Source organism: Mixophyes fleayi, chromosome 11, assembly GCF_038048845.1.
Source record: "Mixophyes fleayi isolate aMixFle1 chromosome 11, aMixFle1.hap1, whole genome shotgun sequence".
NCBI lineage: Eukaryota > Metazoa > Chordata > Amphibia > Anura > Limnodynastidae > Mixophyes > Mixophyes fleayi.
In genome coordinates this window covers 90,471,236-90,593,131 of record NC_134412.1, presented here as the reverse complement: position 1 = coordinate 90,593,131, position 121,896 = coordinate 90,471,236, and the positions used below count along the sequence as shown (strand labels likewise).

The 121,896-nt window shown below is 41.0% G+C and overlaps 1 protein-coding gene across 1 annotated transcript; it reads right to left on the bottom strand.

Moving 5' to 3' along the window:
• Nucleotides 1-260: 260 nt before the first annotated feature.
• On the bottom strand, nucleotides 261-96,618 carry DISP3 (dispatched RND transporter family member 3). The gene is made up of 21 exons (XM_075190205.1): nucleotides 96,174-96,618; nucleotides 66,333-67,259; nucleotides 62,074-62,293; nucleotides 53,177-53,313; nucleotides 52,367-52,501; nucleotides 45,430-45,590; nucleotides 44,642-44,781; nucleotides 42,423-42,568; nucleotides 41,837-41,998; nucleotides 40,037-40,198; nucleotides 29,697-29,819; nucleotides 28,866-29,002; nucleotides 22,493-22,674; nucleotides 17,876-18,003; nucleotides 16,060-16,232; nucleotides 15,071-15,197; nucleotides 14,104-14,249; nucleotides 12,773-12,932; nucleotides 11,656-11,769; nucleotides 7,870-8,036; nucleotides 261-2,031 (listed from the first exon to the last, which is right to left on the bottom strand). Exons 2-21 carry the CDS (start codon nucleotides 67,252-67,254, stop codon nucleotides 1,669-1,671), a joined length of 4,005 nt encoding a protein of 1,334 aa, XP_075046306.1. The 5' UTR covers nucleotides 67,255-67,259; nucleotides 96,174-96,618; the 3' UTR covers nucleotides 261-1,668.
• Between the last annotated feature and the right edge of the window lie 25,278 nt (nucleotides 96,619-121,896).

The following is a 121,896-nucleotide window of genomic DNA, read 5'->3' as shown; positions in this document are numbered from 1 at the left end:
GATATCTGCTGGCAAACCTTTTTATAAGATCAGATAACTCATGAGGCAGATTGCAATGCAGAGGCACTAGTCAGCAGGCGTGTATGTAACATACATATATATATACACACACACAAACACATACACATATATATGTATATATATATATATATATATGTGTATATATGTATATATATATATATACACACACATATACATATATATACACACACACAAACACATATACATATATATATATATATATATATATATATACATACACACATATATATATATATATATATATATATATATATATATATATATATATATATATATATATCCATTTCTCCCCAGCTCTGACATATAGTGATCCTGATTGTAACAACTAGAGGAATTAATACTCTTTCTATTTTCTTATGTCATGGTTCTTGATACATTGATACATTTACACATTTAGCCGCACTATAAAATGATGTTGCATATAGAATGGAATTGGATTTTAGCTAAAGTTTCCTTTTACATGCATATACTGAATGTTAAAACGTGAACCTCCATTTACTATACTCTGCCAACTGGCACCGTACCCTTATAATTAGTCATTCAACACTCAGCTCCTTCCAAGTTTGTTTTAATTGAACAAATTACAAACTCAGAAATCTACAGTCTGCTCATTACTAAAGGAATATTGGTTTTTCCAAATAGAGATTTAGAACTTAGCAGCAATTGTGCTTTTATAACAAGGGATCCCAGTTATTTTATCGCTGTGGCAAAGATTTTCCCATGTTTATATTTCTAAACTTTTCTGAAAAGTACTCTGAGGTTATACGAAGTTGCCGGCTAACTTGGGAGTTGGTTTTCAAAGAGTCATGGCAGCAATCTTTCCCACAAGGCTGTGTTTGAAATCAGTCTACTCTGCAAGACACTTCTTACATGACCAGAATAATCTTCTGTTTCCAGTCCTGCCTTTTAACAGTGGCAGGAATACTGCTTTCTCATTTGTGCCAGTAAAGAAAAGAAATAAAAAAATCTGACCATCTGCTTAGAAAATAGCTACAGTTCATTAGAAAATAGTTTTGGCGAAACGCGTTGCACACCAGGATTTTTTAACGCGACCTTCAACCAGCTCACAAAAAAATGACATTTGCAAATTTTCAAAGGTTTGTGCCACCACGATTAAAAAAAAAGCACAGTTATTTTAAAACAAGTCAGTAGCGCCCACTAGGAAATGTGATAAACTATGTTTAAGGTAAATACACATTAGTCTACTACTGTATGTTATGAGTGGCATTCTAAACTGAAATTCCTTCCGGAGGGTACAAAGAAAATTCATACAGTAGCAATAGAGCATTGGAAATAGGACTCAAACTCTACTTATGTCCCGCAAACCATCACCCACTATTACAACAATTTCTTTCTAGACCTTTGATGCTGAATAAGGCCACAAATGCTGCATCTATATCATACAGTAATTCTCTGCTCCGGTGCTAGCCGGTAGTCTCGCTGCTATGAACCTACGCAGCTCGTGGCACCCTGTCTGCTGTTGAACGCATCATCTGGAGAGAAAAAAATAAAGTGCATTTGTAGTATAAAGAAAACACAGTGTGTTGCTCTTGTTCACCTTTTACAATATCCGCCACTGAGGAAAAAAATTGGTGTATACAAAAATCACCTAGAAAAAAAGTTGCACTATGGTGGGGTCCCGTTGAGAAACGGGATGGTTAACCCTGTTTTGAGTAGGACTATGTAAACACAAACGCACCCAGCTGCGCAGAGGGCAACCACCAGGGTGGCTTTGAGGAAAGAAGTTCTGCTTCTGACGAAGGTGCTGGGCGCCATGATGCTGAGCAGAGCTGTACTCACGGCTAAAGTGTACAGTATAGAGATCCCGGTGTTTAACGCCACAATCTTTCCAAACTTTGCAAAAGGAGCGATGATGCAAAAGAAGAGAGGGATGGTGGCGATGACCGTTGTTATCGCGCTGGACACGATGGCGACGCCAACGTGGCGGACGGCTTCTGCGACCCTCCACTGGCGACATGCCACTGGATCCTGCAAAAGGAAATGCACAAAATGTTAGAAGATTGTCCAATGTGGCCAGTGTCAATTCTCCTTCATTAAATTGTTTTTATTTAAAAATATCAGAAGATAAACCTTCTCCAACCGTGTGGCTTAAAGACATGCCCACCTTTGTGAAGTTTTATTTTATTAGCTATAAAAGACTCCTTGGAGATTATTTATGAAGTGTGCCCAATGTCCTTCCCCACTTCGGGCTCTTCTAAACTAATCTGTTTTACTCCTAAAGTTATCCTCTGTTTAGCCTTACTTGTGGCATAAATAAATAATGAGAGCGATGGGACAACAAGATGTTTTTATAACATGTTTCACTGGTGTGCTTTTGGATGAGAGTAGAAACGCGTTTCTCCGCTGAAGGTTGGCAGTTCCGTTCTCGTCCTATACTTGTAATGGAATCAATTTAGGGGAGATTATTTTATGTACTTAGAGTAATGTAATAATACTTGATGCACAAAATTGTCACCTGCAATAAAGACAGTCACTGCTTCCGATAATAATAAAAAATACGAGCGTGTGAGTTCATCTGCCATGGTGAGAACTTGCCCCAAGCTGGTCCACACAGAACTTATGCTTTATCTGAGTTGGGAGGCCGGGAGAAAACAGATAGTCCCTCCGTGCGGAGTGTGCAAGCTAGCCCTGGAAAGACCTGGGATTCTTCTCAACCAACTGAAATCTCTTATTCAAATAAAAGAAACTTTTAAGTGAGCAAAACATTTCTCAGAACCCTAGTTAACTGCTAAATATAAAATGGATTTCTTTAATTCTTGATCTGAGAAAGTCTAAATGGAAAAATACTTTAAAAAAAAAAACAACAACTGCTACGCCATCACCATCCGCTGAGAGTCCCCCGGGAAAAGCCTTAACTGGCCATCCAATCTCAAACGTTTTCCCGCGCTGGCCACTTGTGAAAAAAGTACCCATGTAGACAATCAAAAGAAGCCAATGTGGGAAAACACTTGTGATTGGCTAGATGGCAAGTAGGACTCCAAAGGGAATATTTACTATGAGGCGGTTCCATAGAACCACCGGCGGTTTTGTGGTACGAAATTTGTGGGCTTAAGTTCACCGCTCCAGGTTTCATTGTTCGACATTAAATTAAGTATTTTCAAATATTTTTAAATACTATTTAAATAATGTTTTAAAATAATAATTGATTATACTTTTTTTTTTAATTCAAAGAGTGAAAATACTGTGTTTGAATTTCAAAACAGCTAAATGTACCAACTTAAGCTTGAATGTATTTTAGCCTTTTGACACATGACTCAATCCTTTGTGAACCGGTTCCGATATGGAACCAGTTTTAGCTTGATTTTCAATTAATCTAAATATTGAGAAATTCCAGGGTAGGTTCAAACTGATTTGACAAACCGGTTTGTGGCTGGTTGGAGTACCAATAGTACAGTCCCCTTGGCAGGACGAATATTGGCTCAGGTTAACGTGTTCTCTGTTTGGGCTGTCATAAGTTCCCAATGCGTTACATTTTCTGCAAAACTGTAATTGCATAAGTTTGTGTTTTTAATTATAATGAATTGGTTTCCTTCTGGATGCACTGCCAGCTTCCTATTTCTTCCAGCAATTAATATCCAGCAGAGGTAACCAAGACGACTAAACAGCGAGGTAACTGCCTAAGTATCCAAAGTGTTTTCATACAGCAACAACTATAAGTGCATATAATAACAATATCAGCTCCTAATATGATGAATGCACCTGATCTACTGCTGGTCCACTTAATGCTTTTCTAGCACCCAACATTTTCTTTTAACATAGAAAGTGTATCTAAGCAACAATTCAGATTAATTGATGGATGCTTTCCTTTAAGACTAGAGTTAAATTAGAGTGAGGCTTTGAAATATGTCAAGAGCTTTAGCAATTGCCTATAGCAGTCTCTGTACTTCAAAATATGACGTCCGACTCAATCTAATGAAACACAGAGGTGGAGAAAGGGAACACAATGGAAAAATAGAAAAAAATAATAGAAAATAGAAGAATAAAATGCATCAAAGTGCATCTAAACTACTAGAATATTTAAAATAAAACATATAAAGGAAATAACCTTAAAAAAATGCACAATAATTAAAACAATTATAGATAATTAGACTATAGGGCCAAAATGTTGTCCTCAAATACTCTCTTTTGTGATGCGAATGTTTAATACATGGCATGTAATACACATTCATTTTAAGCACCCCCTCCAACTATGCAAATCCTATGGCTGTTGTTCAAAGAGATTATTATGCTCTACCACAAAATCTGTTTTGTCGCACTACAAAATTGATTTTGTCCTACAAAATACATATTGCAGAACACAAAATGAATTTTGAGTCACAAAATAATGTTTTACAGTCATTTTGCTGAAAACAGTTGTGTGGCAGTTTCTTTTCCAATCCCACTGGGACTGAAAGACCAAACGACGCTCAGCGGCGTATGCGCCAAAAGAGGAGAATGGGGGACCTCAGGAACGGATGTACAGTTCCTGGCATGCCCCCTCGCCACCACTCGGCCCCCTAGCAGTCACAGCCATAAAACATTTACACGCGTCCCGACAGCCACTGGATATATTTTAATCACCGTGGTTAATGTAATGCCTTGTTGCGAATTTCTGGACACTAATGACTTGTAGTGCTGCGATGGACATCTGGATCCATTAGAGGCGAATGACAAGGAATGTAAATTTCCTGCACATTAAGAATAATGCAGCGAGATCAGCTCACACTGAGGCTTTGATGCAGTGAAACTCAGAAGCTGCGGGGTGGCTCCGTAATATCAGTATAAATAGGATTTAGAGACTTGTTGGACGTCTCCTCCATAAAACAGCTTGAAATTAGCATAAAACTAATCTGAGTATGAAAGGAAAAATTGTGTTACATGCGCTACGAGGCCATTTTTAATTCCAATGCCTAAAGAACAATCAATGCATCCAGACTCTGATTAGTGGATAAATTAGAGGAACCACCCCCCATGCCACTAAAGAAATGAAAAGTTAACTGTAAAATACCTGGGAAAATGTTTTCCTCTGGTTCCACCTTCTCCTAGCGGGGGCCCCGGTGGGCTACTAAATGCAGCTGTATTTCCTGGGACTCTGCCCCCCTTGCCTTTTGGCCATGGTGCTAGAGAGGGAGGCACCTTAGGAAAATTTTCCTATTTGGTAGTGCAGATTTAAAGGACCTCCGAAGTTGACATTCCACTGTTAAAATGTAGAGTTACCGTTCCAATGCATTACAGACAACTGAAGCATCTCCCACATACTTAGGACAGTATCCTGATGTGATCACATATAGGTCAGAAAGATAATAGTGCAGCAATTCAAGTCAATGCAACATCAGCGGTCCTGCTGCTGCTGTGGGAAATCACCTATTGCAGGCAGTATTCCTGCACAACAAGTCTGCAAATCTGTCACTCAAACTCTGCCTGCTTAGCTAGAGTAGAAGCTCCATGTTACCATGGCAATCTGCTGCAGAGGTGTGAAGCAGAGAGCAGCGGACTTATTTAGGAGAGTATAAACACTCTAATTATTTCATGTATATTACTTAGCTAAGTAGTACACATTCTTTGCTATATATGCATTTTAAATACTGCTCATTGTATGGGATTCATGATGAAAATGCAGTGTATGAATTCACTAGGAGCCAGTAACATCACTAAGGCAAAAAGCAATACAAAACTAGAAAAAAAGCTATTTTCAGGAGCTGGAAGCAGTGGCGGATCCAGGGGGGGGGGGGGGGGCTAAATCGCCCCGGGTACAGTAGTTTTCTAGATCCGCCCCTGGCTGGAGGACGATACTGCTTTAGGAGACCAAACTCGAGAATTAGTTACCATTTCAATAAGAGCAGTAATGGTGTGAATGGAGGAATAGTTTTTGATAAGTTATCGATAGTAATTTGCAAACCCCAGAAAACATTGGCCAGTGATTTGTGGCCAGTTCAATACAGCGGACGGGGATTGTTTGAAAACCTGATTCACAAACAGTCTATCCCAGGAATGCAACACATTTATCATGGGAGCGATGGGAAAAATCAGAATGCTGTCTAAGTAATCGTTTACAAACTGATAAAGATAGTCCTGGAAAATGTAATTAACAAAGTGTTGAAAGACTGCTGGGGCATTGCACAGCCCAAAAGGCACGAGGAGGTATTCCCCAAAGGCGATCTTCCACTCGTATCCTGATTTAACATAGATGAGATTTTATGCGCCTTACAGATCGCATTCAGAAATGATTGAGGTCCATGAATGTGATGAGATCAGAGGAAGAGGGTATAGATCTCTTTTACGGTCTTTTGTTTAATCCTCTGCGAGGTCTCAGAGAACAGTTATTTCCTGAATGACAGAATTCAGATCCGGCAATGAAAACTGATTTGCAGATGAATTACATTTCCCAGGCCTCCTTATTGTATTCTTACATGCCAGCCACGACTTCCAAGAGAGGTAATACCAGGGATTAAATCAATGGCACACCAAAAGGACTGCATAACAGCAACGTTGTATTTACAGAAGACGTCTGCTAACTGCAAATAGTCTGCAGGAAGAGAAAACTGAAATTCCAGACTGACATAATGATAGTCAGAGCAAGTTTAATCTTAAGCAGGTAAGTATCATTAGGACATTAAGAAAGCCCGTCATCACCATTCCAACCTAAGACTGGAGGGAATGTGAAATAACATATAATGAAATTAGCTCCGTATGCAGGACACCAGCTCGAGGGGGAAATAGCAATAAGAATTCCCAGGCTGCAGCTTAAAGTGGTTGAGCAACCTGCACTATCAACTGCAAAGTCAGTAGCAATATGTGCCTTAAGGCAATGCAAGCAGGTAGATAGACGGTAAAGAAACTGGGCATTGTGGTCTTGCTTGACTCTCTCGGAGTAGATCTCGTATATGCAAAGTAGGCAACAGAACATGAGTGGGCTCCATGGCCTGAGTGTACTGTCACAGACTGTGGGAGTGGATCCGCTATGCCATTTGCTGTTTGTTGTGACTGTACGGTCTTCACCAGGGGAGACCTTTAAGGAGTTGATGGACTTTCCAACTGAACACCCACATATCACACATAGCCCGCCACTTTAAGAGGAGTCGCGTTTTGACGTGATGTCATTTTACACAGTTGGCAACTCCATCGGGTCGTCACATCAAGTCTTCTGGGTCAAGGTAAGTTGTTTGTTTTTTTCAGGTCTGGCTAGTAGTTTGGAATCCTCATGTCGTAGTAGTCGGTGTCATGGTAGTCAGTATCGTTAAACTGACTACCACCGAAAGACACATAAGCCATAAGGGAACCTTGGCTCCCGTCAAGGGAGGCGGGTGGGTTGGTGGGATCTTGCCTAAAGCCCCTCAGGCTTATATAGATGTACTTTATGCACAGCTATAGGCCCACAAGACATCCATGCACACCTGGGATTGTGGAAAGGGCATCTAGGCCACAGCCTAGGGTCTCAGAATTGCAGGGATAGGGATACTGATAGAACACTCTTATCAGTATCTCTATCTTACCTGTTTTTCTTTTACACAGATGATACGTGGGGAAGGTTGGGGCAATAGAGATCTTTGATGAGGAGGAAGAGAAGAGGGCAAGGCTAAGTAAATTGTGGAGGCAAGAGGACTAGCGCCATGCTGCCGCTCTTCCTTTATTACAGTCAACCACTCTATGACAATTGAAGTGTATTATACTGTCTGATTTCTATCTCTGCCTTCCATTGTATATCAATCACCAGCATAGGTGGAAATTGAAAACAAAATGGTGTTTAAATGTAATAAAGCCACATAGATTTGTAATTATTACACAATGCCTCCTTATAAACGAGGGCTGGTCAGGTTGGTTACTCACCTCCAAGAGATGCAGAGGAAGGTTCTCTCCCGCTAGAAGGTATCCCTCCACCAAATGGACACAATAATCAACCGATGATCCGACAAGTATTGAAAGAGAGATTGCCTCTACAGCTCCCATCTCCCATCCCAGCCAGTACATGATGGTTACCACCAAGCATACCACACCTGCAACGTATAATAGGAGAAAAACATGTGTTACTATTGTTATACATTGTGTCCAAGAAGTTTATTTTCCACACCTCTCAATAAGCCAAATTCCAAAGAGTCTGCAGGTGTAGACTGCAGACAGGGTTACATTTTAACACAGTCTTTCATACAGCACACAAAGGTGCATGGTATGGGTGTCATTAGTTTGTTATTTTCTTGATTGGTCAAGGAGTGTTTGGAAGGAGAATTCAGTTGTTGTGGGTGGGGCAACCAATGCCAGCTAGTTTGCCGGTGACTAGGCAGGAGATCTGCGTCAGAGCTAGGGTCGCCTTGTGTCATCCTGACAAAGTGTGCTGTCTAATTTTTTGATGTGAACAGTAAAAACACAGTTATTCAAGAAAGAAGTTGTTGTATAGGGTAGCAGTATCACAGTCTGTATACAAAAACGTCTGGTAAAGTGGGCTATAATCAACATTAGCCAGATTCACCTCACTATTACATACCTCTCAATAGACCTAATATTGTTGGAACTGCCCCCATTCTCCAAACACCAAATAATTTGAGGTCACATGACTAATCTTTATGGTACTTTTTTTTTTTTACTAAAGATGTACATTCTAGGGTTGACGTTTACTTTAAAAAATATTGGGGAACATTGGTGCACAGATAGCTGTAAAAAAAAAAAAAAAAGTCCAATAATTGCTACAAAACAATCAGGTTCTATTGGGTTTTTTTTTGCTACAGTTTAGAAAATTAAATCAAACATTTAGTTGCTATGGGTTACAGCACCCTTACTACATAGTGAAAGACAATTGTTTGGTGCACGAGCCATACAGTCGTATTCTATTACCACTCTGTGCTGCTCGAGGACCCTGCTCCTTCCACTATATAACTGTCAGTCTGTGACTTTCTGCTGCCTCCATTCTCCTCCTTACATCATGTCACTGCCCCTGTCACATGATCAGCTCATCTCTTGCTGCTGTGACCAATGAACTGATTGGCTACAGGCTGTTCTATCCCTGTTCACTTCAATATTGGGAGGATACAGGCGATGCCGATTCAAATGCACTTTAAATGTAAGGATGACTATATCAATTAAAAAACATAAATATGGTTCCCTATGTGATCTAAAGAACAATAGATATCTCTATAACTGTTATTGAACCACGGCACCTATTAGTCCAAGTTAGTGACAGGCTGTTAGAATTAGCGCAGCGATTCTCCATCTGGCTGTACAGATGTACACTGCATGACTATGTTAGCTAAGCATTTGTAGAGATAATAGAGCATCTGTCACTACATAGATATTCAGTTTAATATAGTTTGCACAATCATCACTAACGAGCATTAATTAGAGAAAAATCAAATGTTGTGTGCAAACTGAACGGAAAGTTATAAGAAGAAAACAGGAGCTAAATACAAATATGGGTCTCATTTGGCACAATTACTAGTATGTATGACATAATTAGTCTCAATAATGAGGATGACTAATAGCAGCACTATCTCGCTGCTTCTGATTGGCTGATTGCATACTAACCAGCTGATAGCACTTAAAACTAGGGATGTTCACTAAACACCGTGTTTTGGTTTTGGATCTGGATTAACTTCGTGTTTTGGTTTTAATTTTGGCAAAATCGCCCTCGTGTATTTTGGTTTTGGATTCTGATTTTTTGTCTAAAATCCCTATTTTTTTTTGCTAAAATCACATAATTTGGCTCTTTTTTTATCCCTACATTATAATTAACCTCAATAACATTAATTTCCAATCATTTCCAGTCAATTTTTATCAAGCGACAAGAACACTGCTACCCCTCCTGTTTATGTGTGAGCAATGTCACTGGAGAGTGACAAGAACACTGCTACCCCTCCTGTTTCTGTGTGAGCAATGGTACTGAGCAATGTCTCTGGAGCCTGGAGAGTGACAAAAACACTGCTACCCCTGTTTCTGTGTGAGCAATGGTGCTGGAGACTGGAGAGTACAAGAACACTGCTACTCCTTTTTCTATGTGAGCAGTGGCGCTGGATCTCCTGGGGAGGGAGGTACTTATGGAATCCAAAACACGCAAGATCCGACAATGCAGCAATGACGTTTTGCCTCGATTCAGATCCGTGGACGTGCGGAGATACCGAGCCGGCTCGTGAGTCTACTCGGATCCCCTAAGTTTAGGTGGGTTCGGTTTTCAGAAAACCGAGCCTGAGCATCTCTACTTAAAACACTAGCATCACAGCTATATTATATCAATTTATACCGACTACTCTCTTTACTTAATTGACATTTCCATTTGGACTACTGCAGGAAAGAAGATTCTCATTATGTTTCTAAAAGGGAAACAACAGATGTGGAAGTGATTGTATTTAAATAGTTATATGGAAAATGTGACTTTCGCATTTATTAATAACTATCCATAGAATATTCTCTCTTCTGTATTTGACACTTTGTTACAATATTATATTCTGCACAAATAGGGTAATGCAACGTTCGCATATACTACTAGCACTGTCACGCTGCATAACTATCCAATTGTGGGGTGTGAGTGTACAGGCTTACGTAGATCTGGCACAGATGTTTGTTTTTGAGCTGGACTTACACATCAGTATGCTTTAATTGTGAATCTTTTCCTATGTACAGTGGCTCAGTGGTTAGCACTTTTTCACCGCACTTGGGTCCTGAGTTCGATTCCTGACAATGGCCTTATCTGTGAGGAGTTTGTATGTACTCCCCGTGTTTGTGTGGGTTTCCTCCCGGTGCTTCGGTTTCCTCCCACATTCCAAAAACATAATGGTAGGTTAATTGGCTGCTATTAAATTTACCTTAGTATCTCTCGGTCTGTGTGTGTGTATGTTAAGGAAATTAGACTGTAAGCTTCAATGGGGCAGTGACTGGTGTTAGTGAGTTCTCTGTACATCGCTGCAGAATTAGTGGCGCTATATAAATAGCGTCCTTATGTGTAATCTCAGGTTTTTATATTGTCAGCTGCTGATCTAATCACAGAAAGAAATAGTAGTCCAGTTGGTTGTTCTGAGTGTTAGATTTGGGCAGTGCTCAGTCCTGCTGACAGGAAGAAAATGTAAATATTTGGAATGGCTATGGGACACAGAACAGACGCAGAAACTCCTAGGGTTAAATGTATCAAGCTGAGAGTTTTTCGGCGGGTTTGAAAAAGCGATCAGATTCTAGCTATCATTTATTTAGAACATTCTACAAAATGATAGCTAGAATCTGATTGGTTGCTATAGGCAACATCTCCACTTTTCAAACTCATCGAAAAACACTCAGCTTGATACATTTACCCACTAGAAGCCTTGCGCCCAGCCAAAAGTAAATTTTGTGGACATAAATCATACTTGTCTACTCTCCCGGAATTCCTGGGAGGCTCCCGAATTTCGGGGAGTCCACACGGTCTCCCGGAAGAGTAGGCAAAGCTCCCGAATTGAATGGAGGGGGTGGGGCTTAATCGTGTTATTAGGCTCCGCCCCTCCACGCGGCTTCCCACATGACATCTCCCCTGGATCTCCCAGGGAAGAAATCTTAAAAGTTGTGACATACATTAAGTTGAGGTAGAACAAAGACGCTGATTTGGTGAGTTGGTGGGTATTACATTGCAAAGAACACACAGTACAGAGGTGCTATTTGTACCTAATATGGTGAGCAGCACAGGGATCAGCAGCAGTATATGTGTGGTAAAGATGGCCACCGCTGCCACACAGATAACCAGCGACAGAATCAGGCCGTACAAGGCACTCTGCACACCTAGGAGACAGAACAGCGTCAAATACTTCTTATTTACACAACCAGCAGGCATAAAATGCGTCTGTAGTGCCCACACAGAGGAGGCAGCCATTTTGTGTGCTGGATCACTATTAACATCACTTCAGCCAATCATTGATGTCACTGGCTGTTAGTATATTGATTGGCTGCAGTTAAATGAATATTAGTTCAACTGACAAAATGGCTCCCAACACTCGACGAGCCTGAATATGAAAAACAGCAGTTGAAAAGACTGGCAAACAATCTGAAAGTTCCTGCCTAAAACGAAATTACCAAATGTATTTAGAATATTCTACTGGCTTTATCATAATTTTAATAGTTGTATTAGGAAAATTGTGATCTTTGTGAAATGTACTTTTAAAAATACAGCAAATGGCAATTTGGTGACTCAAGAAATATCCTATATTGGTGAACTGGATAGTTTTAAATTGCAAGCTCTTGAGACAAGTGAGGTGTGATACAGTATAGATTCGTAAATGCCACAGACTCATACCCAGGCATAAAGTGCAGATTTGGTTATAAAATATGCAAATGTTATTAGAATAATTAGAATATATCAGTACAATGTCCATTTACTGCAGGTCATAGGAACAAGGTGCCCTTCCTGAATATGTGGGAATAAAGTGCTCCACTTCATGAACATTTGATGTCACAGTATGCAAGCCTGGGTAGAAGAGAGGTTTCCGGGCTGGAGGACCAGAGCCTTCCTGTCCTATTCATACACTGAGGCACCTGATTGGATAGGAGTTACTGAGGCACCTAATTGGACAGGAGTTACAGCCGTCCAATCAGGAACTCAACTGAATAAGCACTGAAGTACATGGCAGATGGGAATGGCCAGCCCTATTGAGTGGTCTAGTGACAAAGCTCTCCTCACCAGGCTTACAAATCCTCTGTATAACACAATAATCTGCGCTCAGGCAGGAGAACGCAGCTATCATCCTATAGGTGATCGCACACACCCATGCCAGGACCGCTCACTTGCCTATGATCTCCATGAAGATCTGCTTCCAATGCTCGCAGGTCTGGAAGCCGTGTTTCAGCGCTGAGTCCGCAGGGAGACGCAGCAGCTGCTGTTGCAGGAACGACTCCCATGTCAAATAGTCTTTGTAGGTCTGGAAGGAGGATTTCCCCTTGTAGGTCGTCTGTGTGGAAACATATATAACTCATGAGAACGACCCACGTGCTCTGGAAAAGCTCTCCTTGGTCAGATAGTAGTTTATCGAAAGTAATAACGTAACGGCAGAGAGACAAGCAGCACTAAATTGTCAGCTCCTACACTAACTTTAGTTTTCAAGTTAAAGAGAACAACCCCCTTTTAAGTCGTCAATCTGTACAGCAAATAGAGGCCGTCCCTATTACCTGAAGCTGGGAGCGGACCCTGCGCTGAGAGTTGTGGTTGTATTACGCAACATCTATGACGTGGTTCAGATCCTGGTTCATGGTAAAGGGAGGAATGATTGCATCTAGCACCTTTTTATTAACTTTCAATCCCCACGGATAGTATTAAAGTGAAAAACCGAGACACCCGTGTGACCTGGGGTTTGCCCCGGGCCCATAGGCAAACCGAGGGGGGTTCCTAGTGCCTGGAAACCCCCCTCCAAGCCTGGGGCACTGTATAATTGAGGTGGCTGGACCCTGGCCCTGCTTCACACGGCTCTGCTTGAAAACGGAGAGCTGCGTGTACCTAACAGTAGTGCACGCAGCATTGCCCATGTATATTATGGGGATAGGAAGAGTTGGAGAGCAGCCAAGCACTGTCTAAAATTATAACCACGCCCCCATGCATGCTGGCCACACCCACTGGTGGCGTGGTGTGGAAACCCACCCTCTACAAATGCTGCGTTTGCCCCTGCGGCCGTACACTCTCTACTTCCCATTATGTCCCAAAATAAAGTAAAACAGTTACAGGAATCTATTCTAACTTCTCCTGTTAATTTAGGTTCTTCAGGAGTTTACATTGTGAGACTATAGATACTGATATGGAACATAAAGGGGCTGTTCTGATACAACCGGAACACATAGGAGAACTAAGTATAGTGGAAATTATACAGTGTTCCATGGGGTGAGATGTACAATACGATCATGTAGATGCACCTTATAGGGTGAGTATCTCTGCTCATGTCAGACAAAAATATTAAACTGATATTCTAGTTACGGCAGCTGGGGTTAAACAATATTAAGCACCTTGCAGTGGAAATGTTACACAAATGACCTACTGTACCAAGCGTTCCCTTATGTGTGTATCCTTATAAAAAAATGCCTGTTTTATTTATCAGCTGCCCCAAAACACATGATAGTTGTTATTGCGCTTACAGATTCGAACGCCATAGAGATCCACTGGACCTTCCCGTCCTTTACGCCGACGGCTCCGTGGGAGAGCTGGCCCGGGAGGAGATTTGGCTCCGGAATGTTTTTGCACTCAGGGTGTAACATCTGAAGAAAGGAGGATATACTGTAACCTGGGGAGACAAAGTATTAGGGGATATAGACAATGAAACCAGTCTGTTACAGGAGTAATGCAAGGACGAAAGAACATGGGATAGGTTTACTGTTACTGCTAAAAAGGAAAAGTGGAGGCGTTGCCCATATCAACCAATCAGATTCTAGCTATCATGTATCAACCAATCAGATTCAAGGTATCATTTATCAACCACTTTCTAGCTATCATTTAACAACCAATCGGATTCTAGCTATCATTTATGAACCAATCGGATTCTAGATATCCTTTATCAACCAATCAGATTCTAGGTATCATTTACCAACCAATCAGATTCAAGGTATCATTTTTCAACTAGTTTCTAGCTATCATTTATCAGGCAATCCGATTCTAGCCATCATTTATGAACCAATCGGATTCTAGCTATCAGTTATTAACCAATAAGATTCTAGCTACCCTTGATCAACCAATCAGATTCTAGCTATCATTTATCTAGTACATTTCTCAAACTCATTTTTGGTGGTCTGTATTTCAGTAACATGCCCTACATTCTGCCATACTTTAATATAAACCCTACCCTAAAATAGGGAAGCTGGCATAATAAAGTTTATTTATATGCTTATAGCAAAAACTACTGTACTATATGTGTTTTGTTAAGTTCTTAATAAATAAAGGATAGAGGACGGGTATTTGGAAGCAGAGCTGTGTGTAGCTGCAGTGTAAGTATAGACATCTTTATCTCCATCACAGCTAGGCAATGTTCTGAGTTATCTGCTGCTAACAGGAGGCAAAGCAATCCCTCTAAAAATACCCAAATATAACAAGTGAAAATGGTATATCTACCTGAAGGGAGGCACTGCGCTCCACCGGGCTTCACCAAATCCAAATTACTGGCAATCATCTTGCACAGCCGACACAGATTACCAATTTCTTTAAAGAGGTCGAACTTCTCATCGTAGATCACCCTGCCCTTTCAGGAAAAGACGAAAGACGGTAATAAAAACGCCTCAGTTAGCTGAATCTGCAACCATGAGTAATATGTACAGTACAGCACGACAGAAAATCCCTTAGCGTGCACTCAGCGCCAACACAGTGGAGACAGATATGTTTTGGGCTAGACCAACGTTCAGTCTATCTACTTGACTTTCTAGCTCATTTAAAGATGCATGCCCATTTAACGGACTTTCTAAACACGCCCGTAAAAAGCAATCTGTACCCAGTTTTGCGAGTTGTCAGGCGCTCCGGAATATGCAGAAGGTGGAGACAACGACAAGGTCACATTAAAGTCCAACAGGCTACTCATTATAAGCACAGGGATGAGCCACAATCATCAGTACCTCAAAGGTGTTGAAGAATAAGACCTTTTGGTGGGAGGTGTGTGTGGGTGTGTTGGTAGGGTGAGCACAGCGGGGTAAGAGGCCATGCTCCCTCCTGCCCTCTCCACCCCTTATCTAATTTAAATAATCCCATCCAGCAAATGAAATTTTGTTTCTGCACTTTAGTGCAAACATAGGAGCACTTGTGCTCCTAATCTGCACTTGGAAATAACCACCCTTTTTCTGCTCAAATCTTCTCATAAGCTGGTACCAGCTTTTGCTTTCCTGCAGATGCCAACATATTGGCTTGAAAATCTATGGGCTTTTCTGAAAATCAGGGGCACTTGTGGCTGTGCACTTTCACTCTCCATAAATGACCCTGAGAGTGACCTTGCTGACATCACTAAGTGCTGTGTTAGTGATGTCACTGGTCTAGAGTGAAGTGATAGGCTGAGCCCACACACCGTCTGCCTCCACTGTGCGTAGGTCAGGAGTAGAGAACATAATGTTTCATACCAGTTCCCCAAGCACATGATTATCTGGGATCCTTGTCCGATTTATTCCTCGAATTCCAAAAACAACAAACACCATGGCTCCGGTGTCCACAAGGGGACGGACTGCTGGATTCCCACAGGCTGTGTTCAAACACGGATTAAAATCCAGCGTCGGAGATAATTTTTTTGGAGTCCCTGGAAAAACGATATAATAAACCTAAAATTATATATTTCATATGCGACAGTAGAGGTCGAAATGTACGGTGCTGCGCTATCAGAACAGCTTTATTTACTTAGAAAAAAAGATATGTTGAGCACTAGAAGCTGCCATATTACCGCAAAAGTCTGTTCCACATACAAAATCACAAGTTGCTATGTACTTACTCACACAGTGCAGCAGCCAATGAGGCAGTTGCTTTTGTTAAATTAGACCAATCAAAGCTGTTGTTGCATTTCCTACTCTTAACCTTGTAAAGAATGAATTCCTTTTTAGAATGAAGAAAATAAATACTGTCTAACTAACAGATGTCATTGTTGCATCTGCAATTGTCGGAATAGGGAGTGTGTTACGTTCGACCTGTTTAAAAACATATAACAGTTTCAGAAGAGCATTTGGTTGTATCAAAAATATTTGGCACTACGACTAGGCAGACGTCTCGTGGCCCTCCGTCCAAAATCTCGTGAGCCTCCCCCCTTCATAACGGTGTGTGCACATTGTCCCGATTCCCCAACTTGAAAAGTTGTGAGGTATGGCTTATCTGTCCTATTGTCAACACCCCAACGTAAAACTGGAGACGCCTAGACAGATCCTGCCAATCAACATCCAATCTGACCACACACCTAGAGGGACGAATAGCTGGATCATGTCAGGCATGACTGAGGTCAATTAGGATGGGTGGAAGATAATCACACACACGGGGCAGAAAGCAGTCGCCTTGTGGCTGAATTTACCGACATACCAGAACATGTGCCTATCTGTTTTAATCGGATCATTATTGGCTTCAATATTGCTGGCTATTGCCTGCAATATTGCAGCGTTTGTGGCCAGCGTAAAGGGGGAAGAGTTGGAGAAGACATTACATAATTAACACTCACATTAGATTCTGCTATAGGGCATACAAGGCGTATGTTTAGCAAAACGATTTCCTTTTGTTGGTGTTGCTCATTGTTAAATAATATTGCCCCCACTCAGATAACACAGGCCACAGAAACAAGATGTACTTGAACCCTTCTAGCTTAGTGCCAGTTTGTGACAACATTTCTATTGCTGGGCTGGGCCTCGTTCCATTTTTGGAGATTACCGGGTATTGCCATTTTTAGCAGACATAACAAAAGCTCCTCGCTGAGATTTTATATCAGACGAGTTAATTTCGTGTCATCATTTTCATATTAAGATTATTTTCTTTGGCAGTGGCAGAAGTCGAACAACAAACCGCGACCGTTGAATTTCATTGTTAATACGGTGAGACTGTAGTTTTTGGTTCTTCATTTTCTGGTCTGTGAATCTGCTTTAGTTTGGTAATAAAAACACATCTGTATATACAAGCCCCTTATGTTCCTGTATTTAATATTCTGGTGGTGGCAGCGTACGTGTTCGTTATGCTGAGTACACAAACGAGCTGCAGAAGACTGGATGTAGTAAGACATTTTCTATCCTCTAATGAACCGTGCCATCTATATACAGAAACCATGTTATCGGACATACACCGCTGCCCATTATCCTTCAGGCACTCCTGTAAAATTGTAATTGTGTGTTATACAAGCTAGTTGCAAACTCAATGATTGTAAAGTAGATACACAATCGTTTTAAAGGGTTCACCCAGCCACAGGACTCTCACCTTTCTCCGTGGGCACATAGAAAAAGCCTCTGTTTGATATATCCGATCCCGATCCGAGACACCCGGGGGCCGAGGCACAGATTCTGCCGTGTGTAGGGTTTTTGTGCACCAACGTAAAATACAGTTTTCTGTGGTGGCGGAAAAATAGGCACATAATACACAAAATTACATTGTCAAGCAAGGGATGCAATAAAACCAATATAAACGATTCAAACAGCAACTTAGCACAATAAACAATTTTCGATAGATAGTAAAGCATACGGGCATAGGTGATCCTTGACAGAAACTTTCATATATGACATGTTTAATTGTTTACTAGAGTGAAAGAGAAATATATTGTCCTTTATACAAATCAAGAGAACAGCGCCACCTTATGCTCGAAATATTACGATATACGGCTGAGAGCTTACTAACAAGGAATCTTTCATGGAAATTCTGGCCATGCACTCTGCAATACTGCATGTTATATCGGGTAATTGGACCAATATCAGACAGAGTATGTAATAATAGGATAAGATTAAGGTAATAACCTGATGGAAATAGACTGGACCAATGCGGTAATTAATTACAGTAAGAAGGTAAACATTGTTACACTGTGTCATCAAAATACCGTGGCATAAAACAACTACACATTTTAATGCTGATTAAGTAAGCAATTCAATCCCCTTTCATTTTAAAGCGCAACTTTTACTGAAAACTATTTATTTTAACATGGCATTTTAAGCGTGACATCTATCAGATGATATATTTATTTGTTTTTACAGGAAATCCCAGTTTTCTTTTTAATGTTAATGAAGTCACAGATGTTAAAGTGTTTACAGCAGCGCTATCAAAACTTAAATGGAAGCAGACATGGGCTTTCTACTTGGTAATTTGAAAGGCTGTAAAGTGCCTATAAATGTTTTATCAATCCTGCATTAAATATTCCACTCAGAAGACACAACGCAGAATTTAATTTCTGATTTAGAAACACATTGCAAACAGATTTAGTCGGCACGCATGTTAGTCTATGTATTACAGCTCGCGGTGCTGCCCCCCCAAACTATTGCTTAGTTACAAACTCTACGCCCTTCCTAGCCTGTATTGATTTCTATAGTAACCTGTGAGACTGGTGTTTCTGGTGTAACAAGGCTGTGACTCCAGGCCTTCCCAAGAAGTTAGGCCCAACACACCTGGCCTTTAAAAACCTCAGACTGCACTAGGCACAAATAAACCCACTCATTTTACGTGTGGGCATGGGAGCCTCAACATTGTCAGCAGGACCTCTTCCTGGAGAGATTTATTCAGACTGTCAAGTTATTGTTAATGGTTAGGGAGAATTTTGGGGAGAAAGAGATTAGTTAACCTAAGATTCCAGGTGGAATATATAAAAGAACAACCAACAACCTCCACAAATATATATGTAAAAGTTTCAGGACCTCAACAGAATTGAAGATATTTGAGATAAAGTTGTGATTGTGGGAGACATTTTTCTATACACAGCAGATATCACGTCAGGACTCCCACAGACAGTGAACAGGCTACTTATACCTTGCACTCAGCTGCACAGCAACTCTAAATACAATGCAAAATCAATGTCTGTCAAGGTATGGAAACCTTTACAAGTATAGTCATATGTGAAAATTATTAATAACAGTCTTTAAGGGCCCAAAAAAATATTGCCGATTCTGACCCATTTCTAATTTCAATTTCGGCCGGCTCAGGTGATAAATGCTTTGGATGATAAGACGGATTATGGAGATATATCTTTGAATTTGGCCCAATCACTACTAATTACAGTGGTTTGACATGAGAGTGGGATCGTTATTATAAGGATAAATAGCAAAGGAACTTCATGGATATCTTTGTGAGACTAGAGCACAGGCCACACGCAGCTCTTTTGTGTCGAAAATCCAATTTGTTCCACATTTTCCATTGTACTGTATGTGTTTGAAATAAAACACATTTGTACAAAGTATTGGTAAAATATCTGGGACAGCATTGCTCCACTCTACGAAGTAAGCCTTAACCCAACCTAATCTTCACATGTTACAGAAATATAAGCCTATAATAAAATTGTTGTGATCCACCTACTTGTTTTGAAGATTGCAGGCAACATGCATCATTTCAGTTTGAAAAGATAGAAGTCTGGGCTTTTACATCTCCCTCCCTTCCTCATAGTAGAGCTTTGCAGGCAGCCAGAACTATATATATATATTTTACTTAGTTGATACAATGTTGCTGCAATCAGGGCCGGTGCTAGGGTCCTTGGCGCCCTAGGCACACTTTCAAAATCCGCCCCCCCGTCTTTCCTTACCTTATCTTGCCTCCATAAAGCTGCTCCTCTCTGCTCCGCCTCCTCCCCTCCACTCACTGACACTGTCGGGCCGTGATGATGATGTCACGCCCGACAGTCAGTGAGTGGAGGGGAGGCGACGGAGCGTCCCATCAGCTGTTGGAGGGGAGGGCGGCGGTGGTGATCCATAGCCCCTTTCCCCTCCACGTGGATGTATGTGAAGCTGTACGGCGGCCGTGAAAGGTATGGTCAGCGGTCGCTGCACAGTTTTAAAGTAATTTTAATTCTGTGGCGCCCTCCAGAGCCCGGCGCCCTAGGCAACTGCCTAACCTTGCCTAATGGGAGCTCCGGGCCTGGCTGCAATCTATATAATAATTAACCCTTAGTGATGCAGGAAAGCTGAAAAATGCTGTTTGACTGTCTGCTATGATTCCTTGTTTTCTTTACCAACTTCCTGCTTTTTTTAATCTAAGCTCATCTGGACCTCTGCCTTGATGAACCCGTTTTATCTGCCGCTGTCAAGTTTCTCTCTGTTTTATTCCTGGCTTCTCTGCATCTCCAATCACTGTTTGTCACCTCTCTCTCCGTCCGTGAACAATCTCAACCTTCACCTGACAAAGTCATGGTGTGTCTGACGCGCTGTTAACCGTTTCACTGCACTTAGCACACCGGGGTATTTTTATTGAGTGAGCAATGTGTGAAGATTCAGGAGAGCCGCAGATAATCAACGTAAACATGACCTTCAGTGAGGTTTGGCCATTTAGGATATACAGATTATCATGAGCGGAAAGTGTCTGGATTTCAGACCCTGTAAATTGGGAGCACTGTAGCTGCAGGATCTGTTGTGATCTCGGCTGGGAGAGTGACAGTCGTTAGTACAACCTGACAATGCATTTCTACTAACGGGTTATTATGCAACTTCAAAACAGTGACACATTGATCACCATGTGGGTCACTTTGTCATAAGCTACAAGAATGTGAAGCGACAATTTCATAGCTATAGACATTGTGCATTCTCTATAACAGTTCCACACACCATGCAATAAAGAAGCAGCATCCTACAAATCAAAGGTGTATCTAAGGTGGATATCAGGTTAAGGTATAATTAGGCAGATTTTGGCAAGGTCAAGGTAGATACATCCTGATATATCTCCCATAGCCAGGCAGCCGCTTTGCGTGATTGTCATTTTCGGATAGATTTCGGTCATGCTAATCCCAATAGTGATTCCTATACATGGATATTGCCAGCCTGGGATCCTTATTCTCAGGGTTTTTACGGGCATCTCATGGTCACTCAAGACAGAGCCGCTTGCCACGGGTAAATACGGTGCTGGCTGGGTGGAACAAAGGGCGTGGATTGTGCGTGGCTCGGGAAATCGAGAGAATGGACCATTTGTGTTCCAAGAGACGCTACTGATATGTTTTGCTAGGTAGGTAATTTTCATATTTATAAATCAAAAGAGAAAATACCAGTTTATACATTAAAATCATGCATCTTGTAAAGTCTGATTTGGTTTGGTCATTTAGCATATATAGTAAAATGCGGGTGGAAAGTTTGTGAATTTTATTACTGGTGGGAGCAGGGTTGAGAACCGATCTTCTTAAGACAGATACGATGGGCCTGATTCCTCTTCAAACGATATGTGAACGAAACTTGTGTTTAAAAGAAGTGCACATAACTGGTATGAACGTACGCCCGTGCAAGTGGATCTCAAGTAACTTTTCAATTTGAATCTGGGGGCTAGGTTTACTAAGCTGCGGGTTTGAAAAAGTGAGGATGTTGCCTATAGCAACCAATCAGATTCTAGCTTTCATTTCTATAGTACTTTCTACAAAATGACAGCTATAATCTGATTGGTTGCTATAGGCAACATCCCCACTTTTTCAAACCCGCAGCTCAGTAAATCTAGCCCTGGGTGTCTAATCATTGTCTAAACGTTACTTTCCGCATGCATACATGTAGTCATCACCATTAGTCAGCACTTGCACCTGCTCTGTAGCTGGTGTAAATAATACGGCTACAAAAACACGTACCTAAGAGATGCCCTGAACTTGAATTGGGCGTATGTGCGTATCCTCGGCACACCCTTACTGTAAATTGGCTACGATAGTCCGCCCCTTCCCTCCCCCGTTTCCTTCAGTCGGAAATGTCATTTGCGTGGGGACATGAATTGCGTTCACTGGCGTAAGTCCCGGTCTGGCGCATGCACACAGCTATTTCACACACTATACGGCAAGCGGGACTTACGTCCGAAGACGAACCAATGTCTGGGCTGCGGGGATCATGCGGGGTCACTCCCAGGCTAGGGCTGACCTCAGGGCAGACAGTAACAGGTCATTACCTTGCAGAAAACTGCTCCTTATCTGCAGCATAGAAACTGAAGTCAAATTTCCATCCTCTGCGAGTGTCGCACGCTGACGAGGTGATCATCCACTTCCTCGGACACATGTCACCCTGCAGCCCTATGGTGGACACACAAGCTGTCAGCTTCCAGGTGTAGTTACCGTAAGGAATCTTATACACCTAGACAATGGATTAACGAAAACAAATATTTACAATGAGACACCCTTAGTCCTGAGTGTGCTGTGTACTGCGAGCCCTTTAAACAGCGTAACACTGGGCAGTATGGGTGACTCGCACTCACTCCTGGTAGCGGGCACTCACTTGGCAACAACCTAAATTGATAACAATTATTTTATCATTTATTTTTTATTATTTTAAAATACTAGACAATTAAGAATGTTTTTTTTATTTTTTAATAAAATTAATAAATTAACTTTTAATAAATTTAAGCAAGTTTAATTCTGAGACCCAGCGCAGTGTTGGCGGAGTGCTGTGTCCAACTTAGATCAACTCACTCCCCTACAAACTATATGTCAGGTCGGGCCAACCCGTGGCTCTCCAGGTCTGCTGCCATACACAAATATGATTCCCTAATATCCCCTCCTACAATCACTGTGAAGAACATTGGTAATGAAAAGTGGCTTTAGCAAATGCTTGGTGGAATTACGGGTGTCCAAAATCCAACCTCTAGACCTGACTACTGATTAAAATGTGAATTAACACTGTTGCCCGGCAACTGTACATAGCCCTATCGCTGTCTCATTTTTCAGGACAATGTGATCTATAGAATTTTCATCGCAAGAAGTATATATGAGTTTTGCTATATATGCTGTATAATCAAATAATAAAAATAAAAGATACTAGCTTTGTAGGGTATGCATGCACATAGAATATGAATATTTTGATGAAAATCAGAGCTGGAAACCTCCCTGTAAAACCCCTGCGCTTACCCCAGACGCATTGTTGGGAAAGACGGGGCATTTTTAAATATGTCTTAATGTATTTTACACACCTTGTTACAGATGATTAAAAAATCTTATACGGAAAACCCAATCAATCAGTGGCGCCCTTATTGGGGTTTCCAGTTGCCTAGAAACCCCCCAACACTGGAATTCCGACAGTTCTATGTTTTAGAAGGAGGAAACTTCTTCTAGGCACCTCCTCCTGCTGCCTGCATAAAAATACTGTAACACAGTCTGCAGCCTAAGATTTTTGTGGAGATCTGCAATTGTTTTAATGAACTTTGGCTTCAACAAAATGGCTGCCATGATTATTCTTACTTTTGTCCCTATTTTTTGTAATATTCTGTAATATGAAAATTATAATATGGGAAATTGGATGTGAAGGAGATTAGTCTTCATTTTGTATAGTTGTATTACCTTACAAGGTATTGCATTATATTAATTTGGTAAGAGGTTAATATTAATGTGTTTTTTTTCTTACAAAAAGCGTTCTGTAGTAATAACATTCATTAACAAGGTGTATTTGCAACCTGATACATGTTACGTCTCATAACAACCCATTTCCAGCAAAAAGATTCACAGTATTAAATTCAATATTGAAATTAAACTTGTAAATTGCTTAATAATGACTATAGGTACAGAGACATATGATGGCTCAGAGTAGGTTTTAGTCTAACGAATTACAATTTAAATTAGTTTTTCTTTCTATTTCCCCTCGCTCCCTATTGAGTCCCTAACTTGCCAATTTACTTAGAGACGGAACTTAACACATTTAAACATATGTGTAATAAATTCCTGCAGACTCCTTTTTTATGATATCATACACCTATTTTTGTGCAATTAATCACGTTTTTACAGATAAACTCATACTTTGATGGAAAAAACTGTGGGCTTTATTTATTAGCAGCTGTTTTTATAGAGCGTACATATTATGCAGCGCTGTACAGAGAATATCTAAGTTCCTGCCCCAGAGGAGCTTACATTCTGTATTCCCCACCCAGGGACGGCGCTGAGATCACCAGCGTCTCCCCTCTGTGCTTGCACATATACTGCTCCCCCGTATCCCGTGCTTATTCCCAGACCTGCTCTGTTCAGAGTGGGTGTTCGTAATATTAGGACCCTATCGGCAGCACCGGAACAAAATTTGGACGCAGGCGAGGTGGCAGGGCTGCCTGGTAAGCCCGCTGCTCTCCTGGCGCGATTACCGTGTTCCCGCTGTCAGCAGCCAATTAACTTACTAGTATATTTTTGGAGTGTGGGTTGGAAAGCGGAGCACCCGGAGGAAACCCACGCAAACAAGCAGAGGACATGCAAATTCCACGCAAATAATGCTTTGATTGGAATCAAAACCCATGACCCCAGGCCTGTGAAGCAACAATACTAACTACTGTGCCACTTTACTGCAAAATGTTGCCCCTTTTGATGGAAGTAGCTGGGTGGCATTGGGAGTGCCTTCCTTACTGCAGTCTAGGCTGATACAGCATCCCCCCCCAATCTTCCTTGCACCCTAGGACCCTGCCTCTGCTGCCTACCCATAATCCAACTCATGCCGACATATTTCCAGAATGACTAAAATGCTATGTTTATCCCAACACGGCAATCCAGGGACATCCAGTACTTGTGCAAGCTGCCTTACTGTGTTATCGGCACTGATGTAAATCAGCTGTGAGGCGGTATCACACAGAATATTTGGCAAGACATGAGCTGCTTATAACCGCTCTGCACTTTGAGGACTCTGCCAAGAAAATCCTTATCCTTTGCCCAGTGTCACATTTTCCTCATCCTAAAATATTCAAGCTAATCCTCAGGTACTCATCCGTAGATGTTTCTTTCAAGCGCTGCTTGAAATGCTTATAAAAATAGTTCCGTACAACAGAAAATTATTTCAAACGAGGGAGCTCATGTCTCTCTTTTAATGTAATACTTCTCCGTCCACAGCAGAACAAGTGAAATGAAACAGCCGACGGGCGCCTTTTTATCTGCGCTAAAAAGATGTCAATCTCTGGTAATGAGAAAAAGCTGTGTATCAACATGTTACCCCAAGCCCGATCTGCAATACACAGCTTTCCCTTGCTTTACATATCAGCTATTTAGCAGCCAAATAAACGTGGATGCAATCTCAACAAACTGGATAATTCTCTGTGCTGGGTACAGTATGTGCCAGTTTTAGAAACACTGTAGCCACAAATTCATTAACAGGGTATTGGGGATTATAATTATAGGACATAGCTGATACAATAAGCATAAAAGCACAGATGGACGTGAGTAAAACTGTGAGGACTCAAACAGAATGTAACAAAAGACATGACAGGGACATGAAAAGGAGACGGACAGTAGACAGTCATAAGATAGGTAGAGAGGACCCTGCCAGTGAGAGCTTGCTATCTAGAGGGAGGGCAAAATAGCATTATATACACACATAATGCCTCACCTTCCACTATATAGCTTCATATACAATCATAATACCTCATAGTACACCATATAGCCTCATATCCACCCATAATACCTCATAGTCCACCATATAGCCTTATATACAACCATAATACCGCATAGTCCACCATATAGCCTCATATGCAACCATATTACCTTATAGTCCACCATATAGCCTCATATGCAACCATATTACCTTCTAGCCTCATATACAACCATAATGCCTCATAGTCCACCATATATGCTCATATACAACCATAATACCTTATAGTCCACCATATAGCCTCAAATACAACCATAATACCTCATAGTCCACGATATAGCTTCATATACAATAATAATATATCATAGTCCACCATATAGCCTCATATACAACCATAATACATCATAGTCCACCATATATGCTCATATACAACCATAATACCTCATAATCCACCATATAGCCTCATATACAACCACAATACCTCATATTCCACCAAACAGCCTCATATACACCCATAATACCTCAAAATCAACCATATAGTCTCATATACCTCCATAATACCTCATATTCCACCATATAGCCTCATATACACCCATAATACCTCATAGTATAACATACAGAATCATATACACTCATAATATCTCACAGTCCACCATATAGCCTCATATACACCCACAATACCTCATATTCCACCATATAGCCTGATATACATCCATAATACCTCATAGTATAACATATAGCCTCATATACACCCACAATACCTCATATTCCAATATATAGCCTCATATACACCCATAATACCTCATATATTACCGCCTCATATTTTTCATAGGGCCGTTAAATGTAACATGCAAATTGTTTTATATAAAAGAGCTTCTAATAGCATTTGCAAATATACATGTACATGTCCCCACACCTTCACACATCTTAAGATATTTGGCCTTGTATTGAATTACAGACAGGAAATTTGCTCTGCGGAGAGGATTTCTTCTACGATGACCAAGGCGTAGATTTACTAAAGCTCCTAACATGGAAAAGTGGAGGTGTTGCCCATAGCAACCAACCAGACTCTAGCTATCATGTTTTAGAATGTTCTAGATAAATTATACCTGAAGGTTGCTATTGGTAATACCTCCACTTTCCTGTTCAGAAGGTTTAATAACAGCAACATTTTTTTGCCATAGAAGTATCAAAAGGTGCAAAATACGCAAGCAGAAATAGTTACGCCACAGAGTTATAGCCATGGACATCTAACCTACTATATGTCTTCTGTAAGACTATGGGGTCTATTTAGTATTGGTGGTGAGTGATCATTTGGTATCGCTGCATACCGCTGTACCCTGACACTCTAATTTATAACGCCAGGGCTCATTGGTCAGCCCTGACGAACCTTCCCCCTCCTAAACTAACTAAAACCTCCTTCACCAGCAGCCTAACGCTGACGGCGGAATGCGGATCTGGCCCCAGCGGCTAATGCGCATACACAGCTAAGGTCGCGCATAAACATTGCGATGGAGGTAAGCTAAAGGGAAGTTTCTTTAAGGCTGGTGGTGAAAAGCAAAACTTTACACAGCTCGTTAAATTGGATCACAACGCAGTTCGTGGGGACTGCAGTGTCCAGCGTTAAACTGGTTAAGGCAGGAGAAATCTCTGATTTAACCCCTTTAACAAGTGGACGGGTAATGTATTGGATGTGTGGTTTGCATAAGTCGGTGGGTCTAGTTAACCCTTTATTTGCCTGGATAACTATTGGGAGTTATGGTATATTGGGAGATATACTATTAACTGGGGCATGTAGCTGTACTATATCCCAGGGGGAGAGAACTATATTTTATGCTGGGAAGATTGGGCTGTATTGTATGGGTTTGTGGATTTATACTATGCCCGGGGCAAGAAGCTGCATTGTGTAGCTGGTGTCTGGACCTTTGGCTATACTGCGTACATGGGACAAGGTGCTGTATTATGTACTGAGCTAATGAGGCTGGATTGTATAACAAATATTTTGTATTGTGTATCTGGGACACATGTATTGATGCCTATGTAGGTGGCCATTTTCATGGAGACCAAGATTTAATCAAAGACTGACAGGTAAGACAACATTGACTTCAGTAATGGAGACAGAAATGTAAAAGACACTTCAGTCTCTAGAGATTCATTAGCTTCTTTTCTTTCACGCATAGTTGCTTACTCTCCCAGAATGTCTGGAGACTCCCGCATTTCTGGGAGACCTCCCGGTTCTCGCCCCTGCAATAGATAAGTGGCGAGGCTTTATGACGCAAATATTGCGTCATCTTAGCCCCGACCCCTGCTGTAATTGGCCAAATTGTGACAATTGTTTAGGGGCAGGGCCAAATGATGATATTCGTCAAGCCCTGCCCCCACATACCCACCCCACTCGGTATGGTCCTGTATTGTGCACTGGACACAAGTTTATATAATTGGTGCAAGGGGCTTTATTGTGTGATGTCCATTCCAGACTATATTGGATGCTGAGCATTTGGGGCTGTATGCAATGCTTATGTTCACAACAATTAAAGAGACTGAGTGACAGGTGAAGCAGTCATGTGACTGGCTGGGTATGGGAGGAGATTGGATTCCCTGCATGCACTTCCGCAAGGTCAGTGGAAAGAAGCAGGTCTAGTATGGAGGGTAAATGAGACAGGTAGGTGAGGCAGAGTGAGTTAAACAGAGAGCTGCAGACAGACAGGGAGAATGAAATAAAGAAGGAGATAACACAGAAAGTAAAATTGCAATGGAAGATTGCGATTCATAGATACTACATTGACTTTCAAATATTTTTTTTTCTCAAAATGTGATGAGGTTAATATAAGTGCCCACCCTCTCTAAACAAAAGCCTCTGCAACTGGTCTCCATCCCATGTAAAAATGAGTGGAGACCTCTCTCAATATGACGTTTGTAAAGTTCTATAGTTCTATAGCCCACAGTGATATCACTGAACACCTTAATGGTCAAGGACCAAGTAGCCGTTTTCTTACCTGAAAAGAGGTCACGTCATTGTCCCCGGGCAGGGCTGCTTGCCAGGGCGTTGGAGCACTTGCATTAAACGACAGTCGGTAAATTGTAGTCCGTTTCTCCCATTTACATCTGGTGACATACACTGTTCTCTGCAAATCTGAGCAGGAACCAATCAATAGGTCAGCTGGCTGTTGAAAAGCTATTTAACCCTAAACATTGCAGCTAAAAAGGTATACCGTATAAAAGTATTCTGAAAACTGGTGCACAATTAATTGTGTAATTCATAGCAAAAAAAATCAGACTTTTCATTTACTAGACTGTATTGCCAGAAAAATGACAGAATCTCATTGGTTGCTATACGTTTAATTTCTTTTTCAGCTACACAAGTGGCAGTTTTCCTAAATGTCAACCAATGTGTCATTATATCTTACACATCTTACCCTTAATCTCAATAATAAGATAAAACAACACATTTAATCAAAGAAAGAGACACCTATCTGTAATAACATATTAGCAGGCATGTTAAACAAGTATTACATGATCTGACAATAAAGCATGAAGGAGCTGGGGGCCGCAGGTGCAGGTTCAGAGGGCTGCAAGAGGCCCCAGGGCCGCTCATTGGCCATCTCTAAATATGACGTTTTATCTACAACTGTCACTGATGGCTACAACATTCACAAACCAAAGCATAAGTTCTGATTTCTGAATTTTATTTCAGTTTTGGGTTAAATGTGTAAATAATGCCCTAAGGTCTAATTGTTTGCTAGATACACTCTCTAGCAGAGTGTATCTAGCAAATTACCGTACATGAGCAGGACAAGTATTAGGCTCCAGTGCCTTCTCCCACTCACCTTCGTGTCCGGGGTCACCCATGGCAGTCCTTGCGTTCCACGCAGACAGTGGCCCTCTCTTCTTCTTGTCTGATGAGGTCCGAATGTTGTTTTGAAGGCTTCTTGGTTTCTCCTGGAACAAACCTGTTAACACAAACAAAATCTAAGACATCATTCCGCATATGAATCCTGCACGATGACATCATACACCAACATTTAAATAGAGACAGTTTGGCCGACCCATTCTTCCAACACACAATGCAGGCCGCCATGAGAATGCAAGATGTCCGTTCACTAAGAGCCAGCGACGTTGTGCCTCAGTGATGTCCAGGATTCCAAAATATGGATCCCTCTACGTTAGGTGTTGGATACAGCTTGAATATCTGTTTGTTGAACTACGTCTTCATATTCGCATAAAATCATTGGCTAAATGCTGTACTACATTTAAACAGTGGTTACTGTCATATAATAATTAGAGGTGCTCGGGCTCGGTTTTCTGAAAACTGAACCCACCCGAACTTAGGGGATCAGAGTAGGCCCTTGAGCCGGCTCTTTAATGTCGCGCATCCTTGGATCTGAATAGAGGCAAAACGTCATCGCTGCGTTGTCGAATCTCGCAGGCTTTGGATTCCATAAGTACCTCCCTCCCCAGGAGATCCAGCGCCATTGCTCACACAGAAACAGGGGTAGCAGTGTTCTTGTCACTTGACAAAAAATGACTAGAAATGAATGTTATTGAGGTTAATAATAATGTAGGAACAAAAAAAGAGCCAAATTATGTGATTTTAGCAAAACACTTTCACTAGTCTCATTTCCATTTCTGGAAATCCCGCCCTGCCAGGGGTGTGGCCTACAATAAAACCGCTAAATGCTGATACGCGATTGGTTGTTACGGGTTACAGCACATTTCTGTCTTTTGCACCAAGTAATTAAGTAAACATGATCACCTGTAAAGACATCGCTAAGTGACGTTATTAGTATCTAGTATAGTTATTACATTATCTATGAGTAACCCATTTGTAGTATAAGGGATTGTATAAACTCTACTGTAGATTATAAGCATACTGGTGTTCATGTATAAAAGCACCTCTCAGATTGGGAATGCTCAGCCAAAAACCGGGACAGTTGGAGGTATGCCTCTGTATATACTCAAGGGGTACAATTTCCTTATACAAGAGAATATTGAAATAATTTATTCAAATTAAGATAAAATATCCTGAGTCTAAGTTCCACTCTGATGTTAATTGCTTGTGTTATTTAGCCAATTTCAGGAACTAAAGTTAGTAACACATTGTTACTCTGCATACAGACATGAGGACAAGTCCGTCCGTCATGACAATGTAACTGGTACAGCATACATTTGGTTTAGAAGACTGGGGTTGAGGGACGTCTAGCCATCTCCCCGGTGCCTGTCAACAACAATTTTGTTTCATCCAGTCTCATTTGGTTCTTGTGGTCGCTTTCATCCCGCTCCTCTCGTTTCAAGTTTTCCGGAAGAAGAGAGAGTGGAAATCAAGCTGTATGCCAGGAAAAGGGTTTAATAAATGATGCACTGAGAATAAACATATGCCAGGCAGTCACTGGGCAAGATCTCAGATAAGCCCATCAGCTTCCTCATCACAGCTTCCCGATGGGATGAAAGATACAGAAGTCTCTTTACAGCATCAATCTTCATGCCGCCCACGCCTACTCAAGATTAATAAAGAAGAAACAAGTTGGCACCTCGGAGCCAGTGCGTGAGATTTAAAAGGGAATCCAACACCCACAAGACGACCCCTGTGTCCATCACAGACCCTTACATCTGCATTTTTCTTAATATAATGTGGCTGGGACACAAATAATGAATCACAAGAGACTTGTAACAAACCACCGATGGACAATTCATTTCCAAGTTCATCGCTGAAGACTCAAAACAACATCAGCCTGCCGCATTATTCATAGCTTGATACTTGATACACAATCTTAAGAGGGATGTACGATATAAATAAATATGTAAATGTATTTTTTATGCAGAAATGTACCTATTTGTCTGTTCAGCACATACATAGGCGAACGGCCACTTTCTGTTATGGGGAACTGCCCCAGAATATGTGGGTATGATTGAAAGAGGGAAACTCCATCCTGCTAACACTATAGGTCCACCCTCGTCCTTCATTTAGACTTTTGTTTTATCTTCTGCTTCCAGCTTCACTTATGTCTGTATTATGAGAGTCAGATAGGACATTGGCACCGTCTATATTACATGTGTCACTTTTGTGTGTATGTTTATTATTATTACACGGGTATCGGTGAGTGTATAAATGCGCCTACTTGAATCAAATGAGACTAGTCGCCATATAAGCCGTCCCATTGTGAGCTCTGGACGACTACTAATAACATATTGGTCCTGCAGAGATGCCCCATTAAAAGCACCTTCTCCCTCCTACCTTAAGTCTCATTTAAATATCTTGAAAGCAAAATAGAACTTAATTTTTTGCATTGAGGCTCAATACGAGTTGTTCAGCTGGCACTTTGCTAGGAACATCCAAAACTTTCCACCAGTGTACAGGAACCACCATCTATTCACACAAAACCATCATACCGGAATTAACGGCTTTGCAGAGAACAACAACAATGTTGAAACAAAGTAAAAAAAAACCACATTAATATCTGGGCTCCATGCCAAATTCTATTGTAGGCAATGGAGGGAGGGGTGATATGAGAACTCAGACTATTATCTTTTCTAACTGAATTGATACATGTCTGCTGAAAATTCCACCACACAAGTTGGACATAACTTTACAAGGAACAGAAATGTTAACAACAATAAACCGCTAGCATCTTATTATTGATTGGGTATATATTTTTGTATTTTAAAGTTTGCGCAGCATTCCTTTTACAATATTACTTAATCCGGGAAACCTTTTAAGTTCACCACTTTAAAATTGTTCTCAAAGTGGACTGATTAGAAGGTCCAATCAGAATCTGCAGCCTCTGCGACTGTGGCTTCTGAATGGCTCTCCAGCTCATAACTCTCCTTTGCAGCATCACAAAGCCTGGTTATTGGCCAGGACTGCAAGATGAACTAAGGATGCTCTTGGCTATTTTAAAAGTCCACTATGGTCATAGACAAAGCATCTGTACAAGTAGCTTTAAACACAAGGTCATTTAGCAATTATATTGGCATTTCTTTTTTGTTTTGCAAATGCATCTATTTGCTCACCGCATATTAATTTGCAGCCACATTACAATTTAGGGAACTGCCCCTGGACACCAATATCCACCCCCATATGTGTTATTGCTGGTCTGGCTGGAAATGCACATGAAGGAAGTCTTGTCTAGTACCAGTAATGATGAGAGTGAGGGACTGTATCCAGGGCGGCGCAACCACTAGGCCAACGGTAACCAAGGCCGCCAAACCTTGGGGGTCGCCTAAAACACTTAGGGTCTGATTCATCTTTAAACGCATTGTGAACGTAACTAAAAAAAAAAAAAAAAAAAAAGACAGGCGTAACTTGTGCCCCTGTATTCAAATACAAGCGGAATTCAAGGAACGTTTCCATTCTTGCGATCTGCTCTGGCTGTATGGTACTTGCCGTATGCAGATAGAACTCAGAGCAGGATACACACAATGCAAATGTGCAATATAAAGTCCCATTAGGACGCATGGAAAAAACATATTTTATAAAATTAATATACAACACTTAATACTATAAACATTCATAACAATATGTTGTTGTTTTTAAAAAAATAAAAAAAAAATTGTGACATAAATCAGGATATTCTTAATGCATACTGTAAATAAAATGCATTTTATAGTTTCTCTTACATGCACACACATGTTGCGGCATGCATACGTGTAGTCATCACTATAACTCGGCACTGTCACCTGTCCTGTAGCTGGTGCAAATGATACATCTAAAAAACACGTACCTGGGGGATGCCCTGAACTTTGATAGGCTCCATCTGTATTAGCGCACCCTTGGCACTCCCTTACTTTACGTTGCCTACGTTAGTCCGCTCTTTCCTTCCCCCGTTCTGCCCTCCAAGTTGTAGCCAATCAGTTGTAAATATCATTTGCCTGCAGACATGAATTGCATACAATTGCGTTCACAGGCGTAAGTCTGATTCTGGCGAATGCGCAGAGCTATTTCATGCAAGATACAGCACGCTAATGGACTTGCGTGCGAAGGTGAATCAAGCCCTGAATGAGTAAAATACTGTCACGTTGGTAATGGGCTGGGTGTGTGCCGCTTAGCTGTGAAGTCACAGCTCAGGGCCACACTCCGCAATAGAAAATATGCCTCTCCACACAAGGTAAGAAGCGTTGGGAGGACAGAGCCCATGGGGCCCCCGAATTGTGCGTAAGGCGCATGCGCTGACTCTATTACATTATTTGTCACTTTTGCGTGTTTGAATGTTTTATCATGTTGTTAGAAATGCCCCATCTCCATTCCTTGATTCCTTGTCCTGCAAAACTAAATATCATTTTTGGATGTAGCCCGCACTCAAGCCAGTAATGCTGTATGTGCATTGCTTAAAGTCAGGTGCATCAGTGCACAAGGAGGTGTAAATGTCATACGCACTGAGGTGCCTTTTTTGTTTTAACTTTTTTAAATAACCTTTATTATCCCGAACCGAAATAACTACAGCCAATACTACGCCACCGAGACTATTGAGTGAACCCCCAGAGCGACCAATTATACCAAAAGAAATGAACAGCACTTTGCCCGATCAATGCCCAGTTTATTGAAAGTCTCTTTGTAACAAAAGAAGATATCAATAGCGTTATTGGAGAAGATTATTCTAACCAGACAGCAGCTTGGATATGATGCATTGCCTGGCATCCGGCCCCAGCAGTTCTATGAAGATGTGATAAATGTACAGGCTTATTCTAGCTGATAATATTTACTATTAACTGAGAAATAATACAATGCTGAGTGTACACTGGATTGCAGGAGACCTTCATTTACAGGGATACCCATGCAAATTATTACTTTTATAGCATATACCACACTTTTGTATAATGTATTTTGTATGCATTGTATTTAAAATACATCAAGTTAGTACGACAAATAGAGAAACTCGGCAGCAACCGCCTTAAATTAAACTGAAATGTAATGACTAAATACTTTATTAACTTTTTTATATACTACATTATGTAGAAATGTTATAGTATAATGAATAAATAACTATATTATCAATCACTATATTAAAGGACCTAAATCATTTCTTTATTCACTACAATATATGTGTAACATCTTCCATCGAAGTTTTTGGGCATAGTCCCCGCAAGACACGCTGAAATATGTGGCTGCAAAAAACTGTGACAGTTTCCAGACCACCCAGCAGGTCACATGTTCCAGGTCACACAGCAGGGCTGCAAATGACTGTCACAGTTTCTAGACCACCCATTAGGTCATATGTTCCAGATCACCCATCAGGGCTGTAAATGACTGTCACAGTTTCCAGACCACTCAGCAGGTCACATGTTTCAGGTCACCCAGCAGGGCTGCAAATAACTGTCACAGTTTCCAGACCACCCAGAAGGTCACATTACAGGTCACCCAGCATGTGCACAGGGAGAGTTCACTAACTGTCACTGTTTCCAGAGCAACCAGCAGGTACACATGTCTACTGTCAACAGTCACATTTTACAATGGTAATACGTTGTTGTAAATAGCGGGCGGACATTTTGCCAAATAACTGCGAAACGATGCAACTAATTGCAATGGGAATATTTTTCTGCAAATCTACAGACCGAGACCTTTAATTTGGTAATACAACGGCGTCATAGAAATGTCACTCAAAAAAGTCATACTTATGCTATTAATATATATATTTCCTTCCCACTTAATCTTACCTAACTAGTTCCTCAGTAATGTCATTAATTCCTAATCAATTTATAGGTCTCCTCAGGCTGAAATCTCTGGTACCGTAAGTATAGGTTTAGTAAAAAGAGATCATCATTAGGTTAAAGCAGATCAGAGGACTATCATTTAAATGTGTTGTCAGGGGTTGGTGGGGGTCCCTTAGTTCTCCTTGCATAACTTGTAAGGAAAACCTGAAGCAAGGTAGATGAGGGGCATGCTTGGGATAAGAACAAGCAGGAAGAGATCTAAATACGTAAAATAAATAATTAGGGTTTAAGAAGCAGTGATTGGTTAAGGAAGTTAGCGTAGGGTTGGGTGGGGGCTTGAAATAGTAGTAGATTTACTGTATGTATAGCATAAGCAGAGAGTGTTTAGCGGTAATTGTACAGTGACAGCTTGTCTCCCCATTTGGCATTTAGACTAGCTGTCATGGGGTAGAGTTAGTCCATGAGGAATTATTGGTTCTTGTTTTATGTGGCTGATAAGGGAGTTTGGTATTATTTGAAAGGTACCCCAAAAGGTAGGGTCCTGAGGGAATGAACGTTGTTTTGGCTGGCTTCTCAAGCAGACATAGTTTAACACTGCTTCTCCATTTATGTAATCAACACATGCTTTGGCCAATTGCATCCATGTCAAGTGTCTGTGTCAGTCCTTTGATGTGTTACAGGTATGTTCAATGTGTGCTAGATGAGAGGAGAGTGGAATTGGCGCTGCACAGTCATGAAGAGCAAGTCCAGCCGCGATGAAAGCATGGAGAGCTGAGCTGAGCAGATAGTTCAAGCTTTCCAGGTTTGTAGCGTATGAGGTAACTGATTGGACATGATTCACAGCCAATCAGATTCTGCATACACTACACACACCCTCTCCTAGCTGTGTAGTAGCTTCTCTTACTCCTGTCACACATTATTAATGCATGTGAATGTTAACTACTAAACACACATGAATGCCTTCTATCATAATTCGATTTCATTGGATAGGAAAATACATCACTACTCGACTAGATTTCATATAGCAAAGGGTTACAGATAGAACAATCTTTGAATTTCTCCCTTGGCCTTTATTTTCTATACTGAAGATGATCTCCTTTTAATTTGAGTACAGCCCTTGCTGTGATCAAACCCCATGTTGTCTAACGTCCATACTTTGAAAATCAGATGTATTACACAAATAGTCCCAAAGCACCCAGACAAGCTTCAATGTAAGAAATAATTACATTTGGCTAAAGAAACCAAATACACTTTAATTACAAGGAACATTTGACAATCAATGACGAGTAAAAGATCAGAGCATTAATTATAACACACACAGCACCTGTTGTTGTGATACTTATATACCATAGGTGGGAGCCATTTTGTTTGGTCTGCTGAGGTATAATACACCTGTGACAAATTCCTTCTACCCACGTAGATTCTTTACAGCTATTGCAATAAACTCAGAACAAATAAACTCTTATCCATATTTAATGAGATACTGCTCCAAATTATTGAACGTTCCCATGTCTCTCGTGTTAGATTGGAGCCAGCAATTCTGTGGACTGATACAATATCCATCAAAACACAGCTTATTACTTCATTGGCAACCGGTAGTTAAAATAAACAGGTTAATGTTTAGCACAAAGGGTATAAAGAAGAACAATAATTAAAATTCTTAAGAGGACGATGCAGCCTCAGTTGAAAATATCAGAACCTGAATATAGGTGGAGTAAAAATCCTGTCAAACCAAACCGAAACTTCACAACAAGACGTCGAAATAAAAAGGTTTTCACAGAGTATTACCAATGATTATTAACTTTTAATAACTTTTTTTTTCACCTCATCTTGTATTGGAATTCCCTTATTTGATTATTAATAACTGGGCCTGGTTTAAGTTGCTTTTTCGGTAAAGGTCTCACTAAGGGGGAGATTCAATTCAATCAATGGTTGGCAATGTGCACAGCGTTCATTGTCCACGCACTACATCGATGGCAATTGAATCTCCCCTAAGTAATAGGCTTTTTCCCACCTAATATCTGGTTTCACATTGAAGGAGTGAGGTCACTAAGGAGTAGATTTATCAAACCTTCAAAAAAGGAACGGTGGAGGTGTTGCCCATAGCAACCAATCAGATTCTAGCTATCATTTATCTAGTACATGCACAAAATGACAGCTAGAATCTGATTGGTTGATATGGGCAACTCATTTTTTTTTAAGCTTTGATAAACCTATCCCTAAGAAATTAGGTAATCGTTAATGTCATTAGTTCATAGTCTGCCATCTCACGAATATTGGCTCGGCACACAAAATGGCTGCCTCCGCAGTGTCTAAGTGACTGTCGTCACTATAACACAGTGGCTTTGCCTTACCTTAAAACGACAGCAGTGCAATGTGATACATTTAATTACAGTCTGCTGTACTTTTCCCTTTTCCCATCTAAATGAAATGTCAAAGCTATTTTAGTCCAGATAGAAAATACCGAAGCCCATCTATTGTGACATTAAATGGGCTAAATAAATGTAATATCGACAGGCTTTAGAGAGATAACCTTCTCTCCCGCAGGTCAGAGGCAGCGCTTGGTGATAAAGGAAGGTCAGATCCCACAATACTGTCAATTTTAAATGTTTATTGTGTTTTTTAACTGGAATTATGAACAATGGAAACGATTATTTGCGGCATCCTGTCGGCCTCATCTAGATAACAGATTGTATATCTAATTTACATCGGGGCCTTGAAAGGACACAATACACCACACAGGCAGGGAAATGCCATCAGAAATGAATAAAACATTAAGCTGAGGATCAAGTACAGATACGAAGATGGATGGGATTTGGTTTCATAAAATAAACCCCTCACTTACTCAACTGAAGGCAGCCATGTTGAGGATGAACAATTTTTCATGATAATGCAGCCCAACACAGTGCCTCATGCCTCGGCTACAGTTTGGTTCAGCCCCAAAATGGCTGCTATCCACACAGTTTCTCTCTGTGGCACACTCCCTGATTTTTCATGCCCTCTCATTCCTGGTTTTCAGTAGAGATGCTCACTGACCCCCGTGAACTGGTTTTGTTTTTGGATCTGGATTAGCTTCATGTTTTGGTTTTGGCAAAACCGCCCTCGTGTGTTTTTGGTTTTGATTTTTTAGGAAAAATCCTAAAATATGCTAAAATCACATAATTTTCTCTTTTTTTGTTCCTACATTATTATTAACCTCAATAACACTAATTTCAAGTCATTTGCAGTCAATTTTGACCACCTCACAGGTCACAATATTATTTTCATACACTTTCAAACAAAGACTGCAGCGACCTGGCTGGATGGTAAGCGACAGAGCAATGACCCAAACACACGGCAGTTCCTAGCACATCTAGGACACATTGGCACACAGCAGTGACGGAAAAGATAAATGGGGGTCCGTCCTCCCTCCCACCCCCCGCTATGTTGGATCTTAAAAAGGATTTCAAAACTCGCAAGATCCGGCGAAGTAGCAATGACGTTTTGCCTCGTTTTCAAATCCGAGGGCTCGCGACAGTACCGAGCCGGCTCGGTTCGGTACTTGGATCTGCTAAGTTCGGGTGTGTTCGGTTCTCAGGGAACCGAGTCTGAGCATCTCTAGTTTTCAGAGTATACAAAATGGCTGCCACACTGCAGTATCGCACTGGCATCATGGATGATGTCATATGGGCAGGAAGACATTGACATCCATTCACTGGGTCACGAATCACCCGCCGATGATGACAAGAGAAATATATTTTTTTATTTTTAATTTGGAAAACCAAAACATTTTTATCAAGTCGTTTCATGCATTCACACAGAGGCAGGTACCGCTAAAATGACCCGGTTAAAGGTGAAAGTGTACCATTCGCCTACACACACACGCTGAATGGTGGCCATTTTGTCAACTGTGCCAATGTTTACGAGTTCTCACTTTATACCTCTGTGCTTTCAATGTTTTCTAATTTTTAATATGAAATACATATTTTCCTAAAATGAATTGCTGTTGGAAAGCCTGGATGGGAAGTGAAACATATAACTATAATACTGCATTTATCACACTTCAATGATAATGGTGGAGGATCTCCGTAAAAGTGTATTTTTGGTTTAAATAAATCTCAGGTCGATTTATAGGCTGCCGTCAAATTTGGTTTAATTTATCTTGTGCACATGAGCTATGTGCGCAAGTTTCAGGAGCTGATTAGAAATTAAGATATTTGCGATAAAGTTGTGATGGCGGGGGGAGATATTTCCCTGCACACAGTGAACTTCCTGTCACTAATCCCATTACAGGACACTACAGCCAGTCACTTATTTACCTTTTGCAGGAAATAGGTGATGACAGAGGACAATCGCTTAAACTGAGTTGCACAGGAAATGTAAAAAGGATATCAAACACTTCAACTTCTATCAAGATATGTAAACATTTACAGATATATAGAGGAGCTACTAGTAAAACGTACACTATATCTGTAAATGGTATTAGTAGTTCATCTATTTAAGACAACTGGTATTATGGGTGTGACTGCGAGTGGACACTTACCGGAGCAGGTAACGCAGGATATTCCCTCCGAACTAAGGTTGTACTTGAGGTCTAAGAGCAGCTGTATATTCGTGTCCGGTCTGAAGAGGACAGGGGCCCGACTGGCTGGGTGAAGGTGGGCCGCAAAGGATATGGAGAGGATGAGGACCGCTACGAAAATCCCTGGAAAGTAATGCAAAACAGAAAAAAATCTCAGAAGTCATTGTTTAGGTCAGATTCTCATCTGCTCCTGCTGGTTTTAGTAAATGTTCTCTGGGACAAACCATGTTACAATGCAAGGGATGCAATTTAATTTATTATTTTGCATATAAGATAAATACTGGCTGTTTTTTCAGATAGTGCACAAATACTTGATAGTTTTGTTTTTACACTGAAATTTAAAGTTGATCTAGGACATGCCTTACCCCAACTATAAATCTGTCCCCACATTTTAAATTTAGCTCCCCCTCCAGTTTTGCCCAGGTGCAAAGTTACTCCTTTTCTTTGCTTTGCTCCTAACTCAAAATCAGGCCCTTGGTGCTTTTTTCATATTACTGGAAGTGTTCAGTGTTATTAGTTGATGTATTAGTAATGGAAAGGGATACAAAATAATGTACTCACAGTGCACAGGACTGGATATGTTTGCACAGATAAAGACTTGCTTGATACATTTTCCCTTACTGCACAGAAAGTAAATTGACATTTCCAGGAACTTAGACATATAATTTTTCTGGTCTATTTCAGCACCATGGACAGTGGTAGTTTTGTCCTTTCAGCCTGGTCAGTGAGCTGTCTATCATCTACACTGCAGTAACTGTGTAATCTCCTCACCTTAGGCTACTATAATGTCTCATTTGTGCATTCAGGCAATAACATTTCTCCACAATGATCTCTCTAACTCGCCTGTTCTGTACAAGTCCAGTGTGCTGCCTGTCTCGTATATCTTGTCCCCTCTGGTGTCTTTCCTGTATGTTGCTGCTTCCCTCTTCCTATTCAATCACAAGTTTACCCCTTATTATTATTTTATAAATTGTGCCAACAGGCACATATTAGCCCGGGGGGGGGGGGGGGGGGGGGGTGAGATTCGGCTCAGCAGCTTATTAGAAACATTTTAAAGGAAAAGCCTAGCAGCCCCTGTGTACCCCTCAGCTATCCGCAGCAACCAATCATTAGCTAAGGATGGTATTTGTAGGGGCAGGGTAGAGTTTTCTGGTCTCTGGTTGATATGACAGCTGTAGGGCAGAGGGTGCCCAGTAGATGTGTTTACACCCCCCTGACATCATCTTACAGGTCCGCTGTGTACAGGGAGAAACTTGGGCAGGGGATGGGGATAAAGGGGGTACTAGATGTGTGAAGGAGACATCTATGTAACTGTAATACCACGCTCTAACACGTTAGCATTTAAAACAATGTATAATAATAAAACATGTAGCTTCTGCAATGAACAAGCTCTCTTACATCACACAGATATATAGGGGTTTATTTACCAACAGGTGTTTTTGCCACAGATAGAGCTTTCCCCACTTTACCAAGCCCAAATGTCGGCAAACGCTGGTGATTGCCTTTCCAGCTTCCTCTTGCCATAGCTTTTTTCCGTTTGTGACATTATCAACAGTGATTAAATTGATAAATGTTATTATTTTGTTAAACTAAATGTTTTTGTTTTTTTTTCATTTCGGCATAACTCAAACATAAATTGAATTGCTGTCTACCATCTACCCTACATAGGATGCAAAAGAAACCAAGTAAGATGTCTACAAAGGAGAAGCATTTATAAATGTCAGGGGTGTTAGACAGCATTGTAGCGATAACACTTCTTACCCACAGTGATGTGTCGGCCCTTCGCCGTAGTCCACAGGACGCTGTGTTGCAGGATGCTATGTAGCCACCGTATCACTTGATCTCTTCTGTCTGTGTCTGTCTTCTGTTCCAAGTTATCCGGGAGTACAGAAACCAAAGGCACGTCACCAAATTCAAGGGCCACTAAGGAGAGAAGACGGGAAAGTGCTTTACAGGTCTGACAAATTACAGAGAAACAACCTGTCACCTCTCAGAGTGGGATGCACGCCAGTCTTCGTGGTGTATCTTGTGTGAAATCGCTCTGTATATACCCAGAAAGTGGGCCCACACACACGCGTCTATGTAGACGATTCTAGAGATGCGTACAGCTTGTAGGTGAAAATACGCACGTTTTCCCTGCTCTTTTTTTTTTTTTTTTTTAGTACGTTACTCCCATTTTCAATTCAACTCTGCTCCTTAACTCCTAATACAAAGACTCCACGAAAGTGGAGTATTCATTTACGTTATCATCAACTTCCTGCAGATATGTTTGTGAAGACAAATTAAAATTTAGTTATAATTCAAGTATCCTTTAGATATACGATACTCTACCATTCAATGAACCTACCTGAGTCTTCTTCCACGGTTAGAAGAGGGATATCGTCATCTAGGTACGGGATAGTGCCCGGGACTGGTCGTAAGCAGGAGTCCTGCCCTACCAGCAGCTCTTCGTGGATGTCCAAGCTGTTTTTCTTCAGACACCGATCACTGCAACTGAACACAGAGGAAGGAAATAACAAGAAGCTCTCGGGTGATTGTCAGAACATCACTAGGGAAATCCATTTACATTCCTATTCAAGATTTGAAGTACAATCCCCAGAGGGGTTTCTGAATAGATGTACAGAGAGAGATATCTCGCTGCAGCAGCTGAACAGGAGGCTTTAGAGGCTCAAAGTCCCATTTACTGAGGAGAGAAAGGATGACGGACCCGTCGTACCATATGCACCTGGCCAGGATTTATGTCATTAATATAACTCAGGTTATAAATAAAGCAAGCGTTTGTAATAAAATAGAACAACCATTTATGTATCTACCTATCTCATAACTATCTATCTATCTGTCTATCTAATAACTATCTAATATCTATGTTCTATCTATCTATCCATCTTTCTATCTCATAACTATCTATCTATTTATCTATATATCTATCTCATATCTATGTATATATCTATATCATATTTATCTATCTATATATCTATCTCATAGTTTTCTATCTATCTATCTATCTATCTATCTATCTACCTACAATAGCTAAATAAAGGACATATGAGTCAAGGATATAGTCTTCAGCTATTCAAGACCGGAATCAAATTTCCTATCCTCCTCTTGCAGTGCATTTCCCACATAAGGTTCCTCTTCACACACAACTGGGAAAAATCCTTATCAAATCTAAAAGTAATTACATCAATTTCATCCAGGCTGCACAGAATCCAGTACAAACCTATTATCTAATGTTGTAAACACCATCAATTAAATTTCCCACAAATACAATTAATTACCCTCCTCCCAGGACCCTCTTCTTTTGAAGCAGAGAGACAAGTCCAACAATGGATTCTGCTGTCTCTCTTTTTGCACACCGGGGCCATCTTTGTGAAGCCCAATGATTATGGAGGCCCTTCGGGAAGGAGGTTCCATTGGGGCTAACCACTATACAGGCCCAGGGACTGGGCCATTCAGGATGCTTCTGATAAAGGTGAGGGGTGGGCTATAACGATCAGCTGGCTTAGGCATTACATTTTTGGGGGCAGCAAAATTGAAATAACAATACAAATTTAAAAATGTCATGTATAAATTGTTGGTGGATCAAACGAAGCTTAATCATATGACCGTAATTTTCTTTTCATGTGCACACAACTCATGAAGATGTCTATGGTGAATTGGTTAATATAAATAATATACCAATAGTATTCCTACCCTCCCACTGTCCCACCCTCCTGACAGCGAGGACTTATGACCCAACTGCTTTAAATGCTGGGAGGTGTCTCCTGCTCACCGCAGCTCTGCACAGTGCAACACTGGTGTGTGCGATTGTGCCATGGTGTTTTTTGGGGAAGGGAAGGAGGCTGGGATAGGCCTAGAGTTTCAAAGGCCCTCGTTGTGACCTGGTCACGCCCCACCCACAAAGATGGCCGCCTTTCCACCCGGATTCCGAAGATTAGAATGTTGAGTGAGGGACCTAACTAATGATAGGGAATTGTCATTCTGGAAAATCACTCCAAATTCTAACATTGGCCAGGAGGTGATACGAATGATATTAGGGCAAAAGAAAAAGTACTAAGGGTTTTACAATGAAACAGTACTTAGGCTGATTGCACATAAACAATTTTACTTGTTCGTGAGAAAAAACAACAACTATACAACAACAATAAATTTATTAAACATTTTCTTAAAAGCTACTTTATTTTTTTTAATTCTTCCTCTCCTTGTAAGCCAGTGAATGTGTACTAAGAACAAAGAAAACGCTAATTTGCAGAATCCCAAAAAGTGCAAAAAATATGTCATTATAAAACAACTTTATAAATTGCAAACAGTGAAGGCAGGGATCATACCAAAATGTGAAATGCAGGATTAAATGCAGGTTTAGGTTTATTTTACTAGAAGCAAAAACATCTATTGCACGCAAACAACCTGTTTGTACTCAATAAAAAGGCTCCTCCCACTTGCAGTAGGACACCATTCAATGCACTTCACATGGTACAATGAATCATTGAAGGCAAAATACTTTTAAAACAATTTCCTATAGATAACATATACTCCCAGGTAATCAGTACATAAGGTTCAACTCACTTTGAGTAGCAGGATATCTCCAGGGGTGAGATGTAGGCTTCCCATATTCCCAGAGCCGCTGGCATTATGAACAGAACCGCTACCCAGCAACAGGAGACAATGAGTGACATGAACAGTCCAAAGTCATGAACAGCTGGAATCTGCAGCAAGAGAGACAATGGGTCCTATTATAAGACAGCTTCTTGCTGGCAAACATTCATGATTTTAATTCAAAATTAAATAATGACAAAATCCCCCTCTTACACCTCCAATTATTCCAGTTTGACCATTTAAAGTAAGTGCTACACACAGCGGAGGAAGCCAATTTGAGAGCTGAACTGGTATTTACGAGAAGCCAACTAATCAATTCGCTAGGTACCAGTGACATCACTGAGTCTGCTGAACCAATATCCATGAGAAGCCAGCCAACCAATTCGCTAGGTACCAGTGACACCACTTAGTCTGCTGAACCAATATCCACGAGAAGCCAGCCAATCAATTCGCTAGATACCAGTGACACCACTTAGTCTGCTGAACCAATATCCACGAGAAGCCAGCCAATCAATTTGCTAGGTATTGGTGACATCACTGACTCAGCTCAACCAATATCCATGAGAAACCAGCCAATCAATTTGCAAGGTACCAATGACATCACTGGAGGACATCTTCTCGATTGGTTCTCAAGGCTCAGTGGTGTCACTGGGTATGAGCGCATTGACATTGCTTCAGCCCACAAACTGGCTGTCCCCACTGCGTGTAGCCGACTGGTACATTTTAATCTTCAAGGCAGCAACAAATGAGTTTCAAACCTGAGAAAAGATGTTTGCTGCATAGGCAGAGGCTGTGGTCAGCGAGGTGAAAAATGTGGCTTTTCCGGCCGTTTGCACCGTATGGATCATACGCTGCCGAGGGTCTTTGAACTGCTCCGCTTGGCGGTATGTGTTTATAAACACAAAAACATCATCCACCCCTAGAGAAGACATTAGAAGACTGGTTAATGTAGGATTATTTTTATTATGTTTTACTTTTTATTTATCTTTCACTGAATTATAGCAACATATTTTGTTCGTTCTCCAGAAATCTCTGAAATCCAGGCGGAAAAAAAATAAAATAATTGCCGCTGCTCAGCAATAGAGTAAATGAGAATTTTTTATTTTTTTTTCAAACATGACTTCATCGTGAAGTCACAAGAATTTTACATTTTTATACAATCTGAGCACTAGGGGGCACTATAAGGGTGATATACTACGCTTTCCGCAGTGTACATACTAGTGTACCTGACTTTAAACAACGCGCCTAAACATCTACAAGCGTATAGAGTTCTGCCTCATCTGATAGGCGGAGTTGGAGTGGAATGTGATTGGTCCTTGACTAGTGCCGGCTAAGCACATATATGCGTCTATATATGCACCCACCTGGGAATACGCAACTTCATTTTCACATGATTATTTTAATGAGATTCAAGGGATGGGGAAGTTGCATTTGGGAGGTATACCCTTATTAGCAGGAGGGGCTACATAATATATGTTTCCTGGCAACAGTACCTGAAGTTTATACATTCTCACAAATGACAGAAACGAGGTTTTTACCTATATGATCAACGTGATACCTTTTATCCCTTTCAGGCACATTATATATTGGAAAACACATTTATACCAACGTAAACACATTAACATTCAAAGAAAGTGGCGCATAAAAAAAGAGAGAGCCCAGGTGGTCTCTCAGAAAACCAGTTTTGCATCAAAACACAAGTACGTACGGGATTCTCTTCGCTTAAAGAAACCAAACAGGATCGATATTCATTAATAGGCAACTGGCAGATAAAAGTGTAATGTAATATATAGGCAAACTAGCAGCCGGTGACTGAGGATTTCAGTGCGAGTTCAAAAACTCTACACCTCTTCTCTTATTGGATTTTAAAGCACTGACTCCACAGCAAATATAACAGAAAAATAGAGACGTTGACAGAATATTTCTGTTTTACCGGAACTCACGCGTTTCATCATCTTCTCTTTGAGAGGAGCCAGCTGTGGTTATGGCAGGGAGGAGAGCGCAGTCTTCCTCTGAATTAGTTTCTCTATATATTTCCTGGAAAAGTCCGCTAGAGCCTAAAGTATATTTTTTAATTGCTTTGCAGACATTGTTATTTAATTTTTCTCCTGCCTTGAGGCTAACCTAAAGGAGCAATTTTTAATCTGCTCGATCACAGCGATCGCCCATTGTGCCGGAGCTTGTTTACTAGACAGTCATCTGCACAATAAGTTATAATTGTTAAGTATTGACCGTCTCCGTTGCCTAATTACACAATTTAATCACAAAGTATCACTGTGTATTCCAAGCCATTAATGAGTTTTAATCACAGAGAATTAATATCGCCCGTGTACCCCCAGTAATGTGGTTGGCAAGCAAAATGGAACCGTCACAGTTTTTCGGTAGCACCAAAGTTTAACGGATTTGCAGGGGGCTGCAACATTGTTGCGACAAAGGAAAAGCAACATACAAACTCCTCACAGATAAGGCCATAGTCGGGAATTGAACTCATGACACCAGTGCTGTAACCGCTGAAATGTTCTGCTCACAATTAGATAGGTTACAACAAAAAATGTAATACATGGTCATATTTCCAGCCGAAAGGTTAATAAAAATAATTAGCAAATTGAGCTTGCTTTATGGGGTATAGCTTGGCATGGGCAAAGTTGGGAAGAGAGCAGAATTATCGCTACACATTCATGTGCTACGAGCAGAGCCAGATTTAGACCTCATGGGGCCCTAGGCAAGATACTGGTTTGGGGCCCCCTCCCTGAAAAATTCCATAGCACTATAGTTTTTAGCATAACATATACACTTATTCAGGGGCTGGCTGGCAGACTTTAGCCCAGGGGGGTCAAGCACATAGCACTGGTCCATAAGTAGCGGCCCATTTTTAAAGGTTGGTCTCACCGCCGACCCTGGGAGGGCCCTCTGGGGACCGCTGGGCCCTAGGCAATTGCCTAGGTTGCCTAGTGGTAAATCCGGCCCTGGCTACGAGAGAATGATCACACCTTAATAAGACTGACAGAAGATGATGATGATGATGAACTAGAGAAGTACTGCATGCAGGCAGGAGCCAGCCGTTTCCTGAACAATGGATCAACACCTATAGACTAGTTTGGGGAAGTGTGTGTGTGGTGGGGTGGGGGAAATATCTGACAAAAAATATTTTTTCGTGGTGGGTACACCTTTAAGGAAAAAAAAGGGGGTTCACAAAAGCACTTTGGAGGACCATATCTGCATTGGAGATGTTGTAGGACACTATAAGGCTTATTCGGTCCATCATTTCACATTCATCTCTTGGATTTCATTTTGCAACAACGGAAGTAAAACAACAATAGGATCCTGTTCCATCTAATGATATTATTGTATGAGATGTGCCTAGCCATTCTCCTGCCTGAGGCTCCCCCACTATCCCCTATACATATCCACATTAACACTTGTATTTGTGTAATCTGCTATAAAACACAGCGAGTGTCACTTTTATCACTAATAAAGCTTCACAAAGGTGCTATCCGCTTGTTTAAACTTTTTTCTGCAAGACAATTATTTTTTCAATTAGTCCCCTATATTTTGCGTCCAACAGGGGACCTTGCAGTCTGAGCCAGCTGCCTGGGGCCATGTCATTATAGGCACACCCCCGACTGACATAAGTTCCCCACGTTACAATACTCCAGAAAGCTACAGATCACAGACGCCCATAATGTCACGGAGCAATTACTGCTCTGATCTCCCGAGGCGTTATCTGTACAAGGATATATCTGTGTTGTGGCATTGTCTCTTTATAGCACCAAACTGTCTGTTTTTCGATGGCTCCTGACACCAACGTGTAAAACTACCAGGTCCCTAAGGCACCCTGTTCACAAACTGCAAGTACGTTTTGAGCATTTAATTTCCATATGACATTCAGAAGGCTAAATATGATATTATATGTTACATTGAAGTTTTACTTACAATCCATTTTGATTACACATCTAATAGTGACTGCTTTTGTATGAAGCTCATTTCCTAAGATTTTAAAAGGGTTTTCACCCTTTAGGAGAGTAGATTGCTTTACACCCTTCACCAAGACTAGTCCATGGTCTGGTGCCAACTGGGAACTAGTTGTCGTGGGTCACCACTAGTGCTGGTAACCTCTAATGGGATGACTGCTGGAGAACACAAGCCGTTATTTTCTAATTGGATAGTTTCAGCACTCGTCCAATCAGAAGCCGGCTGCCCTCAAGTGATCACTGTGATATAACAGGGGCGAAGGGACAGGAAGGGACTCCTACAAATGTACAAATCAAGGTTAAGGGGGCAAATATTGTTTTTAAGGGGATGCGTCAGTTTTGAAGACCTTTGTTTTCTAACTCTATATGACAAGGAAACATGAGTATTATAATTCCTTACAATATTTTTTTTTTATTTGATTCTATGTTCCTCTTCTTCCTCTGCATATTAGAGGAATTGTCGGTTCAGCAGTTTGTTAAACGAGATGTCCATTCAAGCTTTTGGTTTGCTTGTTTGTTTTATTCTGTAGTCCCCCAATTGGTAATAAAATGATCTGGTAACATTGTTATTTGATTTTTTTTTCTGCTACATTGTGCTTAAAACATATTTAAAATCATCACTTTTCTGCAATACTTGGCAAGAGTGAGGGGAAAATTACAGCTCACAAGTGGATAGGTTAGAAACAACTTAAAGATATGCTTAGATTTCCACCAGAAAGGAGCAGACCTGCTCGTAGCAATACTTTGCAAAGCTATTTATACTCTGTGATGGGAAATTCATTAAATATGTATGGATTTCCCATTAAACTGAAAAATATGACGTTTCCCTTAAACTGAAGCAGGAATTGCAGATTATTTAAGAGAAGGAGTATATGTTTTAATGCAGCTTAATGGAGTTGCATGTTTAATTTGGTTTAAATCTAATTAGCCCCCAATGACTCTAACACAGACCAGCAAAATGTGTCCCTTTAAAAGTCACTAAGATAGGACAAAAAGATAATATGGCACAGCACAGCAACTCATTTATGTTTCTGTGACATCACTGGCCACACCCTCTGTCTGAATCCACTAATATATACAAAGAAGTTTCCTTATATTGGAAACCAGAAGCGTTTTTTTTTCAGATAGGCTGGCTTCTTCTTGACCCCAGGGAGAATCTCTGCCCTTATAAAGAGATATTTAAACATGTCCATTTTTAGCAAAGGGATAGAAAAGATCATCTTTAATTCATTTAATTATATTATTTAGCTGAGTAATATGCAACGATTGATATATATTTCCAACAGAATGGTTACTTTCTCTGTAATATGAGAACATAAGACATATTCAGAAGCTCGCTTGATAGCCTGACATGTAAGGATACTGAGGAACACTAGAGAAGTAGGGACATCTGAAGTAGCGATATTATCCACAATTGCTGCTTCAGGTGCAGTCTGACCTAACCCAGACAATGGGAAACAATAAGACAGGACATTACTACAATACTGTCAGACAGCAATGTAGCAATTCATGCACAGATATAAAGTGTTATAAATAATAGTCTATAATTTTATAGACACTGTCGCGTTAAAATGAGGATAATGCTGCATATTGCATATAAGGCATACTTAAACTTATTACAGAGGGGGTGGCGCGAACAGCATCATTCTGGCCCAGTCATCCTTTTGCTGCAAGGCTGAGCCAAATTGACTCTACTCGCGATGCCACGGAGGCCCCCACCCCGCTGGTCTGCTCTCCTAGGAGTCCTCCGTAAATTCCGGGAGAGTGGGAAAGTATGATTTAGGGGCGCATTGGGCCTAGCCTCATGAGGCCACCTGATAACAGAATTAATACAGGGTGTGCGTGACATGGGGAGATTCCATAACGGAGGTCACAAGAATGCTCTCTGTATTGTATGCAGTTGCAAAGGCAATCTCTGTAATGTATATCGGTCGCTAGGATGCTCTATGTATCTCTGTATTGTATGATGGTCAGTATAATGATATCTGTGTTGTATACTGGCCAATAGGGTCCTTTGTATTGTATATAGGTCAATAGGATGCTCTCTGTATTGTATATTGGTCGCTAGGATGCTCTCTGTATTGTATAGTGGTTGGCAGGATGCTCTCTGTATGTTACGGTAGTCACAAGGATGCTCTCTGTGTTGTATATTGGTCAGTAGGGTCCTTTGTATTGTATATAGGTCACTAGGATACTCTCTTTATTGTATAGTGGTCACTAGGGTTCTCCCTGTATTGTATAGTGGTCCCTAGGATGCTCTCTGTATTGTATAGTGGTCACTAGACTTCTCCCTGTATTGTATAGTGGTCACTAGGGTTCTCCCTGTATTGTATAGCGGTCACTAGGATGCTCTCTGTATTGTATAGTGGTCACTAGGAGGCTCTCTGTATTGTATAGTGGTCACTAGGATGCTCTCTGTATTGTATAGTGGTCACTAGGAGGCTCTCTGTATTGTATAGTGGTCACTAGGATGCTCTCTGTATTGTATAGTGGTCACTAGGATGCTCTCTGTATTGTATAGTGGTCACTAGGAGGCTCTCTGTATTGTATAGTGGTCACTAGGAGGCTCTCTGTATTGTATAGTGGTCACTAGGATGCTCTCTGTATTGTATAGTGGTCACTAGGATGCTCTCTGTATTGTATAGTGATCACTAGGGTTCTCTCTGTATTGTATAGTGGTCACTAGGATGCTCTCTGTATTGTATAGTGATCACTAGGGTTCTCTCTGTATTGTATAGTGGTCACTAGGATACTCTCTGTATTGTATAGTGGTCACTAGGAGGCTCTCTGTATTGTATAGTGGTCACTAGGATGCTCTCTGTATTGTATAGTGGTCACTAGGATGCTCTCTGTATTGTATAGTGATCACTAGGGTTCTCTCTGTATTGTATAGTGGTCACTAGGATGCTCTCTGTATTGTATAGTGGTCATTAGAATGCTCTCTGCATTATATGTGGGTTAATTACATGCTCTGTGTATGGTATGGTAATCACAACAATGCTCTCTATATTGTAAATGTATCACTAATACTGGCCAAATTAACATGCAATGCAGTATGATACCTGCTTTGTCTTACAATACATATTGTATGGCGCATTCATCTGAATATTTTTATTTAAATTGAACAGAAAAATCATTTCTTGCATTGCTGATGATATTTTTTAGAAGTGATCATAGTTAGATTTAAAAATATGTATTTTTTTCTCTTTGAAAGCCACTCTAGTCCCCATAAAGAAGCATTGGGAGGGTAGAACCTCTTCTTGAGGGTAAGGGCATACCTACCAACATGGTTGGGACACCCTAAAGTTTTGCGTACTGCTAGACAAAGACAATGTGACTTTTTCTTTTATAGTGCTAGGGACACTTTAAAACCAGAGGGAGATTGACAGTGGATGAGACCCCAGAAAGAATGATCTATCTTACGATGACCGGGTTTCATGTAACAGCAATGACTTCCCAAACTCAACAACTATGACTTCAGTCCTAACCTTGGGAACTCCCTACTGCTGGATTAAGCTGCACCTCTCACATACCCAATGCTCGTACCCCACCTACTGGTGTGTATGGTCCCTTTAAACCTTCCTTTCCTCAATTAGAGAAAAACGCTGTCTCCAAGTCTATTGTTTATTCTGTTATGTTTCTGACGCTAAGAAACATAGCACACGCGGAACAGTATTTTGTACCCAATATATGTGATTAATCAGTAATAAGATACAGTACTCACCAATCCCAACAATGACAAATGCCGCCACGCCATTGAGGATTCCAAGATATTGTATTCCAAAGGCCACGTGATATAGGAAGAGGGCCACAAGACAACTGAGACCAATGCTGGCAATCCCAAAAAAGGACAGGAACACTGCACAAGGTGGGGGGGAGAAAAACAAATCCATTAATAACTGAACCTTCATCTGGGGCTGCATATAAAATTGTCCTACATGTCCCTTTTCAAATCCGTCCCTTGCAACTTTACAAGCAGCCCCCTCACTCCAGCTGACTCCCTTTAGATTTAAATTTAAAACTGTACGCTTAAGTCAAATCCATTTTATACAACACTCTCTCCCTACACTCATAGGGCCTGAGTCATTAAGGAGAGCAAGGCAAAAAAAGAGTAAATTTGATCCTGGACAAACCATGTTACAATGCAAGGGGTGCAAATATTTTATTATTTTGCACATAAGTTAAATACTGGCTGTTTTTTCATGTAGCACACAAATACTTGATAGCTTTATTTTTACACTGAAATTTAAAGCTGATCTAGGACATGCCCTACCCCAACTATAAATCTGTCCCCACATTTTAAATTTACCTCCCCCTCCAATGCAACATGGTTTTGCCAAGGTGCAAAGTATTTTTTTTTTTTTCCTTTGGTTTGTTCTCCTTAATGACTCAGGCCCATATAGTGCAAATTATAAACTCACATGGGGTGAGTAAATTAGAAAGACAAGACATTATAATACATTATGGTGTTTTGTGAAAAGCATAAAGAGCTAAATGAAGATATATGAGCCAGGAGCTGGGGGTCAGCCGGTACCTGAGCAGGAGGTGAGGATGTAGACGAGTACAGCAATACAACTGCTGCTGATGAAGGCCAGTAGCATGTCGTTGTTGAATGTTGTTCTCACTTCAAAGTCAAACAGATCAGTTCCCCCGTACAGCACCTGCACTTTACTGGTGAACCAAAAGAAAAAAACAAAAAGATAACACATTAATCAATTAGGAACAAAAGTAGTCAATGAGTACAGATGATTTTTGGACATAATGTTCACCTGACGTGTTTAGGTCAAATGAGAAAATTTGTAAGTAAAATACACATTCTTTACACCACAAGAATTTTAAACAGAACGAGCGCTATAAGGGGAGTCAGTTTTGCTTTGTACACTTCACTTCCTGAGCTACATGGTAGAAGCTTTGTTGTAGTCTAAAAAAAAAACCCTCCTTTTTTCTACAAAATAAAGAAATTACCGATCTGACTGCCAGAAATAAAGACTATTTGCACTTGTTTCAGTGCAAATCAGCAGATTAGAAAAACAATCAATTAGTGAGACAACGGAGTTGAACTGGAGGCTTCTGGAGTTGCTAGTATTGGCATAGGTTTAGAGGAGACTGAAAATACCCTGCAAATTAAATTTACTTTCAATTAATTCCTTCTGGTCTCAATTACACAAATAAAGGTGTCTGCTTAATGAAAACTGTGATGTAGATCCAATCTGTAATGGGCAAAGTCCAGCAATGGCAAAAGCTGCTTCCTCTCACACACTGGCCTCCACCTGGGCTCCCCTGATTGGTTAATTTAACTCATCCAATCAGAGTAGTCCTTCACACACTGGTCTCCACTAGAGCTCACCAGTTGACTGCTTTAACTCATCAAATCCGAGTAGCCCTTCACAAACTGGCCACTGGAGATCCCCAGATTAGGACAGTATCGTGGCTTAGTGGTTAGCACTTCTGCCTCACAACACTGGGGTCATGAGTTTAATTCCCGACCATGGTCTTATCTGTGAGGAGTTTGTATGTTCTCCCTGTGTTTGCATGGGTTTCCTCCAGGTGCTCCGGTTTCCTCCCACACTCCAAAAACACACTAGTAGGTTAACTGGCTGCTATTAAATTGACCTGTCTGTGTGTGTGTCTGTGTATGTGTGTGTGTGTGTGTGTGTTAGAGAATTTAGACTGTAAGCTCCAATGGGGCAGGGACTGATGTGAGTGAGTTCTCTGTACAGCGCTGCGGAATTAGTGGCGCTATATAAAGTAGTATATAGATTATGATAATAATTTAACTCAGCCAATCAGAATAGCTCATCACAAACTGCTGCACTAGGGTTCCTTTCATTGGCTGATTTAACTCATCCAATCAGAGTAGCCCTTCACTGTCTGGAGATTTCATTGCAAAACCTTTTCACTTTTTTAAATGTAATTTCGTACATTTTTGCCTGTATATATTTGTAGACTTTTTTTATACTTAGCTTCCAGATGAAGTGGTCTATTTCATTTTCATTCCAGTACAATTTGAATCAGGTTCAAAAACTTGGGGAAAAGCGAATGTAATGCATAGACACCCGGGAGTACATTTACTAAACTGCGGGTTTGACAAAGTATAGATGTTGCCTTTAGCAACCAATCAGATTCTAGCTGTCATTTATTTTGTACATTCTACAAAATGACAGCTACAATCTGATTGGTTGCTATAGGCAACATCTACACTTTGTCAAACCCGCAGTTTAGTAAATATACCCCCCAGTTTTGTTTAAATCAGAGTCTAGTACATTCCAGGGATCCAGTGGATCACTGAGATCCCCTTAAATAAAAATCCTGACACCAAAGGACGTGTGTCGGGCAGCATTTTCCACTTTAGTAATCAGACGTCTAAAACTGACAAAAATGCATTTTATTTTTTGAGAACCTTTAAGTTGCAGTCTGAGGTTTTCCACTAACACAATATGTGTGTATCTGCCTTTCTTTATCAAGGACAAAATAATGCATTCATAACAGTTCCAAAAATATCTCCTCCATGTAACACAAAATCAGCTGAAAGTAATGTCATCTGCAGAGCGTGATATAGTGTTCGGTTCTGTCTGGTAATGTCACCGCGGCGCTGATGAGATTCAGATAAGCAAAGGATTCTGGGTAATAGACGCCAGCCACACAGTCCTATGTCACCGATCGCAGGTTTTCTTTAAGCTGAAACCAGATTTCAGCCATATAAAACACAGAGTAAAGCAAAACAAATGTGTGTAAAATCTGTCTATATACTTACATACAATAATAGATAGCTGGCTGTGCAAATACAGCCAGGGCAGTTAAAAAAGAAGGATATTGGTTTAATTTTCTATATGCCGTTTTTTTATGTTTAAAAATGTTTTACTATCGGCTTTTACTGGGTCCTTAGTATCCTGTTAATGTGTCAGGTTTTCACTAAGTTACCTTATGAGCCTGCTTATCGAAGTCATTTCTTCAACTCCCCCAAATTCTCATTTATTACATTTTTAAAAATTGGATTTCTTTTTTGATTCATCATAGACCAAATAAGAAAAAAAAAAAACACAAAAAAAACAACAGCCTGAAAAATCCCCTATAAACTACCCACCTAAACACTACAAACAACAAAGTATAAAATGACCAAGGCCAGAGGTCCCGTTAACCGCCAGCCAATCATTGGAGGTTTCCCACATTGGCTGCTTCTGATTGGATGTCGGTGAATAGGAGTCCCAGTTAGTCCAAGTTAAAGTCACTGTAGTGAGCAGATGGGTCATTTTTTTAGGGATTTATTTTCTCCATTTGGGCAACAATCGATTTAAGAAAGAAGTAAAAAGAAGATTTTAATTCCCATGTGGACTAAAAAGATCCAAGAAAGAAAAGAAAATCTTATTTTTTTTTTTTATTTAATAGAGTTGTGAATGAGGGTTTTGGTCTTTTTTTTTTTTCTTTGTTGGTATAATGGGCAGGGGGCCTGATCGCTATACTGGGACAACTGGAAAGTTGCAGCACAATTGGAGCTAATCTTAATTACACAAGTCCCACAACTGCGGTGGGAGAGACAATACGATCCGCATCCTCCTGCAGTGAAGGCGGGACCATAAGAACCATGTCATCAATGCCCTGCTCTGCCCGCCAAAAAGGGAAACAAAAGGGTGTCCTACTATCCCGAGAGTCCGGGAAGACTCCTGAAATTCATAAGTCTACCTACAGGCAGGCTGGCGGGCTGATGGACCAGTCCATACCTCCCAAAGGTCCCGATTTTGGAGGGACATCCCAATCCGCGAACCACAAAAGGGCTTAACAGGAAAGTGGGCTGTGTCTTGCCCTAACGTGCCCATTTGCGGGTGGCATTTGGGCAGAGTGGGGGTGGGTTAATTTTGTCCCGCTTTTGGGATTCTAGATGTTGGGAGATATGCCAGTCCATTAATGTGGGTACAGATGGGAGATGTATAACTGTAGGAGCAGACGCTGACTTTGTAAAAAATTCTTCTGTAAACCTCTGAAATTATTATTTATTTATGGAGATGCAATCATATTATGCAGCGTTATACGGGAAATGTAATGGATCACATCAGTCCATACCCCACTGGAGCTTACAGTCTAATTACCCTACCTCACCCACGCACCCTCTCCCAGACACACAAACACACGTACAGAGACACAAATTGATCCATTTTTGTCTGAAGCCAATCAACCTACTAGTATGTCTTTTGGGAGAAATCTGGAGGAAACCCTGGCAAACCCAAGGAGACCATACAAACTCTTGAGCTGTTAGCCAGCAATTCTAACCACTGTGCCACCGCATTGGCCAATATATGTGAGTGTGTAACCTCTACCTTACTGTAATTTTGCATTGTAAGGCAGCTTAGAGAGAACGACCTAGGACAGCCTGATAGATCACTTTGGGATGGCTGTGGCTCTTCCTTCATACGCAACAGCCATGTACTGATTGTTATTGTATAAAATGTAACTGTGGAAATTTATAATCTTTTCTTTTCTATATTTTTACATCCTTGTCAAACCTGTCAGAGCGGGTTTTTTTTTTGTACTGTGTTCTGCTATAGAAATGTGCTGATGTGTACAGAAAGGAAACTGGAGGTAGTGTTCCTTCAGGAGAATGCGGGGAGATAAGGAAAGACAGTCCTATTTAGGTGGAGAGTACAGTGTCAATCCGCCGAGGCGCAGGTGAAGTCTGCGCTGCTTTGTCAGCAGGAGAAGAGGGGGAAATAAATTCCGTGCTCCAGTGAAAGTGACATTTATGCATTTTTTATTATTGCTGTACATATTTTATTTAGAAATACATCCCACAAGGAATTATAATTATGTTATATTAAAAAAAAAAAGAAAAGCTTTGAAGATCAGTCGGTGTAAACTCAGCATTTTTTGTTTACTAAGAGAAAATGATGTGGGATCTGGTGACAGGTCCTAGATAATTACCATGCATGTGAAAAGGATTTTGCTTAATTTCCAGCAGTAACGTTTTATATCTGGCTTTATCCAGAAACACTGATGGTAGAGATGGGTGATTATTGCATTTTGCCTATTGACCAATCGTGGTTGGGTAAAACTGCCAAAGAGAAGTGGTCACCCAGCCGTTTTGGCTTGTCCTGATTTTTGAGAGACTTTTCCAATTTTGTTGTGGGCAACAGGGGCATGGCCTAGTGGTTTGTCTGGTGGGCTGATGACCCGTGTGGCTGCGTGAATTTGGAGAGACGACTGGCGGATCAGGGGAGGGACCAACATTATCCCAATTTTTTTTTTGTAATGTTGTAGTGTCTGATTTAAGGTGAGTCTCCATGATCACTTCCGTGAAAACTTGTTTACTACTAACTGATACACTAATTACCAGACTAGACAACTGTGAATCAGTTTAACGGAAGAACAGGACTAAAGTTTGACTCTGCTATTTACTAACGTTTACTATAGTATTCCAGACATACCGACTTTTCACTTCTCCCCATCGGGAGATCCCAGAAAGAAGGTGAAGTGTAAGTATGGAGGGGGGAGGGGGCCCCAACGAATCACATCAGTGATCACATCAGATTAAGTCATTATTATTCAACATTTCGCCAAAATGTTATGATTCGCCACGACTCCCGTCATGTAGGCCTCCATCCAGCCAACTTCATTAGGATATGAGCTAGATGCTGGAGAATGGTTTGCTCTCCGGGGAGTCAGGGAGACCTACACAGAATTCGTGAGAATCCTGGAAATTCCGTGAGGGTTGGCAAGTATGAAATAAAGTCCTAAAAATGGAAGTTAGAGATAGCTGGATGTTAGATCAGCTCTGAGACGGACCTGTAAAAAACAATTATCTTCTCATAGATATAAACCAGCTACAAATTGGTGGAGGATGCGGGAAATTACAGTTAATTTGTATACTATCTTCAATCTTCTGGTTAGCTGTCATAGACAGACAGAAATAAGCTCTTTCCAGTGGTTCTACATCCCCCCGATCCCAACATTACAGGATTCAAGATGCAGGGTTGCTTCAGTCTATTCAAGTCACACTGCTTTATCCGTATGTGTTACTTATCATGAATAGAAAACTAAAATTATCCATATCTCCCTCTAAAAACCACCTTCAACTGGAAAATCAACTTTTGCTGACTTTCATTATACAGTATGTGTAAGACATACCCGAAAAGGTCCATTTTGTAAATAAAACCATTATCCTATTTCTGATTGTGTGCTAGATACACTCTTTGGCTAAGTGTACCTAACCTAACCTGCCACAATGTTGTCTTCAGGATGCCGGACGGATGCAGTGTTCAGTCTATACCTAGCCCCAACTTTGTCAGTCCAACATTGAACGGAGGGGCATTAAAATCTATTCACGCTAGTCTGCCCTTATCTAGTGACATTAAGATCTGTGACTTGCCAGTGGAAGGCCGGCCAAAGACAAAGGAATGCATACATCTGAGTCTGCAGAGGTGGATTAGTAGCAAGAAAGGGGAGTGCTAGATACTCCATGCTAGAGAGTGTACCTAGCAACTATTAGAATTATGATTAAGATAGGGCTCACATTTGAAAAACAGACCCTCTTTGGTAAGTTTAAGAGGTAAATGTAACCAAACCTTCATAAAAGGAAAAGTTGGAGGTGTTGCCCATAGCAACCAATCGTGATTCTAGCTATCATATTCTAGAATGTGCTAAATAGTAACTAGAATTTTTTTTAGAGAAATTGATACATCTGCCCAAGTTCACAACAGTCAGGAATACAATTGTGTTGATGTGTTTGTTTATAGTAATTTTTTATGTGTCTTCAAGTTTTACAAACATCAAAACATGACAAAAGGCAAACAATCAGCAGTATATATAAAAAATAAAGGGTATGTAGACGATAAACAAGACAGACGCTAATTAGAATTCAATTCCAATCACATAGACACAAAGCACTAATGGGCTCTGACAATTTAAACTATTTCAGAATATCTAAATCAACCTACGGATCACTTTAAATTAGTATCTCCTTGAAAGATAAAACTACTACAGACGGCTCAGAGAAATAAGTGATTGTGTTAGAGAACAGGAAACGTCAATCGTTTACATTCCAGAATAAGCTAAATGGTTCTCTCAAAGCATAAATAGAAGATTGTGTTTAGGCAATTGCGAAAGGGCACAAAAATCATATTACTGTATAGCGATTAATGTTTAATTGACAAGAAACAGAAACTAATAAATTTAATGTTAGATGGACTATGCAATATTTTCATTCAACAAATGTAGTTGCTAAATTTAAGTAGATTTTAGGGCCAAAAATCATTAGTTTAACGTGTACCGCTCACCCACACGCACCTGGCTGCTCTCCAAACGCACCACAGAACACCTTGGATTTGCACCAGTGCAATTGAAGGCACCACCAAGTGTCCATTCCATATCTGCACACATGGAAACTGAATGTATGCCTCGAGATGTACACTGTAAATGACAAAATCCAAGTCCAACCTCCTACAATTTTAGTTCCACCCTTTTCAACTGAATGAAGTTTTCACTTTTTGTCCTAAAATACTGCAGGTGTGTCCATATTTATACCTTAAATAATGAGAGTAAGGGGACATCGGGGCTGCTTTAATTACACATGACACTTCTTGTGTGTAAAGCTGTTTATTGCATTTTGCTTGGAGTGCACTTAGAAACGCAATTCTCCGCCTAAGGTTTATACCTTTCCAGGGACTCGCTACCTGTAATAAAACAGTCGCTATGTACAGAGCCACATCCTCAACCAGCCCCAGCGCTAAATAGCCTGGATGGGTTTCAACAATAACAAAGAGATGACAAGTGTGGGGTTGCCCCTGCTACAGACACCAAGCTGGTCAACAAAGGACCGGTACCTCCATGGGGACCAAAGAGGTGCTGCACTGTGCCCTCTTTCCTCCTAGAGTTCCACACTGAAAAGCACTGGGGCTAATCCTGATTCCTTAGGTGGAGAATGCTAGGTTTATTAACTAAATTAGGATCCCTGGAGGGGTAACTTTGCCATCATAGTGGTCCCAGTATATTGGACAAGCACAGCACAGTAAGACTCTAATATATCTAAAGAGTAAAAAGAAATAAACACACATACATCATTTTCAAATAAAATTCAATTGATTAAAAGACTCTCTGAAACCCTCATATAACAATGTATTAAATACAAAATAAAATATTCTCTTCTTCTCGCTTGATTTGTCATAGTCCAAAAGTATACCAGCAGAAAAATAGGTGAGGTCCTAGAGAAGTTTGGGATTGGTTAAATTTTTTGCTTTTGCTACCCGACGATACAAATAGATACAAATAAGACAAGAACAGCGTGGGATATCACAATGAGTACCTGTTTACATAATACAGTAATAGGATGCGCATCTTGCAGGCTAAACCTGAAAAATGAAGTTGAACACTCTGCAAAAGATCTGTAGAAGAGCAAAAGAAATTAATTGCTGCTACAGACTTTAGGAAAAAGGAGCAGGAATAAAATAATGTTAAGGATATAAATATGTAGTAAAATATTATGTGGTCTAGACAAAACAAGTGTGCTCTTCAACAGACAGTCATAATTGAGGATCAGCACCCAGGAGTGTAAGGAAAAGAGAACATTCAGTATAGCCAAATAACTGCATCTAAATCATCTCTCCGCCAATATGGTGGCACGTGGCGATTTTTGCTTACTTCAGGTTCTACCATATTCTGCAGCAGGTAAAAGAAATTGGTCTATGTTTGGAAACCACTACGCCAAATGAAGACTTAGGGTTAAATGTATCAAGCTGAGAGTTTTACGGCGGGTTTGAAAAACCAATCAGTATCTAGCTATCATTTCTTTAGTACATTCTACAAAATGCTAGCTAGAATCTGATTGGTTGCTCTAGGCAACATCTCCACTTTTCAAACCCGCCGGAAAACTCTCAGCTTGATACATTTACCCCTTAGACTATTACTGTACAGGAAAGAATAGCTTGTCTCAATCCAGGCCAACCTTTTACGTTTTCAGAAGATGGTGCAAAAGAAAAATCAGAGGAAGCAGAAACAGCAAATAGTGATAGCTCAGTAAATGATACTGACCAGACAATCTTTTGTGATGTGATTTTATTCAATAAAGGTTCATTTTCCAAAGAGAGGTGCAACATTGTTGCAATGAAGTAAAGAAACAGTAGATGAGGCAAAGTTCAATAGTAGTGAATAAGAAAGGGGAGGGGACTATGAAAGCTCAGACTACTATCTCTTTAAAATGAAGTAAGACATGTCTGCTCTAACATCGGTTATAAAAAAGTTTAGTATAAGCCGATTTGTTTACCAGATGGCAACAGAAAACGTAATATACAAAATAACGCATGTCAGCTTATTATCAGTTAGGGGATAGGATTTGTTATTAGACCTGCAATGTAATGTAATGTATATGAAATAATAACTACTGCATCAAGATCAACTAGAACATTAGATATTGGGGAAAATAACGATAGACTATAATAAATACGCTACCTTGTGGACTCTTTGGACAAGATTCTTATGTAGGTGGTGACGAAATTCTGAAACTTCCTGTGCTGTTCCTCCCACCGATCATCCACTGAATAATAATTGGGCAGAGGGGCCCCAAACAATATCTCGCTGCGCAGGAGGGAACTTTTCAGGTTTTCCGTTGTGAGGCCCTCATCCACGTACCAGTAAAATTCGGGGTGGGTCATTGCCAGCTTTAGAGAACCTACAAAGGAAATGTTCATTATTCTGTATGCAAAATATTAGTCATTTATTATACTTAATCAATTAGGTTACAAGGGCTACCATTCATCTCTAAAAAAAAATACACCTTCTGTATAAATATCAATACGTTTACGGCACTAACAGCTCAAATATGTCGTATTCCATAAATATAATTTCTACAATTACTCCTAAGGTACTCCTCACTCAAACCACAGTAACACATTAAATAATGTATGATAGTTAGGAGGGCTTTAGGGTTCTCTTTATTTCCAGGGATTAAAGCATCCTGTGCACTTACATACCCCGATAGTCCTCATTTTAGTGAGACAGTCCCAATTCAAGGGGTTTTCCAATTTTAGGGTTTTAAATATGATTATGGCTACTAGGAGAAGAGCTAAAGCCAAACTGTATCCCAATTTTCCTGCCTGCAAGTTTTATATTTCTAGGTTCAGCAAACATTAGGCTGGGTACACATTACAGACTTTCAGCCAATTATCGGGCCAATCACACGATAAATGACCTTTCGGCCTGATATTGTATCAGTGTGTACGCTCCAACAATGAACGATTATCTTTCCAGAGCACTTTGTATTGTTTGATTTTTAAACCGAAGTAAAAATGTCATTCAACGATGGAACAATGTCGCTCCAGTCCTGCAGTGTCTATGCACTGAGGAGTGTGCAGAGTCACCATCTTCATCTGATGGTTATGACTGATGAAGAGCACAGATCTGATGATAAATCTTGTAAAACGTGTATAGTGTGCACACTGAATCGGCTGCTGATCGGGACTTTTTTTTTCTAATCATTGGTAAAATCGCTAAGGATATCGCATCGGGAGACATTTTGTATAATGTGTACCCAGCTTAATTCCTAAAAGTTGCCGAGACGGCCAGCTCTGAGGCAGACAAAATGTGGTCCTTATAGGCAGGGCCATCTTAACAACATTATGGGCCCCCGGGCAAAGCAGTGCACCGGGGCCCCTACATGTATAGATATATATATAGATATAGATGTATAGAGATACAGATATAGATATAGCTATATAGAGATAGAGATAGATAGATGTACTTGCTCAGTGACCCTTGTAGGTTTTTTTTGCAGGTTTTCTTCTTTTGCAGGATTATTTATTCTCATTAAGAGCTGTGCCTATGGGCCCCCCTTGCCCATGGGGCCCCCGGGCAGCTGCCCATCGTGCCCAATGGAAAAGATGGCCCTGCTTATAGGTCTGAAAAAGTTACATAATGACTCATAAATCAGAGAAGGTATTTCAGTCTTGCTCTATCTTCCTGGCACTGAAATTTAATATCTCATTAGCTAAAATCTTCATCTTGTGACTTTAGCTACATATAATTGTTAAGCTTGTTCTTTGCAGGAACACCCCAGTATTCTCTGATCTGCCGAACAACTAGAACAAACTATAGCTGCATTCCACCAGACAACATTACACCAGACAAATCTGTGCCCAGTGGAATAAAGTGATGTACTGCCTGGCACCACAATAGGGGAACTATTTTATTATTGTGCCATTGTATTATTACATTGTGCATATTATTAAAAATTGCAATTTATTCCTTATTCAATTGAAGTCTTGGAGCAATCTATCTGTGAGCGATGTAAGATTATTTACATAAAGTGTATTAGAGTCTCGGAAACATTTAAGTACGATGGTTTGAAAGACAAACAACAGAGCAAAGTATTTCTGCCACCATGTACTTTTATTTGCTCTCATTATATCCCTGTATTACTCCTCCAAAACAGGGACAATTGGTGCTCCACAATACAAATGTATTCCCTCTGGAACACATCACAATTTGGCTGGTAAACCACATTTCTCATGGTCTCAGAGAGCCAAGTTAATCCAGTTCCAAAACCAGAACACAGGGGTCAATGAGCATCTCTAACAATAACACATATTGGCGTTGGACTTATAAGAGCACAAAACGTGCAGAAGAAAAGGACGCCTCAAAAAATTTTTTTGCTGCATATGTTCAGCCGGATGCGCCTCTCACGATGAGCACAGCTCGGTAGCAATTGCGCAAGATGTACGTCAGGTGTATAAATGTGTACACTTACACTGCACAATAACGTAGAGAGAGCATAGAGCTGTGACAGTGTTAATAGTAAATCCTAAAGTCATATTACCCTATTTCTACACAATACAGAAAAGTGTCTGGAGTTAACAATGAATGTGTAAATCGCATTTTCATCATAACCTTTAAATACAAAATACAAAAATCAATTATATTTAGTTAAAATTAAATGGGCAGCACGCTGGCGAAGTGGTTAGCACTTCTGCCCCACAGCGCTGAGGTCATGAGTTCAATTCCCGACCATGGCCTCATCTGTGTGGAGTTTGTATGTTCTCCCCGTGTTTGCGTGGGTTTCCTCCGGGTGTTCCGGTTTCCTCCCACACTACAAAAACATACTAGTAGGTTAATTGGCTGCTATCAAAAAAAAAAAAATTGACCCTAGTCTCTCTATCTTTGTCTGTGTGTGTTAGGGAATGTAGACGGTAAGCTCCAATGGGGCAGGGACTGATGTGAATGAGTTCTCTGTACAGCGCTGCGGAATCAGTGGCGCTATATAAATAAATGGTGATGATGATGAAATAAAAAACCTTTAAATTAAATTAAATTAAACAACATCGGTTGTTTTCTCCTATAAAAATGGAATGGGGATCTTCTTTCCTGCAGCAGCCCAAATGGAAAAGACAAATAATTAATGTGAACGTGCCCTTATTGTGCTAATCGTACTCTTTGAAATCATTAATATATAGTGTATTCAAAGCTGACGTTCTGCAGGGACTTTCAAATCTGGCACGCGGTGTGGTTGTAGTGAATGTGGCTCCTGATTGGACAGGAGCCATAGCCAATCAAATCATGCGCCGCATTCACACACACCTCCCTTCTATGGAACAGTGTATGCCATGAATGGCTTCAGACCCTCTCTTCTTTTACTGCTGACAGATAACAGGGACCAGTGATGATTACAAACTAGCTATGGGAGTTCCAAGGGAGTATAGCCTACTGCATCGCTACAGAGGGTTTAAAAAAAGATTAAATAAAGGATTATTGTTTTGCATTAGAAAAAATATAATTGGGGATAATATCACGATTGTTCCCTGTCAAGATAAGCTGTACTTCATGACTAAATATACATGTAAAGAATAAAAATAGCATGATTTTACATGTAAAAGTCTAGTGGTCCCATGGCTAGCTCCATCGCTGTGTGTCGGGCAGTCAGCTGACACTTTGTCAACTGGTCACATGACTTGTTGCGTTAATGAGATCTGTGACTGATGTGATCTTACTGTTAACAACCATATCTGTATGTGTGAGAACACCTTAACAACACTACCCACTTTTCTGTAAAATATATTTTATTATTATGGGGTCAGATTAATAACATTTTGGAGCACAATTATGAAACTCAGAGCGAGGTATTTTGGGGCAAAAACAAATTATTCTATTTACAATTTCATTTTGTTTCTCAATTGCAACAATCAAACCTGTATTTGGATTGTAGAGGTGAATAGGGGGTCTGTTGGTGAGAACTGTAATCACATATATATGAAATTTGCAGACTTTGTCTTTTCATATATATAAAACAGGTGCACAAGTCACAACAATCGACTGGGTTTAATATATAAAGCGGTAGTATGACTTATTTATAAATGCCATGCAGGTAATTAGTTGTATTACTAACAGAATCCTTTTTGCACTGCTTGTAGCCAGCACCAGCTCCTATGAATGTGCCCCACTCCCTCGTACCTCTGTTGCTACGTGAACCATGTGCAGACCTGATGATTGTTGAACGGTAACCTTACAACTAGTATTGCCCGACTGCAGGCCTGGCCAACCGGTGGCTCTCCAGGTGTTCTAAAACTACAAGTCCCAGAATCCCCTGACAGCTATCAGCTGGCTATCTACTGAAAAAGCATGCTGGAGGTTGTAGTTTCACAACACCTGGAAAGCCACAGGTTGACCAGGCCTTCTCTAGCGCTTGAACTGTGTTGTACATTAATAATATGGAGACTTACCGTGCACATCAGCCAAGTCTTGACCCATTCCATCGTAGTAGATCTTTCCCCCTTTCTCCGTAGGGAAGAAGTACGTTAGAAGGGAACTTGGAGGTGAGCAATAGGCGTATGATCCTAGTGGAAGATCCTTAAGAACCTCATGAGGTTTCCAACAAAACTCCCGGAAATGGGGGTGGTCCATGATCTTCCTCTCAATCCTGTGGATGGTCATCAATCGTTCCTTTGTAAATATGTTATTCTCATCATCCCCTTTAGCTAAGAAAATAAGCTCAATCCGCCAATGAGCATGGCTCTGTGTGTTAGGATTCATGTAAACACCTGAAAATTCTTTTACCGATGCCCCACGAGGGTGTCGAGACTGGTTCGCGGCAGAGAACAGGGGCGCTGAAGGTTCGGTGGCTGTGTAGTTAGTCCTTTCTGTGTTATTGTGCCACAGAGAGTCACGTTTAACTCTCACGGGGCTGTCTAGCTGAGAGGTATTCAGGTGAAGCTGTTGCAGCTGCTCAAAGATTAACCGTTGCAAGGTTTCGGACGTAAAGTCTGCTACGTCTCTCCGGTTCCTCCCCCAGGTGCCAAACTGGGATTTCAGGGCAAGGGTGAGAGCGTCGAACCGCTGGGAGGACTCGTGGTTGCGGATCTCAAAAGCATTGTAGGAGATGTCAATATCAAGGGTGGGGTAACGTACAAACATAATGACTGAAAGGACCACAGGGACTAGACATCCGAAGGCCAACAGAAAGGTAGCACAGTAAACATTGGTGAATATCCATCCCACTATGTTCCAAAATTCACAAGTTGGCATGGAATCTTTTAAAGGCTTAGAAGTCCACTGACAGGTATTGCATATCGGTGATCTGAAGGACATCTCATCATCTTCATCATCGAGCCAGGCGTCTTGTAACAGAGGATCATCTGTGTCCATATTCTCTGGAAGTAAACAATACCATAAAAATACAGACACAGATTAAGGAAAATAACACACTGTCAAATCGGTTATCAGGAACAAAGCTTCAGAAAACGTAATTATAATTCACCATAAATGTATTGTTCATTGTTCTCAAAGTTATGAATGAGCATAAAATATATGTGCCGAATATTTTTTTCTGCCTTAAGCATCTTTTGGATAGACCACTAGTCTATGATGTCATTGAAGGAAATTCCTTGGACCTTCCCCAGTTTGGAACCGCAGGGGCGTGGTCAAGTAGGGGTGTGACTTCTAAGAAATGGGCGTGGTTTGAGAGGATTAGGAAATTACTGGAGCAGATCTGGTTGCTATTAAGGTGGAATGGGACTTTTCCTTTTTTATCCTGTTTTACTAGTCGGAAATGGAAGGCATGAACATGTATTGGTCAGATGTATAAATTTAAAATGAATCGTACAATTTTACCTACACCGATATCCTAGGTGGCAGCCGTTTCGTGGGTTGAAAGAATTCAATAAGAACTAGCGACATTATTGAATAATTAATAAGTATTTATCTGCCCAAACGTGTACCATCTAAAAGGACCGATACAAATTACGATGCATACCTACTCTACCTACAGTATGAAGGATTTAATTAGACCACAAAACTCGACCTGCCCTAAAAACTCACATGCATTGCCGAATGCACCAGTGATACATCGAAACAATTGTGAGGTACACATACAAATAACTAATCATTTCTTTGATTAATCCTTTGTTACCCTTTTAATTATACTATTGCAGTAATTAATTGCCTAATTTACCTAAACTAATACACAATAACAAACCCCCTGGAAACTAAAGCAAATAAATATAAAACACTGCCCTTAAAGTGCGCATGTATTCTACACACAGCGGAGGCAGCCATTTTTTAGGCGGGGCCAATATTCATGAGCGTGCAGCCTGTCAGTTCACTGCACGAGACACTTACAGAAAAATATTAATTTTTTTTGCAGAAAAGAAAGACCTTTTCGTTCCTATGCATGTTTGTTCTTTATACAATTTGTCTGGGAATATTTGCCCTTTATAAAATATGCCTCAGCGTAAAATGTCAGCAACACTCTGATTTATATATACATTGTAGGAAAAAAATGGTATCTGATTTAGTGTTCCAGAGTTTCATATTTACAGATCAGCTCAGATAGGAGACAGAGGCAAACATCAGAGCCCTTTATGTAAATGCAGCCGATAAGCTGGTGGAACAAAAGAAATGGAAAAACAAAGCCGCTTGCTGCACCTGGGGACTGCACAACTGCCCCGGGGTACAAAGGTAAAAATCTATCTGCTGTGCTAAACAGTCGGCATTTGCATGCATGACAAACATACCTTACCTGACTCATTTAAAGGGCTGCTAATCACAAAGCTGCAGTTCTGTTCATATCATTAATCCCAGTGAAGGTCACGTTTGCTGTTAATTTAGAGGGCTAAAACTAATTTACCTGCACAAGCTTGGGGAGAACATACAAACTACACAGCTAGGACCATGGGCAGGAATCGAACTCATGACCCCAACGCTGACAGACAGCGATACTAACCAATGTTTCACTGTGCTGCCCAGATAATTGTAAATAGCACAAATTCGCCTATTTAGGTGAACACAATTGCATCCAGTTCATGCCCAAACGCAAATGATACTTCCGATTGCCTCCAACTTAAAGGGTGAAGAGTGGTCTGGGAATGAGCGGATGCACGTAGTCAATGTACAATACAGGAGTGTCAAGGTCGAGCTCACGCACATTCGTCTCATTGAAGCTTTGGCCATCTCTCAGGTACATGTTTTATTAGCTGTATCACATGCTCTAGCTACAGGTCATCATCATCATCATCATTTATTTATATAGCGCCACTGTTTCCGCAGCGCTGTACAGAGAACTCATTCACATCAGTCCCCGCCCCATTGGAGCTTACAGTCTAAATTTCCATAACACACACTCACACAGACACACACACTCACACACAGAGTGAGTGTGACAGACAGACAGAGACAGACTAGGGTCAATTTTTTTGATAGCAGCCAATTAACCTACTAGTATGTTTTTGGAGTGTGGGAGGAAACTGGAGCACCCGCAGGAAACCCACGCAAACACGGGGAGAACATACAACCTCCACACAGATAATGCCATGGTCAGGAATTGAACTCATGACCCCAGTGCTGTGAGGCAGAAGCGCTAACCACTGAGCCACCGTGCTGCCCCAGGTCTGGTGTAAGTGCCAACTGATAGTGATGACTACACGTATGCATGTCAGAGCATATGTTTGCAAGTAACAAATATGTATTTTTATTAATGATTATATTAAAAGTTATTAATTTATTTTATCATTTATTTTTGCATGCGTTCTGATGGGACTGTAAATTGCACAAACACATTGTGCGTATCCTGCACTATGTTCTGTCTGTCTGCAAACAGCAAGCACCGTATAGGCAGAGCGCACTTATACCTTTAATCAAATGGAAACGTTTATTGAGATCTGCTTGTACTTGAATGCAGGCAGACATACATGCATGTTACGTCCGATTTTTTAAAAAGCAAGTTGCATTCGCATTGAGTTCCAAGAAGCGGCTCCTCTGTATCCTATTAAAATCACACAAGCTCTCGGCACTAATGAGCTCTGGGAGTTAAGTATTAATAGATAATATAAAAGAACTGGCACAGGTTAGAAGCAGCCTAGCTAAACCATAAATAATGGTATGACCCTCTGAGGTGTTCTCCAAATGTATATCTATATTTTGTCATTAATCGTATACATGGGTAATTTTCAGAAGGATGGCGAAGACCGTTGAATGTCTGACTCACTCTGGAATTGAAAGAAACCGAAATATAATCTTTGTCCTGGGTTCATAAAAAGGCTCTGCTGACAAAACTTAAAGTTTAAAGAACATAACCAGCATGTCTTGCTTGGCTATTTGTGCTTTTTGACAATTGATCTTCAGCATTTTGTATAATGAACTTTTGCTGTTTATGATTGAGGCTAGAGAGGTCTATTAATATTACTTTTAAACATATTGCTATGATATGTCAGACTGAACTGTGCATTTTTCCTTTATTCTGCATATATTAAAATTTTGATATTTGCGTTTTAGCGTCCTTCGAATACAACGCTTACAACTTGCAGGAGGCCACTCACAGCACGCGCCTCATTTTATTTTTGTCTGCCGCGACTTTAGTACAGTGGTTTCACGGAAGCAGATGTCTGATTGCCTTGTCTGCCGTGGACAAGATTAAATTTTGTAGGCCGTGTGATAACATTTACTGTACAAATATGAAAATAGAGTTATTCCTCTCCCGAGTATGTATCTTCTTCAGATATGACAGCCCCATTCACAGGTGAAAGGGACATAGACATGGCAGCTGTCACCGACTGCTTCAGAGAAGCATCAGCATGGAGTCAGTCTCGCTGACTTTCACCATAATTGGTCTCTCAGGCTCCAGTTCAATATATTTGATAGCCGTGAATCTAAGCCATGCAGCTATGTCTTAAGAAATCAAACAATGTCTTTGGGTTGATCATCGCTACCCAGTGAGTCACTGTCTTTCTTGTAGTATGTAAAATAATCAATAAACCATCTTCTACGCACTCAGCTTCTAACGTATCCGATTAGGGCCGCCTGCTAAATTGAGAATGACGGAGACACTCTCGCCGGCTACTTCCACTTGCACAGTCTTGCGCTGATCACTCTTGCTCATAAAGTCACTCATTTTCATTTGCAGCATGACATATGAATTTATAAGCGCAAAAGAATCATAGCAGAAAAGTAGGGACAAGACCTTAAAATGTACTGCTGTATGATCTATAGATATATAGTATTATAAACAACAAAATAAAAATGAAACCGAGCCTTGTCAGGATAATTAACAGCTCGTCTCATTTTAAATTGGTTTTATTCCAGACAGACATGTGCTTCTGGCTAAAGTCATCCGCCTGATACACCAACAACACAGAAACATAGCAGGGAATATAGAGCAGCGGACATCTAGCAAAGTTTCCAAATTTATTGGCAGTATCAAAAGATACAATTGTCACAGTATACGATAGAATCCTCTGTACCTCTACTGGGACAGAGACAATCCAACCCCAATAACAGTACTAAGACGTAACCAATAAGTAAGAAAGAAGTAAAAAAAACAATTAATAATTATTGCACTGGTGTTTACCAATATGACAAAACGTAATTATTCATAAGTCCCTGTCGAATACATTGATTTCATACAGCTGTGATATGGCGGAGGTTGGGTCAATGAAGCTCTGTGCCGATGCAGATTGAAGCCATATAAAAAGTGATTCGGTAGGGCACAGAATAATACCAAACTCTTCTCCAGGTCCGAGTGCCTGGAGAATTTTTAAAGTAAACGTTGCGCAGGTTGTCGAGACGTTGTTGATTGGATGAGCATTTTGTAGCTCAGCCAATCAGCAGCATTTCGACAACATACACAAGCTTCAAAATTCCCCAGGCACTGATACCTTGAAAATAGATTAAGTAGAAATGTGTCAGGGGCACAAGTGTGTCATAGGGAAGGGACCACCACAGTTTTACTAGATTTGGGTGAAGGTTTTGCTGCAGAACAGTAAAGTGACTGGAGTTATCTTTTAAGATATTTGTCAATTGCAATACAGGGGAGTACATCTGATCTTCTCCTGTACTCAGCCATTTTAGACTCCAAAAAGGCTCTAAACACTGTCTTTCTTTAGGGTTATAAAATTCTTTAAAAAACTAAACTATTAAAGCAGACCTGTCACCTATACACAAATGAGGCAGACATTTGAGCTCTATCATTTCAAGCAGCTCCGTTGTGGCCTCAAACAGGTCAGTTCAAAATTGGCTCGAGTGGGTGTCCCCACCTTTCTGGCTGTGTCACTACATAGTAACACAGGGATACATTACCGTACCTCCTGCCTCCATTCTTTCCCTAAAGTTCTACTACTTTCCTTTGCTGCTGGCAGTGACATAACACAGTCACACGTCAGCGCTCCTCCATGGCCCAAACACATTCCAGGAGCGGCAGTCTTTTACCGAGCATAAAAAAACCTATTGATTTCCAAGTAATATACTGTGCATAATTTGTCTTTTAAAGGATTGGCTGGAATTCCTCTTTAGGGGCCTGATGCATGCATAATGAACGCACAGCATTCAGACATACACACGTCCAAATGCAACAAGGAGCAGATCTGAAGATACGTGCACTGATGAATTTGGGTGTAGGTCTGCTGTGCTCTACTACACAAGACACTGCAGGATATGTCCAATACCTATGGAAAATATAAATTTGCAAAACAATGCACAGAAAAAACCTATTCAATTAATCTAACATATTAATAATATAGGCATTATGATAAAACAGTTTCTTGTAATAAAAAGCCTTTTTTTATTTTATTTTTTTGCTTCCATGAAATACATTTATTAGGATGATCTTAATGTCTACTGAACAAAAAATATATTTTTACAGTTGCTCCTGATTGCAAACACAAGTACTATCATGCTTACACGATTGTCATCACTAGTAATCTTAGACTGTCAACACTAGCAAGGACTTAGACTTGCCCTATAGCTGGAGCAAGAGATAAAACAAGTACCTTTGAGATGCCCAAAGCTTGAATTGGATGTGGCTGCGTGCGCTTGAGTTTGGCACGCCCTTACTGTACATTGACTACAGGCGAACGCCCCTCCCCGCCCTGTTCCCTCCCAAAAATCGTAAGCTGCAATAAGTGTCATTTGCGTACAAAGAAGATTTGAACGTTGCTGCATTTAATTGCTTATGGTATGCTTCTGTTCATGCACAGATTAAATTTGCACAAAAAACGTCAATTACATTGCTTGATGAATCAGGCCGTAGGTGATTATGTAGTATGCACATTATGGTAAAAAGGATATACTTTACAATCCATATTTAGCAGAAAAAAAAGTAAATACTCTGAATATCCGACTTGCCTTACTTCATATACAGAATATACAGTACACCCCCATTCCCAACACATACAGTCCTAAGGCCTACAGCATACTGGACTACTCTCCAGGAATGTCCAGAGACTCCCAAATTTTGGGTTTCCAGATCCCAACCGATCTTCCAGGAAGTGGGTGGGGTAGGCCACAAATGCCAATCACGTCATTGTGATCCCACCACCCACTGCACAATGAATCACATCATCCCACTCTCCCTCACTTGCTCCTTTGATCTCCCCTACATAGCCCAAACTGATAGCCCAATGCTGATGGAGTACAGCCCCATTGCAGGTTCAAAAATTGTATCGTCCTGTGATCTCTTTGGCATGTTTGTGCGATCATCAAACCAGACCACATGGGGCCAGTGCAAAGTGGTCACAGATCCGGCCAGACAAGACTTAAATGAAGCTCCTTAGATATGACAACCTCATTATAAACAATTTAATTGGAAATAATTAGCTTCGTTCTCTAAAAATACATGAAGTGACTCATAATGATAACGTGAGATATCTGCCTGTTCTCATTCTCACCTTGTGATTGTCCTCCCCAGTTCTCCAAGCCTCCTTAACTCCTGTGTGACTAACTCGTTAGTAATTTATGTTAATTAATTCAGTACCATCTGAATTCCCATGCTTTACTTTCCTCTACACCTCGCCCTTTCACACTTTTGTTCTGAGAGCTGACAGTTTCAGGTCAAGTGGTATTTTCAGAGACGGAATTGTCAAAAAACTTTGTATCTCACATTGTTGCGTTGTGTTTCCTTGAGTCGTTGGCCAAGGTCTTATAAACTCAAACGGCATTCGTCAGTAGGAGTCTGTAGAGAATTACCTACGTGGTCAAGACGTGTGTTAGTTTCTGTACTATTCCCCAAGCGTGCAATACCGGGTGTTGTTCAAGATTGTAGTTAAAAAGCATCATAGGATAGTGTTTATGAAGTTTTTTTGCTTTGTTAATTTTAATGTGATTAGCTTTTATCAACATATGTTTATAATTTGTTTTACAATGGTCTGGATCAAAATAATGCAGAGATCATTTTTTTACGCTTCATCCAGTATTCTTACAGAAAATACAGATGGCCCGATGCCGAGTTGGACAAACGCCCATTTTGCATTGCGCACGCCCACAAAACAAGTTGTACACACATCAACACTTGCACCTGCTTGTGACTGGAGAGTCGGTACAGGGGAGGGAATGTACAGTACAGTAACAAAGTGTTTGCATTATTACAAACAGAAACAGGCCAGAAACAAATGCATTTTTCACTATCAAAATGGATGCTAACTGTTAAGAAAGATGGTGATTGCTATAGTATGCTGGATCAGTTGCCCAGCAACAGTAGCTGGCGTCCTTCCTCTGTCAGGCTGTAGTGGGTTATACTTTGAGTTATCATGTGTATTATGATCATATCACTGGCATTGCCTCCTGACAGTCGGTGACAGTATGTGCCCTCCTATATTTAGTTATGCGGTGGTCTCCGCCGTATGTCCAATCGATTACCAGCATTCTCCTTGCTTCAGCGGCAGTGGCTGCTAAGTTCAGCATGTCTGCAGGATGTCCGCTGATGCACTCAGAACGGTTGCCTAAATACCACACTAGTGTCCTCGCCTCCTATGCAGTCAGTGCTTCACTATTCAACTAGTTGCTAGGTAAATAGTTACCAGCTTCCCTTCAGCTCTCATTCTGGAAGTTTTAGCAGCGCAATCACATACCACGCTCATGCAGCTAATCACCCTGCAGTATCTGATTGGTGCTGATGCCTTTATAAACCTCTTTCTAACTTCATGCCAATGCTGGTGATAATTCCTGATTGACATAGTGTGCCTTGTATCCTGACCTGCTCTGCTTGACTCAGATTGTTTTAAAGGATTCTGCTGTCTTCTCCACTCTTGACCATTGGCTTGTTAAACAGATCTGCGCATATATCTCTATTTGCCCTGACCCCTGGCTTGTTTAAAGGAACTACTATCTTGTCTACTCCTGATCGTTGACCTGTCTGCTATTTGCATTAACTCCAGCCTGTCTGATTATCAGTTTGCAAAACTACACCATCTGGCTGCTCAGTACCTCCTACCATGTTCTGTCCACTCCATCATCCAATTGTTAATCAACAACTACTACTAGCTGAGCTTATGTCCTGGGGGCAAATGAATACTGTGGAGCAAATCAAGTTTCCCGGAGAAGGCTGCGGTTCTAGTAGTTGGACTTAGCACTAACAAACTTTTCTTATGTTTATGACCTAGTTGTGTGTGTGCGCATATGGGAGCATATGTATGCCCGATGTAAGCCTGGCAATATGCTTCAGGTGCAGAGCTGGAGCAATCTCAGCATATGGGTGTAAATACAATACACACCTCCCAACTGTCCTGACTTCAGCGGGACAGTCCTGAATTTAGGGCTCTGTCACGCTGTCTCATCCGAGGGGCATGTTTGTCCTGCGGGTGGACATGTTGGGTTAGGCGAGATAGCTAATGGACAGCATAACGCTTTACAGCACTAGGCAGACCTCAGGGGCGTGGCCACACCTCATTGAGACATGACCATGCCCCCGTACAGCTGCCGGGGACTTGCATGTTGGGAGATTTGCAGTGTTTTTACGTGCATATATTTTGAGCATTAGTTATGCCCAACTAATTGGTGCCAATATGTCCACATCATCCAGGAATCAGAATATATATTTGGTAGAGCCAACCTTTGGAACAATTAAGCACAAACCCACTCAATTGCTCAGGGTAAAAATTAAAATTTCAAACAAGCCAAAGAAGGGGACGTAGGACAGGAAAGTGGCGGTCGGGAGACAGCGTAGAACAATGAACAGAGAGTATTGGCGCCCTCAGGCGTCAACAGCCCTATGGCCTGATTCAAAGCGGAACGCACGTGTAAGCTTAACTTATGATTGAAAAAGTCTCCTGTATGCGCATGTATGCCGTATTCAGAGTTGAAGATGTGTCTAGATCTGAAGGAGTAGCAGATGCGTTTGCTTGAACATAGACACACTTACGTCCAACTTGCGAACATGTACATTAATCTTTTATGTTATATGTTACGAACGTAATTGCTATGAAGCATCGTTTAAACTTGAATAGGCTAGCTAATACAACAGGAACCACTTCCCTAACTAGTTGGTCCGCTACTTACACCTGACCCTGACCACCCGTAAATAAAAGAACGAAAAAATTCCAAGACACGCTGTGCAAACGGGCGCACGTCTCACTCTGAATCATGCCCGATCTGTTCTAGTATACCTTATGCATGTTGCTACAAAGTATGACAAAATCCCTTATCCTGAAAGCCCCAAAAGAACCACATCACTAAAACATACCGCTCTGCACTCCACAAAGCCAAAATAATGTCTGTTGTCACTTCAGTCAATACCCAGCTTTGTGTTACACGTAAATCAGATTATTCCCACATTATTCCTCTGCCGCATGCTGTTAAATCAAAAGTGTGCTAATTCTATTTCACTCGTACCAGTACAACAGACAGGACTATTTATTTCAATTTACGGATGCTAAAAGCTACCGGTTCCCGTTCCCAATTCCACCTCACGTTCGGCCCTACTTTCAGGTTTTAAAGTCTTTTTAGAGCAGCAATGTGAAGCTTAGACAGCCCGGCGTACTACATTGTTACGGCGCCAGCACAGGTTGAAATAAATATCAGGCAGCGCCCTTGACTGCTGATTAAGAGATGTTATCGCTGTGACTGGTGATAAGAATTAGCAGCGCGTTTTCACCTTCAGGTCGAGCAGACCTCTATTTATAGACTCAGACACATGGCTTAGTGTTTGGGGAATTCTCCGGACGTTGATCGAGTGGGCAGTAGCAGATTTGACTCTTATATTGCAAGCATCATTCCCATAAACATGGCAGTGAGTTTCACTGATATTTTATATCAGAGCTGTCCAAGTGGTGGCCTGCGGGCAAGATGTAGCCTTCCGTGGCATTTTGGTGGCCCCCAATTTTCCAGAAAACTTTAAGAAACTATGTACACATTCCGGCCAAATATTTCGCAACACTCCCAAATTTCAATTAGTTTTACTGGACTCCCACAAGACAGGCTTTTCTCCCGGACGGGGGTACCAAAATGAAGCAATTCGCTGAGAATTCCACGATTTCGGCCCAGCTCCCGTGTCACCATAATGATGTAATTTGTGGCACCCCCTTCCACATTAGCCACTTGAGGGGAGATGAAAGTTGGTGAGTTTGGTTGTACTATGTTTTTCTACACAGAAATATTTTTGTAAAGCATTAAAAAAAGACTTCTGATCGGACATGCTTCATCAGCAACAGTTACATGCAAACACCAAGTCTCACAGCTTTGGAGACCGGTGCGCGTGTGGGACTATGGGAGGATTTTGTTTTTCCATAACCCGGGGGTCCTGGGGCAAGCAACAAACACAGTTCTGCTAGTTGTGGAAAGGTGGACATCATTACCTAATTAATATTTCTTTATAAAGTTCTCTTTTCAGATTCGCTCTCCAACCCCCAACTCCCACTTTATCCACCCTGCCAGACCTTTATGCGAGTGATAACAGGAAGAAAAAATTGCTATCTATGTTTCAAAAGTTTACACACAATGGAGCCTCCAGCTAGTCCGCGTGTGATGCTAAGAGATTGCATTACCGCACATACTGGATTCTCTGACACCTTGCATCTGTCCAGATCAGTCTCATGGGTTATTGCACGATAAAATAAACATTAGCTGCGCCCTTCAATGCCATTACTACAGAATCCTGCAGCCATATTTTTCCAGCTAGAATACAAAGGTACAAAGTGATAAGTGAGTTGTATGATCAGTCACACAGCAATGTTGGTCAGAGTTTTTTCGTCTTGTGTTAGCTGTGTAAAGGGTGGTAATAGGGTATCCTAGGGAGATTAAGAGGGTGGGAGAGGAATATTATAAGCTTGTCTGAAGAGGTGGGTTTTCAGAGAACGCTTGTAGGTTTGAAGACTAGAGGAAAGTCTTACTGTGTGAGGGAGGGAATTCCATAAAATAGGTGCAGACCGAAAAAAGTCCTGTAACCAGTAATGAGAGGAAGTGTTGAGAGTGGAAGAGAGACGCAGATCTTGTGCAGCACGGATGTCTCGAGTCAGGAGATATTTTGAGACAAGTGAGGAGATGTATGTTGGTGCAGTTTTGTTGATGGCCTTGTATGTTTGTAGAATTTTTTTTATATTGGATTCGTTGAAATACAGGCAACCAATGTAGAGACTGACAGAGTGGCTCAGCAGATGTAAAACGATTTGTAAGAAAAATCAATCTAGCCGCTGCGTGCAAAATAGATTGTAAGGGTTTGAGTCTGATGGATAGAAGCACCTAAACGTTAGGAAGAGTAATTTTACTCAAAAGAAGAAAATGTAATGTAATGCAAACATGGCACCAACACCGGTTCAAAATATAATATCATTAACCTACTTTTCAGTAACAGCAAAGTTCTAATTGGAATAGTTTTTTCATATTCTATGAAGGGGTTAACTGGTGAAAGCAGCAGGCAGCCTACTTTCCATTCATTATGTCAACAAGATCTTAGCTGTAGGATGAGAACACTCTGGGCTGATTTTGTGCAGAGGGATTTGTATGCCCGAAACAGAGGTGCTAAGAGTGAGAGGGAACCAGTCTGTGCTCTTTGACTCAACGCACACAGTATTTCATTACTAATTGAACACTTCCAGCAGAGTCTTTTTTCCCCTGGTTTCATTAGAAGATGTGTCGATGTCTTAACTACGGATCACGCATCGTCTGCCAGGCGTGGGACATGGGTGCACGCGGCTCAGTAGATCCCATTAGGTGCTGGCTATGATTAGCCAAGAATGAGATGTGTGTGACTTCACTATATAAGGAGCAGTGTGACAGGTTCACAATGTAATCCTAGCAGGAATGCATAATAGGCTGGAAAGATGACGGCTCTAGACAGGTAACCTGGTCTAGTAAGAGGGGATCTGCAGAACTCTATCTATGGTGAAATATAATCTAGTACTCTTTGGGTCTATGGAACAATGCTGGTTCTTATAGACTAGTTATGATCATGTGAATACCTCCTGTTAAATGGAGGCTCTTATAGAATTATTCATGGTGTAGAGGTCTTAGGGGGTCTATTTATCATAGGACGAAAAACTCTGTGGCCAGCAAAAATATTGGTTTTCACTGCCGGATTCTTTCAGTAAAGCAATTTTTCTATGTGTACATAATGTAAATTATATTTTTATTTTCGATTTTTAAACTATTTTTTTTAACATTTTTTTTTTTTTCACAAAGTGGAACAGAACAGCATTATCCCCAGAGACTGGCCAGTAAGTTAACTCTTGGTGCTCCGAGGCAGCTGACTATCTGCTTTATTGATAGATCATGGCGATAAGTGATTTTCTATCACCATTGAAAGCTGGGATATAAAACCAGCCTTGTTCACACTTGCCTACTTTTTAGGTTCATCGGGGTGGCGTGACGTGATTTGGGTCAACGTTGCCTGCTCACGTGACTACTCAGCGGGGAAGCGGGGCCATGGTAACATGATTTACAGCGAATCGCGTTATCAAGGCACCGCCGACTTAACTAGGGAAGTGGGCATGATCTAGGACAGTCAAGAGTCTCCTTTTGTCATACAAAAATGTTATTATGTGTATATATAAACTAGAGATGGGCGGGTCCGGTTCTCCGAGAACCGAACCCACCCGAACTTTGGGTATCCGAGTACCGAGCTGAGCAGCTCGGTACTCTCCCGCCCATTCCGAATCCAAATCGAGGCCGAACGTCATTGTGACGTCGTCGGATCTCGGGACTCGGTTCTCGCGATACTTCAACTTTATAAATACACGCCTCCACAGCAATCCATCGCCATTTGACAGAGGGAGAGAGCAGGGTGTAGTCATAGGCTAATTAGAGCAGGGACAGAGAATACCATATTGTTCTTGCAATTGCTGTAACCAAAATCGCTAGTGCAGAGAGGAGGATAGAGGTTTATTATTTTTTCTTCATATTTGGCACTCCCCAGCGCTTTTGGGGTGTCCCCCATAATTGTGCATTAATATTTCTGGCTGTCAAAAGTCATATCTGTCAGCATTATCTACTAAATAATTTGTAGCACACCTCAGTGTTTTTGGGGTGTCCTCCCTAATTGTGCATTAATATTTCTGGCTGTCAAAAGTCATATCTGTCAGCAGTATCTACTCAATAATTTTTAGCACTCCTCAGTGTTTTTGGGGTGTCCTCCCTAATTGTGCATTAATATTTCTGGCTGTCAAAAGTCATATCTGTCAGCAGTATCTACTCAATAATTTGTAGCACTCCTCAGTGTTTTTGGGGTGTCCTCCCTAATTGTGCATTAATATTTCTGGCTGTCAAAAGTCATATCTGTCAGCAGTATCTACTCAATAATTTTTAGCACTCCTCAGTGTTTTTGGGGTGTCCTCCCTAATTGTGCATTAATATTTCTGGCTGTCAAAAGTCATATCTGTCAGCAGTATCTACTCAATAATTTGTAGCACTCCTCAGTGTTTTTGGGGTGTCCTCCCTAATTGTGCATTAATATTTCTGGCTGTCAAAAGTCATATCTGTCAGCAGTATCTACTCAATAATTTTTAGCACTCCTCAGTGTTTTTGGGGTGTCCTCCCTAATTGTGCATTAATATTTCTGGCTGTCAAAAGTCATATCTGTCAGCAGTATCTACTCAATAATTTGTAGCACTCCTCAGTGTTTTTGGGGTGTCCTCCCTAATTGTGCATTAATATTTCTGGCTGTCAAAAGTCATATCTGTCAGCAGTATCTACTCAATAATTTGTAGCACTCCTCAGTGTTTTTGGGGTGTCCTCCCTAATTGTGCATTAATATTTCTGGCTGTCAAAAGTCATATCTGTCAGCAGTATCTACTCAATAATTTGTAGCACTCCTCAGTGTTTTTGGGGTGTCCTCCCTAATTGTGCATTAATATTTCTGGCTGTCAAAAGTCATATCTGTCAGCAGTATCTACTCAATAATTTGTAGCACTCCTCAGTGTTTTTGGGGTGTCCTCCCTAATTGTGCATTAATATTTCTGGCTGTCAAAAGTCATATCTGTCAGCAGTATCTACTCAATAATTTTTAGCACTCCTCAGTGTTTTTGGGGTGTCCTCCCTAATTGTGCATTAATATTTCTGGCTGTCAAAAGTCATATCTGTCAGCAGTATCTACTCAATAATTTGTAGCACTCCTCAGTGTTTTTGGGGTGTCCTCCCTAATTGTGCATTAATATTTCTGGCTGTCAAAAGTCATATCTGTCAGCAGTATCTACTCAATAATTTGTAGCACTCCTCAGTGTTTTTGGGGTGTCCTCCCTAATTGTGCATTAATATTTCTGGCTGTCAAAAGTCATATCTGTCAGCAGTATCTACTCAATAATTTGTAGCACTCCTCAGTGTTTTTGGGGTGTCCTCCCTAATTGTGCATTAATATTTCTGGCTGTCAAAAGTCATATCTGTCAGCAGTATCTACTCAATAATTTGTAGCACTCCTCAGTGTTTTTGGGGTGTCCTCCCTAATTGTGCATTAATATTTCTGGCTGTCAAAAGTCATATCTGTCAGCAGTATCTACTCAATAATTTGTAGCACTCCTCAGTGTTTTTGGGGTGTCCTCCCTAATTGTGCATTAATATTTCTGGCTGTCAAAAGTCATATCTGTCAGCAGTATCTACTCAATAATTTGTAGCACTCCTCAGTGTTTTTGGGGTGTCCTCCCTAATTGTGCATTAATATTTCTGGCTGTCAAAAGTCATATCTGTCAGCAGTATCTACTCAATAATTTTTAGCACTCCTCAGTGTTTTTGGGGTGTCCTCCCTAATTGTGCATTAATATTTCTGGCTGTCAAAAGTCATATCTGTCAGCAGTATCTACTCAATAATTTTTAGCACTCCTCAGTGTTTTTGGGGTGTCCTCCCTAATTGTGCATTAATATTTCTGGCTGTCAAAAGTCATATCTGTCAGCAGTATCTACTCAATAATTTTTAGCACTCCCCAGTGGTTTGCGCTCAGAATGGATTCAAAGCAGTCCACATATGATCTAAATGAGCAACCAGGTTCTGTCACCAGTCCTGATGTTAGTGTTCCCAGTACGTCATCTGGCCAAGGCGATGTCAAACAACAGAGTGTTTTCAAATTAGTGCAAAAAACAAAAACCAAAAAAAAATTTACTGTATTGAAGCGAAAAAGAAGTGTAACTGAGCAAAAGTTAAGTGACGATAAAAAAAAAATTGCAAGCATGCCATTCTACACACGCAGTGGCAAAGAGAGAATGAGGCCTTCACCTTTGGCTATTAGTGGCAGATCCCAAAAAGTTACCCAGGCTACAATTGGTGCACAACTACTGTTACGCGTCAAAGCTGAGCTGCAAGATACCAGTGAGGCATTACAGGAGAATATTTGCTCTGATTCACAAATGACAACAATCCCTGTGGAGAGTCCATCCAACAGTGGGATGTCTAATCGTGAGCATTCTGCTGATGTGTGCCTTAATAGCCCGAGTGTAGCCGGGGATACACAAATTGAGGATGCCACTTTGGAATTAGAAGAGGATGAGGGGGAGATTTGTGTAGGCGACGAGGGCGCTAATGAGGATGTTGATGAGGATGAGGTTGTTTGTGTAAGTCCTGCACCAGTGGCAGCAGTTCTGGCACGTGACAAGAAAAAGGCCATTGTCATGCCTGGGCATAAAACAAAAAAATCCACTTCTTATGTGTGGAATTATTTCTACCCAAATCCAGACAACAATTGTATAGCCATTTGTAGTGTATGTGAAGCCACAGTCAGTCGAGGGAGGGACCTTAACCATCTTGGAACCTCGTCTATGTTACGCCATTTAACGAGAGTTCATGGCAAAGTGTTGGGAAAAGCTGAAAGTTCTTCCCAAAAGAATACAAGCACTCCCTCATCAGCTAAGACCCTCCGCTCACCGACATACCGACGGCTACAAAATACACCCACCACACCATCCTCATCAATATCCTCAGTAGCGCTCGGAGTTAGCCCGGCATCCCACTTAAGGCTGGATGACTCCGGCACTATTATTGATTCCTCTGAAGAAAGCGTTAGTCCTGCTGCTGCTGTTGCTGCTGCTGGGGGTGAATCGTCATCCCAGAGGCAGGTGAATAAAATGAGCAGTCCTACATTTCAGCAATTAACTGTGAAACAATCATTTGCGAGGGGAAGCAAATATGACAGCAGTCACCCAGTCGCCAAGCGAATCACAGACGCCATGGCTGCAATGTTAGTGTTAGATCTGCGTCCAATCTCCACAATAAACGCAGCTGGTTTTTCACAGTTAATTGAGGTTTTGTGTCCGCGTTACAGAATTCCATCGCGACACCATTTCTCCCGTAAAGCTATTCCACAACTATACCAAAAAGTGTGTAAAAATGTAGAGATTGCGCTGAAAAATGCCATTCTGCCCACTGTTCACTTAACCACAGATATGTGGACAAGTGGAAGTGGCCAAACCAAAGACTATATGACTGTGACAGCCCACTGGGTTGGTCATTCACCTTCACCAGCAGGAACAGCAGCAGCATGTACACCACTACGTAACATTTGTCACAGGCAGGCCACTCTTTGTATCACCGGCTTCACTAACAGGCATACGGCTGACAATTTGTTACGCAAACTGAGAGATGTGATTGATGCATGGCTTATACCACTCGGACTCTCCCCAGGGTATGTCATTTCAGATAACGCCAACAATATAGTGCGAGCATTACAGCTGGGTGATTTCCAACATATTCCCTGTTTTGCTCACACCATCAACTTGGTGGTGCAGAGCTTCCTACGAAATAACCGTGAGGTGCAGGAGATGCTTTCGGTGGCCCGTAAAATTTCAGGCCATTTCAGGCATTCAGCCACAGCATGTAGGAGATTACAGCAGCTCCAAGAGCAGTTTAACTTGCCCTGCCACCAACTTAAGCAAGAGGTGGTAACTCGGTGGAATTCCACCCTGTACATGCTTCAGAGGATGGAGGAACAGCGCAAAGCCATCCAAGCATATTGCACAAGTCATGACATTGGGAAAGGAGGGGGGATGTATTTCACTCTTGCACAGTGGGGAATCCTTTCAGTGCTGTGCAAGGTGCTGAAACCATTTGAAGTTGTGACATGTGAGGTCAGTGCAGACTCTGCTAGTTTGAGCCAAGTCATTCCTTTAATTAGACTATTGGAAAAGCAGCTTGAGAAAATGAAGGAGGAGCTGAAAGCAAGCAATTCAGCAAAGTATGTTGGCCTTGTCGATCAAGTACTTAATTCGCTTCACAATGATCCTCGAGTTATTAAGATCTTGAACTCGGATCAGTACGTTTTGGCCACTGTGCTTGATCCAAGGTTTAAAACCTACATTGAGTCTTTACTTGTAAATGAGCGAGATGTGAACTTTTGCAAGGAGCTATTGCTCAGCAAGTTGGCCGCTGAACTGGGCCTCGGCTTGACGACGTGTCCTCCTTCACTTTCTCAAGCTGTTGCTCGTAAAAAATTAAATTTCCAAAAAAGAAGCAGGGAAGACACAGGGGGCAGACGAGAACAATTTAACATCTGGGCTGGTTTGAAGGATTTTTCAAAAAAATGTGTCACTTTGCCCATAAGTCCATCCAATATGAGTATAAACATGCAAAGGATGGTGGAGGATTACTTTCAAGAGGTAGTTGATATGGAAATGTCAGACAGTCCCTTTCCTTACTGGGAAGAAAAGCAAGCCATTTGGAAACCCATGTACAAACTTGCTTTGCAATACCTAAGCTGCCCACCCTCCAGTGTGTACTCTGAACGAGTGTTCAGCACAGCAGGGAACTTAGTCAGTGATCGCCGTAGAAGGTTACTTCCCAAAAATGTGGAGAAAATGATGTTTATAAAAATGAACTACATCTTCCACGAGGAAGGCCTTCACCATCCAAGACATCCAAGCACTGACTGTTCTCTAATGGCGGATTCAAGCGGCGATGAATTGATAGTCTGTGATGATGACGTACACACTGATGAGGGTGAGGATGAAGCTGAAGATGATGCCGATAACATCTTTTTAAAACTTTCTATGTAAGTGTAGGGTGCAATCTACCCCCAAAGAGGAAAGGGACTTGTGGCATTTCCATATCACATACCATCTTGAAAGGCTGCTGTTAGGGCAATTTATCCTTAAGGGTAGGGTGTCATAGACAGAGTGACCCTAAACTGGCTTTGTCCATTTTTCATAATATTGTACAGTCTATAATGGCTGAATTTTTTAGTATTTTATACAAGTGGAGGGGGGCCTAGAGAGACAGAAACCAAACTGGCTTTCTCCATGTCAATTAATATTGTACAGTCTATAATGGCTGAATTTTTTGGTATTTTATACAAGTGGAGGGGGGCCTAGAGAGACAGAGTGACCCCAAACTGTCTTTCTCCATGTCAATTAATATTGTACAGTCTATAATGGCTGAATTTTTTAGTATTTTATACAAGTGGAGGGGGGCCTAGAGAGACAGAAACCAAACTGGCTTTCTCCATGTCAATTAATATTGTACAGTCTATAATGGCTGAATTTTTTAGTATTTTATACAAGTGGAGGGGGGCCTAGAGAGACAGAAACCAAACTGGCTTTCTCCATGTCAATTAATATTGTACAGTCTATAATGGCTGAATTTTTGGGTATTTTATACAAGTGGAGGGGGGCCTAGAGAGACAGAAACCAAACTGGCTTTCTCCATGTCAATTAATATTGTACAGTCTATAATGGCTGAATTTTTTAGTATTTTATACAAGTGGAGGGGGGCCTAGAGAGACAGAAACCAAACTGGCTTTCTCCATGTCAATTAATATTGTACAGTCTATAATGGCTGAATTTTTGGGTATTTTATACAAGTGGAGGGGGGCCTAGAGAGACAGAGTGACCCCAAACTGTCTTTCTCCATGTCAATTAATATTGTACAGTCTATAATGGCTGAATTTTTTAGTATTTTATACAAGTGGAGGGGGGCCTAGAGAGACAGAAACCAAACTGTCTTTCTCCATGTCAATTAATATTGTACAGTCTATAATGGCTGAATTTTTTGGTATTTTATACAAGTGGAGGGGGGCCTAGAGAGACAGAAACCAAACTGTCTTTCTCCATGTCAATTAATATTGTACAGTCTATAATGGCTGAATTTTTTGGTATTTTATACAAGTGGAGGGGGGCCTTGAGAGACAGAAACCAAACTGGCTTTCTCCATGTCAATTAATATTGTACAGTCTATAATGGCTGAATTTTTTGGTATTTTATACAAGTGGAGGGGGGCCTTGAGAGACAGAAACCAAACTGGCTTTCTCCATGTCAATTAATATTGTACAGTCTATAATGGCTGAATTTTTTGGTATTTTATACAAGTGGAGGGGGGCCTTGAGAGACAGAAACCAAACTGGCTTTTTCCATTTCTTTACATATTTAACTATAAGTGTAGGGTGTAATATACATTCAAAGACGATGGCTGCATTGCCAATATGCATAGATGGAGAGGAAGACAATCTGTTTTGTGTGTAGAATAGGCCTACCAACGAAGAATTAAACTGTTTTTTTGGATGATTTATTACCTCAACAATTAGATTACTTGTCTCTAAAACAGTTGGAGCACTAAATTGGGTTAATTTAGGCCCAAAAACATGGATTTTCCCAAAAAATAGCAAAACAAAACCAAACAAAACCAAAACCAAAACCAAAACACGCAATGGAGGTTTTGCAAAACCAAAACCAAAACCAAAACACGACGGTAATCCAGATCCAAAACCGAATCCAAAACCAAAACACGGGGGTCAGTGACCATCTCTAATATAAACCAACTTTAACAATTCAAAAGTGCAGAGGGGGTGTGGCACCATTTTGGTCACTCCCCCACAGGAAAATGTATTGATCGGGATACTGCATGAAAGGGGTGGGGCCAGAATGGCGCTATTGCGTCAAATCGCATCACTGAGGCTCCCATCCCACCTAGGAAGTGTGTGGGATCCAGGAAAGGCCTGCTTTCCTGGGGATTGGAACTACTGAAATTTGGGATTCTTCTGGACATTCCGGGTAAGTATAGTATAAACTCCTGTAAATAATATCTGTGTAATACACAAGGGCTAACAATATATGTATAAACTGGCAGAAGTATTATCTGTATAAATGGTGAGTTCTAAGGTCATCACTTCAGTATTGATTAAAAAATGTGTGTATTATAGGAAACAACTCCCTTCCCCCTGTGAGTTATTATTACAGATATTAGAAGTCAACTCAGAGAACTGTGACCTGTATAAACCACTTTTCATCCTGGGTTTTATTCCTAGTGTTCAGAGATGGTGACATGGTTTTTTAACTCTTCAATAGATTTTTTCAGACTCCTCCATGGTGACATATTACAGAGAACAGGAAGCTCCTCTGCAGTCACACAAGAAAGCATCCGCTAGGAAGATGCAGCGTTGTCACAGCTAAAGCGATCCCATGTAGAAGGAAAGGAGTATTACCCCCATCATTATCAGAAGCTATTTATATAGCGCCACTGATTCCGCAGCGATGTACAGAGAACTCACTCACATCAGTCCATGCCCCATTGGAGCTTACAGTCTAAATTCCCACATACACACAGACAGAGACTAAGGGCAATTTTTTTTTAATAGCAGCCAATTAACCTACCAGTATGTTTTTGGAGTGTGGGAGGAAACCAGAGCACCCGGAGGAAACCCACGCAAACACGGGGAAAACATACAAACTGCACACAGATAAGGCCATGGTCGGGAATTGAACTCATGACCCCAGTGCTGTAAGGCAGTAGTGCTAACCACTGAGCCACCGCGCTGCCCCATGCGCTAATCTGTCTCCAAGACAGCGATCGATCCAGTTTTTACGCTGCGTCTTTCAAGCTGATTTCCTCTTGTACGACAGGGATAAAGCAGTATTAAAAATTTGCCATTTTTCTGGTGGTTTTTATTTTGTTTTTTTGCTGCAATTTAAAAATAACTTCTCCTCGTAGCACATAAAACTGATATACTTTCATTACAATATTGCTCTGTCTTTGGAAATGACCAAGCTGATGCATACATAAAGCTCCGAAGCTTTGCACGGTCTCCGTTGGGAGACACTAAAGGTCAATTGCTTCAACCACAAGATTCCAGCTCTCGCACAACACTTTTTATATTTCTTCTTTTACCTTTTGATTTGACTTCATTGTCTTGCCATTTTAATTTTAGCGTCGACCCTTCCCGGGTTCACCTGAATCTCTGAGATATTGTCAGCCAACCAAGCGGTATATTTACTAAACTGCGGGTTTTAAAAAGTGGAGATATTGCCTATAGCAACCAATCAGATTCTAGCTGTCATTTATTTAGTACATTCTACAAAATGACAGCTAAAATCGGATTGGTTGCTATAGGCAACATCTCCACTTTTCAAACCCGCAGTTTAGTAAATATACCCCCCTAGTCTCTGTATTCAAAGACTGTGGATAGGAGTTTTTGATCAGTATGAAAAGCCGCATTGCAAACTGTCTTCCTGTTGGCCTAAATCTGCTTTAACAGAATATCGCCAACTTATTTTAAAAGAGTGGAAAGATAGTAATGTTCACCTTTCTTTAACCTCTTTTCCAAAAAAGATTAAAAATATATCTCAGACTGTGTAAAGAAGGAACAGACAGACGAGACGAATGATGGATGAAAAGTCAGAGGCAGGCTGGTGGGAGGGGCTAGCAACGCATGCGCCAGCCAATAAAGTGGGTGTGGCTAAAGTGACAGTGATGCGGTGAGGTCTTGAGCCATTACAAGTGGATCCTTGTATTAAAATTTTTCCGAAAATAATTTATATTTTTTATCTACCAGCAAACACAGCACTAGAAAGGACCAGAAGCAGCATATATTCTCTATACTGTTATTAGAGTCATACATTACAAAGGAAAATACAGCTAATTGAATATTGACCAGAAACGCGCCAGTCCATTAGGTGTTCAATGAACACGGTGCACAGTGTTCGACACAATCAATAGATAGCTGCTCGGAAAGGTTCTGGCAGCGACGTCTAGCGCATTAACAGCATGACAGACAAAATTTCTTTGAAAAACTTTTTCCTCAGGTTGAAATATTTCCTTTAATTATATAAGCTGTTTCAGGCCCTATAACATTAAAATGCAGCTAAAAATGAAGCAAGTTGATAAAGATTCCCAGGAATATTCCCATCTGTACATGCAAGAGGTCTCACAACCTCATTCAGATTATTGGACAATAAACTTAGGCCGCGTTTCAAAAGAAAACAACACAATGAAACTTTGCAAACATCTGTTTTCATTCGCTATTAGGCTTCATATAACCAACTTTCCCGATTTTTGGCGGGACACCCGGATGGGTGGGCCACAAAGGGGGTGGAGTTTTGCAGGAAAGTGGGAGGGGTTTTTCCGAACTGCGCCCATTTAGGTGAAACGGGGGTGGGGCATATTTTGTTCCGCTGTTGGGATTCTAAAATGTTGGGAAGTATGATATAACACAGCAGATACATTCCTGCTCACATACGCACACAGAGCACTATAATATATGCACAAGAAATGAAGAAAGCACCTATCGGATTCAGAGGTGAAATCTCAAGCAGCCAATCAGAAGCTGTAAGGGGTATCTGGGCCTGCGGTCAGGTCTGCATCAGCTCCCAATTACGATAACACGCCCTTACTGTACTGGGTCAAAATTAGAACGACCCTTCCCTTCCCCTGTCGCAACTCTTCAGGCACAAATGTGAATGCAGAGGCATGCATGGGTGGGCATGCACAGTGCGAATTCACGCAATTTACGCTGCGCAAACTGGTGCAGATTCAACTATGCGTCAGGCCCAATTCTATACTTATTCCACATGTGTCTTTCTCTCGTTGCGTTCCATTGAAGACAGCGCTCGTCTGAACGAGCCCTGAAGATGTCTGACATTGTATGTAAATAAACTTGTTTTAATCATCAGTTCTAATTAAGCTGCTGGATTGGTCAATACATATTACTATTATAGTCACAATGAATTATTATTGCCCAAATGTTGGAAAGTATGCTCTATATACATGACTAGCAGAAATGCAGGAGTCCCTCCATAGAAACTTAGAGCTAATGTGATATCTAAGCAGGTTAAGAATGTAGCATACAGTAAATGCTGCTAATGGGAGAGTTTAACGAGTTGAATTATTAGGGTTATGTCAAAGACTTCTACAGAATATGGCAGCGTCAGCCAGCAACTTATGAGATAAATGGGCAGATTCATCAAAGGTCTCGTTTTCGACTCGCTCTAATACAAGAAAGGGAAAAGCTAGAAAAATTGGGAGGTCCAGGATGGAAATAACAGAACAAAAGCCATTAAAAAATACTTTCATATCAGAATATAACCCATTAGTGATTACAATTTTTAAAATACGGCGATAACTGATTTTTTTACTGTCAATAAACAAGCAATCTCATCGCCACAATTAAGGGTCTATTGATAAATGGGACTTGTTGTCTATACATAGCAGAGGCAGCCAAATTGTGGGTCCACCTAATATCAACTCATTAGGAATGAACTGAGTAGCTGCAGCCTTGTAAAACTCTTTCTAGCCGCCAAAATGACTCCCTCTGTTGTGATTATGTACAGGTACGTTATAACAGATCCGTTCTGACGTTCAAAGACAGGTAAAACAATGCAGCTAGCTCTTCCCTTCAACACTTTAAAGGGTCCTGTTTATTAAAAAGTGTCTTGGGTGGTTTTCTATCACCCATCTCGCCGTAGGTATTTCTCAGTTTTGATAAACAGAGCCCTTAAAGAACAGTACAGAGTGTCATCCAAAATACTGCCCAGCGGCTAATCTGTCAGAGAGGATTCTGGGTAGTGACCTGTGTATGTAAAGTGATGTGGCATAACTCAGTTTGTTCATCTTATGGCGGTAGTTCGTGCCCAGGAGCAGTAACGACGAAGCATTGTTATTAAGAGGAGGAAAACTGATCCGTAACTGTACATTTATTATAAAACAGGGTAATACTGAACGGTTACTGATGTACGACAATGACATTTCCACAAAGTACACAAAATCTACAGTCTGCTAGTCTACCGTGTATTTTATTCATGGGAAATGATGAAGTTAGGCCAGAAAGATGATTCTCTCAAGAAGCGGTCAGCAGTAACTGTATATATGTTGACTGCAAATTACTTTTAAAGAGAAAGTGTTACTCTAATCTACTAGCCAATATATTACAGAGAATATGTTCTTTCTATGACACCTATATTCCGTCACCGAACTTATGCGCCAGCAGTAGTTGAGTTTATCCAGGCTTTGTGTACATTGTCATGATTTCCAATTATTTATTATAAAAAATATTTATTGAGCCATAAACCATACGGAAATGGCCTTTTTGCAGATGGTTTAGGCATTTTTAAGTAATACATCTATGTAATAAAGCCTGACGCAGGAGATACCATTAGGCTAAGTATCGTATTAATCTGCAGTCCCCATCATTTTCAATGGGGACTGCGATCTGGGCCTAGCATTTCGGAGCTTGACCCTAATGGTTAACGCTGAAGATGGCGTTAACCGTTCTGCCCTATGGGTAGGGTATCTCAGGAGAGAGATCTTTGCATAATTAACGGGGACATATGCAGCCACTCACAAATACGCCAACTATTAGAACCTCAACACTCTGTCTTCACTTCAATTTCCTTCTATGTTCTATAAAAAGAAGCAGAGCAAGCACTAGTTAATGCCACTAAATGCCTAAATTTAACATTTATTTTGCATCAGGCACATTAACATGCACTCTGAGAACTGACAAGGGGGAGGCACAGAGGAGTCTGGGAAACGTTAGCACATATTAGAAGATTAGGTATCAATTTATATGCATGCTACAATTTTAATTCACTTTATATTCATTACTTACTCCACTAATAATTACATATTGTCACTCGGTTTTTTTACTGCTTGTCCTTGAACTAAAGAAGTGACAGTGTATTTAAGTCTGTAGTAATGCGCTCCACTAAATGGACTATCTCACTGCAGAAAAAAACATTAGTGCAATTTTAGAAGAACATTAAAGATTTTAGCGTTACATTTTTCCAAAGACGTTCTTTGTAGATACAAAATTGGGATTTATTTTTTTCCATGCAATATAATTAAGAATTATGGAATGGTAATGGGGTATGAGATTACTGGCAAACTAAAGAAAAATGATCTTATAAATATGTGACTGACCTTTCACCAGATACTCTAATGTCATATTATGGCTTTAATACCTGTGCACTATGAGATATACTTAAAGTTAGGAACAAAGTAAAAACTAAAAGGAGCCACTCTGTTCCCAGACAAACCATGTTGCAATACAAGGGGTGCAAATGTATTTACTTTTTTCATTGATAGGATTGAAAAGCTTGAAAGCGGAGTTATCTTAATGCTTTGATTGTCCTTTAAATACCCAGTCTTACTTTATTAGATTTTGTTCCTAACTGTAACGGACTACGCAGGGGGGCACTTGGAGGACAGGGGGCGTGGCCACGTCTTGATGGGGTCGTCATACCTAACAACTGTCCCTATTTAGGTGGGACATCCTGATTTGCTGGCCTGACAAAGGGTGGGGCTTAATATGAAAGTGGGCAGAGCCCCAAATATGTTAAGGGCTTAATATTGATTTTAAATGTTGGGATGTATGTGGGGGCGCTAGGCGGCCAATTATATCTCTCCCTTCTCCCAACATTCATGCCCGCGGGACAAACATGAGCCCTAAATTAAGGACTGCCCTGCTGAAATTGGAACAATTGGGGCGCTATGAAATATCCCATGTTTTATTTTACAAATGAGTTTAAACCATTGTCACAGGAGACCTATTGTCATGAAATCAATCACTCATATTTTGGATCATGGACAAGCATGAAATTTTTGTTTTCCTTTTCTTTTCCACCGATGTTCCCAGAAGCGATCGGAGCACATTACGCACACTTGTCTCATGTTTGACTTGTGGAGTTGTTGGAAGAGTAATTATCGGGGTTGCAAACATTTTAGAAGACATGTTTACATATTATCATCATTATAACATTTTATTGTCTGTATCACCACCATAATCTGCACTAAATTGTTTATTAAAGCTCCTCACAGTGAATGTAGAAATAATTTCCTGTTTCTTTCCATTTATTTGGAACCTTCTGGATAACGGGATTCTGGATAAGAGATTCCATCTCTGTATACAGAGGTCTACAATAGGAAAACTTGGGGTACAGGAAACGTTGTTGACGGTCAAGTAAATGACAAAAAGGTAGCAAAGTACAAAATCGTTAGACATTAGTAGGCCAATATTCTGTTAAAAAACACCTACACCTAACAATCAGTGACAGAATCTAGCGCTGTGACATCACTAGCGCTTTCCAAGGCGTCGGGCAAAACACACGGAACTAGAGATATAAATTCCATTCCCAGCCTTGATAATATTTCTCTGGAATTAAGCGTTACAGGCAAACCTCAATGCACCCAACCTAGCACAAGCTGCCAGTATGATAAATCCCTGCTCAGATAGATAAATATTATACAACAAGCACATCCCCTTGCAAATTCTCACTGGGGACAATTTCAACTTTTATCTGTGCCACAATAAACTTTACACAGGCACAGAGCATATCTCAGTAATTGTACTGTAACATTGATAAGCCCTTTGTTGCATTTTTATAGGATATTCCTTTGTGATTTATATTAATAGATTGTATGCATTTAATATTGTGGGAGATGGGTAGAAGTGACAAGTTATTTTTGCAGAGTTGTGCAGAATTGGTTAACCCCTACTGAACCACAGAAAGATAGCAATTTGCCAATGACAGCTTAACGGCTCTTAAACGGCAGTTTTTGTGAGTTCTACACAATTCCCAAGGTCCTTTTACACCTGCACAAAGTCTATTCAATTCGGTGGAGCATAGACACGTGCTCCCATTACTCAGGTAGCGTCTCCAATTTCGCATTTCTAGACATCATGCCCATGCTCTGGGTTTGAAGTTTGTCTTAACATGCCAAATCAATTCTCTTATGGTAAATACATTTTCACAGGTCATGCAAATAGAGGGGCAGAGTCAATTCGGCGCAAGGTGACGCCATGTGCCTCCGAAACAGTCTGTCCGAGTTTTTACCGAAATTTCCGATCATTATTCCTCCCGTCCCACCGAGGGATGCAGAACAATGAGCAGAGATTTCTTACCGTAATTGCCGCCAATATGCACTTCAAGCCCAGCGGCATCTTGCGCCGAATTTAATCTGCCCCAAAGAGTTTAGTTGTCATATCCTTGGTGACTGTATGGATATCAACAATTAAATTAAGAATGTTTCAGAGGTGGGGTTTTTTAGACAGAGACTTATAGTAAAAATAGGAAAGCGATTCTACATTAGGTTTTAAGCACTCTGCTAAATCAATCTCCTGCTAGTACTGAGTTACATGCGTAATCCTACACAATGAATGCAATGTGGCATGATAACATCAGTTGCCTTCTGTACTGTGATATGCTCAAAAAAAGAAAATCAGAAAACCTAAAAGAGCAGGAAAAAAAAGTTTTCAGAAATAAAGTTTGTCTTTTTTCAGGACTATTATGTGCGAATTGAATAAGGGAATCAACTTGCAAGAATAATGTGATATGAAAAAGAAAGAGCTAGTTCACTCTTTTCATTTTTAATCAGAAAAATGTAATGATGAGCTGACAATCCTCTGTGTGTATAGAATAGAAGCGACAAAATGTTCTGAATGAAAGAAATAGTCTTTTTTTTTTTTTTTTTTTAAAGAAATAAAGGACAAAGGCTCCATGCAGCCACCAGGAAACCGGACAAAGGGAATGGACGAGTGCATGGCAGAGTGTATCTGGGCACAGCAGCCTGGCACTCCGCCGGCTGTGGGAACTCTGTGTTAATTGCAAAGGCTAAAATGTGATTAAGAGGGTAATGACTGAGAGGTAGTCAAAAAAAAATAGACTGTTAGAGCATTAATATGCATGTCACTCTGCATAAAAACCACCAAGTCTGCATCCCTTCTGCGTAAAACTAATACAGTACACTATTGTATAATGAGGTCAAACAGTGTATTAAACTAAGCATACGGGGCATGGCACAATACCAATATAGGGACAACTCAATGATAGATGCAGGCTTGCAGATTTCATCGATGAGATGCAAAAAAAATGTCATCTGATTGCCAAACAAAATACATTCTTTAGCACATAACTAGATGTCACTATCATTTTCAATAAACCCCTTTTAAACATAAGAGGGCATTGTTGAAGTGAGGTTTTTTTTTTTCAGGCTAGATTTCGGATTATTACACTTTTATGATCAGATCAGCAACAAACAAACAGTTAAAAGATTCATATAAACAAAACATTACAGAGGAGACACAGCAAAGGTTCAAATAAAGGAAAAATTTCATCTAATGTTCATTACAATAATAAATAATATTATTATATAGTATATAATAACAAACATCAGGGTATCCAGCAATAAATAAATACAAATAGCCATTGGATATAACTCTTTCTACATGCAGCACACAGGTTTTGGGAGTGAAGGGGTGAAAGCCCTGTTGCCGGATTGCTGGGCGGCTCAGCTGAGGGTCTTCCCCAGATACTCCAGGATGATGCCCCCTACAGACAGCTGCCCCTCACCACACCACCCATGTGCCCCTCTCACAGACAAAGGAAGCTGCAGTTTGAGAACAAACTTCCCAATAACCTAAAACAACCTATTGTACCACGACAGTCAGACACATGGGTGATAGGAAAATCAGCAACAGAGAGAAACTTCACCGAGTTATACAGAGGATGCTCTGGACCGACTGAATTTCCAAATATGCACATAGTGACATATTGGCTTCTGATGGCTCCCTATTTTATTGCTTATGTGGAACAAGGCTGGCTGGTGGTTCTAGTCATGCATCCTCCTTAAGGAATAGAGATAGATAACTGTGCTGTACCCCCTCTCCTACCACAGCCCCCCCCCCCTTTGTTACCTAGAGTAGGGTGCAGTGAGAGTGCTGATCTGTAGTGTAGATCCAGGATCCCCTTGTGCAGTCCCTGCTTCCTCCACTCTCTGCTCCAGCCTTCTGTCTGCACACAGCTCCCATCCCTTTTATGTGGTGCTCTCCTTTGTTTTCATCTCGGCTCCTACCACTGAGGTAAATGACAGAGGGGACAAGTCCCCTTTCATCCTCCTACCAGTGTCATCAGGAAGGATGGACGGTGCCACAGTCATCTCGCCCTCGGTGCTGCACCCAGGCTGAGCTCAGAGGAGGCTGCATGTTGCAGCCCGATGCCAGCAGAGACTCTGCAGGGTTAATGCCCTCCCTGTGCTTCCAGCTCTTGGTACAAACCCTTCTATATATTCTGCTGGTGAAGGCAGCTGCTTGGCACACACTCCTGTCCTGGCTGGGGAATTGCAGGGCAGGCAGGGGGGTCTTAGACCACATGCACCCCCCATGCCCTGGGTGGGCAACAAGCCCAGGCTGGAGGGAGGGATAGAAGACTGACAGGATTCTGTCATTACAGTTTCTGGTGTATAATATACAAAACCTGCCAGACAGATGTAGATTCTCCTTCCATACAGAAGGATGTTGTTTCCAGCAGTGGGTTTAATATATTAATTAACAGTATTTTTGCATACATCCCTGTGCATCATCCGGACCATTATAATGAAGGGCCTCACTAGTACACAGCTTAGTAATAGAGTCTGGATAAGAGAGGTTTTATAACCCCTTCTATCCCAGCCCCCTGGTGTCCGAGGCAGACAAGAGACCACTTGTCATAAAGAGGAAGGTCTCCCCTTTCAAGTTCATTGACATAAGTGAATCCAACTGTGTTCGGGTCAAATAAAAAAAAAATATATATAAACAAAATGTTAATGTCAACTTGAAATAGTAAAATAGTATAATGATGATAGATAGATTGCTAGATAAATTGATAGGAGATAGATAGATAGACAAAGATAGATAGATAGATCGATAGATAGGTATGACATAGATAGGAGATAGATAGATAAATAGATATGAGTTAGATAAATAGATAGGATATATATATATATATATATATATATATGACATAGATAGATATTAGATAAATAGATATGAGATAGATAGATATTAGATAGATAGATGATAGATATTAGATAGATGATAGATATGAGATAGATAGATATTAGATAGATAGATGATAGATATTAGATAGATGATAGATATAAGATAGATAGATAGATATTAGGTGATAGATATTAGATATATAGATAGATAGATATTAGATAGATAGTTAGATATTAGATATATAGATAGATAGATAAATAAATAGATATTAGATAGAAAGATGATAGATATTAGATAGATGATAGATATTAGATAGATGATAGATATGAGATAGATAGATATGAGATAGATAGATAGATACATGTATGTTTGTATGTATGTCCATATGACGGATTTTACTAATACACGGACGCACTTCCCTCTCTCTCTGATGCTTCCATCATTCTATCCAAGGTCTATGAACCGAGTGAAGCTTCAGGCATTACTTGATTTCTCCAATAAATCTCATAGGGCGCAGGGAGCTTTGTGTAAAACCTTCAACTTTATTGAACCGTCAGCTGTAAAGAGGATGGGTAGCAGCTCAGGGAGGAGAGGAGCTGACTGAGGTTACTCAGTCTCCCCATTCTTAAAATAAATTTGAGAGGAACTATCCTGGCAGTACTGAAGCCAGTCTCTCCTCTCTCCTCTCTCTCCTCTTGTCTCTTCTCCCCTCTCTCCTCTCCTCTCTCTTCTTCCCTTTCTCCTCTCCTCTCTCCTCTTCCCTTTCTCCCCTCTCCTCTTCCCTTTCTCCCCTCTCCTCTCCCCTCTCTCCCCTCTCCTCTCCCCTCTCTCCCCTCTCTCCTCTCCCCTCTCTCCCCTCTTCCCTCTCTCCCCTCTCTCCTCTCCTCTCTCCTCTCCCCTCTCTCCTCTTCTCTCCCCTCTCTCCTCTCCTCTTCTCTCTCCTCTCCTCTTCTCTCTCCTCTCCTCTCCTCTCCCCTCCTCTCCCCTCCCCTCCCCTCCCTTCTCCTCTCCCCTCCCCTCCCCTCCCCTCCCCTCTCCTCTCCCCTCCCCTCTCCTCTCCCCTCCTCTCCCCTCTCCTCTCCTCTCCTCTCCTCTCCTCTCCTCTCCTCTCCTCTCCTCTCCTCTCCCCTTCTTCTAGAGCAAGGAGCAAATCCAGCAAATTTGCAACTGGACAAACCATGCAAGGGGTGCAAGTACAATATTTTATCTGACAGCTTTATTTTTAAACTGCAAATTAGAGGGTGTGACTCTAAGTTGTAAATCTGTCCTCTCATTTTAAATTTGCACCCTCCCCCCCTGCAGCACAACATGGTTTTGCCAAGATGCAAATTGCCTTTTTTTTACAGAGACCAAATCCCTAAATCAGTCTCTATTAGGATTGTCCAATGAATATTTGAGTTATGTAAAATTGAAAACATAGTTCTCAACATTTGGGTGTCCGGCAGCGGGACATGGGGCGTGGCCACACCGCGATGGAGATGTGGCCACACCCATGCAGTCGTATGTAGTGCTTTAAAGTGCTAGGCTACCCATACTGTCCTCTACAACCTCTCCATACAACCCCATTGCCGTGCGCACCTGGTCATGTCATGTCTGTGTGAATGACATGTCTGTGGAGTTTGTTTATAGAGCACACTGGAACACTGGTTGAAGAGGGCAGAACACATTGGTTTTACACCTAGATGGTCCACCCGAGGTGCACGCCTCCTCTCCGATCATGGGAGGCACCTTTGCAAAACGCTTCAGTATCAAGGAAGCAAAGACGTTTAAGCACTGTGCAATTGTGTAAATTTAATATATAGCTTACCTCGGGCAGCATGGTGGCTCAGTGGTTAGCACTTCTGCCTTACAGCACTGGGGTCATGAGTTCAATTCCCAACCATGGCCTTATCTGTGAGGAGTTTGTATGTTCTCCTCGTGTTTGTGTGGGTTTCCTCCCACACTCCAAAAACATACTAGGTTAATTGGCTGTTATCAAATTGACCCTAGTCTGTCTGTGTGTGTGTCTGTCTGTGTGTGTGTTAGGGAATTTAGTCTGTAAGCCCCAATGGGGCAGGGACTGATGTGAGTGGGTTCTCTTTACAGCGCTGCGGAATTAGTGGCGCTATATAAATAAATGGTAATAATAATACCTCCCAACTTTTGTAGTTCTTACTCGGGACACACTTGCTTGTGGCTATATTTAAGTTGCTTTCCTCCCAAAATGTCAGTCTCCAGCAGCGGGGAAGGGGGAGTGGCAACGTGACAAAGGGGGCTTGACCACACCCACAGAGGGCGTGTCTAGAGCTGTAACGTGCTAGACTGCCCATTAGAAATCTCCTTTCCTCCAATGTTCCCACCCCCGGGCGGGACAATGCCCTAGAATTGGAATTGTCTCTCTGAAATTGGGTCAGTTAGTAGATATGAAGTTGAGACATGCCCCAACCCTGTTCCTCTTTTCTAAATATACCATTTCAACGCTGCGCCCATCAACGGCAGGTCCTGTGTATCACTGCTTAGCAGGGCACATCTCCCAACTGTCCTGGGATCAAGACAAAAGCCCTGATCCATAGGGCAGTGGGCTAGTCCCTCATATCATGACAGGTGGGAAGTACATGAAAGCTGTTGTGGGGATGATCATTGGTCCATCCTCATTCCCCTTCACTAACATCTCTTTCATAGAATAAAACCTTTCATTGTTTTGTCCTAAAATACTGCTCCATTTACCTTATTTATGTCTTAAATGAATCATGAGAATGAGGGAACATCATAACTGCTGAGCAAAGCTGCGGTAAAAATTAGCACAGATGAAATTTCACGTCAGAACAGACGGCTTCGGAGAGGTGAGAAGTTCTGCTGATACAATCTTTTAGTCCCATTTTTGTGTGGCCTGTTGACATAACGGTCGCACCAGACTGTGTTTGTAAATTTACATTTCAGAGAATTTAGGCTAAATTCTGCTTTGTGGGGTGTTTGGGGAAGGATTGGGAACCCTTAAGGTCACATCCCTCTGGCAAAAACGCCCATGATTTCATGGTGAGATGTGGAATGAGGTAAACTTTCCACAGGACAGTTTGCAAATTTGGTTCATCTTTGGACGGGGACCGATCTCCGTCAGTTCTGAGCTTGTCCAAAATCAAGATCCTTCATGAAGTGGAAATGGCTGTTCAACCCTCCATATTGCAAGGAGCAATAAAATGTGCCCCGCCCTTCTAAAAATGTGCCCCGCCCTTTTACCACATTTATATAACCACACTCTGCAAAATGAAATCTAATTTCTGCACTCATCCACTGGTGCTCCTACTCCGAAGCCCTCACTCCGCTAGTCCCATGCGCAGTGAAGAAATGTAGGCGCTCTTGAGCCAATCAGAGTGCTCGTTTTCTAATAAAACAGTTATGTCTGTACTTTTTTTTTTTTAGATTCTACTACAGTGTAATGATATTTCTGGCACATATATTATCGTAGCTTTACTCATTATGAATCCAATAACAACTGTTATAAAGGTTCAGCAAACAAATGAATTATGCATGTGCACAGATCAATATTTTAGCATTCTCTTAGCATTAATAATAACATTGTAATAACATCTGGCAAAAAGAATAATAATTCCTATAGATTGTATAACCGAGGACGATAATGTGGCGCAAAGTCAATCAATGAGACCATAGTTTGATTGAAGGGTTCCAATCAGTTGCAAATGAAGACATTAGTGACACTTAATGACATGCCAATCACGCACAATATATATAGTTGAAGCAGAGAAGAGACAGGTCGGGATTATTCATCATTCTCAGTCTTAAATCTTCAGTCTTCTCAGATATTAAAATATTTATTACACCATTGTAAAATATACAATAACCCATCAATATTTATGGGATGATGTATCCACTACTGTAAATTCTAGTGGTATTAAAAGTCACTCAGGCGTTATGTGACCATATAAAAGCAAGAGGTCACATGGCGAGTCGCGGAAATCAAAAGTGACCTCTAATATTTATAATAGTTTACGGCAAAGGAAGTGTTATACCTTATAAAGCCACGTTTTCCCAATTGAATGTTTAAAAATGCGACTTTTGCGTAAACTCAAAAATTCATTGATACGATTGCGTCTCTATGGCTGCAGTCTGAGCATATGTACAGCTTTAAATCTAGCGTTCAGATACGTCTGGGGCACCGATGCCGCTGTCTTCATCTTCTACTGGTAAACTTGCACCAATCGTATGAGAGCGCAAAGATCTATGGTGTATCTTAGAAATACGTGTAAGTCAAAATTGGATGCATGTGTAAGAGGCGTGGTTAACTGGCATCGCCGAGCATCTGCTGTAATGAAGTTACATGGGAATTACCCTGACCTGACTCTCCATGTGAAAGTGGACATATGTATGAGATATGTGCAACTCAAAACACGGCTGTAAGCTCTGCGCAAGTGCACTGCCACAAATCTTACAGAAATAGCATTGTTACGTGGCACAAAGGAGTTTATGTCAACCTCTTAAATCTAGAGATGCTCACTGACCCCCGTGAACTGTTTTTGGTTTTGGATCTGGATTAGCTTTGTGTTTTTGTTTTTGGCAAAACCGTCCTCATGTGTTTTGGCTTTGGTTTGGAATTTTTTTAGGAAAATTCCTAAAATATGCTAAAATCACATATTTTTGCTCTTTTTTTGTTCCTACATTATTATTAACCTCAATAACACTAATTTCAAGTCATTTGCAGTCAATTTTGATCACATCACAGATCACAATATTATTTGCATACACTTTCGGATAAATACTGTAGCGACCTGGCTGGATGGTAAGTGACAGAGCAATGACACAAACCAAATCTAGGACACGTTGGCACACAGCAGTGGCAGAAAAGGAAAATGGTGCAAGATGGAATTGTCCTTGGGCCCGCCGTCCCTCCTGCCCACCGTTATGTTGGATCTTAATAAGGAATCCAAAAATCGCGAGATCCGACGATGTAACAATGGCGATTTGCCTCGTTTTCGATTCCGAGGGCACGAGAAAGTACAGAGCACTCGGATCCACTCGGATCGGGTGTGTTCGGTTCTCGAGGAACCGAGCCTGAGCATCTTTACTTAAATCAGACTCAAAGTGATGTCATCGGAACTCAACAATTATAAGCAATGACTTCATAACACACTATTAACACAGATGATAGAGTTATACATTTATAATCACTTGTGCATTATAAAAATAATAGTAGCATTCTTCAGTTTTCAGAGAGTGTATGGAGGAGCAACAAGACTTGAGTTGCGTGGGCTGCTGTAGGAAAGGGGAATGTACACTTCTGGTTTTAGCTGGGAAGGCCTGCTGGGACTTGTAGTCTCCAACAGCTGCCACCAAGGGAAGTCATCATTTGCTACTGTGAACATTCTGTTTGCTTTGGAAATTCAAACCAGGAGCCTAAATAAATTCAAGTGACAAACCGAGAAATTATTTGCCCGACAAACAGTTTCATTAGGAAATTTGGTTATCAGTCGAAGGTCTTCATTACACACTGCTTATCATCTATTTAGCATCACTTTGTTCTGCAGAGCTCAGAGAAAATACCTCTTTTCAGGCAGACGTGGTGCATATAATGATTTGTTTGTGTCAGCTACGGCTGGAGACAGCTGTTTAAGAAATTGTACAGCAATTTAAAACAGATAAGCACTAGCAAGTGGCGGGCGGAGGAAGGATACAGATTTGTAGTAAATTCCATGGGGATGGATGTGCCAGGATTTTTCAGAGCTAAGAGAGGATAGAGGAAAGACTAACTAACTTACTGTAAATGGGTTATATCTGTGGCAGAAGAATATTGGTATCTATCTTTTTTTTTTTTTTTTTTTTTTAATCGTTCAGGCTGATATTAATGATTTATGATTCTGGATTACCATGGCAACCACAGTTACATAGCAAATGATGTGATGGAGAGAGGTTTTGAAACGCACCTCTGAGCACTGTGACTTCCTCTTTCCATTTTCTCCGCCATCACATGACATGCTTAGAGCCATGAGACTGTGTCTGTGTAGCAAACTAACTGTGTCTGGCAGTCAATTTTATTTGCCAAACAGAGAGCTTTTGGAAAGGAGATAAGGATTTGTAGGAGGATAGCTAAGAAAAATGACAAGGCGGATGCATGCTTAAAGGTTACTTATCTTGCTGTTTACAGAAAAACAATCTATGCGGGATTGCTGCTTAAAGACAACTGAAAACAATTTGCGATTACAAGGGACGATTATTAATACCATTTAGAGCTCATCCACATGAGTGAAATACTCATGCAGCGTTCCAGGTGTTCTGTGTATTTAATTGCTCTTCATTAAAGGGGTATCCACTTTTGATGATTTCCATGTATTTCCTTACACACGGATTCCAAACACTTTTGCTGCATAAATTAAGTTCTCTTTAGTTTCTGTCTCTGCTTTTCACCCACATATTCATATCATCAGGTTTTATTTTCTTTCCATTGTCCTAGGACAACACAAAGCTGCTCTCCGCAAACAATTGTGTCCAGTGCAAAGAGAGTTTAGTTGTATCTCAGGGCAACAACAACAAATAACTCTACAAGTCATGTACTGCCGCATTTTACTCTCAGTGTAATGGCAGAGTACAAAGTAGAAGAATACTTAGGATGGCCCCTGTGAGTCCCATATCAGCTTTGTGTCCATGTGTCTGGCAGTAGAAAGGGGCAATTCAGGTGAATTGGGGAAATTTAAGGGGTTCGTTGTACCTGAAATCTACCCTATGCACTCTAGTGCTCTACTGTCCTCGTAATCTGCATGGGTGGGGTTCCAGCAGCAATCTGCCCATCCTGTCTAACAAACGCAGCAAAGTTTCAGCCAACTAAGATTATAATTAAAAGTAAATAAAAAAAATGTTGCAATATTTGCACTGTCCACCATACCCCCAACTACCCCAATTTAAACAAGACAGTCCTGGTTTGAGGGGTTTGTTCCGCCATTCAGATTTGAGAGCTTTGTCTCGCAAGCCAGAAAGTTGTAAGAGGTGTCCCATTCAGTGCTGCTCCGCACTGGTGCGTGCCGCATTGGAGGGGTGTTTTTAGGGGGGCGGGGGCAATCCAGTGCGTAGAAGTGGGGGTCCAGTGACGCTTGGCCAATTTCCCTTCTTGTGCGCGTGTAGACGCATTGCTGGGGGATTGCCTGTCGTCCCGATTCTCCAACTTAAAAAGTTGTGAGGAATGTCTCCAATAATTGCCCTCTTATCGGAGGACGGCCTTGAGACCCCTTACCCAAAAGAGCAGAGCTTCTCAGCAAAGTATTCCTCATTGAACTGCCTGGCAGAGTCTGTGCACCTAGACAGGAGAATTGTCCTAAATAACCAACTGCTTTATGGTAATGTTGTATTTATGTGAAGAGAATATTGCAATATCCACATGAATATAAACCTACGATTCTCTCAATCAAGAACCATCAAGGGAAAAGTGTAGAAATATTGAAATTTAAAATGCCCTAAAAACATCACAATCCTATCACCACTGGGGATTTTGTGTCGCGCATAACTCAGAGGTTTTTCCATTCATCTGCATTTTTATTAAATTTAGGATTTTTAGATATTTGTGGATACATTTCTCACCGGAGGAATATATTACTGTGCGCCACGCGGCTTGTAAACCTGACATATCTACGCATACAGCCGAAGTTATCACAAAATGATCTCTGCTTAGCTGAAGCCGACAGCTTGTAAGAACACTTAGGCAGGCAGCTAGGAAAACAATTTGAGGGATATCTGTCTGAGATACCTCTTTGGGATAATGGTCTACAGCTAAAGGGCCACAGGCGGACGGATCCTGGCGGTCCGGTGAAGTGCCCAGCTATGGGATCACAAATGGCCCATTCAGTCGGGTGAGGTTTGGTGTTTGGGGCTGGGAATGGATGGGTGAAATAGTTCCAGCTGCCCTGGAGCCCTTTAATGTGGTCACAAGGTAACCACAGACGAAGACTGATATTGGTCAACTTCGGACCGGAGTTATCAACATGAGCATTAATGATCCGATTTAAATCGGATTGTTATCGGGGCATCAGTCTCATGCTGGGAACACACGTGCAGAGCCAATTGCTGCTGATATCTCAGTGTGCGTGTTAGACAGCCGACTGAAATCTCTATTGTTGTACTAGAGAAGATGTTGAGAGTTGTAGTTGATGAACAGCTGTGTATATACAGGTCCCCTAAACCTGGCGTGACGGATATAATGCACATTCAAGTATAATATAATATGTACAGCTACAGTATATTGTGCCCTCAAAGGGTCTTGATTTTTCAATTACCTCTGACCGAGTGGAGATTGGGTCACACACTTACAGGTGCATCCACAAATCCGCATTTATTTTCCATGTACTCTTGTATACACATATATTCTCATCCTGCGCAATGATGTCATCACATCACTGCGCAGCAGGGTGGCGGGGCCTCGATGAGGCAAATTGCACTGTCAAGCCCCTCGCACTAACCCTTTTGACCGACCCTCTGGGATCTCCCAAATAGGAAAGTCCAAAAATTCGGCAAGTATGCATGCACCATAAAATGCGTAGTAGGCCAGGCAAATAGGCACTCTTACGCCAATAAAGGGAAACAGCGTGGGTCTGCAATATTTGTGGTTCGTAAACTAGCCTTTAGATCTTTATAAAACAACCGTCCCAAGTAAATATTAACAAGTGAACATGAGGAGGGATAAAGATGTCTATAAATTCAGTGTAAAGTAGGCAGATTTTAATGTGACTTTGCTACACCACACAGCTCTATACTTAACAGACCTGGTCAATGATTTCATGGTCTGCAGATTCTCAGATCTATTTTATCCTCAGAAATTGCAGGAGACTTGGCCAAGGTTATTCAGCTCTGCTATAGCATGTTTAAAAGCCTTAATGTAAATGGTAACTTTGAATTAATTACTTATAGATTAAGGAGCTAGTAGAGAAGAGCGAATAGCTCCGTACAGGACTTTTTTTTACATTTTTTTAAGGTATTGGTTAATTTTGTGGATACCCACAATGCATCACTATTTACACACAGAGGTTGTCACATTGCCAGGATGCAAATATATTGCTGTGGAGAATACATCTGCACATAACGCCACTCTAATTCCCCATTTAAAATTAAAGTATTGCCATTGACGAAGGGCTCAAACAATCGGAGCAGCCTTTTTGTGGGAGGAGACAGTGCAGCCTATCAGCTCACTAGAAACTAGTTTGAACGCTGCTCTTTCAAAAACCCATGGCCAATCTAGTGATATGAACAGAGAGTGTGACTGGTAGCATGGTATACTGCAAGAAAACTAAATATAACTATTACAGTTCTTATTGACTAGAGTCAATAACAGTATTGTCATTGCCAAAAGTGCCATGTTAACAACACCATTACTGCTTGTCATTCTTATATGTTGTCATCATTGATTGTCATTAGTCATTCATTGTTGAATGTCATTATTATTGTATCACTGACATTGCATGTCATTTACATTTCATGAGTACATTCCGTGGTCGAAGTGGAAATTTAGAAGTGGCGGCCTGGAAAATGTAATGCAAGCGAATGGAATTTTATAGTTTTGCAATGAAAGCAGTATTGTAATGGCGGTATGGCATACCACCATATACACCCCCACGTCCACCACTGATTACATTGATATCAACCAAATTATCCTTATCAAAGGCCAAATCTTTGTCCTTTACCCTTTATTTACCAGGGTATGGGCCTTTAAATTACAGCCATTTAATATATGTGCCAAGTGGCTCCCCCCCACCCCTCTTTCCTGGTGTGTGCATGTGTCATTTATAGGGAGTCGGGGGCAGACCTAGACTTTATTTTGGGGGAGGGGGTGATTTAGCATAGCCATGCCCCCCTTCATTCTGATGTGCTGGTCCTGATTGGCCCCGCCCCCTTTGATCAGCATCTTAGCCATTTAAAAAGTATGATTGTGCTGCTAGGGGGGACGATTGGGGCAATCGCCCCCCTCCCCTGGATCCGCCACTGGTCCAACCCTGGTAGACATTGCCAAGATCTGCAGCCCTGACTTGATATCACATGAAGTGACTGCATTGAGAAGGAGGTAAGATTACCTTAGCCATGAGATATACCACCCTCCCTTCAGATATGGTGAGGCACCCAGTTGTGCAGGGGTTACATATATAAATATGCTCTGCTTTGATGTTTAAGCTTTTTGACCCTTCATATTTTATTATAACCAGAATTGCAGTGAGAAGTCAAGGTAATAATGAACATGGCATTTTACCTTCATACTTATATATGAAAATATTGTTTTAAGGACTAGTATCATTTAATGTTTTCTGTCTTTATTTTCCAATTCCACACCAAGACAAGAAACAGTGGACTGGAGCAGGATTGAGTTTATATTTAGATGCATCACAAAACACTGAAGAAATTGGAATTGTCCGTATTTATTTAGAAGCAGCTGCATGATCGGAATCTCTGCCAGAGATTTAGAAAAGATGGAGCAGGAAGGGAAATCGAACAATTAACTCTTTTTAGCGTAACGACTTAGCCCCAGCTGAAAATCTGCTCTGCCAATGGGCAAGGCTCGTTCCTTCTACAGATAATTTATTCGAGCACAAATCCACCGTGTCCCCAGACCTTATTATTTTACATGTTTATTTATTTATTTTTTTAATATGGTTTATATGCATACAATTGTGTAATTATATTTTTTGTCTAGGTAAAAATTTTGTGCAAAAATTCAGGGATTTGTCTTATACTAGTTTAGAAAACGTTCCGGCCACATTTTATGAAATTATGTACTTGTTTCTGTCATATTATATACTATATGATCGTACTATTTTGTTTGATTGTTAAATTGATCTTTGTTAAATTGTAGCAACGGTTTTGTTACCTTGGGAATTATTTTGTTTTCGGTGATATAGTCAGTGATGGGATTTCTTTGACAGTACTTTGGAGAATAATTAAATCAAATCAAAAAGATGATATGAAATGCACCTTTAAATCTATGGACTTAAAGCATAAATAAATATAAAGGTGTAGTGAGTTTTTTGTTATATCACAGAACAGGAACATTGTTTAACGTCATTCCGAGTGTGCGTTGTGTATCTGGACTGTTCCGTCTACCAGCGCTGTAGGAACGTAACACTCGGGGAAACGTATCGAGCTAGGAATTTGTGAAAATAATGAGATTCAGGGGGCAATATTAATTGACTGCTAACAGGGGCAATAATTATTATTTCATGATGGGGGTACTCATCGTTGATTTCTTCATTGTGAAGTGTAGGGCAGGGAATCTTTTAAATGTGATTTGCAAAATACTTACTGGTTTATGACATTTGAGATATAAATCAATGAGAAGAGTAAAATGTCCTATTCATTTCAATGGGCAATCCATTTCAATGGGCACAGAATTGCATTGCTAGTTGACATGAATGGGAACATGGAGTAAATATTTAACGCCATTGCAGAACTACAAGTTTCAGCATGCCTTGTTAGCCATGGCACACTGGATCAGTTCCACAGTAGTATTTCATTGCCTTGCTACAAGCCCCATAGTTCTCTTGTCAGTACCTGCTCAGCCAATCACAAGTGGCCAGCATGTTAATATTGCTTGTGATTGGCTGAACTTGTGCCATTCATTTCTATAGGCTTTCTGCTCCCATTGAAATACATTGACTAATCTAATGAATGGGAAAAAACAGAGATCGCCCATAATCGTCTGAATTGCGATTCATTTATAGTGATTTTTACATACATGTGTATTTATTCATTTTTATAACACATATATACATAAATATTTATTTATAGTTTTCACTTTTTAATTACACACAGTACCATCAAGTTAAATAGTATATAGATAAATACAATTGCAATGACTGAATTTTCATTCTCAAATTATTCTACTGGGGAATATATATGTATGGACATATTTTCCTAACAGAATTATTTGAGGGGAGGTAGCAGAGTCCAGTTACCTTTAATAGACTGTAAACAGGATAACTGCTAAGCATAGAAGAACCATCTTCCCCCACAATAACAACTTTTTCTGAAAATCTGGTCTTGATAGTGTTCTAAAACTTTTCCTGTATATGTATCTTTGCAAATGTTATTCATAACCAATTTGCAAAAAGCGATTTCTATTTTAGTTTAGCGGTAATTTATACATGGACTAAGGGTAGACTGTGTTCATTTCAGACCTTATTAGTTCCTCAGTAATTTTCCATGCAAGCGTAGTAGTTATAAAGAATGTAATTGCAACTATTTTGTCTCATCATAAAACTTATATCTGTCTCTTGCGGTCTCTCGCTCTCTTTTAATCTCTCAGGGTCCCCAAAACAAAACCTTTGCATATGATCTGTTTACTTAACACAGCCCGAGTTCATGCACTGTATATTGCAGCAGGTAATTAATAGAATCCATGTAATTAATTGTCTAGAATAATTGGAAGTGAGGCTGTGGCCTTTGGGTACCACTCCTCCCTGCACATGCCAATTAAACTGGAATAAATATGCATGTCATTAATTCAATGTTCACCCCTTCCCCAGCCAGTTGTTGTGTGTGTGCAGAAAATAGTCTAATATTTGAATAGGGCCATAATTAAGATTTATCCTCATCGGCTTTGCTAATTCACGAAGGAGGATGTGTTTGCGATGCGGAAAGATGGCGAATGTTACACCGTGAATTCTAATAGATGAAAAGGCGGCTCAGTCATTTCCGACCACTTCCTCCATTCAAGGAGAATTCAGCTCATCCTAAATAAACCTATTGATGGAACTAAAGCAGAGTAAATACATTACTTAGCTTGGTGCAATTTGTGTTAAGGATTAAAGTAAGTAGATGAACCTTAAAGGGAAAATATCATTCTATAAATGTTCACTAGGGGTTGTATAATAAGCTGGTTATTGGACCTGTCTGATATGCTGGTTATTGGACCTGTATGATATGCTGGTTATTGGACCTGTCTGATATGCTGATCATGGGACCTGTATGATATGCTGGTTATTGGACCTGTATGATATGCTGGTTATTGGACCTGTCTGATATGCTGGTTATGGGACCTGTCTGATATGCTGGTCATTGGACCTGTATGATATGCTGATCATGGGACCTGTATGATATGCTGATCATGGGACCTGTATGATATGCTGATCATTGGACCTGTCTGATATGCTGGTTATTGGACCTCTCTGATATGCTGATCATGGGACCTGTATGATATGCTGGTTATTGGACCTGTATGATATGCTGATCATTGGACCTGTATGATATGCTGATCATTGGACCTGTATGATATGCTGATCATGGGACCTGTATGATATGCTGGTTATTGAACCTGTATGATATGCTGATCATTGGACCTGTATGATATGCTGGTCATTGGACCTGTATGATATGCTGGTCATTGGACCTGTTTGATATGCTGATCATTGGACCTGTATGATATGCTGGTCATTGGACCTGTATGATATGCTGATCATTGGCGCTGTATGATATGCTGATCATGGGACCTGTATGATATGCTGGCCATTGGACCTGTATGATATGCTGATCATTGGACCTGTATGATATGCTGATCATTGGTCCTGTATGATATGCTGGTCATTGGACCTGTATGTATGCTGGTCATTCGACTATATGATATTATGGTTATTGGACCTGTCTGATATGCTGGTTATTGGACCTGTCTGATATGCTGATCATGGGACCTGTATGATATGCTGATCATTGGACCTGTATGATATGCTGGTTATTGGACCTGTCTGATATGCTTGTTATTGGACCTGTCTGATATGCTGATCATGGGACCTGTATGATATGCTGATCATTGGTCCTGTATGATATGCTGGTCATTGGACCTGCATGATATGCTGGTCATTGGACCTGTCTGTTATGCTGATCATTGGACCTGTATGATATGCTGGTCATTGGACCTGTATGATATGCTGATCATTGGTCCTGTATGATATGCTGGTCATTGGACCTGTATGTATGCTGGTCATTCGACTATATGATATTATGGTCATTGGACCTGTATGATATGCTGACCATTGGACTGTAGGATATGTTGGTCATTGGACCTGTAGGATATGCTTGTCATTGGACCTGTATAATATGCTGATCATTGAACCAGTATGATATGCTGATCATTGGACCTGTAGGATATGCTGGTCATTGGACCCGTATGATATGCTGATCATTGGACCTGTATGTATGCTGGTCATTCGACTATATGATATTATGGTCATTGGACCTGTATGATATGCTGATCATTGGACTGTAGGACATGTTGGTCATTGGATCTGTAGGATATGCTGGTCATTGGACCTGTATGATATGCTGGTCATTGGACTGTATGATATGCTAATCATTGGCCCAGTAGGATATGCTGGTCATTGGACCTGTAGGATATGCTGGTCATTGGACCTGTATGATATGCTGATCATTGGACTGTATGATATGTTGGTCATTGGACCTGTATGATATGCTGGTCATTTGACCTGTATGATATGCTAGTCAGTGGACCTGTATAATATACTGGTCATTGGCCCAGTAGGATATGCTGATCATTGGACCTGTATGATATGCTGGTCATTGGACCTGTATGATATGCTGGTCATTGGACCTGTAGGATATGCTGGTCATTGGACCTGTATGATATGTTGGTCATTGGACCTGTATGATATGTTGGTCATTGGACCTGTATGATATGCTGGTCATTGGCCCAGTAGGATATGCTGATCATTGGACCTGTATGATATACTGGTTATTGTACCAGTAGGATATGCTGATCATTGGACCTGTATGATATACTGGTCATTGGACCTGTATGATATGCTGGTCATTGGACCTGTATGATATGCTGGTCATTGGACCTGTATGATATGCTGGTTATTGTACCATTAGAATATGCTAGTCAGTGGACCTGTATAATATACTGATCATTGGCCCAGTAGGATATGCTGATCATTGGACCTGTATGATATGCTGGTCATTGGACCTGTAGGATATGCTGGTCATTGGACCTGTATGATATGTTGGTCTTTGGACCTGTATGATATGTTGGTCATTGGACCTGTATGATATGCTGGTCATTGGCCCAGTAGGATATGCTGATCATTGGACCTGTATGATATACTGGTTATTGTACCAGTAGGATATGCTGATCATTGGACCTGTATGATATACTGGTCATTGGACCTGTATGATATGCTGGTCATTGGACTGTATGATATGCTGGTCATTGGACCTGTATGATATGCTGATTATTGTACCAGTAGGATATGCTGGTTATTGTACCAGTAGGATATGCTGGTCATTGGACCTGTATGATATGCTGGTTATTGTACCAGTATGATATGCTGGTCATTGGACCTGTATGATATGTTGGTCATTGGCCCAGTAGGATATGCTGGTCATTGGACACTTTGAAGGGGGGCGGGTTCTACCATTACATAAACTTAAGCTAATGTACGCCCACCAAGCATAGGCCGCCGACTGCTCAATGTTTTCCAGAAAACACTATCATCAAACCAGCTGGTGTTGGCACCCAAAGCACCAGCCAAAAAAATGCATATTTCCCCTCAGGTTTAATTCATCCCTCAGTTATAATTTTGTTCACATAATCTGCCCCCCCTGCTTGTGCCACCTACAGATGAACCCATTGTCTGCATGTGATATACAGCAGGTGAGCACAGACGCTCAGTACAGCCCTGGACACCATAGTAACGGAGCCTTCACTAGGAGCACGTAGGTCAATTTGTCTTTCTGACAGTTTAAAGGATACTGTTTATTACACGTCAATGTTTATTACATATATCCCAGGTCATTAGCATTGCTCTTTATTAAATGTCTTTCTCCTTCCAGAGCATATTGCAGAGATACTTATATGTCACAGGTCTTTACTGCTCAGCCGCCCGTGACAAACACTTTTCAAACACATTTGTCAGAAACCCTGTCACTTCCAGCGCAGCCGTTTGTTTGTTTTACAGGGGAGAAAAATACTTAAGCATCAGAACATCACATGGAAAAGGGATCAGTTAAAAAAACAAAAAAATTATTTATATAGGTTATACATTTATGTAGCTTATAAATTTATGGAGGTTATGCGTTTATGAAGGCTTATTTATGGATTTCCAGGAAATGCGGCAGTGAGACATGAAAAGACGAGGTGGGCGTGACATGATGATGACGGAGAAGGCGGGTCTTATTGTAGGGTGGAAAAGGCTGAGTGGTAGATTAACTAACCCTTCCAAAAAGTAAAAGTGGAGGTGTTGCCGATAGCAACCAATCAGATTCTAGCTGTCATTTATCTATTATATTCTCGAAAATGATAGCTAGAATCTGTTTGGTTGCTATGGGCAACGCCTCCACTGTTCCTTTTGAGCAAGCTTAGTAAATCTACGTCTGTATGTCCATCTGTCTGCTTGTCAAGCGGAGAATTCCTCTTTTAATGCATCTTCTGCCCCCCTCGTTTTAATAATCCCATCCTGCAACATAAAATCTAGTTTTTCCACTTAAGTGCAAAGCTAATCATACTTTTGCTACTTTTCTGTTCTTTTGCAGGAACACCCCGATTCTCCCAACCCCTTCCATCAAACAGACTTTTACACCTCTGTAAGTCTGCCATTCGACTGGCAAAAGCCATGATGGCCCTTAAAACAGGTGCATTTGCATGACAATAGCCATGCAAGATCAGAAAACAGCCTGTAACTGCCCTTCTACATGCTCGTAAGTGACCCTCACTGGGTCTCATACTCTTTGAGGCTGAGGCAGAGGGTATTTTTACGCCAAGTTGTGTAGAGAACCGTGCATGCAGTCACTCTGCACATGCCCACACTTATGCTCCTATGTAGGTTGCGTTCTTCTGGCACTTATGCCCGGATGGCTGTGGCAGTAGGGGCGGGACGGGGGAGGGAAGGGCCGTGCAGATGGAGCCCGAGTACGCCAAAGGTGCGTTGACGCAAATGCAGCTCATGCAGACCTGCAGAAACACGCATACACGTCTGTTAAGAGGCGCATGTTTTGCTCCTGCTATAGAGCATGTGCATATACTTGCTGATAAGGATAACTTATCGTAAACCAGAAGCATAGGCTGCTAATGCAGAGACGGACAGCCCTGCACATGGGTGTAAATGCGCTTGTTTTTCATGCTCTTTTTTTAAAAGTAAGTTACGTCCAGCTTTGTATTAGCCCCATTGTGTCTGGTCTGCACACTGATAAACCAGTGGTAGGCAAACGATAGCTCTTTAGCTATTATGGAACTACAAATACCAGTATGCCTCCAGCCACAGCCCAAGCTGGTAATAGACCAGAAAATCCCTTGTGTCCATGCTGGAAAAGAAATCTGCATTGCTAATTACACTTCATTATTATCCGGCTGTGATTCCTGGGCTGAACCTGACGATTCTTCAGCTGCCTGAGCCCTGATCCTCTGACCTGGCCGGACCAGTGACTGTCGATTCCACTGTTATTCCTCTGGCTCCATCCTTTGTTCAGAAACTACAGCCTTAAAGCTGAGCCCTTGATCTGTAACACTCTGCGAGAGCCCCTTCAGTATCGGTGACTTACTTACTGTAACCGCTGAATTATTCAGAGGCGAGAAATTATTTTAACTAAGCAATTATCTTTTATAGAGCAAAATCAAGATGTATTTAATAAAGAAATTGGGGTCAGATAGAACGCCCACCACAGCTTACAGAACAGCACAGGATCTCTAGTAATGGGCGCCTTTTAAATCCTTATTTATGTGCTCTTATTTATTCAGTACTCAGCCCAGAGAGGATTTGGAGTACACCCTATAAATGTCACTTATATGAATCATAACTGTAATATAATGTCAATTTGAAGTCATGTTATCATCAGCATCTTATAGTTCTGCAGACCAGATAGTTATTTATTCAATACTCTCTTTTCTGCCCAAATTCTATTCATAGACTGTCCATAGCAGCGGCCAACCAATCAAAATAAATTTAAGGTCTGTGTCCAAAGCCTGTTCATAAAAACAAAGGACCAGACTTGTGTAGTCCACACCTATAAGAGAGTGACCCCAGGACTCGTGCTCAAACATGAAAAAAAGTCAGAATCCAGAGTCATCAGAAGTTTAAAGTCAAATTGTCATGGCCATCACCAATCAATTATCAAGCAGGGTCAAACACAAAGATCCAAATTCAACAGGGTGCACTCAGGTCTCTGGATACTTAACCTTTAAAGGTCAATCAACAAAAGGCCAGGATGGTCGTCTGTAGGAACATTGGGTCTATCACAGTGCTCTACATTAGCATGATCCTCATGCAGCTCTCCCACTTTGGTGCACTTGTGAAAGCACTAATGTGTCCACACTTGCTGAAGACTCGTGAGTACTTGCACTAGTACCTAGGAGCAGGGCCGGATTAAGGGAATGGAGGCCCCTGGGCTAAGGGGGCCTCCATTCCCCCGTGATGGCCCCCCCCCCCGTGATCCGAGACGCCCCCAAGGCACTTACCTCCTTCTTCTGGCATTGCGGTCCTTCCCCGGTGCGCTGTATGCTCTTTACTGAGGAGAGCTTGTGAGAGTGAGACTCACGAGACCTCCTCAGTTAGGAGACTACAGCGCGCCGGGGAAGGACCGCAGTGAAAGTGCTCAGCAGCATTGATCAGGCCGGGGGCGCCCACGCCCCTGACCGATCAATAATGCTGTTGAGCACTTTCAAGGGCCCCCTGGATGCCCGAGGCCCCTGGGCTGTAGCTCAGTTAGCCCTATGGTTAATCCGGCCCTGCCTAGGAGGACAGTTGGAGACCAATATGTTCTTGGAAAGTCCATGTTTCACAAAATGTTGTAATTATGTGTTCTGAGTATTCTTTCACCAGGGGTTGAGCACCCACAAGAGATACACCTCCTAATAGGCGTATCTGTGGCTGACTCCACCTCTGTTTAAATCTCGTGAACACGCCCTTACTGTACCCGGCCATCCCTTGCCCATCCAGTCCCTCCAGCGTTCTGCCTCTCTAAGGGGTATATTTACTAAGCTGCGGCTTTGAAAAAGTGGAGATGTTGCCTATAGCAACCAATCAGATTCTAGCTCTCATTTTGCAGAATGTACTAAATAAATGATAACTAGAATCTGATTGGTTGCTATAGGCAACATCTCCACTTTTTCAAACCCGCAGTTTAGTAAATCTAGCCCTAAGAGTCCACTGTAGAGAAATGAGCATTTAAGGCTAAAGACAGACATAAGTGAACTCTGGACCTACAAATTACAGATTACAATTTTTCATCATCATCACTTATTTACGTATCACCACCAATTCCGCAGCGCTGTACAGAGAATATTTGTCATTGTCAGTGGCACGCATACATATAGTATTTAATACAAAGACGATGCTGTGACAATCATCACTATCAGTCGGCACTGACAGCTGCCCTGTACCTGTTGCAAGTAATACGGCTACAAAACACGTACTTAAAAGAAACACAGAACTTGAATCGGCTGCATCTTTGTTGACGCTCCCTCGGGCACGTTGAATATATTATTTTTTAGTCATATAGTTTCTCGCCTTTAAGGGGATATGAAACCCCCGGTTGAATTACAATATTTAGGGTTATTGAGCGGCAGAATTGGCAGGAGTGGAGGATATATCTGTCACGTGACGCTTACATCCAATCCTGCGATTAACTCTTCCGCTAGGTAAGCCCCGCTTCTGACAAATTTGCTGGCCAATCACAATAAATATTCAGGGCTTCCATCCCCTTTAATCTACCCATATTACTAGACCATGATTACTGCTAAGATAGGGACTGTAATAAGCAGAAAACCAGGTAAGATTGAGGAGAGCGAGGTATAGAATTACAAGTGGATATCGTTTTATTAACGCGAATAAGAACATCTCAGCCAATGAATACTGGATCACAGCCATTTCCCCAAATTAATTGCAGACATATCATCTCCTGATAATACTCTTCTGTCCCCGTTCTGGGCACTGGTAATTGAATCCTCCTTTTAAGTCAGAAGCAGATATCACAACACTTTGTTCCGTCTTCCTTCCCCCCGATCGGGGAGCTCCATTTCAATCACCCTGTCTGGTCACCGCTTTTCCATTTGTCCTGTCGTTCTGTTTATTTAGAGGCTTTAATTTCTCTTTGAAACTGAGCAGAGCTGGAGATTAATGAATCATTGATGTTTCCGTTTTGATTGATCTGATAAAGTGAAGGAAGAGCCAAGTACGCATATAAAACACATCTGAGAGCCTTAGCTCAGATCACCGTCTTCTCCAGACGTATTAAAAACATAGCGGCCTTTGATTTGTAGTGTATTTCAGGGACAAATGGGAAATGATGTCTGGTGGCTGAGAGTGGACCTTACATGCTTGCTCAGTGATTAACAATGTAATTTTTTAAATCATATTTATCATGATCATTGTAAGTGTCTCTTAGGCAAAAGCCGTGGAATACTTGTTTGTTTGCACCTGACTTAAAAAGAGTAAAGTAAACTTAAAGCTGAACTACAACCTACAAATCAATGATGTTTGTCACTTAAAGATGACGACGTAGGGGGTGTGAGCGAAAAGACGAATCACAAGCTGCAGTATCTTGATTCCAGCTTGTGATTGGCCCTCCTGCTCAATCTGCCTCAGATGTCTTCCAGGGCCAGTGAGAGGAAGGGATACATGTAGCAGCCCTCTCGGGGCTCGGTCAAGCGGTAGAAGCTATTTTTTAACAGTTGGTGGTGTCCCTTTAAAAACATAACTATGTTTGAAGTTCTCACTAAGACAGATAGTTCGAAACTGTCACGCTGGGATAATTGCAGCTATAGAAGAACTGATTACATCAGCAGAAAGTTCATGGGGAACGGAACATTGACGACTGTTCCGGCTGACAAAATCAGGTCAGGTGTTAAGAGGAGAGAACAGAGCAACACAGGACTGATAGGTCCATTGGGAACCCTAGTGGATCTGGTGGACGGTACATCCACGTTAAATTTGTTTGGTTTTTCTCTCTATCTTAAGTACAGTTACCTCCGTTTTTAGTTTTGGTTGGAGGTGTCCTTTACTGTGCTCTCCGATTGGACAGGAGCAATGGGCAATCCAACCAGCTGCCACAATTGGGCTACATCTCAAGTGGCGTATACCGCAGATAACCGTGTGGGCTCCAGTTGCAAAATAAGGTAGCATCGCTGGTCACCATCTACTGTACCATGTGAGGGACTCCCTCCGTAAAGAGTGTGGGGACACCTACAAAATGTAATTTATTTTATCTTCCTATCCACTTGTGGTGTGAAAGCGAGAAAAAGTGTCAAGGGTTAACGGCTAGTTATACTTAAATCAGTATTCTGATGTCATAATGGGAAGCACCTGCCATGTCAATATAGTTATAAGGTACTTTCCATGATTTAACATATATAACCAGTTTGATCCATATATTAACCAATGAGATGCAGCTATCCATGTTTTATACCCTATATGTATGATGTGTCTGGGTCACATCCCGGGGCTAGTATAAGAGTCATAGCCTCAGCGACAAACCAGGACTGACTGCAGTGGTGTCAGCAATAACCTGACCTCCAGCACTGATAGTGCCGGGGCTCCTGGAGCGAGCTTAAACCAATTTTCACTGCCTTAATTTTTCGAAGCTAAGTATCTGTTTCTTATGTGCTCTCAATAAATTGTTATATTTCATTGAGACTTGTTTCCTTGTGTTTGTTATTTAACACAGTGTATCCAAAGTACCTGGTCCCACCAGAAACACCACTGGATGCCATCAATGCTATAAATATGGGCAAGACCCCATGCACATGCAAATCCGAAATAAAAAATGGGCACTGAAACAAAACACAATTTGCAAGCAGCATTTAAGAAAAAAAAAATTGTGCCAATTGCAAATTTTTAATTGAAATTTGGCCAAATCGCAGTGAACAGAGAGCTTCTAGGGCTTCATACAATCTTAGTGACAATTTACCTGCAGATCTAACAGGTTGTATTATTGTTAATTATAGCATGCGCACAGTTTTTGTCACCTGGATGATTCGGGCTGAGTGTGACATTAACATTCCTGTGAGTCTTTCAGAGTTGGCCAGTCTGCGGCATCTTGCCTGCTGTGGAACTACAAATCCCAGCATTCCCTGCAAACGATGTTAACATTTCATGTGTGTAAACCTTAGATAAGTATCCTGTGGCTCTCCATTTTATGGCTGTGGTACTACAAATCCCAGCAGGATCTGTCAAAAATAATAACATCCCCACTGGGAATTTCATGCGTGGTGACCTTAGTTAAGCAGTCTGTGGCTCTCCAGCTGTCGTGGAACTACAGATGCCAGCATACTGGGAAGCCTATTCGACCTCACAATCAGGGCACGGTACTGTTCATCTGTACGTATTAGATGGAAGAGAGAAGTGGGCACAATAGGTATATATATATATATATATATATATATATATATATATATATATATAAGACTCTGACATGTATGGTATAATTAAATCAACGCTTGAAACGAGGGGGCGGTTTATACGCAGAGACAAGAAGAATCTGGTGCTGAAAGAACAGACATTTATTTGGCTGAATCTCTTTGGAAATGGAACAAGAATACAGATGTAGAGGGTTTATCTTGGTTCTTCAGCTGTGAAATGTTCCGGGCTCCAGTGTCTTGTGAACATTAGATATTTTCCAAAGACAACCATATGATGCTGAGGCAGTCAGCCTGAGAGCTCCAGAGTCGTTCCTTAATGCTCAGGGAGAATGCCTTCTATTCAGCGCTGCCCATGGGTGAAATTACATTATATTCTGTTTACATAATTGGAAGCAACCTTACAAACCTGGCTAAAGGGCAGACTTTGCTTCAGCCGTTGCTGCAATTGTTTTTCACCTGTGATGGAGAACGGCGCGGATAATGCAACCAAGGAGCAGACGGACAAATTGAAAGGAAAAAGAATTGTTCTTAACAATGGTTCAACGGCAGTCAAGTGCACAATCAAATTACAACATTGTTGTGGATTTATCTGTTTGTTTTTGTTTTGTTTTTTGGAAAAATGACAAATCTTCATTTTTTGTAGTGGAATCTTCATCATTTTTATAAAACAAAATTGACATCTGTATATTTGATATAAGTAAAGCTTTAGTTTTCATGTTGAAAGTTATCTCACCTGAAACTAAAACATTAGGGTGGAATTAGGTGAAATAATAACTTCTAGACACATGCCAAATTTCAGTTGACCATATTGATTATTTGGTTAACTCCAGCAATCCCCTGAAACAAACAGGTGTGTTTTGTTAATATAAATCACTGGCAGGCTATAAAAAGAATGTTGGTATTTACCATATTCCCTTGTTTGCCTTTTTCCGTCAGACTGCTATTAATGATTTAAGATTCTGGATTACCATGGTAACCACAGTTACACGGCACATGATGTAGTGAGCAGAAAGGCTTTGGAATGTCCCTCTGGCTCTGCCATCACATAACATACTGAGAGCTGTGAGCCTGTGTCTGTGTAGCAGAATAACTGTGTCTGGCAGTCATTTTTGTTAAATGTGGGAAAAGTTAGGGAAATGTATTAAGAATTGCGGGGACCTTGTGGAAAAAAAAGTCTAGAAAACTATCAAATAAGGAAAGGTAAAGTTGTTGGAGAGTATTTACTAGCTGATAAATCGAAGGTCCCTGCAGCATTTTTGAGTACCTCTCTTTTCTGAAAAGAGCAGACCGGAGTAATCATCTGACCCATTCTCCGTGCCTGCTCAGACCTATCACCTTTTCCTATGTATGTTTAAGTTTCCTCTTGCGGCATTTGGTATCCACATATTGGCACTGTGTGGCATTCAATCTTCCTGGAACTACAAGTACAGCTTAAGGCGGCAAGGCCTGCAGGAACTTGTAGTGTCACAACAGCACCAGTTTCTGCCTGTTGATATCTAAAAAATGAACAGTAAGGAATATTGTGTTGCCAACTATAATCTGAACTTGACGCCCTATAGATCGGAGGGGGTTTTCACAGAACATCTCAAATTCAACTATTTATAGGTATAAACTTTATTGTTTGTTAAAAAGAAATGGTCTCCTAGTGGAAACAACCTGATTATGTCTATGGAGTGGGTATATTTGTCCTTGTGTCTATGGCTGTGCTATGCTCATTAGCGTTCAGCTGCCAACAGATGGAGCAGCCCTCTCTCGCTCTCCGAAGACGTCAGGCACCGTGTTCAAAACTCCACGCAGCAAAAACATGATTATTTTTGTGGTTACAAATTATTTCCCAAGTATCTCAAAATAACCTACCAATGGTCACACAATTCCCACACTTCAGTTATCTTGCAGCTTCCATTACCATATTTACTGTGTAGGCAATCGAGGGCACCAGGCAACACTTTAGTTGTCAGGGAAGTTACTCTTCCAGTCCCTGGACTCCTCTGTTCATATTGGGAGAATGCAACTAGGAGTGTATAGGACTGAACTTTACTTTTTGTCCCATATGGCTGTACCCCCCCTCTTTTCATTCCCTTTAGAACACATAGTTCTTTGACGGTAACCACCACCAGATCACATCTGTATATACTAAATAAATCTATATTTTTCATGCATCCAGGCATAGATAACAACAAACAATTACTAACACCTGTATATTACACAGGTTCTGTGGCTAAGTAATACTAGGCACAGACTGCATCCAATCTGCCAAAAAACCTGTATAATTTATACCTGTCAATATTTAAAGGGATGAATTTGCAACATTGATAATGAAGCCCATGGGGGAGGTATCTCAGA

What these genes read in the sequence shown, in the direction of transcription:
- DISP3 (XM_075190205.1), bottom strand. Translation starts at nt 67,254, where the DNA reads ATGGACACAGATGATCCTCTGTTACAAGACGCCTGGCTCGATGATGAA. An exon ending in GGGCCGACACATCACTGTGG is followed by an intron (nt 40,199 to 41,836) that starts GTAAGAAGTGTT and finishes ATTACTTTCCAG; the next exon opens with GGATTTTCGTAGCGGTCCTC. An exon ending in TGTGCTGCTCACCATATTAG is followed by an intron (nt 8,037 to 11,655) that starts GTACAAATAGCA and finishes TATACGTTGCAG; the next exon opens with GTGTGGTATGCTTGGTGGTA.